Source organism: Meriones unguiculatus, chromosome X (assembly GCF_030254825.1).
Source record: "Meriones unguiculatus strain TT.TT164.6M chromosome X, Bangor_MerUng_6.1, whole genome shotgun sequence".
Lineage (NCBI taxonomy): Eukaryota > Metazoa > Chordata > Mammalia > Rodentia > Muridae > Meriones > Meriones unguiculatus.
This window is the reverse complement of record NC_083369.1, coordinates 76,218,220-76,340,115: the sequence shown is the minus strand read 5'-3', so window position 1 is coordinate 76,340,115 and position 121,896 is coordinate 76,218,220. Positions and strand designations below refer to the sequence as shown.

General features: G+C 40.9%; 1 protein-coding gene, 2 non-coding genes and 3 pseudogenes across 3 annotated transcripts; all 6 read right to left on the bottom strand.

Moving 5' to 3' along the window:
- Window positions 1-1,195: 1,195 nt before the first annotated feature.
- Window positions 1,196-67,233, bottom strand: Slc25a43 (solute carrier family 25 member 43). Its single transcript, XM_060374658.1, is given in 8 exon segments — window positions 1,196-1,332; window positions 1,335-1,395; window positions 2,440-2,535; window positions 2,537-2,575; window positions 23,784-23,956; window positions 29,600-29,877; window positions 36,265-36,512; window positions 67,150-67,233. Coding segments are annotated over 8 exon segments (1,116 nt in total).
- LOC132650212 (small nucleolar RNA SNORA36 family) lies at window positions 1,899-2,029 on the bottom strand. Its single transcript, XR_009588595.1, has one exon. It is a non-coding gene; the product is annotated as a small nucleolar RNA SNORA36 family (small nucleolar RNA).
- Window positions 46,554-46,660, bottom strand: LOC132650286 (U6 spliceosomal RNA). The gene has a single exon (XR_009588653.1). It is a non-coding gene; the product is annotated as a U6 spliceosomal RNA (small nuclear RNA).
- A 34,273-nt stretch (window positions 67,234-101,506) lies between the features above and the next one.
- On the bottom strand, window positions 101,507-102,614 carry LOC110565068 (U2 small nuclear ribonucleoprotein B''-like; annotated as a pseudogene).
- A 6,088-nt stretch (window positions 102,615-108,702) lies between these two features.
- Window positions 108,703-109,886, bottom strand: LOC110565067 (actin, cytoplasmic 1-like; annotated as a pseudogene).
- Window positions 109,887-112,891: 3,005 nt separating this feature from the next.
- On the bottom strand, window positions 112,892-114,405 carry LOC110565070 (L-lactate dehydrogenase A chain-like; annotated as a pseudogene).
- Window positions 114,406-121,896: the final 7,491 nt, after the last annotated feature.

The following is a 121,896-nucleotide window of genomic DNA, read 5'->3' as shown; positions in this document are numbered from 1 at the left end:
CATTTGATTATATTAAAACAAACAAACAAAAAAACCTACAGAGGGTGATTAGCCTAAAAGATTTTTATTTCATCACATTTTGGGGGGACTATGTGTGTCATATCTTCTACTTGATACCTTCTAGGCAACTAGAACACCTTATGAGAATAATGGAAAATAACTAAATAATTGTTTTCAAGGTAGTCTTACAAACCACATTAGAAAGGCAGATAATTAAGGCCACTGGAACTGTACATGACTTTGGTCAGGAATATCAGTGCATCATTAAAAAAATCATAGGGCCCAGAGCTGGTGGTGCACTCCTTTAATTCCAGCACTTGGGAGGCAAAGGCAGGCAGATCTCTGAGTCTGAGACCAACCTTGTCTACAGAGTGAGCTCCAGGAGAGCTAGGGCTACACAGCTACACAGAGAAATCCTGGGGAAAACTACCTTCTTGAAACAGAAGCTTCTAAGATTGAGAAGCTTGGTTTTTCAGTAAAGAATGGGGGTCTAAGATTCTAGTGTGGCATAACAGACTTGTAATCCAAGCCATCTAGGAGTATAGGCAGGAACATCACAGCTCTGGGGGCAGCCAGGACTTTGTAGCAAGATCATTTGAAAAAAAAAAAAAAATTAAAAAGGTATGAGTTTAAGAGGCCAGTCTGTGTGGGGAAGCCACAGGCCAGAGAGTGAAACTTGGCCAACTCCACATGGTCTCTGCTCTGCTACTTCAGCTACAAGATGCTTTGAAGTGCTGTGGCAAAGCTCATTTCCAGGGTGTTTTTCCTCAGAGGGTATATTGCATGTTTGATTACCACTAGGCTTTCTTTTTGTTTTGTTTTATTTTCTCAAGACAGGTTTTCTCTCTATAGTCCTGGCTGTTCTGAGACTCACTCTGTAGACCATATTCACAGCAACCCACCTGCCTCTGCCTCCAGAGGATGGCTGGGATGAAAGGTATGCACCACTACCATCCAGCCCTCTAGGTTTTCTTATAGTCTGGTGGGATGCCATTGTGACAGAGCAATGTCAGGAAAACTTTTCAAGGCACAGGTATTCACAGGGAAAGTTTGGGGTGGTGAAATGATGTTTGGTCTTGTGGTCTTATTTCCAAGAGTGGCAGGTCGAATACCCTCGCACCCCTCCGATGTGCACAGTTATGAGGCCATGTTCATCTGTGATTGCTTCACATCTTCCACCAGTGGAAATTCAGCTTTACAGAGTTGTTTTTTTAGATTCTAGTTTTCTGGGTTAGAAGAACGCCTTTAATTCCCGTGACTCCTAAGGCTTCAGATTTCGGTCCACCCCTGGGGTCAGTTTATAGGTTAGTGGGGACAGGATATAGCCATTTGATAAAGAAAAATTCTCTTACAGAACTCAAACATGCTAAACATAACTCCAAAATATGGAACTACCTGTTAAAACAGAAAATGAAAATTGTGTTAAATTCTTTTTGTTTTTTTTTTAAATAAAAGACTTATTTTATTTATGCATCTATATGTCTGTGTGAGTTTGGGCACCCGTGGGGGCCAGAAAAGGGTATTAGATCCCTAGGAGATGGAGTTTTGTGTGGTTGTGAGCCTCTCAACAAGGGTACTAGGAACTGAATTCAGGTTGTCTGAAAGAGCAGCAAACACTCTTAATCACTGAGCTCTCTCTCCAGCCTAATGTTAAACAACTTTTTAAAATTAAAACATTTTAACATTTTCCTTTTTAATGATTTATTTATTTTTATTTTATGTGTTTTGCCTGTATATACGCTTGTGTGAGGGTTCCAGAAACTGGAACTGGAGTTTCACACAGTTATGAGCTGCCATGTGGATGCTGGGAATTGAACCTGGGTCCTCTGGAAGAGCAGCCAGTGCTCTTAACCATTGAGCCTCTCCCCAGCCTCTAAAATTTTATTTTTATTTTTTATTGGTGTGGACTTGGAAGTATATGAATAGTGTATTATACTCTATTCAGTTATTTCCCTTAGGTACTTTCAACGTCCCAAAGTTTAATTAACAGAACGGGAAGCTCTCCTGAACTGAACTCAGCACCTTGGAGCCATATTTTAAACTCTTAAGACAAGGTACTTCTGCAAGAGAGTTGCACCAGGGTAAACTAAGACAATAGCTGTGGGCAATTCTACATGGTAATTCCTTTTGGAATCAAAGAATATGGAAAAAGGAAAACTAGTACAGTGTGGAAGGGGACGAAGGATGTCAGTGCCACTGAAGGGTATTTCCTGGACAAGCACTGGGCCAACATTAATATTCATGTAGCTGATCTGCCATTGCCCATTACTATATGCTGGTCTTGCCTGGATAGTTAATGTGAGCTAATACAAGGCTAGTCCAGAGTTCTTGTTCTTAATTCTGGTTACAGAGGTCTATGATGCATACGTACAGAAGTTTGATAAGGATGGGAGAGAACACGAAGAGGTAGAGAAGCAGGAGACTGGCCGCCCTTCTCACCTTTAGTAAGTTAGCAGTCAGTTTACTCCAGAGCCCCAGTACCCCTTTGGTCCTCACTATCTGCCAGAAACAGTCAGCTGCTCTTGAGAAGTAGGTGGTCTACTCCTCCACAGTGGGGAAGATAAGGACATTGAGCCTGGCAGGAAATAGAAAGTACAGGAAAATGAGTTAAGTGCCAGGAAGTAAATGTCCTACATAAAATAAGTGGGGTCTCAGGTCTGGACTCAGGATGCCTATGCCAAGGTAGTGACAAAAAATAGTAACTTCAGAGTTCATCTTCTTCCATGGTCTTGGATTTTTTTTTTTTTAAGACAGGATCTTGCTTATGGCTGAGATTGGCTGAGACTTCACCATACTTCTGTTTCAGCCTCTTAAATGCTGAGATTACAGGTGTGAAGCACTAAGCCTAGTTTAGAATGAATATTAATTGTCTATAGAACCACGATGTGGTGGATTTTGCTTAAGAGAAAGTAGGCATTTGGGTAGACTCAATTTCATACTCACATTCCATCCTCGAAATATCTAATGGACCTGTTTTATACTCCTATGCCTTTAATCTTTTAATCTTTCTTTTAAGATTCATTTATTTTTATTTAATGGATATGGAAAATTTGCCTGTGTGTATGTCTGTGTACAATGTGCATGTACAGGCATCAGATCTCTTTAGAACTGAAGTTAGAGATGGTAGTTAGCTGTGAGGTGAGTCCTGGGAGTAGAACCGGGGTCCTCTGGCCCAGTCTTAGACTTTAATCTTTTTTTTTTCATGCCCTCCTGACTACTTAACTCTTCCTCTCCTGAGAAACCACCAAGTAGGGGCTAATTTTCCCACAGCACAAATGTTCCAGGGTTGAGAAGAGGTGACTGTGGCAATAGATGTTGGCTGCCTATTCTTGTCTGCTTCACTATCATGAAAGAAGTGCTCATCTGGGGCTCAAGCTACTTCATTGCTCTTGTCCTGTTGTCATCTGTGGGCCTCCTGCTCCCCTTCTACATTTACTGGACAAGGACACCTGATGGTTCAGTTTAACCCAGCCTCACCATTATCTTAGGTAACTTTAAAAAGAAAAGGGAAAAAAATAAAAGAAAAGAAAAGAAAAGAAAAGAAAAGAAAAGAAAAGAAAAGAAAAGAAAAGAAAAGAAAGAAGATATTAAGTTGGAGAGGGGAGATATGGAACCCCCACAGCCCCTACTGGGGAGATGGCTCGGTGGTTAAGAGCACTGGCTGCTCTTCCAGAGGACCCAGGTTCTATTCGCAGTACTCACCTCACAGCTAACAACCGTCTATAACTTCAGCTCTAAGGGGATCTGATATCCTTACATGTACATGGACCAAGGGAAGTGGGAGGAAAGGAGTGAGGGGTGGATACCAAGATACTTGTATACGTGTATACATTTTTCAAATAAGAGAATGCAATAAAGGACAGTCTATGCCAATCTCAGTCTGGCCCTCATCCTCAGGATTTCTCACTTTTATAGTTTTGGCTACTTTTCTTTCAGCTACTCCATAGACTTCATAACCACCCCAGAACTACCTGATGAAACTGTCATCATCAAAATGTTCAATCCCTATAAGTTTCTTGTCTCTTTAATCTCAGTACTTGAGAGGCTGATGCACCTCCATCAGCCCCCCATATATATACAATTTAAATTAAAAAAAAATATATATATATATATACACCCCATATACACACAATTTAAAATAAAACAAATCTATATAAAAAAAAGAAAGAACAAGCTAGGGCTGAAGAGATGGCTCAGTGGTTAAGAGCACTTGCTGTTCTTGAAGAGGGCTAAGTTCAGTTCCCAGCATCCACACTGGATAGCTCACAACTACCTGTAAGTTGAGCTCCAGGGAAAAATCCAGTACCCTCTTGTGATCTCTGTAGGCACCCACACTCAAGTGTACATATCCACACACAAACATACACACGTGCAAAGAATTAAATACGAATCTAAAACATAGAGATAAGCTAAAAATTACAGCACGAATAAACTCCATTGGCACCACACTGAATGAGCTATTTTCAGAAGATAAAATTATTGAGAACATATGAAGTGTTACCAGTGTCAGGGTGGTCCTGGAGGCCTTGATTGCAAAGGGATGGCACATGAAAATCTGGGGATTGACACAACAGTTCTATGTCCTGATTGTGGTAGCCTCCACAGAAATCTATACATCCATCCAAACTCCTAGAACTCTTCTGCATTAAAACATGCTAATTTAACTTTTCTGTATTTGGGAATAAAAGAGTGGGCAATGTTTTGAAAGGCAAAGTTAGGATTGGAGGAAGAAATTATTATTTTTTTAACATGGGTAGGACATGAATTTATTCATCTGTTAAGGAAGAAACTTAATTTATTCATCTGTTAAGAGGAACTTGAGCTGTGACACCCAGGAAACCACCAGAAGGAAAGATATCATGTAAAAAAGTGAAAGGTTGTGTCTGTTTATCACTCCATTTTCCCCAGAAACATCAAGCCAGGTTATCTGCCTAGGGTGGAGGCGATGGGTGTGCAGTGAGGAGTTTGGTAAAATGTGAAAAATGCTGTTAGGAAGGATGTTCAAAGGACTCTCTGAACACTAGCTCTGCAAACTGAGAAGCAGCACAGACTGGATGCCATGAACTTTCTGAGCACCCTCAGCTGCCCTTCCATGCATTCATTTCCAGCAGTATGACTCAGAGGGAGTTTGTGAGGTTGAGATAAGCTGGGGGCCAAGTGGCATGGATTTCAGAACGGGAGCAAAGAGCCACAAGAATGAAGAAGGGCCCTAGAATTGTGGCTCAGTTGTTAGAATGCTTGGTTTGCACTCTAACAAAGCCCCATGTTCCATCTCCAGCACCACATGATCTGGGCATGCTGATCCCAGCACTGTAATTCTAGTGCTGGTTTGGTGAAGGCAGCAGTATCAAAACTTCAAGGTCATCCTCAGCTTTTATCAAGTTCAAGGCCAGCCTGGGGTATGTAAAGACCCCGTCTCAGAGAAAAGAATGAAAAGGGTCTGGAGGTGGCATGCACTCAGTAAGATGCTTGCTGTAAGAGAAGGTCCGGTTTCAATCCCCAGCACCCAGGTAAAAAGATGGACATGAGGGTGCATGCTTATTCTAGTGCTGGTGAGGCAGAGACAGGGTGATCCCTGGAACTCAGTGGCCAGACAACCATAGCCTTCCTTCCCAGTGCAAGGTCTCAGTGAGAGATCTCAAAACACAAGGTGGGTGACTTCTGAAGAATAACACCTACCGTTGACCTCTGGCCTCTATACACATGTGTAGACATGTGACGTGTACCAGCACACACAAACTTACAGCACAGAGAGAGGGAGGGAGTAAGTAGGAAGTAAGGAACAGGGTGAGAAGGAGGAAGACAGAACAGAACCTGGAAACAAAGTACATGAAGTCAAGAGGATGCTGGTGTGTAGACAGGCAATTGACCAGAGGTATTCATTATCTGAGGGACTTTTGGGGTGCAACGGTGCACACTTGTAATCCCAGCATTTGGAGAGGCAGAGCCAGGAGGATTACTGTGAGTTTGAGGCCAACCTGGTCCACAGAGTTAGTTCCAGGATAGCCAAAAATTTCACACAGAAAGAAAGGGGAAAAAAACACCCCCAAAAGATGTCTTTGTCCATGATGTGGTCACATGTTGATTCTTTGGTACTTTTCTTGTGGTGCTGGGGATTGCATCCAGGACCTTGTAATATATTAAGCAAGTCCTCTTCTGGGTTCATTCAGCCCTCTTTATGTTTCAGCAAATGGCCTCAATTCTAGGTTGCATTCAGTTTTACTGCCCCATGCATTCTTTCATCTATAGCCTGACTATACCTCCCCATAGAACTTGTGACTTTCATGCCATGCATCAGACTCTGGAGCTGGACAGCTTGTAATGACCCCTGTGACCTTCAGCAAAGGCCTTGATCTGTTTGAGGGCCTTTTTTTGTCTGTAAAATGGAGTGATAATAACATGTACCTTATAGGATTGTTGTTCATATTAAATAATTTAGTACATGCAAAGCACTTAGAACTGTACTTGATACAGAGCAAGCACTAAGTAAGTAACCACCATCATTAAGGTCATTATTACAATTATCTAAACTTGGAGAAGAGACAAATATGCTGAAGACCAAACCAACCTGCTAGACTGGAATGCTAGATTGCTCTCAATCTGTATCTGATTAGCAACGAGAAACAGAACAAAGTAGATGGCTAGTCACAAGGGCCTGAATTTAAGGATTCTTCTACACAAACCCAGGCAACTCTCTAGGCTAACAGCATGTAGCCACTGGCTTCAGATCTGCACACTGGACCCTGTAGTATAACATCACCTGAAAGAAATCGGGAGAACTAAGCCTGGCTCTGCCACTATCAATGTAACCTTGACTATGTCCTTGACTTCTTCAGACCTTAGTTTCCTCGCATATCTACTGAAGAGACTGAAATGAAATGACCTTGAAGACCCTTTCCAGTTTATGTAATCCTTGCAGCTGGCCCAACTCCATGTGCCTTCCTATCTCTAGGACTTGAAATCTGCCATTTCCTCTGTTTTGCCAAATGTCTTGTAATGATCAGAAAAAATATCATTTTCTCAGAGAAATAGACTCAGATACTCAGACTAAATTTATCAAACACTGTTTGGTCACTATGTCCTTCATGGCACTTGATAAGAATTTGTAATGAAGCTGGGTATGGTGGCACACGCCTATAAATCCCAATACTTTGGAGGCAGAGGAAGGAGGATCTCTGTGAGCTCAAGGCCTGCCTGGTCTACAGACTGAATCCAGGACAGCCAAGGATGCACAGAGAAACCTTTCTGAATTGAAAAACCAAAAAGAAAAAAAAAGAGAGAATTTGTAATGATCTGTTGTCTATAATTATTTCTTCCTGCTGTTATCTTCACAGCCCCTTATCCTACTGTGACTGCAACTACCACAGGTCCAGTCTGTCTTGACATGGATTTTTCCCAAAAGCCTACAAACATTTCTTTCACACTGTAGGTGTTACTATATATTGAGAAAAAGGAGGAGTAAACGTACATAAAAGTGATGGACAAACACTTCAAAGTTAGCATTTGAAAGTTTCTATGCTAAATTTCCTGCCTCCTGCCTCAGCCTCTCCAGGCTTGCACCACTGGGCCGGCTTTAATAAATGCTTATTAAACTAATCCTACAAAAGAATATTGAAGACGTGCATCTGCAATCAATGCTCATCATTAAGCTATCAAATGGAGGGGCTACTAAGGCTTTGTTATCCTGGCTCATTTGTATATTGACAGTAAGTTCAGGAAACAGAAACACTCCTGGAATAGCTTTATAGAGTGCTAATCAGGCCTAATGGATGTTCAGGCATTCACTTGGCCTCACAAAGACTCCTTTGCTTCTGACTGCTAAGCCAATGCCATTCGTGTGGGCAGAGGTGAGTCCTCAGAAGGGCCAGACATCTGAGAGATTGCAGCAAAGGTAAGACTCAGTCTCCCTCACTACCCTGGGAACTCAGCACTCAACAGTGTACTTCAGGATGGTAAGTGGTCTGTTAGGAAAACATCCTTCCTCTCACTAAGAATAGATGCTGTATCGTCCAGGAGAGGTTCAAGTAGGTAGAACCATTACACTTGGTTAGCATCTTTTACTAGTGGCTGGGACAGCAATTTCCTTACCTTTCCTGGGGTCTTGCTGCTGCTCCCTCCAGGGCTCTAGGGACTTTCTTCCCAGTTGTCTGATCAGGCATCATCAGTCTGTGGCTGACCAAATGATCTGTACCCGTGCCCCATTCCTTCTTACAGTTAGGCAGCTTGTTAAAGCTTCCAATGGGACTTCTAGTGCCAGGCTGTTGATGCCAAGGTCTAGAATACCATAGTTTTCCTAAGAATTTTTCTCATTTTAACTTGGGGTAGCCAGCTTCTGGTCAAAACCAGGCTTATTACAGTCCAAACATTTGTTTTTCCTTCCAGTTTCTGTGATGAAATCCTGACCTCATGGAATGTTCCAAGAGGTGAAGCCTTTGGAAGGCAATAAGAACAAGAGGCCAGAGCTCTTATGAATGGGATTAGTGTCCAAATGCCCTGCTTCTTTCAGTATGGAAAGACACAACAAGGATGTGCCATGTAGGAATGAGAAAGTTAGCACTCACCGGATGCCAAATTTCCCTTGACTTAGAACTTGCCAACCTCCAGAATTATACAAGATCCATTTTGATTGTTCAGAAGCCACCTAGCTTCCTGTTCTAAAGCAGCTTGAACAGATTAAGGCTTCTGCCTTTCAGTTTCTGAGCTCTTTCACGTTATCCTTTTTTTCTCAACCTTTCATGCACTGAAATAATCGAGCCGGCAGTTCTCAGGGTCCAGCTTCCCCCATCTCAATAGAGGCAAGGGTATGAAAGTCTGAATTAGCTAATTACCTAGCATCTAGGAAGGATCCCTGTACTTCCTGACTTCCTGGTGGATAAAGCAATTCCCTGACAAAGGAAAGGGCTGGCTTTACCATATAATACTAGCTGTGTGACTCCTGGGTAAGCAGCTTCTTCTTTCTGTGTCTCACTTTCCCACCCATGAAATAAGAATCATAATGGGGGGGGGAGCTGGAGACTTGGCTCAGCTGTTAAGAGCACTGGCTGTTCTTACAGGGGACCTGGGTTCAATTCCCAGCACCTACACAGCAGCTCACAACTATCTGTAACTCTTGCTCCAGGGAATTCAACACCCTCACATAGACATATATCTGCAGCATATATCACACAGACATATATCAAGCAAAACATCAGTCCGCATGAAATAGAAATAAATTAATTTTTAAAAATAATCATAATAGTAGTTATTCTGGAGGTTGATAAAGAGGACTAAATGAGTTAAGAATGTGACTTGTATATATTACCTGATCAGCACATGGTAGTGTGTAGTGTGGTTATAATCCCTTAATCCAGGGCAGGCTTTCCCTGCCATTTCTTCTTACAAATCCTCCCCTGTGTAGGCCTGACAAAAGCTTCAGCAAAGAATAGCACAGACTCACATGCATTCCTACACTCACATACATTCCTACACTCCTGCTGCTTTCCCAAAAAGCACTCAGCTAAATACTATCAAATGGATGGTGCTGTGATTTGTCAAGTGCCTCCAGACCCATGCAGAGTGATGGGAGGTTGGAATTCGGAGAGAGCGCAAATGAAAACAGTGTGAAGGGTTTTTTGTTTTTGTTTTCTCCTATCATCTTTTCTTGTTTGGCTGAAACAAGGCCTCACTAAATTGCCCAGACTAGCTTTGAACTTGCTCTGTAGCCCACACAGCCCTGACAAGTTCGATCCTTCTGCCTCAGCCTCCCAGATTTTGGGATTACAAACTTTTGACATTGTGTCTGGCTCTTTCTTGTCCTTTTTGCACATTCCTGCCAGTTAACAGCTATTGACCCTCAGTGGCACAGGACTGGATTACTATGCTAGAAGACAGTGCAATCTTAGAACAGGACACTAAAGTAGTATTTAAGGGACAAGACAAAATTTCTTCAGGGCAGCAGAATGAGAAGTGGGCAGGCTTGGATGTTCCTACCTTCAGTTTGTGTAGGGAGAAGCACAGACTTGGGGTTCACTCAGTGGTATGGTTTATCTCTGTACTCACAGGGAGGGCTCCTAAGCTAGCCTTGAACAGCATTAATTTTAAAACAAGTATCACGTGCTTGTTATATGAGCTGCATTTATAGGGATACACAAAAGTATAACATATACTTTCCATAGGCAAAGACCTGGCATTTTAGAGAAAGGAAACACGTTTAGAATGTAAGAGATCTTGTGATATGGTCCATAAGAGAACTACATAGGTTGAGGAAACTTTATATAAAATGATTGGGATAAGAAGTGTCTCTAAGCAATTAGAATATTTCTTAATTTTTGAATACTTGTACATAGAGAAATCTTTGAATGCGAGCAAAATTTAAGCATGAAATTCACTTATGTTTCATACATACCATATTTTATAAAGCTTGAAGATAATTTATTCAGTATTATACTTTTTATTTATTAAATGTTTATTGTATATGTATTTTATTATATGTCTCTGTGTGTGGATGAGCTGTGTACATGTGGCTTATGTGTGGAGGTTAGAGGACAATCTCAGATGTGATCCTTGCTTCCATCATCTTCTTTGACACAGCATCTCTTTTTACTGCTCTGTATGCCAGGCTATCTGGGCCATGAGTTTCTGCAGATATTTTTAATTCTGCCTCCCATCTCAGTACAGGAGTTCTGGAATTATGGATGTATACTACCAAACCTAGCCTCATTGGTTTTGGGAGTTGAAACGGAGGCCCTTGTGCATGTGTAGTAACCATCTCCCCAGCCCCACATACAGTCTTTTAAGTGTGCCTGTATTTTGTTTGCAGTCCTTAACTCAAGGTCAATTGTGGCATTTTCCATCATGTGTATGCTCAAATTTTCTGACTTTAAAACATTTTGGACTTCAGAGTTCCAGAGTAGGGATGCTCAAAGCGAAGCAAACTAAAGACACTGAGATTGAGGAGAATAAGAAAGGCTATCAGGATGTAGCTTTGACAGGGAAGGGACAGCAGAGCAATGATGTTGAGATAAAAAATGGTGAGACAGGATTAAATGCTATGGAAAGGAACTTGTCAGAGTCAGAGGACACATGGATAGGCTAACAGCATCCTTCAAAACGAGTCATTCATCCACAAACTTTCTGGAATACAGCTGCTATGCCTGTAGACACAGGGGTAGAAGTGGGAGTCAGAGAAAAACAGCATCTACCTTTTCAGAGAAGGTACCCTACAGTTAATTCAGTTTATTTTTCCCCTAAAGCCCTCTCCCTAGTGGGCTGGAGTACATGCACTGTGGTTCTCAAAGGACATTTATGGTTATCTGAAAATAAGTGCCTTTGGAGTGGGAAAAGCCAGTGAACAAAAGCGACAGATACTACTACCAAATCCAGTTCAATTGAACCTTTATAGAGACAGAAGTGATGCTGAAGCAGAGAGAGGTAGCTGCAGGAACAAAGGCCTGTTGACTGGAATATAAAATACATTCCGTCTTCAGGGCTTGGGGGAGGGGAACTTCTTCGCTGTTGCAACTGGAGCTTGAATTGAGCAGAGGCCAAAAGAAGGCATGTTTTGCTTTGCTCAGTCAGTACTTTTTATTTGTAACCTTGAAAAATAGAAAGATTTTACAACAACTTCTGGATTTAGGGGCTACCTTGAAAACTGGGTTTGCATTTCTAAATGATAGCCATCCTTTGGAGAAGAGAAGCTTGCAGCTTAGCTGCTGTCTCCACTGGCTCATTTCCCTCTTTTCTGCTATGCATATTTAAATGCTAATCACATTCTGTGAGCACAGAGTTCAGCTCTCCAGAATGCTTTCAAAAGGCATGACGGCTAAGAATGCGTTTGAAGGCTTATTGTTTGGGGCTGAGTGCCTGTTATCTGGGTTTCCCTAGCTATCCTGTCCATACTGCTTTCTGAATTCCTACAGACGTTTGATTGTGCAACTCTCTATACAAAGGGCCTCTTTACAACAAGAACAGTGAAGCCGGTGAGGGAAACATGCCAGGCTAATGGGCTGTCCTTTATTCTCTGAAGGTGATAGAGAGGGAGCAACACTGACGGGCCTAAAGAACATTTGTTCTGCAGGAAACCCACGGAATAGGCTGCTGGGACTGAAATGAGTACTAGGCCTGGAGGCAAACTGCATGGCCTTCATCCCAGTTCAGCTGCTGAAGATGGGCTTGTAATCTACAGAACCTTTGAATGTCTCAGGTCTCCCATCTCAATAGGCAAGATGGCTCAACAGGTCAAAGTACTTGCTGTCAAGACTTGATGACTTGAGTTTAGGCTCCAGTATCTTTGTGGTGTGGTGGACAGAGGACTCCCTTAAGTTGTTTGGCTTCGGTATGTGCACTGTGGCACCTGTGCCTACACACACACACACACACACACACACACACACACACACAGGCATGCACACACACACTCAATAAAACAGGCATAGTAATAACAGTGCTCAAAGTGCGCTTTGTAAATTGTTGTAAGGATTGGATGACATAATGCACACACACTTGGCCCAGTGCCCACTGTATCTTCCCGCTCAGTGCTTATGGTCACTTTTCCAGTCAATCCTTGAGAAGAGTGTGTGCTGCAGTATGAGCTATTAAGGTCCTTAATTGGAGTCAGGGCAAAAAGAAAAAGGATCCACGTGGGAGAGTTAGCAATGCATAAGCGGCTGGGCTCTGGGTCGGTTGGATGAAGGGACAGCAGAGCCAAATCTAACTTCAGGATGTTTAGCTTGGGTATCTGGGACAATGATGGGAAAACTAAGAAGACAGCTTGAGGGGAAGAATGGTAACTTTGATATACAGTGAGTTGGAAGTGAGCATGAAGATGTACCACTCAATGGCACTAATCAGCAGGCTGTGAGAAACAGGTGCCCAGGACTGAGGAGGGAAGTTGGGGCTAAGGTGGTAAAATGTAGCCTGCAAAGTTCTGAGTGGATAAATGAAGGGGCTGTGTCCTACTCAGCAAAGGCTGTTCAAGGTGGTGACCATCTCCGTCAGATTGGAGTCTGATTGGGCAGGCTGAGGCCTCTGATTAGTCACTGACCATGTGTGTTCTGCTCAGTGAGCTGTGCCACTTGGATACCACCTTTGTCCTTCATTTTATGCACTTTCAGTTCAACTGCTGACCTGGCCTAATCCTGCTTACCTTGTGAGCTGTGGTAGGGCAAAGTCCACTGGGGTATAAATCAACAGGCTGCCACATGGCTTTGTATTTGACGAAATGGAGATACCTCACATGAGCAACAGTAGGTGGGTATCAGGCAGAGTGGAGAGGGGAGGGTACACACGAACCTCCTTCCTGGTTCTTTCGGAAGGCCTACTAGACTCCAGGTCCCATGTTCGCAGCTGCTCCCCACATTCCCAGGAAAGTGTTCCCTAGCTTACCTCACCCTCTCTTTCACGTATACCTGTCTATGGAGCCATTATATTTTTTTTTCAGGATCCTTTGGTCCTTAATAGGGGCTTAAAGATTAATCATAATTGATTTTTGTCAACATTTCTTCTATCTTACTTATATTTTCTTTTCTTGAAAACTTTTCTTTTTTCCTTCTTTTTTTTTTTTAAATTTTGAGACAGACTCTCACTGTGTAGCTCTGGCTGGCTTTAAATTTACTATGTAGACCGGGTTATCCTGAAACTCACAGAAATCCACCTGCCTCTGCCTCCCAAATATTGAGAATCAAGGGTTATGCCACTATGCCCTGCCTATTGTTTCTTCAGTACTCAGTAGCCGCTGTCAGCATCTTGTGGCCCAAGGTCTGAGACAGGCATGGAGATCCAGATAGAAGGGCTGGGCTGTGTCTGGAAAAGCTGGAGTTAAAAATGTACACAAGCATCAGGCAGGGTGGCATTAGGGTATGTGAAAGCACACCAGGTAGAGGCTTGAATTCCACTTGGGCGTATAGCTGACCCTTCCCCCCACCAGAAACATTCTCTTAAAACACGCACAGGAATAAATTATTTACCTCTCCATCCTCTAGCATGCCAAGCAAGGAAAAGGAAAACAGAATAAAATGAGGGTAAGCCTGGTGAAGGAAGAGCTCAGGTGGCTAAACAAGACTTCTGATTATTAATGTTCAGAAGAACTCCAACCCAATATGGTATTAGACAGACAGATCGTATGTACGAGTGTCTGGATGAAAGCCTATTAAGACAACTAGGTGCTCAGGCAAAGGTGCCAGGCACTGTGGGTGCTGGGAAAAATTCCCTGTTCAGTTGGCTATCTACCAGATAGCTGCTGTTGATTTGCCTCATGTTGGGCAGTGCCATGGAGAAAACCAGTGGAATGCAAATGTTACCATTAACTGTGCTCAGGTCACAGCAGCTTGGTTGCCTTGTGACAAATTACGTTGGTGAACCTGCCTGATCCAGTGGGGGCAGATGGTTCTCATGGCTCCCTTCATGATGCATTTTGTATGGTGTGCTTTACAGGAAAAAAAAATACTTTAGGTCTTTCCTGTTGCTTCACCCCCCTTATCTTTATAACTGACAATGATTCTGAGCTTGGACTGTGAGGTTGCAGTCACCAAGCTCCTGGCTCATACCTTTCCATGGCTCAGATACTCTGCATTTACTGCACTGCCACCTAGTGGTCAGAGAGGTAATGCCATGTCTGCATTTAAAAGCTGTGCTTCTGTCCTGGTTGTTAACTTTTTAAAAATATAGTATGGACAAGTTACTAAATTTATTAACCCACGAAAAATAACATTTTGTATAAGAGTAATTAATTCACTTACTCTATCTTCAGATTACATTTACGATAATGTTCATAGTTAGATGGCAATCCTTTTTTACACCTTTTGGGGTTTTTTTGCATTTAAAATTTATTATTATTATTATTATTATTATTATTTTAATTTTATTTTTTATATTACTTACAGGTTATTTACTTTGTGTCCCAGCTGTAGCCACCTCCCTCATTCCCTCCCAATCCCACCCTCCCTCCCTCATCTCCTTGCCCCTCTCTAAGTCCACTTATAGAGGAGGTCCTCCTCCCCTTCCATCTGACACTATCTTATCAGGTCTCACCAGGACTGGCTGCAATGTCCTCCTTTGTGGCCTAGATAGGCTTCTCCTCCCACAGGGGGGCTATGGAAGTCAAGGAACTAGCCATAGAATTCATGCCAGAGACAGTCCTTGTTCCCCTTACTAAGGAAGAAACTTGGATACTGCCATGGGCTACATCCAAACAGGTGTTCTAGGTTATAACCATGCATGGTCTCTGGTTGGAGAATCAGTCTCAGACAAGCCCCTGTGCCCAGCTATATTTGGTCCTTGTGGAGCTCCTGTTCTCTCCAGGTCTTACTAACTCTCTCTTCTTTCATATGATTCCCTGCACTCTGCCTAAAGTTTGGTTATGAGTCTCAGCATCTACTTTAATACACTGCTATGTAGAGTCTTTCAGAGGCCCTCTATGGTAAACTCCTATCCTGCTTCTCATTTTCTCCTACTTACAATGTCCATCCTATTTGTTTTTCCAAGTAAGGATTTATCTTCTTACCCTGGGTCCTCCTTCTTTTTTTACTTCTTTAGGTGTACAGATTTTAGTATACAAATACCATGCAGTTTTTATTACTGTTGCTCTGCAGTACAGCTTGAGATCATGGATGGAGATACCTCCAGATGATCTGTAGTTGTACAGGATTGTTTTGGAAATTCTGGGTTTTTTGTTTCTCCATATGAAGTTGGGAATTGTTCTTTCAAGTTCTATAAAGAATTGTGTTGGGATTTTGATGGGAATTGTGTTGGATCTGTAGATTGATTGCTTTTGGCAGGGTGACCGTTTTCACTAGGTTAATCCTACCAACCCATGAGCATGGGAAATCTTTCCATTTTCTGATAGCTTCTTCAATTTCTTTCTTCAAAGACTTGAAGTTTTTCTCAGACAGGTCTTTCACTTGCTTGGTTAGAGTCACCCCAAGGTACTTTATGTTATTAGTGGCTATTTTGAAGGGTGTTGATTCCCTAATTTCTTTCTTGGCCCTTTTGTCTTTGGTATACAGGAAGACTTCTGATTTTTTTGAGTTGATTTTGTATCCAGCCACTTTGCTGAAGGTATTTATCAGATGAGGGAGTTCTCTGGTTGAATTTTTGGGGTCACTCATGTATATTATCATATCATCTGCAAAAAAATGATACTTTGATTTCTTCCTTTCCGATTTGTATCCCCTTGATCTCCCTTAGTTGTCTTATTGCTCTGGGTAGGACTTCAAGTATAATGCTGAAGAGATATGGAGACAATGGGCAGACTTGCCTTGTCCCTGATTTCAGTGGGATTGATTTATGTTTCTTTCCATTGAGTTTGATGTTGGCTATAGGCTTGCTGTATATTGCCTTTACTATGTTTAGGTATGTGCCTTGTATCCCTGATCTCTCCAAGACTTTAAACATGAATGGGTGTTGGATTTTGTCAAATACTTTTTTGGCATCTAAGGAGATGATCATGTGGTTTGTCTCCTTCAGTTTGTTTAAATGGTGGATTACATTGATGGATTTCAGTATATTGAACCACCCTCGTATGTTTGGGATGAAGCCTACTTGGTCTTGGTGGATGATGTCCTTTATGTGTTCTTGGATTCGGTTTGCAAGTATTTTATTGAGTATTTTTGCATCAATGTTCATAAGAGAGATAGGTCTGAAGTTCTCCTTTTTTTTCTTGGTTCTTTATGTGTTTTAGGTATCAAGGTGACTGTGGCTTCATCAAATGAGTTTGGTAATGTTCCTTCTGTTTCTATTTTGTGGAATAGTTTGAAGAGCATTGGAGTTGGCTCTTCTCTGAAGGTCTGGTAGAATTCTGCGCTGAAACCATCTGGCCCTGGGCTTTTTTCGGAAGGGAGATTTTGATGACTGCTTCTATTTCCTTGGGGGATATGGGACTATTCAGTCTTTCTATCTGATCTTGACTTAATTTAGGTAGATGGAATATATCAAGAAAATTGTCCATTTCATTTAGATTTTCAAATTTTGTGGCATATAGGCTTTTAAAGTAACTCCTAATGATTGTTTGGATTTCCTCAGTGTCTGTAGTTATGTTCCCCTTTTCATTTCTGATTTTGATGATATAGATACTTTCTTTCTGGCTTTTTGTTAGTTTGGCTAAAGGTTTGTCTATCTTGCTGATTTTTTTCAAAGAACCAGCTCTTGGTTTCATTGATTCTTTGAATTGTTTTATTTTGTTTCTAATTGATTGATTTCAGCCCTGAGCTTGATTATTTCCAGGCTTGTCTCCTCTTGGGTGTATCTGCTTCTTTTTTTTCTAGGGCTTTCAGTTGGGCCATTAAGTTGCTTGTATGAGCTGTTTCAAACTTCTTCTTGAAGGCACTTAGTGCTATGAGCTTTCCTCTTAGCACTGCCTTCATTGTGTCCCATAAGTTTGTTTTTTATTGTTTCGAGACAAAATTTCTCTGTGTAGCCTTGGCTGTCCTTCACTCGCTTATGTAGACCAAGCTGGCCTTGAACTCACAGAGATCTGCCTGTGTCTCCCTGAGTGCTGGGATCATAGGCGTGTGACACTGTGCCTGGCTGCTTTTTTGTTTTTTGTTTTTGATTTTGTTTTGTTTTGTTTTAAACAACCACTACAATTTTGCATCTATCTGAAAGCTGTTTTCTCCTCTTTTGTTGTATTTTTCGAGGCTAATCTCAAACTGGCTATTTAGATGAGGGTGTCCTTGAAGCTTTAATCTTCTTTCCCCTGTCATCCAGAACTGAGATTACAGGCATTATACTCAGCCATGAATGTAGTATCATGACACACTATATAGGCATCGTCTAGAAAGTTCCCATACACGGGGGGGGGGGGGGGGGGATTGGTTAGGACTGCACTCAGATTCTCACTCTCAGTGTATCTTATGTGGTTGGTGGCATATTGTTATGGTAAGGTTATATTCTAATGCAGAATGTAGTATTGGCTAGTCTCCTAGAGGGAGTCATTGTTTTTAGCTCCCAGAAAGAGAAAGTAAAGGTGAAGATTTACGAAGAAGACTACCATCTCTCAGCTTTACATACAAACATTATTGAACTTCACAAAAGTCCTTTCTGATAACTAACCCTACCCCCAGGTCTCAAGGTCCTGGAAATGCCTCTGGCAGTAAGAGAAAAACAGTCAAAACCAGTCTCTCTCTCTCTCTCTCTCTCTCTCTCTCTCTCTCTCTCTCTCTCTCTCTTGATTTTTTTTTCCACAGAATTTCTCTGTGTAGCCAAGGCTGTCCTGGAACTATCTCTGTAGACCAAGATAGCCTCAGAGCCTCTGCTTTATGAATGCTGGGATTAAAGGTGTGCACCACTATCACCACCCATGAGAGAGATTCCTCTCCCCCCACCCCCAGTAATAGCATTCTTATAATAATATAACAGGCAAAACAAAACAGCTAAATGCACAGATTTTGAAATTCTGCCTATAATCCCTTTCAATTTAGTAGAATTAAAGCTAGATCACAGTTTAAACACCAATAAATGCACGTTGGAACCTATTGCACAAAAGCATAAAAATGCTCTTTATCCTTATAAAAACATACAAACTAAAGGCTACAAAAAAATAAAAGAAACCTATAAAACATCTCACAATTTTATCTTATATGCTTATAAATAAAGCTGGACTACGGAAACCAAACAATTGGATGGGAAAATATGATAGAAGACTTAAAATAGAACAAATAATTTTGTAAAGTTAAGTTTTCTTTTTTTTTAACTCCCCAAATTTTAAATTCAATATTATATATTCTATCTGAGTTGAGCTTGTGTCAGATGGAAACTTCCATCTGACACCTTGTTTCACTCCTGCCAAGCTCCATTTGACACCCAAGGCCAAATTTTATTTTTCCAGCATGAACACTAGGATCAGTTAGTGATTGGTCCTGTCAAGGTTTCTCAGCAGGTGAGCGCCTGCAAAGTTGTCACAGCTGCTGATGCTAGAAATCAGGCGCATCGGGCCAACAGCTCTGGGAACGACCTCCCAGAACAAGGTCTCGCTCAGCACCATTTTCACAAAAATAAGGAGAGATTCTTAAAATCTCTGTGTGAGGGTGTGGTTGCCTGTGTGTATTGCTAGAGACTGAACTAGAGCTCTGTGCAGAAGTTTTATCACTAAACTTCATCCTTAGATGAAGATAGAGGATTTTTAGAAATGAGTAACAACTTAGGATATTGCCATGCTTTCTATGCTCCCTTCCTACCCTCTTTCTCTCAAGCTCTTTAAAAAACATTTTCTAAAGTTTTAAAACATTTTTTAAAGGCGTATTTTATAGTTTTGTGTGATTGGGTGGTTTGCTGTCATATATGCATGTGCAACACGTAGGTGCTTGGTACCTGAGGAGATAAAAAGAGGGAACTGCCAACTCTCCAGCCCCTCTTCTCAGGTTTTTTAAAAAAGTATCTTTTGTGATGTGGAGCATCCACCTGGCACACACCAAGCTTGAGATTCTATCTTCTCTAGAAAGAATATAAAGATTTTATGAAGAAAATAACTTTTCTGAAGAGAAACCTCTTTTCTTCTTTTTTTTAATTCTTTTTAAATTACCATTTATTACATTATATTCAATTTGTATCCCAGCTGTGGCCCCATCTTTCCCTCTTCTCTCCCTATACCCTTCCCCTTGTCCACTGATAGGGGAGGTCCTCCTCCCCTTCCCTCTGACCCTAGCCTATCAGGTCTCATCAGGACTTGCTGCATTGTCTTCCTCTGTGGACTGGTAAGGTTGCACGCCCCCCAAGGGGAGGCAATCAAAGAGCCAGTCACTGAGTTCATGTCAGAGACAGACCCTGCTCCCCTGACTATGAACCCAATTTGGAGACTGAGTCTATGGGCTACATCTGAGCTGGGGTTTTAGGTCCTCTCCATTTATTTTCCTTGGGGTATCATTCTCTTCAGGGTCCCCAAGACTCAGTTTTTTTTTTTTTTTTTTTTTGGTTCTGTTGGTCTCCTTTTAGAGCTCCAGTCCCCTCCAGGTCTTTCTATCTAACCTTTTTTCATAAAATTTCATGCATTTTGCCCAAAGTTTGGCTATGTGTCTCAGCCTCTGCTTGGATACCTTGCTCAGTAGAGTCTTTCAGAGGTCTTCTGTGGTAGGCTCCTGTCCTGTTCCCTGTCTTCTCCTACTTTCAATGTCTATCATGTTTCCCCTTCTGACTGATGATTGAGCATCTTCCCTAGCGTCTTCCTTGTTGTTTAGCTTCTTCTTCTTTTTTTTTTTTTTGTCTTTTCATTAGTACTAGGTCTATTTTTTTTTCCAATGCAGTTTATTCAGGAACCTTGAACAATCCTCGGACCCTGGGGAAAGCCAGCCCACAGCTTAAATAGCCTCTGGGTAGCCAACCCAGGCGTGCCACGTGGGCAATGCAGATGGGTCCACATACATGGAAGCAAGCCAGATCCTCGGCCTTAGCCAAATGTGGAGTTGTTCCTGACAGAGAGCACTCACCATCGGGAAGGTGGAAGGCGGAAACCAGCTCCATCTTTAAGGCATAGCATTCCGCAGCTCTCTACAGTTCCCCCTTTTTGTTTTAGACGCATCAGTCAAGAGTAGAGGTCTGATCTCTGATATTAGAAATAAATTGGGACTTTGTACCGATGTTCATTTAGGTGTCATCCACCCAAAGAGCATCAGACCCGTCCGATACCTTTTTCTCAGAGGCGGGACCTGGGGCATCAACCCGCATGCAATCAGACATGCTCTTCTCTGGGTCCAAAGCGGCTGACCCTGAGTGCAGTGCTTAGCCTCGCATCCTGAGCGTATCATTTTAGCTTTTTATGGTATCCAACCATGCTTGGGGAGAATGTCCTGCTTCAATGGCTGTAAAGGCCTGAATGATCATGGCTGCATCACACTGTTGTGAGACTCTAATCTTGCATATATACCACAGGCAAACCAAGGAGACCAACACCAGAAGGCCTGCTAACGCTCCCATGCCCACCCATTCCTTCAGATGATTCATGGCTGCAGCAATCCATGTTGATAATCCTGTGGCTAGTCCTGCGTCCACTCTGGTAGAATTTACTGTGACAATGGCCACTCTCAGCTGCTCCATCGTAGTATCGAATTCTCCAGTCCAATTACCTAAAATATAGCTCGACAATTGTTTAGACAGATTTGCAGCACAGGAAAAACTCTCATGTTGTATGCTAGTGACACAAAGTCCAGCATACTTTCATTGACAGCCAGGTTGAGCGATTTGCCATAGGGTATCAATTTGCTCCTGCAAGAGGTCAATCCTCTGATTGAACACCATCAAACTTCCTTTTAGTTGAGCATTAATTCCTTTAGTTGTTTAGCTTCTTTAGGAGTGTAGATTTTAGTGTGTTTACCCTATATTATATGACTAATAACCACTTACGAGTGAGTATATACTGTGTGTGTCTTTCTGCTTCTGGGTTACCTCACTCAGGATGATCTTTTCTAGTTCCCACCATTTTCCTGCAAATTTCCTGATTTCCTTGTTTTTAATTGCTGAGTAGTATTCCATTGTATAAATGTACCACAGTTTCTGTATCCATTCCTCTGTTGAGGGATATCTAGGTTGTATTGTTATACCCGGTTCACGAGCCCCCAAAAGATCTACAGGAATCGACTCCGTTGCAAAACACATGAGGGTCTTCTTATTGTAAATTACAAGCTGCAGCTTGGGCCCACAACACCCACCGCCAAAGCGGTGGGAGCTGAGCACGCCACACCCAGGTTAGTTGGGTGATATATAGATTCTGGTCCATCCCAGCATGCCCAAGGCAGGGGCGATTCCTGCCTGGCAAGCATCTATTGGTCAAAATGCTACATTTTGAATCAATTGGCTATAGGAAGGTTCCCAGACCATTAATGACCAGGTGTCCCTCCCTAGGGGGATGGTCCAGTTTCCTAGCAACTGTATCTCTAGTGGGTGGGGAAAGAATGCAGTGAGGTGGGGAAAGAATGCAGTGAGGTGGCTCTTCCCCTCAGGGCATTACTAAACTTCTTTACAGTACCTACTTTAGGTCTTAATAATAGCTGCTAATTTATCTTTTGGTCTCTCATTATCCAGATTCTGGCTATTATGGATAGAGCTGCTACAAACATGGTTTAGCAAATGTCCTTGTTGTGTACTTGAGCATATTTTGGATATATGCCTAGGAGTGGTATAGCTAGATCTTGAGATAGCACTCTCCCTAATTTTCCAAGAAGGCACCAGATTGATTTCCAAAGTGGTTGTTCAAGTTTACATTCCCACCAGCAATGGAGGAAGGTTCCCCTTTCTCCACATCCTCTTCAGTATGCATCATCCCTTGAGTTTTTGATTATAGCCATTCTGATAGGTGTGAGGTGAAATCTCAGGGTCATTTTGATTTTCATTTACTGAATGACTAAGGATATTGAGCATTTCTTTAAGTGTTTCTCAGCCATAACGGTTGAAAGCAGAGAGCCTTGTGCTCAGGTTAGGTGGTTGATTTAAAGATTCCTGTCTCTCCCAGCGCTCCCAAAGCAGGGGAATTCCTGCCTGGCAAACGTCTATTGGTTGAAACACAAAAGGGGAGGATACATTTTGAATTGTTTGGCTATAGGAAAGCCCCCAAACCATTAATAGTCTGGCTTCCCTTGTTTGGTTGTTCTAGGGGAAAGGGGTTGGTTTCCTAGCAACTGTATCTCTAGTGAGCAGGAAAAAAATGCAGTAAGGCTGGTTCTTCCCTACAGGTGGCTGGACATGTCTCCACCTGGCTGGCCTTTGTTCAGGCTTGAGTTTTAAATTTTAAACCAATACCCAAAAAACACTAATTTTTAATTCTTTGGTCTCTCAAGGAAAGAAACAACCCAGACAGATGAGATGTCTGTGGATCGAATTGGCAGAGTGGAGTGTCATCATATCTGAAGATAGCATTGATAAGTCAAGTTCCTGGCCAGTAGCAGGGAAAGAGGAAGTGGGGAGTAGCATTGAGAAACTAGAGAAACAAGTCAGAGTCACGTAGAGAAACCAATCAGTGGGATTACTCATTTCAAGTTGCATGCAAATGACCCCCAATTCATTTTTGCACAGAGCTTCAGGAACATATATGTCATATAAGAGAGGCCAAGGAGACAGACAAGCCAATGAATTGAGCAGGATTAGGGGAAGATGCAAAACTGTCAATTTTGCTTGGATTCTGATTATTCACATGGAGCTGCAACATCCTCATATTATATCAACTGATCAGGTTTTGTTGATAAGAATTCAGGCTAAGCTAGTTCAAATAGCAGCCTCTATCTTTTGCTTTTGCCTTTGTGTTCTAGAGTGAACGTTTCCCCGGGTAATTGTTAGACAATGCATAGCTAGTTGCACCAAGATATCACCCTTTTGAAATGCAGTTTCTTTTTGAGGCCCCTTGTTCTATGGATTTTGGTTTATTTCCATCCTGGCCAGTCAGTTTTACTGAGGTAAGTAAGGCATGGTGACAAGAATGAGTGCTATGTCCTCCCCGTGGTGGCATCAAGAGGGCAAGTTAGCTGGCTGCATTCTGTAGTGTCCTTGTTTTCTGGTGTTGTAGGGAGGAGAACCGTAAGTGATGTACCCAGAGACCAGGAAAGAAAAGGGAGACTCATCTGGAAGCATTCTAGAAGCTGGATACATAAAAGGAGGTGCAGGCATTGGCTTAAGCTAGTAACCCTGGGTTTAGCAGAGGTGTTAGAGATCTGGTCTACATGGTATTTTCATAATTAGTCCTGAGCTCTGTAGAAACATGGTATTAGTGCCTGGGCTATAGTGTAGGATGGGGGTGGGTGGAATCTAGTGTTCTTTGTGGTTACCCAACTGCAAACCCTTCAAGACAACCCCCTTTCCCTCCCCTGACCCCCAAGCCCCAATGCTCGCACCTGCATCTTTCTCTTCACAGTGTCAAAAAGAAAGGAAAGAGTGTGGCTCACAGCAGCAGCCACACAGGCAATGGCCAAGTTCTCCAGGTGAAAGAAGCGCTCCCAGGGTCCATTCCAGATTTTCTCCAGGTTCATGTAAACTGGAAGGGAGCCTGCAGAGAAGGGAAAGGCACCTTGGGATCAAGCACAGGGAAAGGTGGGGCTGGAAAGATGTTTCAGCTGTTAGGAGCACTGTCTGCTATTCCAGAGGTCCTGAGTTCAATTTCCAGCAACCACATGGTGGCTCACAACCATGTATACTGGGATCTGATGCCTTTTTCTGGCATGCAGGTGTACATAGAGCACTCATATACATAAAATAAATAAACCTTAAAAAAAAGAACAGAGAGACATTGTTATCTGGGGGAACCACTGTCTGGAGCAAAGGAGTGTCTATGTGGGATGCGCAAGGGGACTATTAGGGCTCTGGGGCAGTTTAAAGCCCTCTCAGTTAACTATCAAAAGGGCATACTCTGGGCGTGGAGTGACAATACCATATGGTCAAGATGTATGAACTGGTTCACTCAAGGTTGGTGCAGTTTACAGTAAATAGATTGTACGTAAAAGAACCATAAACTAACCTTGAGAGCTAGGTTCAGTGGCACACACTTATAATTTCAGTACTTGGGAGGTAGAAGCAGGAGGATTAGTAGTAGTTCAAGTTCATCCTTACCTACATAGCAAGGTTTATAGCCAGACTGGGTCACTTGAGTACATGAGACATGAGAAAACAACCCCTAACTACATGCTGAAATTGAGTTTGTGATACAGATGTTGAAGGGTTTAGGGGTGAAGCATACTTGTGTTTGCAGCTTACATTGGAATCACCAAAGAAAAGGATTGACTTATAAATGGCTTTGAGGGATGCCTAGACATGTGATGAAGTAAAAATATGAACTGAGGTATTGTTCATTGATTGTGTGGTTATTTATAATTCTAAGAATTATTCTGTGTGTTTGAGAGACATTGAGGGGAAAAGTCATTTCCATGGTACTGAAGAGATGGCTCATAAGTTAAGATCACCTACTATTTTTGCAGAGGATCACCTACATCATTGGGCTCACAACCACTTGTAACTCAAGCTCTAGGGAATCTGACACCATCTTCTAGCTTCTAAGGGCACTGGCACTCATGTACACACACCTACACCTACACCCCCCCCCACACACACTTACAAAGAAAATTAAAATCTTAAAAAAAAAATCACTTCCATAAAAGAAGTTAGTAAGCAGTGTTTTGCCCAGTTCACGAACCCCAAAAGACCAGGAATAACTAGACTCTGCTGTAAATATACGAGGTTCTTTTTATTGTAAATTACAAGCTGCAGCTTGGGCCCACACACCCCCACTGCCGAAGTGGTGGGAGCCAAGTGCCTCCTGCCCAGGGTGATTTAAAGATTCTGGTCCCTCCCAGCATGCCCAAGGCAGGGGCGATTCCTGCCTGGCAAGCATCTATTGGTCAAAATGCTACATTTTGAATCGATTGGCTATAGGAAGGTTCCCAGACCATAATGACCTGGTGTCCCTCCCTAGGGGGGATGGTCCAGTTTCCTAGCAACTGTATCTCTAGTGGGTGGGGAAAGAATGCAGTGAGGTGGCTCTTCCCCTCAGGGCATTACTAGACTTCTTTGCGTACCTACTTCAGGTCTTAACAGTAGCTGCTAATTTATCTTTTGGTCTCTCAGCAGCACCTGACCTAGTATTGGAGATTAGGAAGGGACTGTTCTCTAGCGAAGAAGGATGCATTCTGTGATAACTGTGGCCATGGAGGTTAGCTGACCTAACTTAGATGTCTTAAGGCCCAGTTAGCATCATACACTGTGTGTGTCCTCACCTTCCTAATAACTAAGAGGGTGAGCAAATAATGCACTATTTGGTACTCTAACACATTTCCAGAAACTTTCAGAGCCATCCTCACTTTTCAGATGGAATAATTTGTCCCTTAAAAAGAGAGATCTGGACTAGAGAGATGGCTCTGTGGTTCAAAGCACTAGCTATTCTCCCAGAACATTCAGGTTCAGTTTGCAACACCTACATACTGTGGTTCAGGACTATTTGTAATTCCAGCTTCAGAGGATCTGACACCTTTTTCTGGCTTCCATGGGTATTCCACACATGGGAAACACAGATGTACATGTAGTCAAAAATACACGTATACATAAAATAAAAAAAATATCAAAATAAAAAAACAGATCTAATAGATGAGATAGGACTGGGTATGTAGCTCATTGCTGAGTACTTGCAAAGCTCTAGGTTCCATTCCCAGCAGTGTGACATAAAAAAAAAAAGGAGGCAGAATACTAGTGGGGTATTAAAAAGACTCACCAACTTCCTGTTTTCACTCAAAAACACTTAGGGAAACTAGGCATTGTGGCACATCTCTGCCTGCAGTCCCAGCACTAGAGAGGCTGAGGCAGCACGGGCAGAAGTATAGGGCCAGCCTAGCCTATACAGTGAGCTCAAGCCCAGCCTGCACTGCATTAGACTCTGGCTCTAAATAGGAATTGAGGGATCTTTCGATACATGTTGGGCCCTATGCCAAGTGCTGAGACTATAGCTCGGAGCAGGCTAATTTCTGGAGATCTTTACCATCAGAATCAAGTGATAGCTAGGGAATACTACATACAATATCCCTAATATATGCATATAGTGAGCTATACAAGATGCTTTATGTGTCTGTGATTAGTTTTGCCTAGAAGAATCAGGAAAGAATTGAAAAAAAAGAGAATTATGTCAGTATCTCTGTGTTATGTTAGTGATTGAACATACAGTCAGTCCCAACACCACTACCCCACCCCCACCACCATTTTAATTTTTTGGCATTGGTTTTAGTAAATTGCCTAGGTTGGTTTGAACTCTGTAGCCCACATGGCCCTTGAACTTTCACTTCTTCCCCCACCTCCTGAAGCCAAGGTGGGCATTATAGTCCTGCTATGTCTATAGTTGTTTGAGACAAGAAAACTTTATCGCCAAGATTAGGCAGGAACTCCTGCCTTAACCTCTAGAATACTGGGATTATATTATATGCATGTAGCACCACACTTGGCTTAAGACAAAGAACTTTTTAATCTATTTTTAAATTTATTTATTTATTCAATTTGCGTTCCCTATTGTAGTCCTTCCCTCCTTGCCTCCCCATCTCACCCTCCCTCCCTCTTTCCCCATCCTTCCACTCCTAGTCCTCAGAAAAGGGGATCCCACTACCAACCCACCCCAGCACATCAAGTTGCACCAGGGCTGAAAGCATCCTTTTCCCCTTTTGGCCTGGTGAGGCAGCCCTGTCAAGGGGAAATGATCAAAAATCAGGCAACAGACTCCATGTCAGAGACAGCCTCCGCTCCCCTTACTAGGGTACCCACATGAAGCCTGAGCTATCAATTGGCTACATCTGTGTAGGGAGTCTAGGTTCCATCCATGCATGGGGTGAGAGAACTCTTGAAGTGTGTCTTGAGTAAAGGGAAGGAGTCCATTAGACACTAAGAGAGTGGAAAGTAAGCCTAGGCAAATGCTGTGCATGCTATCATGTACACTGAACATGTATCTCTAGGAAGCACACAGGTAGAGGCATTGGTACAGGATAGGATGAGGTAGAGAAGACTGACAGAGGCCAGTTCTAAATGATCTGGAATGCCACAGGAATTCTGGCTTTCTCCCTTAGCTTTTAAGGATTGTAGTGGAATGAGGGCAGACCATTTAGGAAAATCATCCAAGTCTGACAGCAGTGTATAGGGCACACCAGGTATAGGGTCACAGATAGGAACACAAGCCTGAAGGAGAATCTGAGTCTCTACAGTCAGTAGGGAAGATGATGGTTAGGGCAGAAGAGGTGGACTGAAGAGGGTACAGACTTGGGCATTAAAAGAGGCCAGCCTGGTCAACAGAGTTCCAGGACAGCCAGCACAGTATAGTGAGATTCTGTTCAGAAAAATCAAAATCAAAACCAACTAACCAGTCATCCAACCATCCAACCAACCCAAACAAAACAAAAGAAGAAGAGTAAGTTAGGTAGCTCTGGTAAGGTGGTACACCTCTAATTCTAGCACTCAGAAGTTGAGGCAAGAGGATCAAGAGTTAAAGAGCAGTGAGCAGTCTAGGTTACTTAATGAAACCTTGTCTCAAAAAAATGAAACAAGCAATAAAATGTTAGATATCAAGAATAAATTGTGGTGTTCAGATGATCAACATGGTCATTATAGTTAATAGTAATGTATTGTACATTTTAGAGTAGCTAGAAAAAAGATTCTTGATAGGAGGATAGGGGAACTCAACACAAAGAAATGATAAATGTTTGTGGTGACGGATATGCTAAGTGCTCTTACTTGATCATTATGGAATATATGCATGTATCAAAAGATAGCCCATAAACACATACAAGTATATATCAATTAAAAATAAAAGGATGGAGAGATGGCTTAGCTGTTAAAGGCTAGGCTCACAACCAAAAATAAGAGGGCTGGTGAGATGGCTCAGCAGTTAAGAGTGTGCTATGTTCTTGCAGAGGACACAAGTTTGATTCTTAGCACCTATATGAGAACACCAATCCAATGCCCTCTTCTGGATTTGGTGGGTACCCACATTCCTGAGCACATAACCTTTGCATACAGATATAGATATATGCATGTGATTAAAAATAATAAAAATAAATTTTTGTAGGGGAGGAGAGTTATATTCCCTCCAGAGTGTGGCTCTGGTAGGTTAACCGTGATCCCAAGGATAGCCTGTACCCCTAAGTATATATATCGGCAGCTCAGATTAGACTGGGTAGGTTATTAACAAAGAAGATGTGAAGTTGAAAGGGGTAAGATGGTGAGGGGAGTTAGGTGAAGGAGTTAGGGGCAGAGTGGGGATGAATATGATCCAAACACGTTATATGAAAGTCTCAAGAATTAATAAAAATATTATATTAAAACCTCAAAATAAAGATTAAAAAATTGAATGAGAAATTTTACTCATAGTTTCTGGAAAAGTACTTAGTACCCAGTGAGCACTCCTAAAATGTTAGCATTGTTATTAAAGATATTAAGAGTTAAAGTATACTCATGCTTGTTGAGACTACTATCTTAAGATGAGGTCACCTAGAGAGGGGATGCAGAGCAAGAATATCAATGTAGAAGGTGGGTATGGTGATATGCACCTGTAATCTTAGTACACTAGAGGCAGAGGTAGGAGGATCATTGTAGGTTTGATTCCAGACTGGTCTATGTAGCAAATTCCAGTTCAGCCAAGGGTTAGAGTGAGACACTTTCTCTAACGAACAAGCAAGCATAAACACCAACAAAAAAGAAAGCCAATGTAGAGGGTAAAATAAAGCTGAAGGAGGAACCTGAGGAACAAACAAGTTAGCAGTGTTAAATGACCTAAAAGCGGCAGGTATATTGGATGAGAAAGATCTGCTGGAGAGATGTGAAGACACCCAGGGGACAGTGGTACTGTAGAAGCCAAGTCTCCAGAGGATAGAGTGACTAATTTCATTTAGTACTACATAGATAAACTAAATCCTTCTTGATTTGGCAAACAGAGGCCTGTGTATGAGTAGTGCTGTCAAAGGCTGCAAATATCAGTGAGATCCTGTTGTGCCTGCTGGACACACACACTGAAGCTTCCTGTGAGCTGGGCAATCTTGAGGGTGGCTTGGGAGCCAGGCTTTTCTGAGTCACTTGCAATGTTCAGCCTACAATTGTGAGGCCTCAAAAATTTATTTAACTGCTCATGAAGGTATAAATTACCTTCACATGTGTCAAAGAACAGCCTTTTTGTAGGTGTCAAGTTTGACCTTACCTAAAACAGTGAGGGACACCCCTCAATAAAGGGCCAGGAGCCCTTCTTGTTGATAAAGAGTAGAAAAAGCCTGGGTAAGCCCCCTGTATGATGGTTCCAGAATATTCTGCACAATTAACTGGGTTTTGATGAGGTCTGCAGGGTATGGGACAGTTGTGGAAACCATGCCTGCAAGACTCTGAGCAACAATGGAGCTCCATTGAGAATTACAGCTCAGGTCATCCATGAACAGCATAGCAACCCTTGGGAGAGAAGCAGAGAAAGCTCATGATACAAGCCTTTGACTGTGCTAGCATATTCTATACAACTTCAACAATTTTACAGCATTTAGAAGTACTTTACAATGTGTTGCAGTTATGATTTCTATTGCTGTGAAGAGATACCATGACCATAACAACTCTTTTTTAAGTGAGTTATTTATTTTTATTTAATATGTCTGCTAGTGTTCTGCCTGCTTGTATGTGTGTGCAAGGGTGTCAGATCCCCTGGAAATGGAGTTGCAGACAGTTATGAGTTGTCATGTGGTTGCTGGGAATAGAACTCTGGACCCCTGGAAGAACAACCAGTGCTCTTAACCACTGAGCCATCTCTCCAGCCCAACACAGCAACTCTTACAAAGGAAAATATTTAATTAATGCTGCCTTAGAGTTTCAGAGGTTTAGTTCATTATTGTCATGTCAGGAGACATGGCAGTATACAGGCAGACATGGTGCTGGAGAAGAAGCTGAGAGTTCTACATCATGATCTCCCAGCAGAAGAAGTAACTGTGATGCCAAGTGGTCATAGCTTGAGCATGGGAGACCTCAAAACCTACCTCCACAATGACACACTTCCTCCAATAGGACCAAACCTCCTCCAACAAGGCCACACTCCCTGATAGTGCCACTCCCTATGGGCCAATCATTCAAACACGTGAGTCTCTTAGAGCCATTCCTATTTAAACTAGCACACAACATGAAAAATAGAGAATTATACTGGGATTACTGAGTAGTAAATTTAAATTCCACCATTATATAATGTTAGTTAGCTATAAGAGCTGTCTAGCCTCTGATCTACATCCTTCTCGAATTCTTTCCACTTTACTGTCAGCATTTTTCCACCTTTTATCTGACTAACGTGTGGGCTGTAAATGCACAGAGGCACCCAGCAATCGCTACAATGGAATGCAATCTGATCATCCTCTTGAAATTTAAAAGGAATGGAATTTTCAGAAATGAATAAAAATGGAAATTTCACTCTCCTCCAGCACCGGGAAAGGAAGCCACAGTGTTGTACACGTTAAGCATTCACTTCTGTTACTGAGCCACGTCCCAAGTCCAGCATTCCAGAAATTGAATTTGGAGCCCAATAGACCAAGCCAATATCAACTTTAATGGCAGCCACTGGTTTTTGCTAGCTGAAGAAGGCCCTACATCCAGTTTAGCTGATTAGGCTATAATAACTAAATAGCTAACCTATAACTAGTTGGCTGGTTGGGTGATCAGACTGCCACCAATCAAGTTGTTTTCTATACTTATGTTTTCCTAGAAAATGCTATCTGATTGTCATGTGGTGGGTTGAACTTCTTGGAAACTCCTTGGTTCTGGGAGATATCTGATTGGAGAATTGTGTTTGGTTTGGTTTGGTTTTGCTCAATAAACTCTGCTAAATTTAGTCTAAAGAATTAGTTTCCAGGTCAGGCAGTGGTGGTACACACCTCTAATTCCAACATTTGGGAGGGAGAGGCAGGCAGATCTCTGTGACCTTGAGGCCAGCCAGTTCTACGAATTAAGTCCAGAACAGCCAAGGCTACACAGAGAAACACTGCTTTCAAAACAAACAAAAAACAAAGAATTAGCTTCCTTTGCAATGATAATTATAAGTGAAGTTGCTATCAGGTCTCATCAAGACTGGTTGCATTGTCTTACTCTGTGGCCTGGTAAGGCTGAAACCTGATAGACTAGGATCAGATGAAAGGGGAGGAGGACCTCCCCTATGAGTGGACTGGGGGGAAGGGCATAGGAGGAGATGAGGGAGAGAGGGTAGGATTGGGAAGAGTTGAGGGAGGGGGCTACAGCTGGGATACAAATTGAATAAACTGTAATTAATAAAAAATAATAAATTAAAAAAATAAGTGAAGTTGCTGTTTCACTACTTATCATGGAAAAAAAAAGACAAATAAAAACAGTGAAAAATATCCAGTTCTCACCTAGTAGACTGGCATCATATCAAATGATGCAGAGAATGTATAGACACTGAGACCCTCATCATTTATTTTGCAGTATCTAGTGAATTTGGAGAAACACAGGTCTTTACTCTGTAATTCCGTTTCTGGGTTCATAGCCAAGAGGAACTGTTATAACTCCACATGTGAAGACACACTACACACTACACACATTTCTTATAAGAATGAAAAGCTCCAACAACTAAATGTCAGAATGTAGGGGAATAGATAAACATTGGCATTGTCATTCAGTGGATCCCATATGGTTAAGATGAATGAGCTTAGACAAATCGTAGAAAAACAAGAAATAAGCCATGAAAGCATATTGATAAATGAATAAAACAAGCTGCAGAGTGATCTGTAGTATATGACAACCATAAACAATAAATTCCACAAGTATTCTTTAAAGTAAACTGGTACTACTTATAAGGAGTATAAAAGTAGACCTCAAGAAAACAGGAGGGACTAAGACCAAGAGGACTCTACCTTCATCCAGGCTTTATGATATTTAAGAAAGATATGTGGGTGCTAGGTCTTAAGTCATGGTGTCTAGGGAGGCTATGGCAAAAGAATCACATGAGCCCAGTAATTTGAGGCCTGTTTGTCCAAGACTCAAACTCAAAAATGAAACAAGGGGTTGAGGATTGAGTTCAGTGGTACATTGCTTATTTAGCATGCTCAAAGCCTTGGGTTTGATGCTCAGCATTGGCAAAAACAAAAACCAGCCACACACACACACACACACACACACACACACACACACACACGCACATATGAGTGGACCCTCCAACGTTAAGAAAGATATTTTTGGGATTGGTGCTGTGGACCTGTAATCCCAGCATTTGGGACATTAAGACAGGAAAATCTTGAGTTTTAGATCATTCTTGGCTATAGAACAAGTTCAAGGCCAGCCTAGTATATAAAGAGACACTGTCTAAAAGTAGTATGTGAAGCATGGATGGCAGTTTTATGAGTGTTTGACAAACTATTCTTTGTATTTCTCAGTAGGTTTATGATTTAGTTAAAATTACAAATGCAAACCATAAATTAAAAAATTTATAACCAGTTGTTATAAGCCTAACCCCAGAAGAAATATTTAGAAGGGTACTTCTACACAGCATAGCCTTCCAGGCTACAAAAAGTTAATTCCTTAGTGATGAGGCTAGGGAAACTGGAAAAAAAGATGATACTTTCTGCCATAGAATTGTACAACTGAGGGTTTGGAATAAAAGTAAGTGAACAGAGTTGGGCTAAAATGATAGGTTTATTTTTCTTGGGGGAGGGGAGATTGAAACAGGGTTTTTCTGTGGAGCCCCGGTTGTCCTGGAACTCACTCTGTAGATCAGGCTGTCGATGAACTCAGAAATTCACCTGCCTCTGCCTCCCAAGTGCTGGGATTAAAGGTGTGCATCACCACCGCCACCACCACCACCACCAGGCATTTTTATCTTTTTCAAAATGAAAGCATTCCCGGTTCTTTTGCTCTCAAACTTCTGGTGGAAGGGTAGGTTTCCTCTCGTTCAGGGGACAGCTGCCCTGATGAATAATGAGTGGGCATTCAGGTAAAACCATGAGGGATTCTAGGCTAGTGCTTCTATCCCAAGTAAAAAAAAAAAAAAAAAAGTTCATTCATCACCTCTCCTTCAAGAGGTTCTTGGTGAGTCACAGTTGAAGATTGCTCCCAGCACTGAAGGTAAATGATACACAGACAACTAAATCTCACATTCACCAGTAGGCCCCTGGCCTCTGTGTTAATGCTGGCATACTGCTCCTTTTTCTTGGCCAGGCAAGTTGGAGGGACAGGTGACACAGGAAGTAGAAATGATCATCTGATTGTCTGCAGCAAGTTGAAAAACAAAAAACAAAAAACTATGTGGAGTTTGGAATGCAAAAAGCAGCACCATTCTTTTTCATTGTCCCTATACCACTTCGCCGTTCTAGAACATAGGCTAATTTGTCAATTTGTTGATCTACTATAATGCACCAGACACTGTGTTAGTTCTCAGCATAGATCACATAGGAGAGCTCAGCAGTCCTGACAAGGAAATGACTGATATAGGCATCTAGAGGGAAATGGGCCCTTGGCTGTCTAAAGTACCTGAACTATCTTACTATATTGTTTTGTTGTATGAAGTAGTCTTAACTATCAAATGTAGAAAATAAAAAAGAAGGGGTTGGAAAGATAGCTCACTGATTGAGTGCCGCCTGCTCTTTCAAAAGAGCAGGGTTGAATTCCCAGCACCCACATAGCAGCTCACAACTATCTATACTGCCAATTACAAGGGATCTGACAGCTTCACACTAATGCACATGCGCTGTGTGACAGGCTCCTAGCTGCAGCTACCACCCACAGTCTTTCTCCTCTCCCATCCTACCCTGCCACAATGAGACAATCACCCCTCTTGAATTTTTTTTTTTAATCACAGCACTTCTCCCTCCGTGCATAAATATTTCCCATAACCACCCTCCCATCCCGAGTCTGATTTTCAAGATCTCATTCCAGCATGCTTTTCCAGCTGGTTGAGCTCCATGCTTTTACTCTTCTTTGCCTGTGCTGATATTACCTGCAATGCCTCATCTTTGCCCATCAGATTCCTGCTCATTCTCCCAATGCCAACTTCAATTTTGTTCTTCTCTGTGAAGCCTTCCTATCTTCTCATCCTCACCTGTATGTTTCTATAGCATTTTATTCACAACAGTCACATGTCACCTCAAATTTTATGCTTGTGGACTGAGACATACCAGTCTTTTTCTTTTTCTGCTTTGTTTTGTTTTATTTTTACTACTTTATAAACTAAGGCAGGGGACCATACCTCTTTCTTTCTTGCATTGTCCCAGCTTCATGTGCATGGTGGTTACTTCTGTGTCCTAACTAATGCCAAATAAATGCAGAAAGAAAAGGGCATGATATATTAACTGTATGAGCTTTGGAATCAGAAGGCCAGGTGGTAGTACTGTCACTGACTTGAGGTGTCCCAATGTGAGCTCAGTTCTGCATCAGTGAAAATGGACTGTTCTAGGCAGGAGGCAGAAGTTGTAAAAGCCAAATGATGTAAATATGTAAGATGGTTAAAAGAAAAGCCATATCTTTAGAATCAGGTTTTGCAAATCAGTTCCCTCTCCCTACTCCTTTGTACACATTCTATTTTATCTAAGGAAAGATGTCCCTGTCACTTGTGGAGAAGAAAGGTAAATAGGGGAAACTTAATCGTTAAAACTCAAGACTGCAGGCCACAAGTTTGTGGGGAAAACACAAGAAGCCAGAAGAAGCCACAAGAGAGTGCTGACCTGGAACACTTTAACCATAAGGATAATTCTATTCAGAGTGTCAACTGCCAGGCAAGCTTCCAAGCTCTGGCCTTTCAAGTAACAGTGTCAAAGTAAAACCTCTTGACTCTCTCCCCAGGCTGAACTATGTGATTACAACTGAACAATTCTTAGGGCTGGGAATATAGTGGTAGAACACCTCGCTAGCCTCCGCCAAGACCTGGGGTTTCACTTCCAGCACTAGAAACAAAACAAAACAAGACAAAATGTAGCCTGAGCAGCTCCTGCCTGTTGACTGCTTGTCTAATGCAGAGCCAAGGCCACTTTTTAGAGCTGGCACTGTGCCTCCTGAATGAGAAACACAGGGACCATCGCCCCAGTAGAGAAAGAGCCCCCCCTCTCCTTCCAGAGTTGCCATCACTGGCTTTCTTTTTTAACCTTTCTTTCCAGCTCCCATGCAAAAATCCTTGAGCTCTTTTTAAGGTCACTCACATGCACCTGTCATTTGCATCTTTAGATCTCAGCAGTGGCTGATGTGGGAGAAGATGAGAAAAGTCCGCAGGATGAGTTCAGTTAGCAGCTGGGAGTGGGGGAAATATCAGGCTGAGCCTGAACAAGAGACAGGGCCCTGCTGAGGAAAGGATGCTGCAGGACTCATTGAATCCTAAAGGCAAGTTAGGCTGAGTTTGGAGCTGGGGATGGTAGGCAGGAATCTTTCTGAGGCAGCAGACTGGTCGCTTTTCCTGTATTGAGCACTTACTCCTTTTTTCACATTTTACATCCGATCAAGAGGTCAAGAACGTTCTCTTCTAAGCCAACAAAAGCACATTTCCAAATTACTGGACATTGGGAATGGTCAGATCTCATCTCCTTGGGAACGTTTTCACTTCTTTACCCTCTGATATCATTTGCTAATTCTGCCTCCTCCCCTTGTTCCTCTCAGAAAGACTCAAGATTTCAGGAAGCTGCAGCTCAGCTCGCGGGACAGGATGTGAAAGAGCATGTGAAAAACTGCTACTGTGCTTTAAGGGCCCACACAAATGGCCCCAGGGGGAACTTCCCATCACCACCACCTCACCCCACCTCGTTTTCTGGAAGAAAGGGCGGCTGGGACCTCTGAAAATGCCCAGTGTTGGCTCTGTCACAGAAGTCCGACCTCCCCACCCCTCCTGCCGGGCTCTTACTTTGAGTAAACTGCACCATGCTAAAGGGGAAGAGGCACAGGCACGCCTTAACACTGAGCCCTAGTCCCCTCGGCAAGCCACAGGAGACATCCGGTGCCCCCCCACCCCCATCCCGGGAATGGCCTCTCGCCAGGTCGAACTGAGACAGCACGGTAGCGAGCTCCAGGGACGTGGTGAGGCTGAGGCTGACTGCCCCCGCCAGCCCCTCACACAGGAGCCGCTGGCTGCGGGTTAGCCGGCCACACCGCCTCCACGTAGCCTTTCAGACCCAGCCCTGCGCAGGCCACCTCGTGGCTGGTGCTAGGGGCACGCGGGCCACGGGGAGAATGCTCTGGCCAGGCCCTGCCCGGGTGTGGTGGACTCTCGAGAAGAACTCGGGAAGCCAGGCTCACACCTCAGGGTTAGGGTGGGATCAAAGGCGACTTTCTCAGGTATCTGAGACATGTCCGGTCAGTGTGTATTTGCAATGCAATAGGCAAGACTGGAGCTTCCATTTGTTGTTCTTTCAAGGTCTAGCGAGCAACACTTGTTTCCTAGGTATTCCCAAGTCCCTCTACCTTGCTGCTTCTCCGTCCCTTTTCCCATTCTATCTCCTCCCTACTCCGCTGAGTGTCTTCTCTTCCATCAACCTCTTTTAAATCCTGACTAATGGTTGCATAAAATGCTGAAAGGACAGATATTGAATAACCACCACAGCTGCTACCTAGCGGATACTCGCCAAACATTCAGTGGTACACACAAACCAGCTTTTAGCAGATACGGCCTCCCTCGTTTGCAGAGGCTCTAGGTGTGGTAAGAATGTGGGCTTTGGAAGCTACCTGTCTTAGAATCCTTAGCCCTGCAGATGACCCATCACAGGGGAGTAGGCAAGTCACTGGATCTCTTTGTGTCCCAGTTGCTTCACCTGTACTAGGAAGACAGTGCTTTCTATGAGTTACTGTGAGGAGTAAATGAACACTGACTGAAACAGGTCAGATGTATGGCTTACGAGGTTATGATTAGATACTACTGTATAGAAGAGGAGACTAAGACACAGTGACACTTGCTCAAGGCTGAGTGTCCACTACAAGGCAGAATCAGGGTTCATATATAGGTCAGTTTTAGGCCTTCATCTACTAAGGGCCACACACAGGATTGCACACACATACAAGTATGACAGCAAGGTGGACATTCAGTGATTCTGTTAGGCAAGGAATAGGACAATAAAGGTAAAAAGGTGCTAACTTGGCCAGAGTCTAAGAAGGATCTTAATAAAATAACAACTTTCAAATTTTATTTGTGTTTTTAAAGTGACACAATAGCAATTAGAAAGAAAGAGTTGGTTGGCAAACACCAGGTTGGTAGTTGCCTTTAGGTTTGCATCTTATTCTCCATGTTGATTATCATGATGTTTGTTAGTATTTAGGCAGTCTGCTTCTGGGTTGATGTCATGTGTTGCCAACCTGTGAGTTTGAGACCAGCTTGGTCTACAGAGTGAGTTCCAGGATATCCAAGGCTACACAGAGAAACTCTGTCTGGAAAAACCAAAATAGTAGTAATAGTAATGATGATGATGATGATGAGGGCAAGGGCAATGATCAAGGAAGACACTTGATGTTGACCTCTGGCCTCCACGCATAAGTTTGACACCCCTCCCCTCTTTGCACACATATGCATCAAAATAAATGAAGGTTTTATTTTCTTTTGGTAGAACTGAGTGTACAAAAATTCTGAATGCCTTTCTGCTTTGCCCATGTTAGTGTTACAATTTATAAAAGGTAAAGCAACAGGCTGAAAAGAATGCATATACAAATTTAGTGGTGAGTCCAAGTTATTAGAAGCCAGAGATAAGTCTTTTGTACCAGTTTATCCTGTGGTATCAAGGCTTCCATGAGTGGCTCATCCTTGCACCAGCATGGATTTTCCCAAGGGAAATTATAATCCCTAGGGCCCCTGTTACATAGATACAATGCACAGCCCTCAAATCCAAGTAATTAGCATACCTACCACTTTAAACATTTACAATAATTTATTGTAGATTTCAAAATAACATAAAAGATAATTTTTGTATGTTCCCAACATAATGAGACAAAGAAACTGTTTCTAAAAGAGGAACCATTCTAAGTCTTGCAAACTATAGGCTAAGAAAGATGAGATCTATTTTAACCTCTCAAGTATATATTTTTTCTATGCAGATACATGGAACATTAAAATGACTAGCAGCAAAGCATATAATTCATGCCTTCTGCTTTTTCTTGATAAGGTGCTGACAAGACAGTTCTTATTTTCTTCCCACTCATCTGTTAAGTGCTGGGCACGGCAGGGTTTCCATGGGGAGTGCTCATTTGTATTATGGAAGCCTGGCTCTGCTCTCAGCAGCTGGGGAATTCTTATTTGTCTTGCCTTGTGAGTCTAGCCGTGGAAAGGGGAGGATGTAGCTTTATAGCTCTGAAAATCCGAAGATGTAGGGTTGGAAAAGGACATGAGCTGGCATTTTGGATTGCGATAAAGGAACCTTCAGGTGTGGGGTCTGCCCTAAGCACTCTGTCGCTAGCAGGGTTAGGCCCTAGGGCTCTGTGGAAGCATCACTATTAGTCTTTAGATAAAAATGCCATGCACACGACCAATCTTAAATCCAATGAAGTTTATTGGATGGGATTGGAGAGAAATATGGAAGGAGAGAGAGAGAGAAAGAGAGGGAGGGAGAAAGAGAGATGTTGGGGTGGGGGCTCCCAACAGAGAGGGGGGAGAGAAAGCGAGAGAAAGGAATAGCAAAAGAGAAAAAAAAAAAAAAGCAAGAGGAGGGGGGAGTGGCTGATAGGTCACTATGTACCTGGCACAGATGATGTCATAGCACACAGGTACTGGCATAGGACATTGTCAGGACCCTGAAGGTCCCTAAGGGAAAGCCAGTTGAATTGCCTGCACAACATAACAATCACCCTGGGACTGAAGCTGCTGATACCTACCCTGTTGTACAGAGAGTTGGCAAAAAAAAAACAAAAAAAAACAAAAAACAAAAAAAACCAAAAACAAACTATTTTTTTTTTTGATACTGTGATGTTGAGCCTGTGGCCTTCTACACACTAGGCAAGTACTCCACTACCATTGAGATACACTCCCACTCAGTTCTGTTTCAAGGCAACTTGTATGGGAATTTCATTGGAAGGTACATCTGCTTTTTTTTTTTTTTTTTTTGCTTCCTGGTTCTTTTTGTCTTTAGCACAAATAAGATGTTCAAATGAGGCAGAGACTGAACCACATTAAGTCTAGCAAATGCAAGACCAAGAAAGATAATGAGGTCTATTTTAACCTCAAACACATATTTTGGTATGTTTTCTTTTTCTTTTTCTTTTTTTTTTTTCTGTGCAGTTAACATTGAGCAGTAAAATGACTACCAGCAAAGTAAGTATTTGATACCTTTTGGGTTTTCATGATAATATGTTCACAGGATGTGTCCATATTTTCCTGAGCCCGAGTCTTGCTCATCTGCTAAGCTCTGGGTATGTGATACATGTCAGTCCTTTTTTTTAATGTCCCAGGGTCTCACACATGCTAAACAAACACTCTTTCATCGAGTATTTCAATTTGAGACATATATCAATTCCCAATAACATCAAGCATTTGAATTATGATGTGTAGACTCTAACTTTACTTGCCCCCAGTTTTATTATTTACATTAATTAATTCATTTATTCACTTCACATCCCAGTCGTAGCCCCCTCCCTTCTCTTCTCTGTCCTACCCTCCCTCCCTCTTCTCTTATCTTCCCTTCCCTGTTCCTCAGAGAAGGAACCCCCCACCCACCCTCCCCAGCTTATCAAGTCGAATCAGGACTGAGTACATCAGCTTCCTCTGTGGTCTGGGGAGGCAGCCCCATCATGGGGAAGTGATCAAAGAGCCAGCCACTGAGTCCATGTCAGAGACAGTGGCCTCTCCCCTTACTAGGGAACTCCCATGGAGACTGAGCTGTCAATCGACTACATCTGTGTAGCATTGTCCCCACTTTTTTGTACCTGTTTTTTTTTGTTGTTGTTTGTTTTGTTTTTGTTTTTTTAAAGAAAACTTTATAACAATCTTTGAGACCTCTATAGCCTTGGGAAGTGTATAACATGTGAAATTGACTTATTATGCTAAAAGCAAATGCATAACTAAAAAGAGAGGCAGTCAGTAAAAAGTTGTAGAAGTAGCAAGAAGTAGTGGAAGGAAGTAGCAAGATGGCCAGCTGATACCAGGCAGTAGGCAGCCTGCTGCTACCTTAGTCACTCCAACTGTCATCTTTCAGTTTCTTTTCTCACTAAAGGAATTCTTCCTGAGCACATTTCCTTAGTTATACTCAATAGTATTCTCAGACAATTGCTTATATGGCTGTTTGGAGTACCATTAATTGATTCATGTTCTCCTACTTTTCCTTTCACTCTTTACTTATGTGGAATTTTATTTTATAAATTGCAGAAGTACTTTAGAGACTTTGTACTAAGACAAATGGAACTGAGGTATACCAAGGAAACTGAAGTTCTCTGTTATGTGCTCCGAGGTAACCACAGTTAAGAGGTGTGCCTGTGTGAGTGCGTGCATATGTGTGCGCATGGGTGCCTGCATCTTTCCCTCCCCCACCTCTCTCTTTTTCGGTGTGTCTCCTCCTCTTTCTGTGTTTTTATCTTTCCTTGCTTTTTGTGTCCAAACATTCATTCATGTGGGACTACTTTCTTTGCTATGCTCTCTCCCTCCCTCCCTCTTTCCCTCCCTCCCTCTATCCTGCCTGTTTATCTCCCTCCCTTCTTTCCCTTTAACTAGACATAAAATCAGTACTTTGAAATGATTTTTAAAAAGCTATCTTTAAAATCAGGTTGTCTGTGAGAAGGAAACCTGTACCCTAGAGAATAATAGAATTTGGACTCTGTCCTTTTATACTATTTGCTTTTTCTACTTTCCTTGTGCCATAGGCATGAATTACAAAAACAAAACAAAACAAACAACAACAACAAAAAAAAAAAAAACCAAATTTCTCTCTACCAATTTTCCTTGAAGACAATTCTCAACCAAGTTCTGAATAAAATAAGGTACATTTTTTTTTTTAGAAACAATTGTGCTAGATCATTTTATCAACTTGACACAATCTAGGATCACCTAAGAAGAAACTTCCAAGTGGAGCTGTCTAGACTAGGTTGGTCTGTGGGCATGCCTGTGAGGGATTTTTAGACGACAGACCTTGGGTGATGGTGACACCATTTTGTGGGAGAATGGACTGAAAGAACAGGAGAGTGTGAGCTGAGCATGGCAGGCATTTTTTTCTCTGTGTTTCTGATTCTGGATTTGATGTGACTAGTCAGTTCCTTCCAGCTTCGATTTCTGTGAATTTCTACCTGTGATGGACAATAACCTGGAACCATGAGCCCAAAGAAATGTTTTCTCCTCTAAATTGCTTCTTTATCGTTTAAGGACTTTTAGGTGGGTAAGATGAGTTGGTGGATAAAAGTACTTGCCAGTAAAGACTGATGGCCTGAATTTGATTTCTGGCTCTTCCCCAGTCATCTACTTCTAGCTGGCTCCACCTCCTAAAGCCTTCACTGTCTTCAAAGTAGCACCACATTCTGGGGATCAGCTGTTCAAAACTGTGAGGGATGGTTTATATTCAAACACAAGAATAGTAAAGAAGCCAGGCATGGTGACATACACCTGAAATCCCAGAACTCTGGAAGGCAGAGGCAGAGGGATCTCTGTGAGTTTGAGGCCAGCCTGGTCTACAAAGAGTCCAGGACAGCCAAGGCTACAAAGAGAAACCCTGTCTCATACAAACAAACAAACAAACAGACAAACAAAACAAAACAAATTAAAAAAGCCTCAGTTGATGCAGGGGTAAAATATGTTCATATGTTCATGTTTAGGTAAATCTTGCTAATATAATGGTATCAAAATCTTTGTATGCATCTAGACATTGATGCAGTTCCAGTTGATATTCTCAATAGAATCAGGGATAGTCAAGACAATATACAAACAACAATGCACCTTTTTAGATCCATTACTTTTGTAAGTTTTAGCAACTAAAATAATATAGAGAAAAATAGGTCTATTAAATATATAGAGTTCAGAAACAAATCTACACATAAATCAAAACTTGATGCATGAGCAGGGTAGAAATGAAGAATTATGGGCTGGAGAGATGGCTCAGCGGGTAAGAGCACTGTCTGCTCTTCCAGAGGTCCTGATTTTAATTCCCAGCAACCACATGGTGCCTCATAACCATCTATAATGAGATCTGGTGCCCTCTTCTAGCTTGCAGTCAGAATACTGTATACATAATAAATAAATAAATCTTTAAAAAAAGAAAAGAAGAATTATTTAATAAATGTTCCTGAACCTTTGGTTATAAACAGGGAAAACAAAGATTACATCTTAACGACAAACCATTTACATAAACAAGCTCAATGTGATACGTATATATGTATCCATATATATATATATATATATTTTTTCAAGACAGGGTTTCTCCTGGTTCACTTTGTTGACCTTGACCAGGTTGGCCTCGAGCTTAAAGAGATCCGCCTGCCTCTGCCTGCCAGAGTGCTAGGATTACAGGCATGTGCCACCACACCTGGCTTATACAAAATTTTTAATCATGTTTTTATATATTGTTGTTTGCTTTTCAGTGTGTGTGTGTGTGTGTGTGTGTGTGGTGTGTGTGTGGTCAAACATGCTATGGCAGACATGTAAAGGTCAGAGGAAAACTTGTAGGAGCTCATTTTCTTCTTCTACCACTTGAGTTCCAGTGATCAAACTTATCAATCTTGGCAGCAGGCACCTTTATCCACTGAACCATCTGACAGGCCCCTCAAAGTGGTTTTGTTAGTGAAATATGACAGGTATTTGCAAACCTTGGAAGACATAATGAGAAAAAAAAATAACAAAACCAAAACAACGTAAGTAGACCTCTTTATGACCTTGTGTAAAAATTTTATAAAATACAAATTGATAAAATCTTGATGTATTATATTACATTAGAAAGTTTAAACATTTGTGTATAAGAAAATAAATCATACAGTGATATAAACAAGCTATAGATTAGGAAAAGACATTTGCAACACCCTGGATGCTACTTAAAACTTTCTTTCTGTGGTGCTGTGGGTGGGAAAAAGGGCTTTGTGCACGTCAGGCAAGCACTCTCCCATTGAGTTACAACCCAAGTTCAAGACCTTTGACACTTCATCTTCCTCTGAAGAGAATATTCTTCATATAAATATGCATTTGACTTCCTCCTTCAACTCATTGATGTCTATCCAAATGTCACCTCAGAGAATCCTTCCTTGAACAGCCTGCTGATAACACCACCACCTTCTTCCCCTGTTTTGTCTCCATAGCACTTACTATGCTCAGTCTTTAATCTATTTGCTCTTTTATTTACTGTCTTTTCCTTAGAGATCATCCCCTTGAGAGTGGAAGCTTTGTTTCCCTGGCTGCTTTATCCTTTGGTTCTCAAATAATGTCTGGTACATAGCATATACTAATGAAATACATACTTGCCATGAGAATGAATGCATGAATATAAATGATAATGATTCATATTCATAATATGTAAAGAGTCTGCATCCATTAAAAATTAACAAGTGCTTTAAGAGGAAAATTGTCAAGGGCTGTGGACAAGCTGTTCACAGAAGAGGAAATCTGAAGGGACAAAAATATATGGAAACATCAGAAAAATGCAAAATTAAATAATAATGACTACTTCAGACGCATGAGATTGGTAAAAATTAAAACTGGGTAAACCTTGTCAACTCCAAGGACTTTTTGGAAAAGGAAACTGTTCCCTGTTAGTTGGAACACCCAACCATCTTGAAAGAGAATTTAGTAGTACATAATAAAGTTGAACTTAAAAATATTTTCTAAGACCCAAAAGTGCTACTTCTAAGGTAGCGTATGATGACACATTCCTTTAATCCAAGCAACGTGAAAGCAGAGCTAAAAGGATCATAAATTTGAGGCTAGCCTGGGCTACATATTAAGTTATTGGTTAGCCTAGACTAGACTCAGTTTCAGAATAAAAGAAAATGGAAATTACACTTCTTAGACATTATGATAGAGATATTTTGATAGAGATATTTTTTCATATCTGAGAGACAAGAGTACACTGGATTGTTTATAGTAAAATCATCTGTACTGGGAAATGACTGCGTAGAACCCTAATGAACAATATCAGTAGGAAAGAAAAGGAAACCATGCTAAATTCATATGGTAGGATACTCTATGGCAGTAGACATGAACCTGATTTATCAAACTATACATAAAGAGGAGGAAAATCATAAACACATTGGACATAAACATCAAATTGCATAAAAACAAGTCTAGTTTTTGTTATCTATATATTTTATTATTGTTATTATTATTATTATTATTATTATTATTATTATTTGGTGGTGGGGAGGTTACAAGGTGGGGACAGCCATGGAAAGACTGGGAAATGAATGTTATCAGGGTGCATGATGCGAAATTCTCAAAGAATCAATAAAAGTATGTTGAAAAAAAATCACAGCGCAGAATAAATACTATATTCTATTTAGTAAAGCTCTAAAACAAAGAAAACAGATGTCACTAGGTAGAGGAACATATGGAAGATAGTGGTTACATGCACGGTGGGGCAGAGTGTCATGAGATCAGAGGAGACTATACAACAGGGGACTTCAAGTATGTGTTTTTTTCATACTTCAAAGAGAAGCCAATATTTGAGCTTGTCATGACACATGCCTCTATACCCAGAACTTTGGAAGCAAAAGTAGGATGACAACTAGTTTTAGGCCACCCTGGGTTACATAGGGAGACCCTGTCTCAAAACAGGCCTGGGGATGTATCTCAGTGGTAGGGTGTCTGTCTGGTATTGTAGGGCCCAAAAATGACTTACATGACTCAGACTCTGAGAGTATGCGAAAACAAGAGCAAATTTTATTAAGCGATGCGTTCTAGCATACTGGCATCAACGTTCTAAAAATGGTGACCCTGAGATAAAGGCCTACAGGCCTTTTAAAGGGAACTGGGGATTTCCAGGAGTGCTGAGATAATCTCTGTTTTGCTTGGGGAGCTAAAGAGCAGTTACATCAGGCAAACATGGATTGGTAGCAGCCAGGTGGCCTGTCATCTCAAACAACATTTGCTAGGCCTTTCAACCACATATGGTTGCACTTGTAGCTGATAGGCTCAGGTTTACTCAGGACCTTTCAAGGGCTTTTCCTGGAGCTAGGGGATATCTGCAGGCCAAGATGGAGTCTAGAGACAAAACGAATCTCTTTTGTCCTCTCAGTATGGGCAAACTCGTGGGCTTAATCTCTAGCACTTCAAACAAACAAACAAACAAATAATAACAAATAGAAACAACCCTAAGAAGGAAATATATCACAACTCAATGAAGATGGCTATAGATAAATTTATAAATGACTTCTATTATTATTTCCTTAATATTTACTGACGATGATTCATTTCAAAAATTTTCATTAGTTCAGTATCATATTTTTGGAGTGTGTGTGCGTATGTGTATTGTAAAGAGTCTAAATAGAGCTAGGTGTGGTAGCATATACCTCCCAGCACTTGGGAGGCTGAGTCAGGAGGATGATTTTGAGGTTAGCCAAGTCTCTATAGGGAGACCCTGTCTCAAAAATTAAATTAGTATATAAAAAAATAAAGAAAAATAAAGAGCACGAACAGTTTGATGATATTTTCTGCGATATTATCCCCACTGTTATTTCCTCAACAGGGATCACACCGTTCTTTAGCTTGAATCTCAGCTTAATTAGGGACAGGGGTCAGAAAACATGTTGTAGGATCAGTGAGATGGCTAAGTGGGTAAAGTTGCTTGCTGCCAAACCTGATGAACTGAGTTCCATCCCTGCTACCCACATGCTGAATGAAGAAATACAACTCTCTTTTAAAGATTTATTTATTGTACATATATGAAAGTCTATCAGCATGTACACCTGCGTGGCAGAAGAGGGCATCAGATCACAGTATAGATAGTTGTGAGCCACCATGTGGTACCTGGGAATTGAACTCAGGACTTACAGGGCAGGCAGGGCTCTTAACCACTGAGCCACCTCTCCAGCCCAGAAATACAACTCTTGAAAGTTGTTCTCTTACCTCCATATGTTCATCATGACCCATGCATGAACACACACACACACACACACACACACACACACACGGAAAAAAAACAAAAAGGTGGTTGTGGGGGAACATAGTACAAAGGGCCAGATAACAAATGGGCCATATGATCTCTGGTGGTTTGAATGATAATATCCTTCCAGGCTCTGGCTTTTTTTTTTCCCATAATTTTATTTTTAAAAATATGGAACGCTTCACGAATTTGCGTGTCATCCTTGCGCAGGGGCCATGCTAATCTTCTCTGTATCGTTTCAATTTTAGTATATGTGCTGCCGAAGCAAGCACCAGGCTCTGGCTTTTTAATACTGATCCTAGTTAGTAGCACTGTTTGGGAGGCTTAGGAGGCATGGGCTTGCTGGAGGAAGTACGTTGCTAGGGAGAGGTTTCAAGAGCTTAAAGACTCTTATCATTTCAAATTCACTCTCTGTTTCCTGTCTGTGGCTCAAGATGTAAGCTCTCAGCTTCTAGTTCCATCTGCCATGCCTGCTTGTTGCTTCCTTACTGTGTGGGTGATGGACTCTAACCCTCTGCAACTCTAAGCCCCAAATTAAACCCTTCCTTCTGTAAATTGTCTTTGTCATGGTGTTTTGTCACATCAATAATAAAGCAACTGACATGCGTAACTCCATTACACGTACTTATTGCTGTCACTGAATGGTAGAGCAAAGTGCCCAGATTCCTGGTCCCTGCTGTCTGCATTCTTTATTTCAGTTGTTCAATTGAGCACTAATCTAGGCACTGTTGCAAAGACATTTTTGGAAGTGTGACTAGGTTCCAAATCAGTTGACCTTAAAATGGGGGTCATTGTCCTTGGTAGGCTTGAAATATTTGAATCTTTAAAGTAAATCGGACTTTCTCTTTCTCCAGGAAGAGAAATTCAAATTGCTAAAGAATTTTAAAGAAGATAAAATGGATCCATACTAAGGAAGATAGGCAGCCTCCAAAAGTTAAGAGCATCCCAGGGCTGAAGTCCAGTATGAGACTGAGCATCTATGTTGCACCAGTGCAAGGTACTACTTTCTGGAAACAACCATGTCAGCTTCCTAGAGAATTCTGAGGGTGTGCTAACACATGCCTGTAATACTAGCAGTTGGAAGACTGAAGCAAGAGGATTATCAATCTAAGGAAAGCTTGGGGGTACATTGAACCCTGTGCCAAAATGAATAAACAAAGAAACAAATAAATAAATAAAATGAAAACATGAAAGCAAGAGAAAAAGAAGAAAAGATAGAAAGGAGAAGAAAGAAAGGAGGTACTGAGCATCAGATGAAAAGGTTGTTTCAGCTCCAGCCAAAAACTTTTGAGTTTAGCCTAGCGGTGCCCTGCTAAATCCTGCTGAGACCTAGAAAAGCAATGAGATAAGAAACTTGTGCTGTATTGAGTCACGTAGTTGTGATAATTTGTTACACTATAGGAAATGGATATGACCAGCCACCAACAATAAATGAATGAGTAAGGGAAGCTGTATTCCTCCTTTTTATTGAAAATAGATTTTTTTCTCATATAATATGTCCTGATTACTATTTCCTCTCCCAAGGTTCCGCCCAGGTCCTCCCTACCTCCTTTCCCATCCAGATCCACTCTCTTTCTGTCTCTCATTAGAAAACAAACAGGCTTCTATGGGATAATAATAAAGTATAATAAGATAAAACAAAAAACTAATACATTGGAATTGGACAAAACCAGCAAACAGAAAGAAAAAAGCTGAAGAGAAGGTACAAGAAACAGGGAACCATGTGTCTGCACACTCAAGAATCCCATAAGAACACAGAACTGGAAGCCATAATACACATGCAAAGGATCTGCAGGGTAAAAAGAAAAATAGATAAAATAAAACAAAAATAATCAGATAAACTATTTATTAAAAAAGGTGATTCCTGAAATGACATTATGAGACAAGGAACTGCCAAAGCTGCCATTGGGTTCATTTTCTGTTGGCCATCTACTCCTGGGCATGAACCTACCTTTAAGAGTTTGTTTTCCCAGTGAGACTCCCTTGGAGGAAACTAAATTTTCATTTGCAAGTGATTATCAACAGAGGCTTGCTTTGGGTTAAGGATGGGAACATGTGTCCATTTCTCATTTTAGTTCTAGGATCCCAATTGGTGCAGACATATGCTGCCCCTGTGCATGCTGAAGGACGCTGTGTTCTAATAAAACTTTATTTATATATGGACATTACATTTTAAATTTCATATGATGTTTGCGAATCTATTTTTTACTTTTCCCCTGAATCATTAAATATACTGTAGTGGCTATTTTTGGTTGTCAATTTGACTACATACAAAATTAACTAAAACCCAAATGGTTGGGTACACCTGTGAAAAATTTTTTCTTAATTAAATCTTTTGAAGTGGGAAGACCCACTTCTAATCCAGATCTTTGATGTGGGAAGATCCACCTTTAATCTGGGCCAAATCTTCTGCTCACATTCTACAAATAAAGGACGTGGAACAAAGAAGCCTGCTCTCTGGCTGCTTGCTGTCACCCTAGCTAACAAGTCAGTTCCTTCACTGGCATTAGAGCCTACTTCTTTGGGATTCTGATATATACTGAAGACCAGCTGAGACATACAGCCTCATGGACTAAACAACTACTGGATTCTCAAACCTTCAATTCATAGGCAGCCATTGTTGAATTAGCTGAACCACCACCCATAAGTTATTCTAATAAATCTTTTCTCTATTTAGAGAACGATCGATTCTACAAGTTCTGTTACTCTAGAAAATTGTGACTAGTATATATACAAATGCCACTTTTAATTCATGAGCTCAAGAAAAAAAACCAACAAAACAGTGGTAAAACAGATTCAGACTATGAGCTGTGCTAATAGTTTTACCACACCTGATTTAAGAGTTGTGCATTTTTCTTTGGTCAAAGCCTCTAAAAATTTTTAAAGAAATTTTCATGTCTCACAGGAATCTGGAGACTAGTATTTTCAAACATTCTTTTCAGGATTTGAAAGGAGTTTGGAGTCATTTTTTTTCATATAGTACTTCAAGCATCACAGCATATTTCCAAACACGTGTTTTAAAATTACTGGTGCTGAAGACTATGAACTGAACCTAGGCCTGACACATCCTTAGCATGAGCTGTGACACTAGTATTGCATCCCCACTTACAATGTATATTAGAAAACACTTCTAATGAGCTAAACTCTTAAAGGCCAAAAAAAATTAAATTTATATATAAATTTCCATCATTTATATATAAATTTCTATCATTTATATATACATTTCTATCATTCAAAGAGGTTTAAAGGAACATTGCCAATGCTAATGAAAATATTGTAATTTTTTATTTATTTTATGAGCTCCAAGTAAGTACACTTTATTGCTTTGATTGTATAATCCTAATTAGTTGATAAATGTGCATGGTCTTTCCTAAGAGACATTAATTATTGTGGATGTTATTAATCTTCTGGTAATTCGTAGTTTCCAAATATCTGCTGTGTCATGCATTAATTTTTATCATTTAAGGAAATTGCTAAATAGGAAATTAGAGTGCTGTATCTAAAATTTCCTTACTTGAAATGGACAGATAAAAGCAGGTATGTAAAACTCTTAGAGACAACAGTTCATCAGTATGAGAAAGACATGGGTCTATGAGGTACTAAGACATCCATGATGAGACAACCTGGAGCTGGTTTACTACAGAGCAGCATTGCATTTCCCTGCTCTATTCTACAATTCTCTTATGTCTCATCTCTCTACTATCATACTACTATGATTTTCAAAAACTCACCATTAACAAAACATAGATGCTTGGCATATCACAGTTAATACAATTAACTCTAATTCTATGCATTTTTTTCTGAAAATGACATGATTTTGCTCTTTTTTAGGATTACATAAAATTCTCTCTGTGTGTTTGTGTGTGTGTATCTGTACACCTAACCTGATTCCATAGCTTGGCTATTGTGAATAGTGTAGCATAAAAACAGATGTGCAAATATCTATGGTATGTTGACATAGATTCCTTTTGGTGTTTATCTGGGTGTTGTATAGCTGGCAGTTATATTTTTTGTTTTAGTTTTCTTTTTTTCTTTATTTTGTGAGACAGGGTTTCTCTGTGTAGCCTTGGCTGTCTTGGACTCACTTTGTGGACCAGGCTGGCCTCGAGCTCACAGAGATCCACATGCCACTGCCTCCCTGAGTGCTGGGATTAAAGGCATAAGGTACCATGTCTGTCCTATTTTTAGCTTGTTGTTGTTATTGTTTTAAAGATTCATCATTTATTTATTATTTGTGTGTGTGTGTGTGTGTGTGTGTGTGTGTTGTATATATGGGTGTCCTCAGTGTCCAGAAGACTGTGGATCCCATTGAGCTGTAGTTACAGATGATTGTGAGCCACCATGTAGTACTGGAAAGCTGAACCTGGGTCCTCTGGAAGAGCAACAAGTGTCCTTAAACCCTTAGAGGTCTCTCCAGGACCTAATTTTAGGTTTTTGAGGAAGCTCTATTGTGGTGCCCACAGTTGTGCTTATTCCTTTTTGTTTATTTGTTTTGTTTTTTGTCTTTATTCTTAATTGCTGTGCTATTACACACCTTCCTAAATTTTTTTCCCCATTTTTAGCCATGTATATGTAAACATACACCTTTTATGTTTTGCCTAGCATCCTTTTGGGGGCCTTTATAAGCCTGCTTTCCATGATAGGCTCCTTTATTTCTGAATCTCATCTTGGCCTTTGTTGCAATGATGAAATGTTAAAGAAAGAAATTCACTGGCTGCTTGAACAAGGTTTTTGAGGCCTAGAGTCTCTCTGTAAAAGGGTCCAGGGGCTGCTTATCTCATTTGAGGATTTAGAAATTTTGTTTTGTTGGCTTCCTCAGGAGCCATCAGGTCTAGAACTTGGATGATATCAAGTAAATTAATGAGCAGTTCATTGTTTGTCTGAAATATTATTTGCAAGATTTCCACTGAGAAAAACACCTGCCACAACACTGGCCAGAGAGCAATATTTGTAAGTGGTAGCAAATCAGAGCCCTGCTAGGGCATCTGTTACTGAGAGCCAAATACCTCTGATTTGGATGGTGACTTTCCCAGAATGACCAGAGCAAATCACTTGGATTTTCCTTATGCAGTGCAAGGTAGCAGGCTAGATGCTATATGAAGGGCCAAGGCTGTAGCAGCAAGACCCCAATATCAGAAATTGAGTCCATAGTGGAAGATTATTTGTCTGCTGTATTAGCTACTTATTGCTGTGGCAGAATACCTAATGAGCAGCAACTTAAGGGAGTGTGATAGTTTGTTAGACTCAGGCATTTGAACACTTGGTCTCCAGGTGGTGGCACTCTTTGAGGAGGCATTATAGCCTGCTGGAAGAAGTATCTCCTTGGGGGTGATCTTGGAGAATGCATAACCATTGCCTACTTCAAGTTCTCTCTCTCTCCACTTTTGTGCTTAAACATGTAATCTTTCAGCTTCCTGCTCTTCCTTTTATGCCTGATGTTTGCTGCCATGCCTCCCTGCCGTGATGGATTCTAACCGTCTGGAACTGTAAGCGAAAATAAACTCTTCTATAATTTGATTTTAGTCATTGTTTTATCATAGCAACACAACAGTGACTAATATGATGATAAAGGGTTGGTTTGGGCTCGCTGATTGAGGGTATACAGTTCATCATATGTAATCGAGAAGGCATGACAGCAGGAATGTGAGGCAACTCATCACATTTTGCTTCCACAGCCAGGAAGCAGAAAGAGATGAATGTTGATGCTCAGCTTGATTCTTTTTTGTAGTCATTCCAGGAATCTAGTCCATGGGATGGTGCCAGCCACATTTAGAGTGTTTCTTTCCTTCTCAGTTCAAGTTCTCTGGACATACCTCATAGGCACACCCAGAGCAGAAGAGATATAGTTGCTAGCTATATAACTTATCCTCCATGATTTACCAAATTTTGTCCTTTACCAATTTGGTAATCTTTCTGTCCTTGTTTAACTGAGTTGTAATAGTCCCTTGCATATTATCTTATTTATCACTGTGACAAAATAGCTGAGATAATCAACTTATAAGAAGGAAAGATTAAAGAGCAGGCCAATCAGATTATGTCAGAGGCAGTCCCTCTTCCCATTACTATGTAACCCACTTGGACACTAAACTGAGGGGGGAGCAGCCTTACCAGGCCACAGAGGATGACAATGCAGCCACTCCTGATGTGATCTGATAGACTAAGATCAGAAGGAAGGAGAGGAGGACCTCCCCTATCGGTGGACTTGGGGAGGGGCATGCGTGAAGAAGGGGGAGGGAGGGTGGTATTAGGAAGGGAGGAGGGAGGGGCTTATGGAGGGGATACAAAGTGAATAAACTGTAATTAATAAAATTAAATTAAATTTAAAAAAGGAGGAAAGATTACCTAATTCTTGCAGAAGTTTTAGCTCTATTGTTTTGGTTTTATGGTGAGGTATAAACTTTAGTGGGGAATGTATGCTGGAGTAAACCTGTTTACTTTATATTAGCCTAGAAGGAGATAGACATGGAAAGAGGGGGAAGAAGAGAGAGAGAAAAGGAGGGAGAGAAATAGAGAGGGGTATGAGAGGGAGGGGAGGGGGGGAGGGAGGAGAGGAGGGGAGGGGAGGAGAGGAGAGGAGAGCTAGAATCTCAATATCAGGTTCAAGAACATGTCATGAATGAACTAACTTCCTCCCATTAGGCTCACCTCATAGTAGTTCCACCAGCTTCCAGTAGTGCCACAAGATTGTAACTGAGTCTTTAGCTTATGGGTTTCTAGGAGATGACCAGGACCAAACAATAGGACTTTCTAATGTCAATTGTTTTCTTTTCATATTTGTTATAAATATTTCCACAATTAAAATTCTTTTAGCCTTGTTTATAATGCATTTTAACTGTTGTCAAGTTTTAACTTCTCCCAGGGATACATACATATATGCATATATATATGCATGTATGTGTATATGGCCATGCATATACACATAATATACATATATACATATATATGTATATATATATCATTTTAAAGTTAAAAAATACAATTATACCATTTCTCCCTACATTTTACCCCTCCCATGTTCCTCCCAACTCAGTCTCAAATTCATTTATAGCTGTTGTTACATATATTTATAAACACATATATGAATGAAGCCTGCTGAGTCTGTTCAGTGTTGCTCTTAATGTATATGTTTTCAGGGCTAGCCACTTGGTATAAGATAACTAATCAGGGGCTCATCCTAATCTCTCAGCAGCTGTTAATTGCTTATAGCCCTTTATCTATGGTTGGGACAGGACCAAATATTTAAAATCTTCCTTTTGGAATTCTAGATTCCAGGGTTTTAAGATTGTAGAATGAGTCTTTGCTATTTTATTTTATTCACTATTTTGATTTACTTTTAAACTGGAATCTTGTCTCTAGTTGGAACATGTTTTTTGCATAGGTAGTGAGAGAGGTATTCAGCTGTATGTCCTTTTTTGTTGCTATTTTGTTTTGAGACATTTTTTTTCTATGTATCTCTGGCGGGCCTGAAACTATGTAGACCAGCTGGTCTTGAACTCACAGAGATCCACCTGCCTCTGCCTCCTGACTGCTGGGATTAAAGGCAACTGCCACTACATACAGCCAAATTTATGTGTCTTTAAGGTGAGCAAGTCAAGGATAGTTAGCTATTAATGCAGGAAATAACTCAAACCAACTTCCTGGGAACGGGGGGGGGTAGCTGTTATGAGACGGTGGAGTATTTCCCTGGGTCTCTAGGTCTAGGACAAAGCTTAATTTACAGAGGCTAGCATCTGAGGAGAAAGTGGTATCAGGAGTGCAGAGTAGTGTTTCCATGTCTTGCCTCTGAGAACTGGCTTCATTCCTCTTTGTGGGTTTGATTTCTCTGCCACTTGGTCCTATTGATAGAGGCTGGCCCTATCACAATTCATCCACTAAAGTTCTAAGTTTCTTCCCTCCATGATGCCAATACTTCAGAAGGGAAAAGACTCTCGGTCCTCTAGCTTGAGCCAGTATTTCCCCTCTGCTCTAATTGGCATAGGATAAGGGACATGAACCATTCAGTGTACAGGGGTTGGAAGAGTTGTATAGTCTCCCCAGACACCCTATAGACAGGCATAGAGGACAATGGAAACTTTCTAGAAGACGTCATCGGGACACATGTATATATACTATTTTTCTAATAACATCTCTCTCTCTCTGTGTTTGTGTATGTGTTTTAATGTTTGTGCAGGTGTCAGTATGGGGTGTGTGTGTGTGCATGTGTGTGTGTGTGTGTGTGTTCTGGGTATCCAAACCAGGTCCTCATGCTTGCATGGCAAGTGCTTTACCAACTGAGCCCTCATGTATTCCATTAATGGTGTATTCCATTCTTCCATTCTTACAGGTGACTTTTTCACAATGCATCAATAATGGAATGTTCAAGGTTCAGTTATTAATGGAGACCACAGAATCCAAGATCATACTTACACATGTGCAGTTTATTACAGGATGATGGAGTGGGAAGGTGTGTGCCCAAATGACCTCCTTTTTAAGGTCAATTACAGAAGACACCTTCTTGCTTGTACTAAAGATTAGAGAAATGTCCACAGAACACCTCAGAACTGGAGAGCCTAAAGTGGAGCCTCAGTTATTAGAAAATATTTTGACAGCCACATAGGCCCTTGGTGGGGAATGTGTCATACTGACACCAGGTGGAAATATCTTACTGTGGTTAGTATACAATGTTTACACGCTTGTATGAACCAACGTGAGACCTATATTGACAAAGCAACACCACTAACCCATACATTTCTTGCCTTGATGAAGGGTCATGCAGGAAATGGCCTGGAATAGTCTTAAATAGAAAGATTCAATGTGATAATGAGGTTAGTTTCCACAAATTGATATATAAATCCAACACAAGCCCAACCAATTTTCAGAAATTATCTGAAGGGTGAGATGAGGAACTTGACATAATTATCATAAAATGATACATTATATATCAAATACACTAACTTTACTTTCATTGTTTGGGATTAAAGGCATGCACCACCATTCCTGGACCTAAACTTTTCTTTACCTAAAACTTGCTCTATACCAGGCTGGCCTTAAACTCATATCTGCTTACCTCTGTCTCCTGGATTAAAGGTATGTTTGTATTCTAGCCAGATCACACAGACAGAAAATCTTTGGATGTGATCTCTTGCCAGAGCAAGAATTAAAATTCCTCTACATTCCCAAGTACATTTCTTATTTTGATCTAGATGCTTGTTGTTTTTTATGAATGGGATAATTTGTTTTGTTATAAATTCTGGCTGGCTATCAGTTTTATGTATAATAATTTCATAACTTTCCATTTCTGATATTAAGGATAAAGGAAACAATTCTAGTGGTTCAGATTGTTTTGCTTCTCTACCAAGAATGTTTGAAGTGCTTCTGAATTAAAAAAATATATATATATTTATATTTCTCTCTCTCCCTCTCTCTCTGTGGTGTGTACACACACATGCTCATGTGCCATAGTGTACATATGAAGGTCCAGAAGACAATTTGTGGGAGTTAGTTTCCTCCTTCTACCATGTGGGTCCTTGGAGACTGAACTCAAGTCATAGTAAGCACACTTACACATTGAGACATCTCACTGCTACTGTTTTAGCATTGTGGTATTTTAAAAACATTTCTTTAAATCATAAGATTTTGTGTAGTATGTTGTAGGTTATTAATATTTATTATTGATTTATCTTTTAGTTAAGCAGCGGTTATTCCTAAACTAGCTATATACCCAAATCACTACACAGAGACTAGGATGTATTTAGTTAACCTAGAGCACAATGCTGGGCAATGATTGTTCCATCCTAAATCTTCAAGTCTGCAGTTTCCTACCATTCAGATTTTACCCATTATACTTGCTTTTAATCGTATGTTAGGTCTGGTTCATTTCTCCTCATGATTTCAAGAGCTCTCCTCCTGATCTCCTTCCTCCCTCCCACTCACTTCCTTCTCTTCCTTCTGGACCAGGATGTCCCACCCTATTCTCTCCACTGCACAGTGTTGGCTGGTTGTTTTATTGACAATACAGAGAACAAATGGTGTCATGTTTACACAAACCTGAGACAGGTGATGCTTGGAATAAACATCACAATGCAGTGTCCAGATTGAAACCAGATAGTGGGGTAGAGAAATCAGCATTTGAATGAACACAAGGGTAAATTATATACATTCCACAAGAATATTATACCAACAGTAGTAATTGAGAGCTGGACAATCTATTTGATTTTCCTGTTTTGTTTTTTTTTTTTTTTTTGGACACTTACTGGTTTCATAATTTATGTATTAAACACCTGAACTCCTTTGCGAAAACAAAGACTGAGACTACATTGCAATAATTGACAACATTTTTTGAATTGAAATCTTAATGATTAAAAAAATTATATTCAGTTCATAGAAAAATTCTCTTGTGCATACTATTATTTTTATTTATTAAAATTTTATTATAAAGAACTTGGAAATAAAAATATTACACAGTGACTTAAGTTTTAAACATCTCAATGACTTTTCTATACAGTGAGAATAGCCATTCTGCAGCTCTGAGACTTCATAATAGACTTGCACTATCAAACACATTTTTTGTGCACTTATCCATCACAAACACCCCAAAGTCCACAATAGAGTTAAAACTAAACAAACAAACAAACAAACAAAACAAAAATAAAAACAAAACAAAACTAAACTAAAAAAACTTTATATCTTCTTTCATGACTCAAGTATCAAGGGGAAAATCCACATGTTCTCCCTCATATGGAGATCTGGTACACTCACACATACATACGCACACATGTAGACAAATATACATGTGGGTGTAGTATAACAAGTAGAAAGGAGAACAAGAAAGGTTAAATATTAGTTGATGAGGAATGATGGAATGCAGGTAATGGAAAGTTTGTGAACTTTAAGATGAAAAGAAAATTCAACTTTCAGTACACAAATACTGTGGAATTCACTTCCTTTCATGGATTCCCAGTGACTCAAGCAAGGAAGAAACATCTTACCTAAAGAGCTTCCAAAGAACTCATGACTCAAAAGTGCTTTGGAATGGCATTGCTTTATTTCTGCACTGCTTTTTTAGTGGACCCAACCAAAATACATTGAAAGCAATTGTGCTGCCATACATTCATGTACTTCATATGCTAAAAATGTTATATTTTGTAAATGACATACAAAATCTCACATTAGGCTGCCTTACTCATGTTTGTAGTCATTTTCCTTAGAGAGGACACATTAGTCCCTGGGCATTTTCAGGCCAAATACACAGAAGTATTCATTGAATACACAGAAGTTGCAATTAGGTAATGGCTTTTGCCAATAATAATATAAAGTTGGGGGTGGAGAAAAGCAATTTTGTCCCCACTGCAGATGCCTGATTAGCTGTGAAAAGAAAACGTGTTCTCTCTAAGCCTTGAGTTAATAATCTTAAAATTCATTTCTGTAGCGCTTGTTAAAAAACAATCAATTGGGACATTAAAGGCAGAAGTCATTAAAAGGGAGTAATGAAAACATAGATCACATCCTTAAAAATGTCTATTAAAAATTCCATAATTAATGTTGAAAGCCAAACAATACATACAGAGAAAAGATTTACAACTTACATAGCATGATTCTAACGAATTGATTAAAATAAAAGGAAGGCACATCTTAAAATGGAAAACTTGGCAAACAACCCAGTTGTCATACAAAAGAATAAATACAAATGGAAACAAACATGAAAAGCTGTTCTGATCACTTTCAGTGATAAAAGTGATACAAATTAAGTAACTGGTTTAAAATCTATCAATTGGTAAGGATTTAAAAATGTTGCTATTCAGTGCTTCGAAGATTGGGGGTGGAGGACAGGAGAGAGGCATTTTTATATATTATCAACGAGATAATAAATAGAAAGCTATATGGCAAGTTCCATCAAAATTGAAAACCCCCATAGCCTTTATTTAGCACTTCAATAATTCAGAAACCTAATGTGTGTTTTGCACAAAAAGTGTGTTTGTAGATCTCCATCACAACAGCTCAAGTGTGCATCAAAAAGGCCCTCAATGTGGGGCTTGAGACTATAGCTAATTGGTACTGGATTTGCCCAACATGTAGAAAGCTGTCAGTCTAGTCCCAGTACTAAAAATTGGTGACTGGGTAGTTATATTATGGAGCCACTTACATTCAACAAGCTAAAATAAATTTATGTAGGGAAGAAGTTCAAGGGAGAAAAGTAGGTTCCCAACCACGAAATATGATCGTGTTCTACAGTTTCATTCTTTATTTTCCTTGATCAGCACATTAGTTGATGTGCTCAACTGGTGCTCAACTCTCTGTCCTCATGTTACTCAATAGCTGATCATGCCTTCCTCTCGGACACCTTTTTACATGGCTGGAAGGACACCTGTACCCTCCTGGCTCCTTTGACTTCATCACTTCTTGAGCTTCTTTACCTCGATTTCCAATTCCTCTAATGGGATTTCTCAAGAGCTCTGTCCTGACCCACTTGTTTTCTCTTCCTTGTGCCCTTATATGTATATTTAAGTTGTCCTGAGCATATAGATGTGCATGTGTGTGTGTGTCCATACACAAGTAATGATGTGGAGGCCAGAGGTTGAGACTGGCGTCTTTTAAAATTGTTATCCATTTTTTTTTCCAGAGGCAGGGTCTAACACGGAACCCGGAGCTTGCTGACTGGCCAGCAAGCCCCATGGCTCTTCCTGTCTCTGCCTCCCTAGCACTAGGATTATAGGCTGTAGACAGATTATACAGTCTTGCTTTTTGTAGCAGGCACTGGGGATGGATTGAACTCAGAACCTTGTGTGCAGATGCTCTGTCAATTTAGTTATCTCCTTGGCCTCACCCTTTCTGAGAGTCTCACTATATAGCTCAGGCTCTGCCTCTCCTGCTTTAGCTACGGCAATGTTAGATTTACAGGTGTGTGCCACAACACTCAACTCTATCATATCTAACGTCATGGTTTCAAAAGCAGTTTACCATCTGTAGTCTTCCTAATTTTTTCCTTTAATCAGCTTCCTTCTTGGACTCCAGACTCCTAGTCAGCTATCAACTAATATTTCTTGTTAGGTGTCTAACAATACCTTAAGTTTTTTTTTAAGATTTATTTTTATTCCTGTTTATTGGTGTTTTGCCCATGTGCATGTCTCTGTACCCAGTGTGTACAGTGCCCCTGGAGGCCAGAGTAAAGTTGGATCCCTGGAAATGGAGTTACACACAGTTTTATGTAAGTGCTGGGTATTGAACCTTGGCCTTTTGGAAGAACAGTGATTGAAAAGAACAGTCAGTGCCCTTACCTGCAGAACAATCTCTCCAGTCCCTATCTATTATAACCTGCTTAAATTCTATAGCCCCTCTGTTGATGTCTATTTTAGTTCTTAGCCTAACTACTGTTCTTCTGTTAACACCTGCTGTAGCCTTTAGCATATCACAAGTCATTTTGCCTCCAAGTCTCCATTTTGATTATGTCTCTGGTTTCATTTCTCAAACTTTGTATGCTTTGTTACCTGGACACTCCATGAAGTCCTCCAACTGCACACCCAATCAAATTAAAGGTCAGTTAGAAACCCTTTCTCTAGCTATACAAATGATATAATGTTGCTTCGTACACCTGGATACCTGGTTGTGTTTTTGTTACCTGGCTGTTACCTGGTTATAAATTGTTTCCTGCACCTGGTTACAGTTTTGTTACCTGGCTACAGTTTTTTTTTTTTTTTAATAAAAAAACCCGCCCTAGGAGCAGACCAACATCATAGTCTGGCTCTCCAGTCCAGGTTATAGCCCTGGCTGGTAAATTCTTGTTTAGCGTTCAATAAACATCCATTGAGTTCAGTCTGTTGTCTCAGTGGTCTGAGTAGCTATTCCTAAACCAGTAGCAATCTTAAGTTGTTTGTTTGTTTTGTTTTTATAGACAGTGTTTCTCTGTGCAGCCCTGGCTGTCCTGTAACTCACTTTGTAGACCAGGCTGGCCTCAAACTCCCAGATCTGCCTGCCTCTTCCTCCTGAGTGCTAGGATCAAAGGCATGTGCCACCACCACCCAGCTCCTACCTTCAGTTTTTGACTTCCTAAACTGATATCTGATTTTGATTGTGAAGACTTTTTTTTCTTAAGAATTAAATTTTTACTAAAAATGAGCCGCCAAAATGGTTGTTTTAGGATAAAGCGTTTGAATAAACCAATACTGAATTTACCTTTAAAAAAACAAGAATTACTTTTTCCCTCCTACTCTTCTACAAGACCCCCCAAGCTCCATGTAATGTTTGGCTGTGGATCTCAGCATCTGTTTCGATTTTCTAGCCTTTCAGAGCTAGGGTGTAGCCTTTTAGAGGACAGTTATGCTAGGGACAAGAACTCCACAAGAAGACCAACAGAGTCTACTAACTTAGGTCCACGGGGGCTTACAGAGACTGAAGCACCAAAGAACAGGCATGGACTGAACCTACAAATATGTAACTAATGGGCAACTTTGTCTTCATGTGGGTTCCCTAGTAAGTGGAGCAGGGACTGTCTCTGATATGGACTCTGTAACCTGCTTGTGGATCACTTTACCATAGCTGTGAGGTGGGTTGGTATGAGGAGGGGACTCCCCTTTTGTGAGGAGAAGGTGAGGGAGAAAAGGGGGAAGAGGGCAGAAGGGTGGGACTGGGAGGAGAGGAGGGGTCTTTCAAAATTGGTCTCTGTCTTCTGCAAAGATGAAGGGTAAGAGATACTTATTTGTGGGCATGAGGATGAGTATTTAGAATGTAGTTAAGAGTTATCCTGATGTAGTAAAGTGGTAGTGGTAGGTTCTCCTCTAAGATATATGACCTCACTAGCCCTAGGTAGTTGGCTATATTTCTATGACCAGCTATGATTTCCTTCCTGTTGGTCACATGTTAAATCTAGTCTGACAGCTATTGGTTACTGCTAAAACATGAGTGCCACTATTGCACCTTTAGGATTATTATGTAGAGCTGGTTATTGGTGTGGTTCATAAGCATCATATCTGGCTAGGATTATTGTTGAAGATACCACCACCTTGTTCTCTTCTCTCATACTCCACATCTAGTACCAGATGTACTGTGAAGCTAATGCATTTAAATGCCACAGCTCTTTACTTGCAGCAGCTCCTTACAAGGCCCTGATAGTGCACTAATACGGCTGTGTGCTTTTGTAAAATTTGCAAAAATAATTCATTTGACATGAGTCCAACAGATGTAGTGGTGCATGCATGTAACCTCAGGACTCGGGAACACTAGGACTCCAAAGTCACCCTCAGCTACAAAGCAAGTTTGAGACTATTTGAGACCTCTTCTCAAAAAACAAAAAAAGATTAAAAAATTAATCAAAGCAAAATAAAATTAGTCAATTATTTAATCTTCATTCCAGCTTTTCCATTGCTCATTCTCAGGGTGAGTTTGGCATGGAAGTGGCTGTCGTTGTGTTCAGTACACACCAACGTGGTGTGTTCAGTACACCCAGCAGTGGCTATGGACATTTTTGTGGCCATACAGAAGAGAAATTGAATTGGATTTTCATTTATGAGGGATTTAATGAAATACATTCACATTACTGGCAGTTACTTTCGTGTCATGGTCAGCCACTTTAGCATGGAAATGGCTTCCAGGGGTAATCCTACTTCTCAGTGTACTGACTAATGTTGCAAGGTGAAAGATCATATCTTCATCTAACAAGCGTATAGCAGCCAGTATTTTCCAATGTGTAATTGAAGAGATATAAGGCCTAGAATCAACAGAGCTAGAAACCAGTCTGTGGAAAATTATTCACTGGGGCATGTAAAAGTCTAAATGAAGAATTCAGTGCTGCCTAAAAGAATGAAAGTTTTCTGACTATGAGATGTACCCTCTTAACCAATATTAAGCAAATAGTATAGTATTGTATTCAGATACAGGGTTATATAGCAAATATCTATAACTCAGAGATACCGCATAGCTGTAACTTTATCACCATTGAACAGTGTCTCCCCAAGTTCTCTGCCCTGTAGTCCCTGGCATCCACCCTTTTTAGGTCCCAGCATCCATTATTCTAGTCCTTGCTCTATGCATTTTTACTAGTTTAGACTCCATGTATAAGTGGAATCCTGTACTATTTCTCCTTACATGGCCGGTTTGTTTCAGTTATCATTATGCCCAGGTTTATCCATGTTGTCACCTGTGTGGGGATATCATCTTCAATACTGGATAACATTCCACCACATAGTGCAACACCCTTTCTTAATCTGTTTAACTATAATTGTTTCCATATTTTAGCTGTTATGGATGATACTGAAATGAATATGTGAGATCAAATATTGTTTTCAGAAATTAATGTCAGTTGTTTTGGATAAATACATAGAAGTTAGATTACTGGCTCATATGATAGTTCTTTTATTTTAAAAACCTCCATACAGCTGGGCAGTAGTGGTGCACATTTGTAATCCCAGCATTCAGGGAGACAGAGGCAGGCAGATCTCTGTGAGTTTGAGGCTAGCCTGGTCTACAAAGTGAGTCCAGAACAGCCAAGTCTACACAGAGAAACATTGTCTTGAAAAACAAAACAAAACAAAACAAAAACAAAAACAAAAAACCCTAAAACTTCGGTGAAGTTTTTCATGACTGCACTGTTTTTCTAGGAAATTTAAAAATTACAATTTATTAGAGACCTTTCTTTACAGATCCAAGCCAGAAAGAGTTCTACAAATGGTAATTTTTGCCTGGCTGTGAATTTGCATGTTTTATGCATTTGAGCATACTAGGTTATAGTTTAGTGTATCTGACTCATCTTATTCTGATGAAATCTGGCAGCTTCTAGTTAAATGGTAGATGAAATTATCACGGACACAGAGAAATAGTCTAAAAAAACAAATACTAAAGGTACAAAAAGACAAAAATTGTGTTATTAACTCATTGTAAGAATTACTAATAGGAATTTTATTATATTATTGCATAACTTTATGTAATACAGTATCATAAATACATCCAGCTTATTTGTATATGTCTTATTTTCAGATCAATTTTGTATTTTGTTTTTCAGAATTATTGATGAACCAAAATATAAATATTAGAGTAAAAAAGCCAAATATGCAAACAATATGAAAAGCCTGTCAAAACTTGTTATATTATTAAAACATTAATTAAAAACTTCATCATAATGAAAAAGAAAGTATTATTTGTGCAAACTTTGGTAAATTATAACAGAAGAAAAGTAGAATGAAATTTGTATTCTTTTTATTTAGACACATTAGAAAGTCATCATATGGCCAGAGAAACAACTAGCATGCATCCAAAAACATAGAAATGTTATGTTTTGGGTGTCCCAGGACAGGACTGTTAGGTCATTTTTCAAGATTTTCTGATATTTGTAGTAGTTATAGGCTTTTTTGTTTGTTTTGTTCTTCTCTCTATGTGTAGCTTTGGCTGACCTGGAACTCACTCTGTAGACCAGGCTGGCCTCAAATTCACAGAGATCTGACTGTGCTGCTTCCTGAGTGCAGGGATTAAAGTTGTGCACCACCACCACCCAGATTAGCTAACCCTTGTAGGGTGCCTACAGAGGCTAAAAGAGAGTTTTGGATCTTTCAGTGTTAGAGTTAACAAATGGTTGTAAGCCACCTAACATGGGTGCTAGAAACTGAACTCAGGTCCTTCCTTCCTTCTTTCCCCCTTCCTTCCTTCCTTCCTTCCTTCCTTCCTTCCTTCCTTCCTTCCTTCCTTCCTTCCTTCCTTCCTTCCTTCCTTCCTTCCTTCCTTCCTTTTTGGTTTTTCAAGACAGGATTTCTCTTTGTAGCCTTGGCTGTCCTGGACTCGCTTTGTAGATCAGGCTGGCCTCAGACTCACAGAGATCCTCCTGCTTCTGATTCCCTGAGTGCTGGCATTACAGGAGTGTAGCATTGTGCCCAGCTAAATCTAAGAACAGAGTTTTCTCTTAACCACTGAGCCATGTCTCTAGCCATATTTGAAGCTTTTATAACTATACTGTGTTTTTCTTTTTTCTATCAGTATCCCCCAACTTTTTTCTATCAGTATCCCCCAACTTTTTTCTATCAGTATCCCCCAACTTTTTTCTATCAGTATCCCCCAACTTTTTTTTTCTAGTGCTGAGAATCAAACTGAGGGTCTTATATGTGTTACCCAAGTATTGTGCCGCTCAGCTATTCAGTCCAAATACTCACCTTTGCACTCAATTTTGTAGTCTATTTAATAGAGAACTCATAAGTTGTATAAGAAGGATACACCCAAACCTTGTCAACACAAAGTCAATCTTTGTCTAAACACAACACGTGAGAAAATTCTGTTGGCTCCACCTTCAATATATGTACAACATCTTGACGGCCACTCCCCAGGTTTCAGTAATCACCATTTTCTACCTGTGTTATTGTCATAGCTTCTTACTTTTGCCCTGTTTCTTTCCTTGACCACCTTTAGTCTAATCCCAATACAGTAGCCAGAGGGATCCTTTTAAACCCAAGTCATATTGCTTTCTTTTCCTGCTTAAAACTATTCTTCCACATGTTTTCATGGTCTGCTCTCTCTTTTTGTTCAGACCAGTGTCCAAATGCTTATTTATCAGTGAATTCTTCCTCATTCTGTCATCCCTTAGTATGCACTGGGCTGGTTGGACAACTCTCTAAGAACACCCAAATCCTCGGATGTCTCGAGACACAGTGTCTGCATATAAGTATAAACACCCTCTTGTGTACTTTAAAATCGCCTCTGAATGACTTAGTGTAATAACTGCTAGTTGAAGAGTAATTATCACATATTGATTAGAAAGTAACAATAGAAGAACTACTGTTTTTTGTTTTTTGTTTTTTTGTTTGTTTTTTTTTTTTTTTTTGTAGCAATGGAGTGTGCTCCCCATTTTGTTTCTCATTTTATTTTTGTGACAGGGTTTCTCTATGTAGTTCAGAATGGCCTATAAAGCTGTAATCCTCTTGACTTAGTTAACAAGGGCTGGAATGACATGCATGTAAATCATCATGCCAAGCTAGATGCAATATTTTGGAACTATTTTTGATCTATGGTTGTTTGAAGCCGCAGATCTGAAGCCCACAAATATGGAGGACTTTTGGGCTGAGGACATAAAACTTAGTGTTATATTACTTCTCTAGAGTAGTTGAGGTACTTCACTTAATCCCCAGCATCCACCCTCACAAAATACATCCTTCCCATCCTATTACATCTCTTTTCTGTCTTATTTTTCTATGTCACTGATTAGTATTTGAAATATTTCATATTTGTCTATTAATTTATGTATGCTCTGTTTCTCCCATTAAACTTAGTTCCAGAGGCTGGAGAGATGGCTCATCTGTTAAGAGCATCTTTTACAGAAGATCCACGTTCAATTCATAACACCGACATTGCTGCTCAAAACCACCTGTTACCACTTATAAGAGGATACTAGACATATAATATAGGGTAAACCTACAAAAATATGCACAGCTAAAGAAGCTGAGCTAGAAAGAGGACCCTGGGTAAGATGATCAATTCTCACTCAGAAAGGCAGATGGGACGGACATTGGAAGAAAGAGAAAGCAGGAAACAGGACAGGAGCCTATCACAGAGAGCTTCTGAAAGACTCTACCTAGCAGTGTATCAAAGCAGATACTGAGACTCAAACAAACTTTGGGCAGAGTGCAGGGAATCTTAGGAAAGAAGGGGGGGTTAGTAAGATGTGGAGGGGACAAGAGCTCCACAAGGAGAGCAACAGAACCAAAATATCTGGACCCAGGGGTCTTTTTTGAGACTGATACTCCAACCAAGGACCATTCATGGATATAACCTAGAATCCCTGATCAGATGTAGCCCATGGCAGCTCAGTAACCATGTAGGTTCCCTAGTAAGGGGAACAGGGGCTGTCTATGACATGAACTCAGTGGCTAGCTCTTTGACTGCTTCCCCCTAATGGGGGAGCAGCCTTGCCAGGCCACAGAGGAGGACAATGCAGTCAATCCTGATGAGACCTGATAAGCTAAGGTCAGATGGAAGGGGAGGAAGACCTCCCCTATCCATGGACTTGGAGAGGGGCACAGGGGGAGATGAGGGAGGGAGGATAGGATTGGGAGGGGATGAGGGAGGGGGCTACAGCTGGGATACAAAGTGAATAAACTGTAATTAATATAAAAATAAAAATTTAATAAAAAAATAAACACCTGTTACTCCAGCTCCGGGGGACCTGACACTTTTCTCTTTTCTCCATGGGCACCCACACACAAGTGACAGGGAGTTCCACATGCATATATTCACACACATAAATAAAAAGAAATGAAATCTTTAAAAACAGAAACTAGCACCAAAAGAGCTTTTGTTGTTGTTGTTGTTTTCTTAGCACTAAGGCATGATTTGCATTATTGCTGGCATTTGATAAATACCTGTTGAATAAATAAATGAATGAATGAATGAATGGATGGACAGACAGATTCTACATGCTAACATATGCAGTAGGATCAGAGGTGATATTTCTCTCTTTGTCTCGTGTCTCTTTCTCTGTCCCCCCAGTGTGTCTGTTTGTCTGTTTTCCTCCCTCCTTTCCTCCTTCCCCCCTCCAAGGTCTTGGTATATAGCCTATAGTGACCTCAAACTTATGACCCCGGTGCTTTAGTTTCTAAACTGTTGGTCCTTTTTAAATAAATGTTTAAAAAATTATGATAAAATATGCACTATAAAACTTTATCATTTTATTCATTGTAAGTGCCTAGCTCAGTGACATTAAATTTCCATAGTCGTTTATTTCCATAGTCATGTAACCATCACATCATCCATCTCACAGAGCATTGCTTTTATTGTGTTCTCAGTGCTAGTGGCCTTGAACATATTAAACAAGTACCTTGCCACTGAGCTGCAACTCATCTCCCTGATAGGACATTTTTAATCTTGCAAAATGGAAACTCCGCATCTCATTTCTCCGCATCTCATAACTCCTTAGACTGGGTTAGTGCCTAAATTTCTTCCAACAAACATATATTATTGTAACGTCAAAGGGCCATTTCCACTTTGGGAACAGACTAATGAGGCATTTATATTCATTTTAGAAAACTATAATTGAGAAAAGACTGTGTTCCTGTACCTTGAACAGATTAAGCATGAAACAGTCCGGCTTTAGAAATGATTCATTGTGTTCCTCTGGGAGCTTGAATATTCAGCACCATCTGTTTTCCCCATTAATATTTGAATTTAATATTTTACTTTAAGAAATTTAATACCAAATGAATAGTAAATATTTAGGTAATCATGGTACTCTTTTAATTCTTTGTTTCTTTTACCTAGAGTTTATTTGCAGTCCTATTACAATTAGGCAATATGATAAAATACACAAAGGAAGGGGCAAAGTGGCATGGCTTGAGAGGAGGCAATGTGTCCTGTGCTTTACAGTCATGTAAAGTGGCCTGCATTTCATTAGCCTCCATTCCCTTTGGCATTGTACTCCAGGCTGACTTTCACTAGCCTTGTTTCCTAGAATGACTGCTAATTTAGTTTCCTGTCGTTCAGTCCCAGCAGTTTAAGTCTTTATTCACTTGACGTGTACTTGGAGTTGGCACCGATATTCACTTCTTATCAAAAATCTCTTCTTTTTCCAGAGCACTTCTCTCTCTCTCTCTTACTTTCTGTCTCTCTGTCTCTCTCTCTGTTGCTCTTTTGATAATGTCCATTCTACAGGTGCGAGGTGGTTTTGATTTCATTTCTTCAGTGAGTAGTGATGTTGAACATTTTTGATATTAGAGAAATATCTGTGGAGGTCTGCTGCCCATTTTTTACATCAAGTTATCTGTAGGTTTTTTCTTTCTTTCTTTCTTTTCTTTTTCCTTTTTTTTTTTTGCTTTGTTTTTAGCATTTAGAATTCTTTCTATATTCTGGATATCAATTCCTTATCAAATAATTGTAGATTGTGTCTTCATTCTGTTGATTTTTATTTTTTGTATGGAAGGATTTTCAGTTTGATAAAGAAAACATGGTACACATATATAATGGAATACATTCAACCACATAAGCATAGCACGCTGTCATTTGTGACAACATGGATAAACCTAGAGGGCACTATGTGAAGTGAGACAGGAGACCTGGGATGGGGGAAGCTTCCAAGAGTCTATGAGTGTGCCCCGAGCTGAGAATTGTAGCAGCAAGGTATATGGAACCTGAAGTGGCCAGGCAGGACATCCAGTGCAGGGAGGGGGACGCCAACCCACCCACAAAATCTTTGACCCAAAATTTGTCCTGCGTACAAGAAGTGTAGGGATAAAGATGGAGCAGAGATGGAGGGAATGGAAACCAATGATAAAGATGGAGCAGAGACTGAGGGAACAGAAACCAATGACTGGCCCAACTTGAGGCCCACCCTGTGGATGAGAGCTAACCCTTTGCACTATTAATGATAGTCTGCTATGCTTGTAGACAGGAGCCTAGCATAACTGTCTTCTGAGAGGCTTTGTCCAGGAGCTGATAGAAACACATGCAGAGACCCACAGCCAAATAATATGTGGAGCTCAGGGAATTTTGTAGAATAGTCGGAGGAAGGACAGAGGGAGCCAAGGGTCAAGGACAGCACAAGAAGACTTAAAAGAGTAAACTACCATGGGCCCATTGGGCTTGACAGAAACTGAACCACAAACCAAAGAGCATTCATGGACTGGACCTAGGCCCCGTACACATATGTAGCTGATGTGAAGCTTGGTCTTCAAAAGGGTCCCCTTACAATTGGAGCAGGAGCTGCCTCTGACTCTGTTGCCTGCAGTTGGATCCCTTTACCCTAACTGGGCTACCTTGTCTGCCTCAGTGGAGTAGGATGCTCTTAGTCCTGCTGCAACTTGATGTGCCAGGGCAGGTTGGTAATCATGGAGTGGGGGGTGTGTGTCTTCTTCTCTGAGGAGAAGGGGAGGGTGATAGGAGGAGGGAATGTGAAGGTGTGACTTGGAGGAGAGGAGGGGGCTTTTGATGTAAAGTGAATAAATAAATTAATGAAAAACAAACAAAAACACAAAACAGAAAAAGTATTATAAAACCAGCCAGAAAAAAATTAAAAACATAAGTCTTTGGTGCATTCTATTTAACAGGATTCTCATCAGGAAAAAAAATTATGCTACATTTATAGTTGTATATATTGCATTGCCCAGTGTACTCTTCACAGGAGAGAAATTCAATTTATTTACATATTGACTAAGCCTAATAAAATTTTAACTCTTCCTTATAAAAATGAAATTAACTTAATATAAATGGAATAAAAAATAATGTTCCAGCTGGGTAGTGGTGACAAATGCCTTTAATCCCAGCATTTGGAAGGAAGAGGTGGGCAGATCTCTAAGTTTGAGGCCAGCCTAGTGAGTTTCAGGACAACCAGGGCTACACAGAGAAACCATGTCTCCAAAACCCAACCAAACCAAAACCAACCAACCAACCAACGAACAATATCCCCCCAAACAAAATCAAAACAAAACAAAAGTGTTCCATGAAAAGGTACTTAATTTTGGGTAAAAGTTTTTGAGGGTAGGTTGATGTTCCCCTCTTTCCACTAGGAGTCCTGTCTCATTAGAGGGTATCCTCTTCAAACTTTGTGACTCTTGCTACTAGGCTTCTCAACTAGAGTCATTCTCATATGCTCCCAGAAGCCTGCCCTGTCGTAGGTCTCAAGTTTGTCACAGAGATGTCTCCTCCCATGGTTTCTCTTCTCTCTGCAGGCCCTTTATCTTCCTGGCCCTACTCTCCCCAGGTTTAAATTTACCCTGCTTACAAGATGTGCTGAAATATAAATAGAGACTGAGGGAATGCAAACAAAGCGTGGCCCAACCTGAGACCCACCCTGTGGAAGAAAGCCCTGACCCTATTAATGACACTCTGCTATGTTTGCTGATGGATTCCTGGCATAGCTGTTCTCTGAGAGGCTCCTCTCAGCATTGGATCAAAACAGATGCTGAGACTCAAAGCCAAACTTTGGGTGAAAAGTAAGGAGTCTTGCAGAAAAGTGGGGAAGGATAGAAGGACCTGGAGGAAACAGGAACTCCACAAGAAGACCAACAGAGCTAACTAATCTAGGGCCAGAGGGACTTGTGGAGAAAGACGCATGAATGGACTAAACCTAGGCCCCTCCCCCCGCACAGATGTGGCAGATGGGTAGCTCTGGCATCATGTGGGATGCTTAGAAAGGGGAACGAGGAGGGTGTCTCTGATATGGATTCTGTTGCCTGCTTTTGAATCACTTCCCATGGAGGTGCCTGCCTCACCAGGTCACAGGGGGAGAGGAAGGGCTCAGTTCTGATGAAATGTGATAAGTAGGGGTGGGTTGGTGGAGGGGCTCCCCTTTTCTAAGGAGGAGGGAAGGGGGTACAGGAGTAAGAGAGACTGGGAGGGAAGGTGGGAGGGGGCCATGATCAGGATGTGAAATGAATAAATAAATAGATAAATAAATAAATTTAAAAGATACATAATATACACAGTTATTATATATAAATTAAAAACAAATAATAGGGGATTGGAAAGATGGCTCTGACGTTAACAGTATTGGCTGCTCTTTCAGAAGACCCAGGGTTGATTCCCAGCACCCACTGTGAACTGTGAATGGCAGTTCACAACTGTTTGTAAAATCCAGGAATCTGAGGCCCTCTTCTGGCCTCTGAGAGCACCAGTTATGCAACTGGTACACAGAATATATGTAGGCAAAACACCCATACACATAAAATAAAAATTAAATTAAATTATTTTTTGAAGTGCCAGTTTCACCTTACAAGTAATAAATAGTACTCCTTTTCAGTGAGACAGTCATTGTATGTTGATATCTGACACATACATCATGCATGTTTCCTGTTTTGTCACATGAAAAATAATTTTTAAACCTGCTCAATGATTAAAGTTTGGTAAAAACTGATTTTCCTGCTTGAGCAAGATCTCCACTGCCTCTGACAGTATGGAGTGATGAATGCAGTGAATACCAATGTATTTAGTACCACTGTCTGAATTTATGCAAATTTTTCTTTATTACATTTATTTATTTTGCATGCAAGTGCATGGTGTTTGTATGTATGTGTGAGCATGTTTGGAAGCATCATGCACTTGAAGGTCAGAGGAGAACTTGTAGGAGCGGTTTTTTTCTTCCACAGTGTGGGTCTCAAAGATAGAACTCAGGTTGTCAGGCTTGGTGTCAAGTACCTTTACCTGTTCTCTCTCTCTCTCTCAACCACCCTCTCTCTCTTCCTCCCTCCCTCCCTCTTTTCTCTACTTATCATTTCTTCTTCTTTTTAAATACAGTGTTCTGCCTGCCAGAAGAGGGCACCAGACTCACTGTAGGTGGTTGTGAGCCACCATGTGGTTGCTGGGAATTGAACTCAGGAATTTTGGAAGAACAGCCAGTGCTCTTTAACCTCTGAGCCATTTCTCCAGCCCTATTTCTTGTTTTTCTGAGACAGAGTTTTTTTTCTCTATGTGGCCCTGGCTGTCCTGGGACTCACTGTGTAGACCAGGTTGGCTTTGAACTCACAGAGATCAACCTGTCTCTGCCTTCTAAGTGCAGGGATTTAATCCTTTAAGGCATGTGTCACCATGCCCAGCCTCTAAATTTTATTTTAAACACTACCTTTTCTTTAAAATTTAAAAAAAATAAATAAATAAATTAGTAAGGGACTCTCTAGGCTGGAGTGATGGCTCAGAGGTTAAGAACACTGGCTGTTCTTCCAAAGATCCTGGGTTCAATTCCCAGCAACTACATGGTGGCTCACAACTATCTATAATGAGATCTGATCCCTTCTTCTGGTGTGCAGGCACACATGCAGGCAGAATACTGTATACACAATAAATAAGTAAATCTTTAAAAAAAGGGTCTCTCTCTCTATAAGCTAGGTTAGCCTTGAACTAGCTATATAGCACAGGCTGTCCTTGAATGCTTAAATGCCTCAGCCTCCCAAGTGCTGGAATTACGGATCTCTGCCATCATACCCAGTTCTAGTCTTACTTTGTGCTATTGCTAAAAGTGTCCATATAGTGTAAAAGGCAAATAATTATTAGTATTGTTATGACATTTACATGATAAAAGCCCCATTACAATAAACGTTTAAAAATTATAATTATAATATTCCAGACACTGAGGCAAGAAGATCTTAAGTTTGAAGGCAACTGAGGGATATATAGGAATACACCATCTTTTCCCCTCCAGAAAAACAAACAAATAAACAAACAAAACCCAGACGACAAAAAAAAAAAAAAAAGAAAAAAGAAAAAAACTAAAATAAAACAAATTCAGAAAGCAGATATGTGTAGGTTGCATGACAGATAAGAGCTTAGAATTATGGCTATGCAGAGAACTCATCAATTGATGGAGAAAGCCCAAATGAAAAATGGAGAGATTCATGAAAAAACATGACATATTGTTTATAAATAGCCATTAAGCTTTCCACATCATATTTAGTGTGAAACATCCAACTTTAAAACTGTGACAAGCATCAAAGATATCATCCACCATGACCAAGTAGGCTTCATCCCAGGCATGCAAGGGTGGTTCAACATACGGAAATCCATCAATGTAATCCACTACATAAACAAACTGAAGGAGAAAAACCACATGATCATCTCCTTAGACGCCGAAAAAGCATTTGACAAAATCCAACACCCATTCATGTTTAAAGTCTTGGAGAGATCAGGGATACAAGGCACATACCTAAACCTAGTAAAGGCAATATATAGCAAGCCTATAGCTAACATCAAACTCAATGGAGAGAAACTTAAATCAATCCCACTGAAATCAGGGACAAGACAAGGCTGTCCATTGTCCCCATATCTCTTCAACATAGTACTTGAAGTCCTAGCCAGAGCAATAAGACAACTAAAGGAGATCAAGGGGATACAAATCAGAAAGGAAGAGGTCAAAGTGTCACTATTTGCAGATGATATGATAGTATACATGAGCGACCCCAAAAATTCAACCAGAGAACTCCTTCAGCTGATAAACACCTTCAGCAAAGTGGCAGGATACAAAATCAACTCAAAAAAATCAGAAGCCCTCCTATATACCAAAGACAAAAAGGCTGAGAAAGAAATTAGGGAAACAACACCCTTCACAATAGCCACTAATAACATAAAGTACCTTGGTGTGACTCTAACCAAGCAAGTGAAAGACCTGTTTGAGAAAAACTTCAAGTCTCTGAAGAAAGAAATCGAAGAAGATATCAGAAGATGGAAAGATCTCCCGTGCTCATGGATTGGTAGGATTAACATTGTGAAAATGGCCATACTGCCAAAAGCAATCTACAGATTCAATGCAATTCCCATCAAAATACCAACTCAATTCTTTACAGACCTTGAAAAAAAGATTCTCAGCTTCATATGCAGAAACAAAAAACCCAGAATCTCCAAAATGATCCTGTACGACAACAGATCATCTGGAGGTATCTCCATTCCTGATCTCAAGCTGTACTACAGGGCAACAGTAATAAAAACTGCATGGTATTGGCATAGAAACAGAAAGTAGGATCAATGGAACCGCATAGAAGACCCAGAAATAAATCCACACACCTATGAATACTTGATATTCGACAAAGAAGCCAAATCCATTCAATGGAAAAAAGACAGCATCTTCAACAAATGGTGCTGGACCAACTGGATGTCTACATGCAGAAAAATGAAAATAGATCCATATTTATTACCTTGCACAAAACTAAAGTCAAAGTGCATCAAGGACCTCAACATAAAACCAGATACCCTAAATCAATTGGAAAAAAAAGTGGGGAACAGCCTTGAACTCATTGGCACAGGAGACAACTTCCTGAACAGAACACCAACAGCACAGGCTCTAAGAGCAACAATCAATAAATGGGACCTCATGAAACTGAAAAGTTTCTGTAAAGCAAAGGATACCGTCATCAAAACAAAACGACTGCCTACAGATTGGGAAAGAATCTTCACTAACCCTTTATCTGACAGAGGACTAATATCTAGTATATACAAAGAACTAAAGAAGCTGAAAAGCATCAATCCAATTAATCCAATTAAAAAATGGGGAACAGAGCTAAACAGAGAATTCTCGACAGAGGAATATCGAATGGCAGAAAAACACTTAAAGAAATGCTCATCCTCATTAGCCATCAGGGAAATGCAAATCAAAACGACCCTGAGATATCACCTTACACCCATCAGAATGGCCAAGATGAAAAACTCAAGCGATAACACATGCTGGAGAGGTTGTGGAGAAAGGGGAACCCTCCTCCACTGCTGGTGGGAATGTAAACTGGTACAACCACTCTGGAAAGCTATCTGGCGCTTTCTAAGACAAATAGGAATAGTGCTTCCTCCAGACCCAGCTATACCACTGCTAGGTATATACCCAAAGTTTGTTCAAGTACACAAAAAGGACACTTGCTCAACCATGTTTATAGCAGCTCTATTTGTAATAGCCAGAACCTGGAAACAACCCAGATGTCCATCAACGGTGGAATGGGTACAGAAATTGTGGTATTTTTATACAATGGAATACTACTTAGCAATCAAAAAGGAGGAAATCATGAAATATGCAGGCAAATGGTGGGATCTAGAAAAGATCATTCTGAGTGAAATATCCCAGAAGGAGAAAGACAAACATGGGATATACTCACTTATATAGACCTATAAGATATGATAAACATAATGAAATCTATACACCTAAAAAAGATAATCAATTGAGCGGACATGGGGTAAGATGATCAATCCTCGTTTAGAAAGACAGATGGGATGTGCATTGAACGTATGACAGGAGTCTACTGAGCGCATCTGAAAGACTCTAACTAGCAGTGTTTTCAAAGCAAAGACTCATGACCAAACTTTGGCAGAGTACAGGAATCATAAGAAAGAAGGGGAGTTAGTCTGATGGGGAAAGGATAGGAGCCCCACAAGGACCAAATATATCTGGGCACAGGGTCTTTTCGGAGACTGACATTCAACCAAGGACCATGTATGGATATAACCTAGAACCTCCACTCAGATGTAGCCTGTGGTAGCTCAGTAACCAATTAGTTTCCCAAAATGAGGGGAACAAGGACTATTTCTAACAGGAACTCAATGACTGGCTCTTTGGTCTCCCCACCCCCGAAGGGAGGAGCAGTCCTGTTAGGCCACAGAGGAGGGCTTTGCAGCCAGTCCTGAAGATACCTGATAAAACAGGATCAGATGAATGGGGAGGAGGTCTCCCCCCTATCAGTGGACTTGGAAAGGGGCACGGTGGAGATGAGGGAGGGAGGGAGGGACTGGGAGGGAATGAGGGATCGGGACACGGCTGGGATACAGAGTTAATAAAATGTAACTGATAAAAAATAAAAAATAAAAATAAATAAATAAATAAAACTGTGACAAGACATTCTTTTAGAAAATGCATGATTATTTAAATAAGTAGTTGATTCCATATACCAGGAGAAGGAAAAACTTTTAAAAATGATTTAGATTTACTTTATTTTTATTTATTTTTATCTGTGTGGGTATATGCAGTGCCTACGGAGGCCACAAGAGGGGGAAAGATCCCTTCGAGCTGGAGTTCCTGGCCATTCTGAGCCATGCAAATTGAGTTCTGGTAAGCAAATGGTCCTCTGCTAGAAACTGTGGACTTTTAACTGCTGAGTCATCTCAGCAGCCAAAAAAGAAGGGAAAACTCTTCTTTTCTTTGGAGTGCTAATTAATAAACACAGAAGGAGGGACAGAAATAGGAAGGGTGAAATATGGTGGTAAGTATAGGATATTTACAGTTTCAGCAGACTATCTTTCAACAATACATTAACTCTAAACGAAAAACTAGTACATTTTGAGCATGTAACCCAGAAGATACCCCTAAAGTAAGTGATGCAAGCTACCACAAGTAGCAAGGACACACAGTTATGCTACGTGCTTCTCAATGACAGCAGGAAGTGACTGGCTTAATTTCTGTGGTTTCTGTTCTAACTTGAATGTAGCTGTGAGAAAGCGTCAGTCAAAGCCAAGCTGAGCATCTTTCTGCAAAACATCAATAGCTATTACTTTGTAAAAATTCCAAGGTCAGAAAAAAAAAAAAGACAGCCCCAGGAGCTGCCTTCCTGGAGGACATGACAACTAAGTACAGTGTGGGTACCCTGGTTGAAGTCCAAGCCATGAAAAGAGCAGAAGGGAAACACTTAACAGCATAAAGTCTATTCAACTGGGCCATGGTACCCTACCAGTATTAATTTCTGAGTCTTGACAGGAGGCCTTCTAAAGCATTAATATTTGGGCGTGATACAAGAGGGTATATATGGGAAGCTTTGCATAGTTTTTATAACTCTTTTGTCAGTTTGAGATCGCTGCAAAATAAAAAAAGGGAAAATGTTGTGGGCATTTTGGTTTATTATATGTAAGCGTGTTTTTATTATCATCCCAAGAGGGGGATTTTAGTTTGTCCACACTTGTTGATTGTCTTGTGAAAGGGCCCAGTCTTTGCCAGCTGGAATTAATTGAATTCTGAGGACTTTGGGGGGTATAAATATGATAGCCCAGGTGCAGTGGTAGTGTGGAGGAGATGGAGGAGGACTGCTTGCTGCTCTTGCTGCCTTACTGGTTACCTGGACTTCTGGTTTTCCTGACAATGGATATTGGTATTGCCCCCCCCCCAAAGAATCCTATGACCCTACACCGCAGGGAAAAGTAAAAATGGCTATGTTCCCTTTCTCTTCCAACCTTCTTTTTCCCCTACCTGGAGTTGGAGGGTTTGGGGGTTGGAAGGGAGGTATAAGTTTTGAAGAACCCCCAAATAAAGTAATGTTTGAAAAACTAGTGCCTACAGTAAAATGTGACAAAAGAATAAATGCAGACCCAAATCAGAAAAAAAACTGGCTTCATTATGAAAATGAGTCAAACTAGAAATAGAATTCCAAAGTTAAAGAGTAAGTTCCCTTTACCGTATTCCTCAACCCTATTCTCCAGAGATAACTGCACTTACCATTCATTTTGTTTATTGTTCCTTAAGTTTTGGCTTCATTTACAAGTATGTAAATGAAGTATGTGGCATATGTGTGTATATCCCTCATGCATACAAACACACACATGTGAGACCACATTATTCATAATAGTCTGCTTTTAACTTTTCCAATGTACAGTATAATTTGGCTCCATGTCTCAAACTTGACTTGTCTCATCTCTTCTCTTCTCCCCTTCCTTCCTTCCTTCCTCCCTTCCTTCCAATCCTTCTGCATATCCCTCTCAAGTACTAGGGTTACAGGTGTCTACTGTCATACTCAGTTTAAGCACAGGGACTTTAAAAAAATGTTACCACCCACACATGCATGTCTATAGGCAGAGAGAAAATCACCAGTTAGGCCTTCACATCCTTGTTTCCTTTAACTTATCTCTACCCTTCTTTCTTCATCAAATGGCACTCCACGCATGCTTATTCACAGGGATTGGCCTTGCTCTAGGAGCTACCGCTCTAGCAGCACATTTGCCTCTATCCTAGTTATTCAACCTGGTGCATTGCTCTGGGCCTCGCACCAGGGCATGTGAAGGTACGCTATGGCATTTTAAATGCATTCGACATCAGTAGGGTCACAAACAGACATGCCTTTTGTTTTTCCTGCTGCTTTAAAGGTAGCTGGTGGCTGAAACAGATATACAACCATTACTACTTCAGGGCTAGGTATGGATTTTGACAGACGGTGCAGTGTAAATCTCTGTGGAGGATAAGGCTGAAGAGAGGGAACACGGTAGGAGAGGGAGTGCAGAGAGCAAAGAGGGCAGACCTGGGGAGAGCAAGGGTGAGAGGACAGAAGTCCTATAGAGAAAAGATAAACTGAGGGTAGGGGCATCTCTGTGACAAGCTGGAGGCCTAAGTCAGGGTAGGCTCCTGGGTGGATATGAACGTTATTCAAGCAGAGACTCCTAGTAGCAGAGGTCATAGAGACTGGAGAGGACACCCATTAACTAGACAAGACTCATAGCACAGGGAGGGGAACACTAACCCAGCCACAAAAACTTTGACCCAAAATTTACCCTGCCTGTAAAAGCTGCAGGAACAAAGACAGAACAGATAGAGCAGAGTGTCAACTCTGACACTGTGAATGATGTTCTGCTAAGCCTACAGACAAGAGCCTGACAGAGCTCTCCTCTGAGAGGCTCTACCCAGCAGCGCCTTAAAACAGATGCCAAGACTCAGCCAAACATTGGGTGATGTGTAGGGCATCTTGTGGAAAAGTTGGAGGAAAGATAAAAGGACCTGGAATTGACAGGAGCTCCACAAAAAGACCAGCAGAGCCAAGTAACCAGGGCCCAGACCAGCTTGCTGAGACTGAAACATCAACCAAAGACAATGTGGGAACTGGACCTAGGCCCCCTACAAAGATGTACCAGATGGGCAGCTTAGGCCTCATGTGGGTCCTCTAGTAAAGGAATTGGGGACTGCATCTGACAGGGACTCTCTTGGCAGCTTATTGATCACTTTCCCCTGGCAGGACTGCTTTGCCAGGCTATAGGAGAAGAAACATGCTCAGTCCTGATGAGCTGGGATGGATGGAAAAGGGGGAAAGGGGAAGAGAGGGAGGGTGCGACTGTGAGGGGAGGAGGGATGAAGCTACCACTAGGATATAAATTGAATAAAAAAATTTTAAAAATACAGAAAAGAAACCTGTTCCTGTCTTCCCCATCTCAGAGGGACAATACACAATATGATTGCTCAGAGCGATGACCCCTTTCCTTTATTTTTACATCTATTTTATAGGCATGAGAAATAGCCAATGGAATAACAATAGTGACTGAGATTTAGTGAACACTTGCTATACAGAAGGCCATAGATGAATTTCAATTGAGCAGTAAAATTGTTCTAGAGCCTGTGGATTCTCCAGGATAATCGCAAGCTTTTTTTGTAGTTCAAATTATAAGTTGTATAATCTTCTGTCTTCTAGGCAGGTCACTGCTGCCTTGACATCATAGCAGCCATGATTACCCACACGACATTCTCACAAGATTTGGCCTTCTAGGGCTGGAGAGATGGCTCAGAGGTTAAGAGCACTTGCTGCTTTTCCAGAGGTCCTGAGTTCAATTCCGAGCAACTACATGGTGGCTCACCACCATCTATATTGAGATCTGGTGCCCTTTTCTGGTGGTCAGGCAGAACACTGTATATTAATTAATTAATCTAAAAAAAAAAGACTTGGCCTTCTAATGTTTCTTTGTGGAGAGTATAGGGCTCATGAGGCAGCACATTAGTGATTCAAGAGGCAGCATACAAGTCGTGCATGAGGTAATGCATAAGGGATTCAGGAGCAGTTCATTCTGGCTCCATGGCCTCATATACACACACAAAGCCCCTCCCTTCCATGAAAATATATAAGGAATTAACAATTGCTAGGGGGAAGGTGGATTTTTTTTCAGCTATGTAGCTTCCTGTAAGTTCCCTAAGCTCCTGAAGCTTTACCATGATCTTGTAAGTAAACCTTAGTTAAAGTCATTAATTCAGCAGACTGGTTTTGGATGGAATAATTTCTTAGGTGTGTCATTGGTGCCCACTAATTTGTGAATACACATTTGCTCAGTTAATGCAACATGGAGTTAGATTTGAAAATGAATCATTTGACTTAGAGGCCCAAGCTCTCAGTTCTTTAGGGTCCCCTTAGAGGCAGATATATATTTATTTACACAAAGAGCTGGCTGTGGAGTGACCATGGTTTCTGTTTAAATTGTGGAATGGGGCCCTTCCTGCTCACAGTTCTGTCAGCAGAAAAGAGACACTGTAAATGTTTGTGCTTTTCTAGCGTAAACAAAGCCCCAGGGATCCGTCCTGATGCACACTCTTCTAAAGTGGTCTGTATGTAAACCAATGAAAGACTTCGGGGCTTTATTGTTTGCTTTCATTTTAGAATTTGTCGTCTCCCTGGCTTTGAGCAGAGGACCTGTGTGTGGGAGCAAACCCACCTTATCTCTGTGAAAGGCCTAAGCCATCTGTGGATTAGTTACCAACCCACCTCTAGTTTTTGAAGAAACCTTGAAGGTTAGGGAAAATGGAAATACAAATTTTTAGATCCACCCCCCCCCCGCCCCGTGTGTGTGTGTGTGTGTGTGTGTGTGTGTGTGTGTGTGTGTGAGAGAGAGAGAGAGAGAGAGAGAAGAAGAAGAAGAAGAAGAAGAAGAAGAAGAAGAAGAAGAAGAAGAAGAAGACAAAGAGAAAGAAGGAGAGAGAGAGAAGAGAGAGAGAGAGAGAGACTCACTGGTCTGGAAGTAGGGTAGGATGGCTGTCTTGAGAATCCCAGGGAATCTGCTTGTCTCTGCCTCTCCTGGGTGGGAATCACAAACCAGAGCCTGACTTTTTCATGGGTTCTGAGGAGTGAGTTCAGGTAGTCACACTTATAAGGCAAATGAGTCATTTCTCCAGATTGAATTTTCACATGTTCTTTTTTTAAAAATATAAATTTATTTTATGTATATGAGTGCTCTATCTGCATGAACACCTGCATGCCAGAAGAGGGCACCAGATCTCATTATAGATGGTTGTGATCAACCATGTGGTTGCTGGGGATTGAACTCAGGACCTCTGGAAGAGCAGACAGTGCTCTTAACCGTTGAGCCAACTCTCCAGCCTCCATGTTCTTTATTTCATTAGTGTATATTCATTTGTATAAAATGATGGGTTTCCTTGTGACATTCTTATGTGGATATATCATGTATTTTGATCTTATTCACTCCATCTTTACCCTCTCTTGCCCCCACTCTTTCCATTGGTCCCCTTCCTCTTCTTGAATAGTCCTCTCTCTGCTTTCAGATACCCTCTCCTCCAGGCCTAGATTCTGTATATGAGAGAAAAATGTAGTATTTGACTTTCTAGGCTTCAGCTGACTGATTTTGTTTAGCATGGTTATCAGTTTCATCCATTTTGCTGAAAATAACCCAATTTTGTCCTTCTTAGTGGCTGAGTAGTACTCTTCTATGTATGTATGTGTGTGTGTGTGTGTGTGTGTGTATATATATATATATATATATATATATATATATTCATCAGCTAATGGATCCCTTGGTTGATTACATAACTTGGCTATTGTTAATAGTACCACAAGAAGCAAGAATGTGCACTATTTCTATTATAAGCTGATTTGGAGTGGTTGGCCTGTATTCATAAGGTAGCTCTATTTTCAGTTTTTGAGGAACCTCCACACAAATTCCCTCAGAGGCCACACTAATTTTCTTCTATTTAACTGTGGCAAAGATGGTTCTCACCGGTGTAACGTACATTGTATTGGTAAATTGCCATGTGCTGTTTGAGCTCACCGAGAAGCTGGCTCTGAAAGTAGGCTTTCCCACTTCCTGAAGCACCGACTCAAGCATGTTTACACTGAATCTTCCAAATCTCTTGTCCTGAGTCACGCTTCCCGTTGGTTCTGGAGGGGAAAGGGGAAAACCCAGCTAGCTGCTAAAGGGAGTATGCACATGTGCCCTGGAGAACAGCTAGAAGGGAAACTATTTCTCGTAGAGGTTAGTATTGTTGATTGAAAAGCTTATACTATGTCCAGGCAGTGGTGATGCACACCTTTAACTGTAGCACTTGGAAGGCAGAGGCAGGCAGATTTCTGAGTTCAAGGCCAGCCTGTTCTATATAGGGTGAGTTACAGGACAGCCATAGATATTCAGAGAAACTCTGTCTCAGAAACAACAACAACAACAAACCAACCAAACAAACACAAACCAAACCAAACCAAACAGACATCTGATACTGGGGAAGAGGAGCTGGATGCTTGTCTCTGAAGAGCATGGTCTGCTCTGCCTGGACCTCTCCACCAGGAATGGCTGTTTCAGCAGGGCTTCCCTGGTTGACATCTGCCAGCTGATTTGAAGTGCACAATTTGATGATGTTACCTTTCTGCTCTTGTTTGTTCTTTGACTTGGAGGCATCACCCTGGATACATTCTGCTCCGCTCAGGACCTTCTCTATCAGTAACACCAGCTGGCTTTTCTCCAGTTGATTTCTGCAGGATGTTTGTAGGGCCCGGATTTGATGATGTTACCTTTCTGCTGTTGTTTGTTCTTTGACTTGGAAGCGTCACCCTGGACACCCTGGACATTTGGAAGCGTTACCCTGCTCCACCAAGGGCTGTCTCAGTCAGAAACACCAGCTGGCTTTTCTCCAGTTGATTTCTGCAGGATGTTTATAGAGCCTGGATTTGAGGTTGTTACCTCTCTCAGTTGAGTTACTCCAGGTGTCTCTGCTGGATGTTTTTGAGTGCTGGATTTGATGTTTTGCTATCTGTCTGATACATCTCAGCTGTCTGCTAATTGCCATTGCTTGTTGCTTTGTTTTTTGATTTGCTTTTTTGTTATATATTTAATAAACTCAGTCAGTCATTCACAAGTGAAAGCATGGCTATTATATTTCATCCTCTGACCATATATAGAAGAACTGAATTTTGCCTCAGTTGGTTGGATCGCTAGGTGAAGTAAAGAGAACATCTTTGGCAGGGGGTTTGGAGATTGCTCTCATCAGGTGTTGGCAATTTATGTGGAGGTTATCAGCCTGATGAAGCAGGGTTGGCCTGCCTTTTCTGCCTTTCACTCCCTGTCTGCTAAGTGGTGTGATATGGGACCAGAACTGGGGTTAGCAGCTTGCTCCAAAATCTTCCCTATTTTCAGTTTTCCAATTTCTTGTTTGGCAACATTTGAGGCTAAGGGTGGAGGTATGAAGTGGAGTTGAGACCAGCTACATCTAGTAAGGAGTGGTGAAAGATGAGGTAGACAGAATAAAAAACAGGGAGTTGGAAGGAAAGGTAACTGGGTTCACAGTCTCTGAGAGTGTGATTGGTTCAGAAAAGGAGTCTCTAAGTATACATTAGGGGCATGTAGGTGCAGAGAGCTAGAAAAGACTCTGGCAAATACATTTGTCTTATTGGCCTTCCTTGGGAGAACCTAGAATGTTTTTTAGGCAGTAATGAAACTATTTGTTATTGCAACCCTATAAGTCTGGCTGGTACAATTATTCATTGCATGTGGGAATCAGGATGGATGGTGCAGTAAGGAATGTGCTGAACAAAATACCTGATAAACTTGTTTGAGACAGTGTCTTGTGTAGCCCAGGCTGGTCTTGTACTCATGATCCTTTTGCCTCTGCTTCCCAAGTACTGGGATTTCTGGTTTATATTACTGCGCACATCTGATGAAAAGTCAACTTATACAGAAAGCTGAGCGGAGTGGCATATATTGTAATCCCATCACTAGGAAGGTAGAGGGGGGGGGTAAGCAGGAATTCAAGGTCATCCTCAGCTAGAGTGAAGTCAAGGCCGGCTGAGGCTACATATGTTCCTGCTTAAATAAAGTAAGAAAAAGATAGGAAAATGCTTATTTGGCTCAGTTTCAGAGGTTTCAGTGCACAAGCAGCTCAGCCTGTTGCTTTGTACTGCTGGCAGCATGCTATATCATGGTGTTAGTATGTGGCAGAATAGGATGCTGTCCTTCTGACATCTAAGAAGTGAAGAGAAGAGGGGCTTAGGTCCCAATATCTTTTTCATGGGCACCCCCAGTAGTCTAACTTTCCTCCACTAGGCCTCATCTTTTAAAGGTTCCGTGACACCCCCAGCCAAGGTTTTGGAATAGAGATTTTTTTTGGAGGAACAGTTAAAAATCCAAACTATAATAGAACTGAAATCCAGCCTTCAATATATCTCCTGAGATATGAACACTGGTGCAGAGGTTTCAGTCTGGAGCAGGAGTGCTATTATTCATCTATTTGATTTTTTTTCCCAAAACCGGGTTTCTCTGTGTAGTCTTGGCTGTCCTAGACTCACTTTGTAGACCAGGCTGGCATAGAACTCACAGAGATCCATCTGCCTCTGCCTCCCTGAGGGCTGGAATTGTAGGCATGTGCCATTGTGCCTGGATCATCGATTTGCTCTTAGTTGAAACTTTCCCCTTGGAAGGAGGAGGGTCATAAGAATCATGAAGTGGGCTAGGGAGATGGACCAGTCAGTAAGAGGACCTGAGTTCAATCCCTACAACCCACATAAAAATGTTAGGTGTGTACTTAAAATGTCAGCACTGGAGAGGCAGTGACATACAGATCCCAGGGGCTCACTGGCAAGTCAGCTTGGCCTACTTGGTGATTTCCAGATCAATGAGAAAAACCTATCTCACCAAAAAAGACAAGGTCAGCAATATAGTACAGGATAAGCATACTAGCAGGCATAGACTCAGAGAAGATAAGTAACAGAGGATCCAAGGGAGGATGCATAAATCTCATTTGGAAGGGTAAACAGAATAGACAGAGGTAGTGGCTGAAGAGAGGGAACAGGGAGGAGAGGGAGTATAGAGAGGTAAGAGGGTGGAGATCAGACCTGGGGAGAGCAAGGGCAAGAGGACAGAGGATTACAGAGAAAAGATAAACTGAGCGTAGGAGAAGCTCTGTGACAAGCTGGAGACCTACGACAGGGTGGGCTTCTGGGAGGATATGAGAGGGACTCAAGCAGAGACTCCTAGTAGGAGAGGCCATTGAGACTGAAGAAGACATCTTCTAAATAGACAAGACTCCCAGCAGAGGGAGGGGAACACCAACCCACCCACAAAAACCTCCACCAAAAACTTACCCTGCCTATGAGATATGCAGGGATAAAGATAGAGCAAATAGAACAGAGATTCAGTTAATATCCAACCAATGCCTGGCCCAACCAAAGACCTGCCCTATTAGAGAGTGCTAACCCCTAACACTATGAATTATGTTCTGCTAAGTCTGCAGACAGGTGCCAACCCCTGACACTCTGAATGATGTTCTGCTAATCCTACAGACAGCGGCCTGACACAGTTGTCCTCTGAGAGGCTCTACCAAGCAGTGCCTTAAAAACAGATGCTAAGACTCACAGCCAAACACTGGGTGATGAATAGGGCATCTTGTGGAGAAGTTGGAGGAAAGAGAAAAGAACCTGGAGGTGACAGGAGCTCCACAAGAAGACCAACAGAGCCAACTAACCAGGGCCCAGACCAGTTTGTTGAGACTGAAGCACCAACCAAGGACCATGAACTGGACCTAGGCCCCTCTCTCACTAACATTCTCGCTCTTACCTAGGGTTAACGGGTTGGTGGAAGGGAGGCAGAGGCTTAAACACCTCAAATAAAATAGACTTTTAAACTGAGCACAAGTACTACTTTAAGTAGCCTCAATAAACTCACTCTAACCATTCTCAATGGTTATATAACCTTGAGAAGGGACCTTATTAATTATGTGACTTTCTGGAAAAAGAACCCTCAAAACATAAAATAAAAAAGGGAAGAAAAAATCAAAGGAAAAAGTTCAAGGAGCCCTGATCTAGGATGTAGCCAAATATAATCTTGAGCTGCTAGTTACTGTGCTTTCACCTGAGTGCTAGTGTTGTGACTAAATTGTGATACCGCAAAAGACCACCACCAGGAGTTGAGTCCTTTGCAAAACACTTAAGGATCTTTTTATTACAAATTATTACAAGCTGCAGCTTGGGCTCATACCCCCACCGCTAAAGAGGTGTGAGCCGAGAGCCTCATGCTCAGGTTAATTGGGTGATTTAAAGAGTCTGGCAGTACCCAAAGCAGGAGCATTCCTGCCTGGCAAAGCATCTATTGGTCGAAATGCAAAAGGGATGTTGCATTTTGAATTGATTGGCTATAGGAAGTTCCCCAGACCATTAATCATCTGGTGTCCCTCCCTAGGGGGATGGGCCAGTTTCCTAGCAACTTTATCTCTAGTGGGAAGGAAAAGAATGCAGTAAGGCCAGTTCTTCCCCTCAGGGCATTACTGGACAAGTCTCCACCTTGCTAGCCTTCCTTCAGGCTTTTAACTTTAAAATAATAGCCACTGATTTTTAATCTTTTGGTCTCTCACTAGGATCACAGTGTGCGTATCATGCCCAGTTTATGTGGTACTTGATATCAAACCCCAGGCTTTATGCATGCTAGGCAAGTACTCTACCAAGTGACTTATAGCCCCAGTCCTAACAGTTCCATTTTATATCTATCAATGCTGAAAATACCCCTCTGCATGAGTATTTAGTACAAGATGGTAAAAATATACTTAGGACCACTTTTAGGATTTCTTAGAAATTCTGCTGTAATGCTAACCACAAATCCATTGAATGGTAGTTTAGCAACTCAAACAGCAATTTTAAAATCAAGCATTGTAAAACAATACAACTCAAAGATGTGCTCATTTGATACTTACATGTTGAGGGGGTATTGTAGGAAAATAAAAAAAGTCATTGTTTTTCATAGTTGAGCATATTTTCACAAGAGCAGAAAACTTTGCACATACAGTAAAAACACTGTAATTCATGATATTCAGTAGTCTCATATCTAAGCCAAGGTGTTTGAGGCAGCATTTGTTGTCACTTCATGGTATGATGGCATACACAGTTCAAACAGCACATCCTATGTGTTCATACTCAAGTCTGCAGTAATTCAGGGCAACACAGGTGAGAGGGGCCAGAAACACCTTGGATTCATTAATTTTTTGGTTGTTGAGTGTGCAGAAAACACTTACTGTTGCCAAACTTTTCAGAAACCCCACATTCAGTTAAGTGACCCTAGAAAAAATGTGCAACCCACATTTGAAGAATCTGCAGAGTGCCATAAGCGTTCAGGAAGTGTATAGCTCCTGTGGGCTTAAGATGGTCAACCTGATGCGATTTAGAATCACCACGTATACAGGTCCAGTCCATGGCCTGAAGTCCAGGACTGAACACACACACAAAAAAAGAGGGAGAGGGAGAGATGGAGAGAGAGTATCCACATGGCAGCTCACAACTGTCTGTAACTCCAGTTCCAGAGGATCCAGCACCCTCACATAGACATACATGTAAGCAAAATACCAGTGCACCTAAAATAAAAAATAAATAGGTAATTTAAAAAAAAAAGAGAGAGAAAAGGGATTTGAGAAAAGCATTCGCTACTCTCTGCTTGTGGACACAGTGTGACTGGCTGCCTCAAACTGCAACCAGCATGACTTCCCCTTCCCTCAAACTTCAAGGCATATTCAAGAATTCTGTTGATGCAGCCAGCCAGATAAAGGCTTGATCATAGTATTAGACTGTGGGTGATAAGCAGAAATCCGGTTTGCATGTTCTGCCTGGCTGCTTTTCTGTTAGCCTGTGGTGGGCCGGGGACACATGGATTTGGATATGGTAGACTGGAAGTATATTCATTAGAAGTTTTACAAAAAGTGGGGTCTCTAGTCAGACACGAGAAAATCAGTCCTCTGTGGAGATGTTAGCAATGTTTCCGGAGAGTGACATGGAGAGAACTGAGGCTGAAAGTGGTAGAGCTGAAGAGGGACATTCACAAGAAAGTGTTGACTTCGGTAATTAGCATGGCCACTTTGCATGATTAACTGAGTATCTTAACCACTGTTTGTTTGCTTTAGTGAGAAGGTTCTCACTATGTAACTCAGACTGGTCTTGAACTCTGTTTTCCTGGTTCAGCTATCGAAATAACAGTATTAGATGCATGTCCATGCTGCCCTCGATGCCTTAACGTAGAGCAAGCATGCTTCTGGGCTCTACAGGACGGTGAATAGATCATCGATTTTTCATAACCGAGACAAATGCTTGAGGAAATCAATTTAATGGAAGGCTCTTTACTTTGTCTCGTATTTTCAGAAGTTTCAACGAGTGGACACTTGGGTCGCAAGGCTTCTGGGCTCTGGTGAGGCAGCACAGCATGGTGGGGGGCACATGGTGGAGCATGGCAGAATCACACCATAAGGCAGATGGGAAACAGAGAGCTCTAAAGTTGCCAGAGACAACATGCCATCCAAAGCCTCCCCACCGCCTGTGACCTGCTTCCTTCAACCAGGCCGAGCAAGCCTTCAATACACAAGCTTGGAGAGGACACTCCGTTTTTAATCATAATAAGGATCTGTGAATCAGGTGGGTCCTGAACTTGGAATATCTGTTACAGTTAGAGTGGATTTTCACACGGAAAACACAAATTCCAAGCTTGCATTTACTTACAATTTATTTATTTTTTCTATCAAGGATAAGAAAGCATGAGGGAGAGTAGAAGACAGCTTTACTCCTAAAATAAACTCTCACTGTGTGCCATAATGTAAAAGACCTTTTTGTATTTAGGAAATATATGTGAGAATGTGAGTTCTCTGTAAGGCAAACATCTTCTATAGACTTTGTAAGTCAACATTGGCCTTGGAAAGAGAGGTATTTTAAAGCCTAAAGTAGTGGGTTGTTTTCTTTTCACAGCTATAAAGAAGTCCAAGAGATTACTATTTTATTTCAACTCACTATGCATGTATAGTATCATACATAGTAGACCCTTGACAAATACCATCTCTCTACATGTGCCATAGATAGCATAAGTGTAGAGGTCAGAGGATAAAAACCGAGGGAGTCAGTTCTTTGCTTTCACCGTGTTTGTCCTGAGACTTGAACTCAAGTTGTCAGTCTTGGTGGCAAGTCCCTTAACCTTCTGAGCCATCTCAGCAGCCCTACTGGTTGATGTATTTTAACCACTGCTTTAATTGTGTTAATAATCGTAAGTCTGCTTTGTTTTCCATTTCTTCTTGAGGAAATTTTGGCAAACTGTAGCTTGACTCTACAGCAAATGGCTGCCTCTCTAACAAGATCTCTCCAGCATGTACATCTCTATCAGTTTCCCAGCTTTTGTCTCTCAGGCCTTTTTGAGTCTCCTTGCCTCTTTAACCCTTTATAGCCATTCTATAAAACACACAGAGCGTGTATTGTGTGTTATGAGAGTTAACAATAGTAAGTTGATAGCAGCATTAAAAGACCTGTGTTTGATTAGGAATAGCTCTTCCTCAAGATCCAGCTATACCACTCCTAGGCATATATCCAAAAGATAATCAAGTACACAATAAGGACATTTGCTCAATCATGTTTGTAGCAGCTTTATTCCTAATAGCCAGAACCTAGAAACAACTCAGATGTCCCTCAACAGAGGAATGGATACAGAAATTGTGGCACATTTACACAATGAAATGCTATTCAGCAATTTAAAACAAGGAAATCATGAAATCTTCAGGCAAATGGTGGGATCTAGAAAAGATCATTCTGAGTGAGGTATCCCAGAAGGAGAAAGACACACATGGTATATACTCACTTATATAGACCTATAAGATATGATAAACATAATGAAATCTATACACCTAAACAAGAAAGAAGACCCAGGATAAGATGATCAATCCTCACTTAGAAAGACAAATGGGATGGACATTGGACATAAGAGAAAACAAGTAACAGGACAGGAGCCTACCACAGAGGGCTTCTGAAAGACTCTACCTAGCAGTGTATCAAAGCAGATACTAAGACTCATAACCATAACCAAACTTTCGGCAGAGTGCAGGGAATCATATGAAAGAAGGGGGAGTTAGTATGACCTGGAGAGGACAGGCGGGGTCTTCTATGATACTGTTTATCCAACCAAGGACCATGTATGGATATAACCTAGAACCCGTGCTGGGATGTAGTCTGTGGTACCTCGGTGGCCAATTGGTTTCCCATAGTAAGGGGAACAGAGACTATTTCTGACGGGAACTCAATGGCAGGCTCTTTGACCTCCCCACCCCCCCCAAGGGAGGAGCAGCTCTGCTAGGCCACAGAGGAGGGCTTTGCAGCCAGGCCTGAAGATACCTGATAAAACAGGGTCAGACGAAAGGGGAGGAGGTCCTCCCAAATCAGTGAACTTGGAAAGGGGCAGGGAGGAGATGAGGGAGGGAGGGTGGGATTGGGAGGGAATGAGGGAGCGGGATACAGCTGGGACACAGAGTTAATAAGATGTAACTAATAATAAAAATAAAAATAAAAAAAAAAACCGACCTGTGTTTGCTTTGGCCAGGGCTACTAAGTATACTGAGAGTATCTGGCACGTTGCTGACAGCCAACTGGCATATTTTGTGAATTTATTCAGTAAGATGTGACACTGTAAAAGACACAAACTTGTCTGTGTTTCTTACATACTCTACTCATGAAATAATCTGTTTTATTTCTTGCCGATGGCATTTGGTTGCTTATTTCCATAATTCTCAGCAATATGCTTTTATTTCAAAATATTGATTCATTTCCCATCAGCAGTATTGACTCCTCTTAAGGCATTTATAGTTCTCTTTCTTTTTTAAAACTCAAGTGTTTGCCTTCACTGTATTTTATAATGCACTTAAATTTTTCATTTATGTTTTTAAAATTTGTTGGCTGAGAACTTTGTATAATGAGTTTTGACCATATTCACCCCCTAACTCCTCCCAGAGCCACTCTTCTTCCCTACTGAACTTTGCGTTCTCTCTTTTCCCCCATTAAGTCCTGTTTCTGTTACTCACGTATTCATGCATGTGTGACCTTCCACTGGAGCATGGTGGACATACTAGTAATATACACTTGATTTTTTATGTTTTAAACTTATTTCTATTTATTTCTTTGTTTATTTGGTTTTTGAGACAGGGTATCTCTGTGTAGCCTTGGCTGTCTTGGACTTACTCTGTAGGCCAGGCTGGCCTCGAACTCACAGAGATCTGCTGTGCCTCTGCCACTCCCACAAGCAAGTGCCACCGCCCCTCGTTTGGGTAATTAATTAATTAATCCACTTTACATCTGGATCATAGTCCTCTCCCTTCGTCTTCACCCCCCACCCCTTCCCCATTTCTCAGAGAAGGGGAGCCTCCCCTACCCACTCATCAACTTGCATCAGGACTCTCTCCCTGTGGCATGGCAAGGCAGCCCTGCCTGGGGGAATATGTACTTACTTCTTAAGGCTCTACAAGTTATTTGATTTGTTTATATATGCTAAAGCTTATATCACTTTTATATTTACAGTCTATTCTGTAACTGTATTCAAATTTCATATTTTTTCTATAGGTTGACTTTGAAAGCCAGAAAACATTACAATCACAATTGTGTACATTTTATTCTCTTCATAATCAGTGTGTCATTTGATCACTGCAGATGTAATCCTGTATCTTCACATAACTGGGCCACTTGAAGGGGAATAATACTACTTTCAAGTTCAATTGGTTTCTTTTTTCTTACCGATTGTTTACTCACATTTAATTTTGTTTTGGTAATATGGATGGAATCTACAGCTGCACAAATGCTACATATACACTGTTGATAAGCTATAGTGCCAGCTTCTCATGTCCCATTTTATATATGTACCTTGACATTTTGAGGGCAGTCTCTTTTCTTAGCATTTTAAAATATCTCTTTTTTTTTGTAGATAACAACATGCCTTTATCATTGTATCATTTATGTCTTCCAGTCATTCACACAGAGTAATTTTCAATGCTTTGACATGTACCATTCTTTTTAAGTCTCCCTCCTGTGTAGCTGTCATTGTAAGAATTTTTATTCCATTCCAATTTTGGGTGTTTTAGATAGGGTTTCAATTGCTGTGATAAAATATCATGGCCATAAACAACTTATTTCAGCTTACAGCTCTCAAGTCACATTACATCACTGAGAGAAGTCAAGGCAGGAACTCAAACAGGGCAGAAACCTGCAGACAGAAGCTGATGCAGAGCCCATGGATGGGTGCTGCTTACTGACTTGCTTCTCATGGCTTGCTCAGCCTGCTTTCTAATACAACCCAGGAACACCAGCCCAGGGATGGAATCACCCACAATGGGCTGGACTCTCCCACATCAATCACTAATTAAGAAACTGCATTGTAGGTTTGCCTATAGGCCAATCTAGTGAGGACATTTTTTTTTTTCAGCTGAGGTTCTTGCCTCCCAAATGACACTAGTTTGTGTCAAGGTGACATAAAATTAGCCATCATACTGGGTTACTTACTGTTTGTATATTAGATCCCAGGTCTGCTTTCTTGACTTTTTAATGATTGCTTGTTGGAGTCCATCCTTAAATCATGTTTGTTTTTGTTTGTTTGTTTCAGAGTAGATAGCTTAGAGGTAAAGCTTCCGTGTTCTTTCATGCCTGAAAATGTCTTTTTATTTTTGTTTTTGTATTTGACTAATATAGAATAGGTTCAAACTTATTTTCTTTTCAACTTTGCAGGTGTTATTCTAGGGTTTTTATTTTTCTGTTGACCTCTTGTGTTGCTAATGAAGAGTTTCAGTTCTCTAAAGATAAATCTTTCTCTGCCCCTCTCTTTCAAAGTTTTAAGGGTATTTCCTTTTTCTGAGACTCATACTCCAACCAAGGACCATGCATGGAGATAACCTAAAACACCTGCACTGATGTAGTCCATGGCAGCTCAGCATCCAAGTGGGTTTCCTAGTAAGGGAAACAGGTGCTGTCTCTGACAGACTCAGTGGCATGCTCTTTGATCACCTCCCCCTGAGGGAGGAGCAGCCTTACGAGGCCACAGAGGAAGATAATGCAGCCAGTCCTGATGAGACCTGATAGACTAGGGTCAGATGGAGGGTGAGGAGAACCTCCCCTATCAGTGGACATGGATAGGTTATGAGAAGAGATGAGGGAGAGATGGTGGGATTGGGTGGGAATGAGGGAAAGGGCTTCAGCTGAGACACAAAGTAAATAATCTGTAATTAATATAAAAAATTAAAATTAAAAAAGATTTTATATTCTAGGATGGGGTGAGCAAAAGCATAGAAGTTTGAAAGCCCATATGGAAGAAAGTTGGGGAGGATATACTTTTTTGTGTGTGTATGTGTGTGTGGGGGGGGTTGTTGAGACAGGGTTTCTCTGTGTAGCCTTGGCTCACTTTGTAAACCAAGCTGGCCTTGAACTCACAAAGATCTGCCTGCCTCTGCCTCAGCCTCCCCGAGTGCTGGGATTAAAGGTCTGCACCACTGCACCAGACTGAGGATAATACTTATAATCTAGAACTGTGTGGGCATCCCAAGGACTGTAAGCTTTGGGAGGAGATATGGAATCCACTATTAGTATGGACTCTGCATCTCATAATAGACATTGGACAGTTTTGCAAGGAGACTTACAAGCAGAAAAAAAATGGAATGGTGGTAGCTAGACTAATACAGAAAAAACAGTGTGAGGTTTCCAGAAATAAATGACATGGGGTGAGTCACTTTAAAGTGGTGTGTGGTTTCACTACTCCACAGATGTTTACCTACTAACCACATATAACTTGCTAATGGAAGAGCATAAGGGCCGACTTTTCTAAAACAAGGAGCAATGTTCTCCAGGGATGTCCAAGGACTTCCTGAAAACTTAATTGTTTGGCAGCCTGTGTGTGGGAGAAAAAAGTAGGAGGATGAGGGGAGGGAAGGACAGCATATTCCTGCCTAGACTCCAATACATTTCCCTATATGGAGAATAACCTTGTTGCATAATCTAATAGAATAAGTTACATTAGCCTCATAGCAGATAAAGTTTGGAAAGGATCCTCAAAGACAAGTGACAAATTTAGAAGTCTGGTATAAACCTATGTAAACAGGGCCTAATGGTTGGAGGAGAGAAGGGAAAAGAATGTGATTACTTTTTTGTTGTTGTTTTGTTTTTTTGAGACAGGGTTTCTCTGTGTAGCCTAGGCTGTCCTGGACTCATTCTGTAGACCAGGCTGACCTTGAACTCAGAGATCCACTTGCCTCTGTCTCTTGAGTGCTGGGATTAAAGGTGTTTGCCACCAGTGCGCAAATGTGATTATATTTTAATTTCAATAAATTAAAAGGTGTTTTGACTATAAGATAATTATTGATGATAAATGCAGAACCCCCGGCTCTACTTTCTTACTATAGTTTTTGTCAAGAACAAAATTTCATTCTGAAAACTCTGGCTCAGTGTTTATATAAATTTAACATGTATGTGCCATACATGGGGATTTGGTTGGTCTGAAGAATTTGATAATTCTTCAGAATTTAATAAACTCCGTGGTAACACTTGCTGCTGCTACTGCTGGTAGCAGTTCATAACCACACCTTGACATGTGAGAGTCTAGGTCAGATACTGATAAAGGAGGAAAAGTCCTAGGTGGGAAAAATGCTTGTCAAAAAATTGTTTGAAGCAGGTTTAAGTCTATTATTGGGACAAAAATCACATCTCTCAAAACAAATGAGACAGTTAAATTACTATTGGACATAATTTTATTTCATTAGTTGGGAGACTGGGAGAAGTGCTAAGATCCCAGGGGCATACAAGTTCAGTCATAGATTTTAAAATGGAAGAGAGAAGTACAAGTGTCAATGGATAGAGCAATATGCTCAACAACTCCAGGAGACAGTTTAAGAAAATGGCTCATGAACACTGGGACTCCCTAGGAACAAAAGTTGTCAGACTAGTTTCAGTATCTGTCTACAGGTTTACTAGAATGCTGGTTTATGGAGACTGTTGAAAGAGTGAGTGAAATTAGCTGAACACTACCTGAGAAGGTTCATGCTTTCATTTGTGCAAAACAGTACAATAGGGAATGGTTGTGGGATAATTAGGGGGTGGAGTTAGTAGCGGGTTACTCAAGTCTGCCCACACAGCTCTGGTTAATGACCACACGCTCCCAAGGGGCAACCCCGAGTCCTGTTACAAATCTTCACCCTTGACAATTTTATTAATGTCTTAGCTCAGGGATTCTCAAAGATTAGAGTGTATTAGAATATCTTGGGAAGGGGATGGCTGATAGAAATGTAGGTTTCAAGTCTCTAATCCTGGGCTCTGTTTTTGCAGGTTCTCGATAGGGCAAGAACCTTTTTTTCTTTTTTTGCAAAGCTGGGGATGGAGTCTAGTTCCTCATACATACTAGGCAAGTGTTTTACTACCGAGTTTTGGTTTTCTTAAAGATAAGATTTTTTTTTTTTAAATTTGGTCCACGTTTATTTTATGTTGTTGTAACAGAGCACCTGATTTGTAAAGAGTAGAGGTCTACTGTATCTTATGGTTCTAAAGGGTAGGAAGCCTAAGAGCATGGTGTGAAGAGTCCTCTGGGATTCAGGTGAGGCTCCAACACTGTTTCAGCTCATGGAGACAAGAAGAAAGGGAATGAAATGCATGCAGAAGAGATACATGCAAGGGTAGGCTTTTCTTAAAAGAACCCATTCTTATAGTAACTAATCACATGACTGAGAACTCACTCATGCAGGAAGAGTACACTTCATCCGTGAGGTCTTTGGCCTCATGACCCAAATACTTCTCACAGGGTCCCACTCGGCAACATTGCCATACAAGATCATTAGGTTCCAACACATGAGTACTCTCATGTTATGTTAATCTGTATTGTTTTAATTAATTATTTAAAAAAGAAGTCCAGGGAGTAGGAGAGATGACTCAGTGGTTAGGAGCATTTGCTGTTCTTCCAGAGAACCTGAGTTTGGTATTCAGTGCCCACATCAGGTGGCTTACAACTGCCTATAGCTTTAGTTTCAACTTATGTTCTGGTCTTCCTGGGCCGTGTGTGTGTGTGTGTGTGTGTGTGTGTGTGTGTGTGTGTGCACGCGCACATGCAAGTGTGTGCTACTGGTCTTTCGATTTTGAGAAGGTGAGCTACACACACCTTTTACTGTTCATCCCACAAACGATAAAACTCTTGACACAAATAAGACAAGAATGAGACTACTGTGATAAACGGAGAGAAAGTACTAGGCTACTTAGCAATCTTGGAGCCTAAGAAATGGCGTAATGCTAGATTCCTTGGGCTTTCTCTTCATACTAGCTATTTTAGAGTTTGAGTTAATAAGTCATCTATTTGGAATTGCTAATGATTGCAGACAAAAAGAAAAGGATCTAGGGAAAGTCTGTTCTGTTTAGCCAAAAGATCAGAAAAAGGTACCCTTGCAAGGCATATTTTTAGACACTAGTCTACTTTAGCCAAACACCACATAAATACTCTAGAGGGAGCCTAGACTTCTACCCACACAAGGTTATAAAAACACATTCCAGTCTTCCCTCCAGTTGGTATCAGAAGAGACCTGGAACAAAATCAGGCCTTTCAATACTGCCAGGAAGGGAAAGTGGTGACTTCCCTTGTGGTGCCAGTAGAATCTACAGAAAGGAGAGTTGGAAGCTGTTTTATAAGCCAGAAAGGTATTGATGGAGCCTGTGTGAGGACCCACAACCTTCATTCCTACTCAAAAGCCCTTCCTCAGATGTGGAAGGGAGTCAAGATGGTAACCTGGACTTTAACCACAAAGTAGCAGGAAAGTGCATTTATTTTCTCCTTTTTTGTGACACAACCACCATCAGAAAGCAGCTGCTTCCTCAGGCTTAAATACGATTCAGACGTACACAAATGTCAAGGCTTCATTCGAAAGCATTTGTTGAACCAAGAACCAGGAGAATCTCCAAATAGTGAAAATATATTAGTGTGTTAGACTTTATACCACTAAAACAAAATGCAGGAGATAATTATAAAGAGAAAAGGTGGGCTAGAGAGATGGCTCAGTGGTCACAGGTAATTTATGTTCTAGAGGACCCAAGTTCAGGTTCTTGAATCCACACTAGGAATCCTGTAACTCCAGCTCCAGGGAATATGATATCCTTTTCACCGCCCCTGAGAGCTTCTGCACACACATGACATACACACATAAGCGTACACACTCTCTCTCTTTAATACAAACTTCTTTTAAAAATGTTTTTTAAACTTCATATGCATTGGTATTTTGTCCACGTGTATGTCTGTGTGAGGGTGAGTTACATACAGTTGTGAGCTGCCATGTGGGTGTTGGGAATTGAATCTGGGTCCTCTGGAAGAGTAGCCACTGCTCTTAACTGCTGAGCCATCTCTCCGGCCCCAACACATAAACTTTAGAAAATCTAGGTGAACAAAAATGTTTATAAAGTTATGGTAATTCAAACTTGCAGTTACAGCATTTGGAGTGCTGAAGCAGGAGGGCTGCCGTAAGTTTGATGCCTGCTTGGGCAACATATAGACAGACAAAGGAGAGGGAGAGAGATTGACTTGGAGATTCCTTTTGAAGTTCTAGTCCATTACTGGTCAAGGCCCATTACTTTTAGGCTTCTCATGGCAGTAGCTGGATGGCAAGAACAAGGAGTATGTGGCAGAAAAATACTGCTCATCTCTTGGCTGGTAACAGTTATAATAGAATGGGATCCCATAGTTACAAAAATAACCAAGAGATAAATTTAATCAAGGAGTCAAAGCACCTGCATACTGAAATAATTTTAATTTAATATTTAAATGAAAGTAAGAACATTTATAAGAGATATAGAAGGAGCAAGTGTTCAATTCTCAGCATCCACATCGGGCAGCCCACAACTGCCTGTAACCCCAGATCCAGGGGATCCAGTGCCCTCTTCTGGCCTCTGTGGGTAGCTGTACACACGGTGACACGTCAGCACAGACACACATTAATGAAAATTAAAAAAAAAAAGATTTAAAGAACAAACATGTGAAGTTGTAGAAGTAGAGAGTGTAATGATAATTAAGAGATGCTATAAAGATAGGGTGGAGAAATGTTCGCCAAAAGCTGCAACATTCCACTGAGGAGATCTACTATACAACATGGTGGTTTAGTGAATGATAATAGAGTCATAAGACTTACTAAGGGAGTAGACATTAGGTGTTTATACCGTAAATTTGGTAAATACATGATGTAATACATATTTATTTTATTAAAAATTAAATTTGTTTTATTATACGTGTATGGATGTTTTGCCTGCTTATATGTATATGCACTATGCTTATGTCTGTTGCCCCTAGTGGTCAGAAAATAGGTTCCTTCCCCTAGAACTGGAGTCACAGATGGTTGTGAACCACTATGCAGGTGCTGGGAACCGAACTACTCTGCAAGAGCAGCAAGTGCACTTAAACACTGTGCCATCTCTCCAGCCTCCCACAGTAATATATGTTAATTAGCTTATTTGAGCCATTTCACAGCATAAATGTATTTTAAACATCATGTTGTACATGATATATATGCAATTTTTAATTTGTCTATTAAAGAAATCAATTACAAAATTAAAAAGCATGACAAAACTGTCACTGTCTACCGAAATCTCCATATGTTAAAAGTGTAAGGATATACACACACACATATATATCCCCTAAGACATATATATAATATATATATTTATAGACATATTTATATTATATTATATTATATTATATTATATTATATTATATTATATTATATTATATTATGTATGTCTTGGGGATATATATATATCTATGTCTAGGTTTTTGTTGCTGTGAAGAGATACCATGATCATAACAACTATTTTAAAGCAATACATTTAGTTGGGGCTGGTTTACAGTTTCAGAGGTTTAATCCAATATCATCATGATGGGAAACATGGTATCATGCACATAGACATGGTACTGGGGATAGAGCTGAGAGTACTACATCTGGATTGGCAGGCAACAAGAAAGAGAGACACATATCCTGGCTTGAGCATCTGAGACCTCAAAGCCTACCTCCACAAGGCCACACCTAATTCAACAAGTCCACCTCCTAAAAGTGCCACTCCCAATTCCTGTGCACTTTTGGGAGCCATTTTCATTCAAACCACACATTATCTATCTATATATATACACAAACGTACATATACATCTATGCATACATGCACAATGCAAACATTAAAGGAAAAGCAGGTGGTGCTACACTAATGTCAGACTGAATGAATGAAGAAAGTGCTATCAGAATGAAGAAAGCTGCTGGCACATTATCTGATGATGAAAGGCTGTTACCAAAAAGACATCAAAATCTTAGTGTGTATGCCCCAAGCTGCAGAGCTATAGTACATGTGAACAATACATGATAAAAATGGAAAGGAGAAATATATTAATCCACAATGATAGCTAAAGTCATTGAGATCCCCCCTTTTTTTAAACAGTTATTAGAAGAACTAGACAGAAAACAAGTAAAGACGTATGAGAAATTTGGTAACAGTAATTATAAAATTAAATAGATCCATATAGACACTCTACCCAGAGAATACATTTTTAACATGCTCATGGAACATATATAAAAACAGTCCCTATCTCATATCATTAAATAAATCTGAACAAATGTGAAATGATTGTACTGTCTTACCACAATGTAACCGAAGTAAAAACCCAGGCTGTCCTTGAATTCACAGTAATTCCCCTGTGTGCTAGGATGACAGGCATGAGCCAACAAGTGTGACTTACAATAACAGTATTATAAGAGGAAAGCCTTCAAACACATAGAAACTAGACAATATACTCCTAAATAACCAACAAGTTGTCCCACTTTGCTCTCTGTCTGTGTTGTATCTTTGCTCTGTTGCTAAATCACTGACAAAACTAGTTTGAGGAAAGAGAGAGCTTAATTGGCTTATGTCCCCAAGGGAAGCTAAGGCAGCAACTCAAAGCAGGAACCTGGGGCAGGAACTGAAGCAGAGACCATAGAGGCATATTGCTTACTGGCTCAATCCACATGGCTTGATCAGTACTTTTCTTATACAGCCCATGATCACCTTCCCAGGGATGGCACCACACAACATGATCTCGGCTCTCCCACATCAATTATTAATGTAAAACATGCTCTACAGATGAGCCTATAGGCCAATCTGATGAAAGAAATGCCTCAGTTAGGTTCCGTAAGTTGACAAAAAACTAACTAGCACATGACTGAATTGTAGGGGGAAACTGAAGTGCGTGGAATGATTCTACCTGGTGTTAAGGATTGCTATGAAACTATGGAAATCAAGAAGGCATGGTGCTTTGGAAGAACAGTCACAGACTAGTAGGAGAGAAACCAGAAGCAAAATTCCACAAGAATATCAAATGATTTTTGACAAAAGTGCAAAGGAAATTTTATGGAGGAAATACTTTTTCAGTCTATGGTGAGGAAATCAAACACACATACACACTGAGAGAGTCAGAGAGAGACAGAGAGACAGAGAAGTGGCTCCCCTTGTTTATATATTATATATTGCATCTTATAAAAAATCAACTCAAAATGGATCATGAGCTCAAGTGTAAACATGAAACTAAAGCTTTTAGAATAAAAACACAAGATAAAGTCTTCAGGATATAGGTATCTGCAAAGAGTAGCTAGAGTTGACATCAGAAACATGATTCATAAAAAGAAAGGCTGAGCTGAGGCATTGGTGGTGTAATGATTAGAATAGCCCTCTTCCAAGCAGTTCACCCAGATTTGATGCCTAACAAATGCATTTTTTTCCCTCAACATTTAAAAGGAAAAGTTGATGCATTGGATGTCTTCAGATCTAAAAGAAAAAAAAAAGAAGAAAGAAAACAAAACCCTTTGCTCTGTAAAAGACCCTACTAAGAACATTCAGAAAAGCAAGAAACTGGGAGAATAGTTTCAAACCACAAAAGCCTGCTGCATGTTTATAAAGCAATCTTAACAACTTATATACACGAAGAGGCAGCCCGAGTAAGGAGACACAGGTGGCAGGTGAGCACAGGAAATAGTGTTCCACGTTTCCAAGGAAGAAAAGAATGAGACCATAGTGAGACATTACTACAAATTTGTCAGAATGGTAAAAGAAAAAATGATAGCATCAATGCTGGTAATAGTGTAAAGAAATAGGATAACATATATTTTTATATATGGTACAATCACTCCTGGGAGGTACATGATCCTCTTTTAAATTATATTTATTTATGTATTCCTCCCTCCCCTCTCCCTCCCTCACTTTCTCCTCCTCCTCCCTTCTTCCTTTTTTTTTTTTTTTTTTTGACAGGGTTTCTCTGTGTAACATTGGCTGTTCTGAACTCACTTTGTAGACCAGGCTGGCCTCGAACTCATAATGATATGCCTGCCTTTGCCTCATGGAGTGCTAGGATTAAAGGCATGCAGCACCATGACAGGCTCATTTATTCTTATCTTTTTATATTTTTTATTCTTTTTTTTAAGTACACAAAACACAAAGTAAACACTATTGTACAAAATTAAGACTTTGCATTTCATAGTTCACCGGAACTAAAATAATAATAATAATAATAATAATAATAACAATAACAATAATAATGATAATAATAATAATAATACGTGCCTTTTTCCTCCAAATTTCATCATCACTTCCAAACATTTAAAATGACTTGACCAAATGTGATCAAAACAGAGACGATAAACAACACCAAGTCCTTTATAAATAGCATTCCAAACTTTTTTCTTGGCATAGGTTATCTTCATAAAGATGGGATGGCGTGATCGTAAACTCTTCTAGAGCATCTGTGGAAGCTCCAGCCTGGCCATTATTTTCAAATTCTACAAATTCATCTCATTCATCTCTTCTGGAAAGTTTTTAAAAAAGATTTATTTATTATTTATACAATATTCAGCCTGCATATATACCTGCTTGCCAGAAAAGGGCACCATATCTCATTATAGATGGTTGTGAGCCACCATGTAGTTTCTGGGAATTGAACTTGGGACCTTTGGGAGAACAGCCAGTGCTCTCTTAATCTCTGAGTCATCTTGCCAGCCATCCTGTTAAGTTATTAAGGAATAGGATATAGCTTGGAGGGTAATTGGGGACTTGAGGATTTGCTTGGACTGCATTTCCTTTGGTATTAGCTGAATTTGGTGTTCCTTGACCAGGCCTTTTTATCTATCTATCTATCTATTTATTTGTAATTTTTTGATTTTTAATTTTGCAGCTGCTGCCTATTCCATGGTTTTAGGCTCTAGCTTTCATCTCTTCCTTGTCAGCAAAAGTGCCACAAATTTGAGATATTATATTAGAATCTGTTTTTGCATACTGAATTCTCTCAAAGCATTTGTGGATGAGCCCAATTCCTTAAATATCACAAATCCTCCCCCCCCATTTTCATGGTTATCAAAGCTACAATACCTACCACATGTCCAAACTGAGAAAACAGGGCATTCAGAGATCACTTCAAATCTTCTTCTCTCTCTCTCTCTTTCTCTCTCTCTCTCTCTCTCTCTTTTAATTTTGTTATTCATATTGTTGATATAAATTGTGTGATTTGGCCTGATATCCACATTTGGGTAAAACCCTTCAAATAGCCTGAAACCTGCACCATCCACTTGAAGCCAAAAGAATATATTCATTTTCTGTGCGTGTGTGCCCCTATATGGGGGCATGTATGTGCCCTAGTGCATGTGTAAAGGTCATAGGTCAACTTGGGGGAGTTAGAGTCTCTACGTCCACTAAGTGGATCTTGTTTATCAAGATGGAGTGGTCAAGGATGGTGGCAAGTGCCTTTACCCTCTGAACCATCTCACCAGCCCTAGGCTTTCTTCTCAATTTCAAGACCTGCTGTTGTAAATAAAAGGTGTCAGGCTAAATATGTTTATTATTAGCCCTATAATTATTACAGTGGTGTTACCTAACCTGCTATCATAATTAATAAGACACAGATACCTGCTAGGTTTTATAGTTGCCTTATTTAACTTGGGTTGGGCAGATATTCCACGTACACTGTCTCATATCTTCCAGCCCCCATTCCATGCCATCTACCTTAACCATTCCTATCTAGCTACTTACCATCCATAATCCCAAATACGTTATCTGGTTCGCTTCCTTCTCCATACCATTCTTGGAGTCCCTTACTCATGGCCCATGTAGTTCGCTCTTTACTTAACCCAGGGCAGCTTCCTCCTTCTTTCTCTCTTCCCATTTGTCTCCTTCCCATGATTCTCTCTGTCCTCCATTCCCAAGAACCTTGGCCAAGCCTACCCCATTCTGCCCTGCCCAGGTTTAGGCCTTCTAATTAGCCAATCAGGAATGATTCCTTAGGCAAGGTTAAATAGCAACACTTGGGTTACATGACAGTTTGCTCATAAACAGTAAGAATTTGGGGGGGGGGGGTGGCAAGCAATTAACAAATACAAAGCACCAGACCATACTCCAACTCTTTGCTGTCTCATTGTTTGATATTAAATCTATATGGCTTTTGAATAGTTATGAAGTTTCTGTTCAAAGCGTCTCCATACGCTTAAAAATATTTGGGTTGTCTCTGAATATATTGTTGTCTCTTTCAAATATTTGATTTTAGGATATTTTTACTCTGTAGGCATTGTCTAATTTCGAGGTGAATGTTTTGGTATTTCATTTTATTTTATTCTGCAGTGCTAGGGATCAAACTCAAAGCTTTGAGAATGTTCAACAATAACTCTGCCACTGAGCTACAACCCTAGTCCTACTATTTTAAATTGCCTTTATTTTTTAGCTGATGACATAAGAACATAAAGACAAGGCAATAAATTTGAGAGAGAGAGTTGGGATGGGGTGGGAGGAGTTGGAGGGGATGGGTTGGAAATAATGTAAATACAGTACTTGTGCATGGAAATCTTTAAAAAAACTAACTACTAAATGAAAAGAACATAAGGATTGTACATACAAATGAAGTAAGATGTGATGCTTTGACAGATGCATACATTGTATGAATTTAGAATCATGGCAACCATACCTGTCTCCTCAAACATGAATAATTTTGTGTGGTAAAATGTACAGATCCTACCTTCTTTGTGAAATGTGTCATTTATTATTGTTCAGTATGGGAGTTTCTTTTAAAAACCCTGGTGACCCAGCAATTTCACAGAGCAGTCACTCTTCCTGCAATTGTCATAGACAGTATAAAACAATGGAGCACCAGTAGCACAATAGGTTAGCCTGCAGTACTTATACGGAGTATAAAATATCAAGGCACATGAGGACTGCACTTGAGCAACTGGAGTTGCAGAATTACCAGCTGGCTTGAGAATTGTGCATCCCCATCACCTTGCCTTTTATCCTAGGTAAGCACTTTTTCTCCCATTAGCTAGCCTTTGAGTTCGAGGAGGTAATCTCTTTAGGTTCTGTCTAAATTACCTGGCATTGTGTTGAAGAAGTTGGCTTTGGCTGTCTTCAAACGCTGAGTATTTATGCCGCTTTTCCCCTCCACATTGGGCAGATGCCTAACACAAGAACCACGGAAGCTTGAAGCAAGTAGGTTTTTCCATTTTCCACTGCTGCTGGTCCCTCTGCCTGGGATCAGAATGGAGGTGAGGGTACTAGGTGAGACCTTCAGCTGAGAACCGACCTGGGCCACATAATAATTTGTGACTTAACTTCTTCACTACATGGGTTTCTTGGCATGCTTTCAAGGTAAGAGTCAAAGTGAGTCTACACCATTTTTTCTTGGCTAGGGATGCCAGCTCACTTCCTTCTGTAGAGAGTCTTTCTGTCTCTTTCAGCTTGTCACATTTACAGTCTTTTCTGGAGTCCTTCTTTCTCCAACCCATGATACGTCTTATGATTCCTACTGTCTTGTTTTCAGTTTATGTTGATGTTTGTGTCAGATATGAAAACCTCACAGGAACTCTAACACATTGTGCAGTTGCAGAGCATCATTATTCTTGGCTGTTGAATGTGCATGGCCTGTGCTTTGTGGAGTATAATTGACAATAATACAGAAAATACATTCTATCAGCCATAGGAACAGTATAGAAAGCAGCTTATAAATTCAGATCTCTTTCACTCCTGTCTTCTAGGAATCCAGAGACGAGACAGAAGCTAAAAGCTTACCTAGAGAGCCTTTTCCAGCCTTATGCTCAAAGCTGCCATTATTTTCCCAGTAACGTTTCATTGCTACTATAATAAATTATCACCAATGCAGTGACTTAAAACAACAAAAAGCTATTATCTATAGTTTATTCAGAAGCTCCTCTGGATGAAAGTAGGCATCTCTGTCTTCAGTGCTAGCAACTTCTCTATCTCTAAATATAAAGTAGCATACCCCAAAAGAAGGTATTTCTTTCAGCCCTGAAATACCTGGGCCTAAATGACAGCAGAATTTCAGGAGTAAAGCCAGCTAAATGTATTAGCTTAGACATGTTTGCTGTTAGAGGTCCTCCAGCAGAATCAATGCCTTAATCAGTTTGTCTCAAAGGTCAGTTGCAAATGATATAAAAGTTTTACAGTATCCCATGTAATTTAGTTAAAAAGTTTTTCTTTTTAATTCATTTACATTTTCCATTTGGATTATATCTGAAAATCTTGGCTTGGTGTAGATTTTCTTTCTTTTTTTTTTTTTTTTGGTGTTGATTTTCTAATTGTAGATAATAATGCAAGCGCAAAAGTACTACAATCCTCCCTACAGTTCTATAAACAGCCTAGTAGCATACTTTGAGAAACATCTGCATGTGAACTCATACTGACACTCTAGGCAGTATGGAAGAATATAGGGGACACTTCCACTTGTCTGTGACATGAAGAGTATAAAGAGACAATTTTCAAAGGCTTTCAAATCACATTTACTCACCTGCCTCCATCTTTGCACAGTCTGCCCTCTATCACATTTTTATCCTACCTGTACAACCCTTCCACTTGTATTCTGTATTCTATTCCTATTCATTCCTCCTACTCCACCACCCCACCAACCCTGTCACCAACATATAATTATCTTTTGGCCCAACTTCGACCTTTAACCAGTGCACTCATTTCCTGGCTCCTCTCTATAATCAAGTTCCTTGAAAAACCTGTGTATATTTGACAGCTCCAATTTTTCCTCTTTTCTTTTACTCTCTTAAATACAATCTAGGTTAGCTATTACTGGAACTGCTGTACCTAAAAGCTTTTGTCAGGACTACCTTCAATAACCCTCTCCCATGACTTAGCAGAAGTCTCCCCATCACACTCTTCCGTGATTTTTGAAGTAAAAAAAAAAAAAAAAATTAGATAGGATCTTACTACATAGCCCCGGGTGGCCTGAAACTTGCTGTGTGGATTAAGGTCACCTTAAACTCACCAAAGATTTGGGTCCTGGGATTGGAGATGTACATTGCCATACCTGACTATGGCTTCTCTTTATCACAGTCTCTATGGTTTTCACTTCATCTATTCAAACTTTATATGTTGGAGTTCTCTAAGGCTCAGGACTCAGAACTCATATATCATTATTTCTCTTTGGAAGTCTCATCCAATCCCATAGCTTTAAGTACCATGTTGATGATATCATAACATGCAGGCCCCCATCCAGACATTTGTTCTGAATTCCAGATTTATATATCCACCTGCTTAGTGGCGATCTTAGAGATTGTCGTAGACAGAATTCTAATATAGGCTCTTTGATGTTTACCCCTTTGCATTTGTGCCCTGCACATTTCTTTTCCCTTTAGTGAAAATGGACACATATCCTACCACTTGGGGATTAGATTATTAATATTGCAAAAGTTAAGACATGTTTAAAAGCTAAAAATATTATTGGCATATGGAGTGAATAATTGTTACTATTTTGGTAGAATTCCTAGCATTTGGCCCTCTATGCATGAGAACAAGGATTATAGTTGTGTCAGTGTGATCTCAATCTCATGACATATACTGTTCATTACATTCTTCATTTCCTTATTAACAAAGTGTTAGAGGTGTTTTATCATGTTGTTAAATGCATATGAGTGTTGTAGGATATTAATATTTATTATTGATTTATCTTTTAGTTAATCAGTGGTTATTCCTAAACCAGCTGTATACCCAAATCACCACACAGAGACTAGGATTTATTTAATTAACCTAGAGCACAATGCTGGGCAATAGTTACTCCGTCCTAAACCTCCAAGCCTACATAATCTCTTCCCATTCAGCTTGCCCACATTATACTTGCTTTTAGTCATATCTTAGGTCTGGTTCATTTCTCCTCCTGGTTCAAGTCCTATCCTACCAATCTCTCCTCTCCTACTCATTTCACTCACTTCTTTCTCCTCCCCTCCGGACCATGATGTCTCACACTATTCTCCCCATTGCACAACATTGGCTGCTTGTTTTATTGTTTACACAAACATGAGACAGGTGTGATGCTCATCACAGTGCAATGTCTGGATTGAAACCAGATAGTGGGGTAGAGAAATCAACATTTAAATGAACAAGGGTAAATTGTATACATTCCACAAGAACATTTTACCAACATAAAAGATATTCTTCTTCAGAAAGACTTTCTGATTGTCAGAGTAGGAGCCTTTTCTGTTCTCCCTAGTCCCTGGTACTTTCTTGTTTCACCACAATCCTTGTTGTCCACTTGTTGTCTTGACCCCCAAGACAAGACGCTTGTTTGCTGGCTTTGTGATTTCTCACAGGCAGCTGGCTCAGTGAGGACACAGCCAAGTCATTACACTTTCCAAGATTTACTTAATTTATTTATTTATTTTTGTAGGCATGTGTGTATGTGCACATGCCTATGGAGGCCAGCAAAAGGCCTCAGATTTTCAGGAGCTCAAGTTACAGGTAAGCCGCCCGAGGTGGGTGCTGCGAACTACAGCTGGTTCCTCTGGAAAATCAGCAAGTGTATTTAATTGTTGGGCCATCTCTCCAGCCCCTTCACACTATGTCTAGATTTCCAGACAAGAGTCAAAGTAAGTGTTTGCTGAATGGGTGACAGGAGGAATGATTTACATCTATGATTTTCAAGGTGTGGCCTTCAGGTCAGTAGTGTATCCATTACCAGCGAGGGTAAGGCGGGTTTCTTCTTGGGAGTCGCCTCTACATGTTGAATAAGAAACTCTGGAGATTGGGCCTAGAAAAAAAATTAAATTCTCTGGTGATTCTTAAGCATATGAAAATGTGTAAACCAGCCAGTTCAGTCACAGACTTCACAGCCTGAAGACAAACAGTGTTGGACCTGAGGTCTGGGTTAAAGATCAACTGGGATCATTCTCAGCAGGTAAGCAAGGGCAGGATTCTGTCTTCTCACTACAATTGAGATGTGCAGTAAGACTCTTGTTGAAGAAAATCCATCTATGTTCCAGTAGTTGTTCCTGCACTCATGCATGTTTTGGCACTTCCTGGTCTCTTTTTTAAAGAGAGCACTTGAATTTGGGAGGAAATAGTGGGGATGGGAATAAGGGTGTGTCTCAAGGTTTCTATTGCTGTGCCAAAACACTATGACCAAAAACAACTTTTCAGGGAAACAGTTTATTTCATTTGTAGTCCATCATCCAAGGAAGTAAATGCAGGAACCTGGAGGCAGGAAGTAAAGCAGAGACCACAAAGGAACACCACTTACTGGCTTGCTTCTCATGGCTTGTTCAGCCTGAGTTCTATTTTTTTGTAAAGTGTGCACTTATTAAAAGGTCTCAAGTCAGTGTACAGATGACCCCTGGCTGCCTTAACACCTCAACCCACTCCCTAGGAGACCAAAACCTTCATACATCAAGTTGGGCGGACAAAAAAAAAAAAAAAAAAAAGGGCCACGATAGCTGACCATTCAAAAATTAAAACATAAAAGTAAAGAAGTATTAAGGCAGAAGATTTAAAAAAATTGCAGTACATAACTTACACAGAAGCAATGCTGTCACCTCCTCAGTGTGGACTCAGGGCATGGACTTGGCCATCCTCTTCTCAGGAGTGGAGGTGGCTTTTGGGAGGATAAGGGACTTTCTGTAGTAATATCTCATGGATACTTGGAATGACTATAAAAAAATGAACAATCAAAGTCCTCAGACACATTGTAGAACTTTGGGGGATGCTTGTTCCAACCGACTGCTGTCACCTTCACCGTTCCAGTTTTTAAATCCTGAGTCAAAAGCGCCAAAACAAAAAAACCTTAAAAAAAATAAATCAAAGAAGTAAAACAAAAACAAATAAAGCCATGTCAATGTTATTTATTTTTTCTGCGCAAGTTAGGTTTTCTCAAAGAAAGGATGTAAAACGCAGCCCTGTTAACAGTCCGCCTAGAAGCACTTGTGGTGAACGATGGAGGGGCCAGAATCATGGTACTCCTGCTTGCTGATCCACATCTGCAGGAAGGTGGACAGTGAGGCCAAGATGGAGCCACTGATCTACACGGAGTACTTGTGCTCAGGAGGAACAATGATCTTGATCTTCATGGTGCTAGGAGAGAGAGTAGTGATCTGCTTCTGCATCTGGTCCACAATGCCTGGGTACATGGTGGTACCACCAGACAGCACTGTGTTGGCATATAGGTCTTTGCGGATGTCGATGTCACACTTCATGATGGAACTGAATGTAGTTTCATGTCTGCCACAGGATTCCATACCCGGGAAAGAAGGCTGGGAGAGAGCCTCAGGGCACGGAACTGCTCATTGCCAATAGTGATGACCTGGCCATCAGGCAGCTCGTAGCTCTTCTCCAGGGAGGAAGAGGATGCAGCAGTGGCCATCTCTTGCTCAAAGTCCAGGGCAACATAGCACAGCTTCTCTTTGATATCACGCACGATTTCCCTCTCAGCTGTGGTGGTGAAGCTGTAGCAACGCTCAGGCAGAATCTTCATGAGGAAGTCTGTCAGGTCCCGGCCAGCCAGGTCCAGACGTAGGATGGCATGAGGGAGTGGGTAGCACTCATAAATGGGCACAGTGTGGGTGACCCTGTCTCCAGAGTCCATCACAATGCCAGGGGTACGACCAGAGGCATACAAGGACAGCCAGCATGGATGGCTACGTACATGGCTGGGGTGTTGAAAGTCTCAAACATGATCTGGGTCATCTTTTCACGGTTGGCCTTGGGGTTCAGGGGAGCCTCGGTGAGCAGCAGAGGGTGCTCCTCAGGGCCACACGCAGCTTATTGTAGAAGGTGTGGTGCCAGATCTTCTCCACATCATCCCAGTTGGTGACGCTGCTGTGTTCAATGGGGTACTTCAAGGTCAGGATGCCTCTCTTGCTCTGGGCCTCATCACCCACGTAGGAGTCCTTCTGACCCATACCCACCATCACACCCTGGTGCCTTGGGCAGCCCACGATGGAGGGGAAAATGGCCTGGGGAGCATCGTTGCCCGCGAAGCCGGCTTTGCACATGCCGGAGCCTTTGTAGGCAATGAGCACAGTGATATCATCATCCATGGCGTTCTGGTGGCGGCTGTGGAGTGGCGGCAGAGGAGCTGGGACAAGATCACTCGCAGATGGACATGGACTCGACCGTCTCAGCCTGATTTCTTATAGCACCCAGGACCACAGTGGTCACCACAGTGACCTTAGTTCTCTCACATCAATCAAGAATGGAGAAAATACCCCACACTTTGCCCATAGCCCAATCTGGTGGGGACTTTTTATCAACAGGGGTTTCATCTTCCTAAACAACTCTAGCATGTATCAAATTCACCTAAAACTGGAAATCAGGGAGGAATTCAAGAGGAGGGAATGGGGATGGACTTGATTAGAAAACATTATATGTATGTATGAAATTCTAAATCAGCTTAAGAAATAGCTCAGCACCTTCAGAGTCTTGTCCTCTGACTTGAAGTCAATAAATGTACATATGGAGAACTCCAGGTTGATGTGTTGAAGGTGATAAGCAACTGACTGAAATCTGCTCCTTCACTCTATTTAGGAGATTCTTCATTGTTAGTCACACAAGGCCCTCACTGATTCTGACATCAAGGGAAAGCATCTTCCAATCACTGCTTTCAAGTTGTTACTATGGGTACCATTTTTAATTATCTGGGACAAATTACATGACCCAGCCCTCCGCCACCCCTGATTGTCCCATCAGGAAATAGACACGGTCAAATGAGAGCTCAAGAAATACTTTTAGATTTAATTAAGGTGCTCAATATAAAGCTAACTTAGAGTTAATCCACTGGGAAATTATCTGGAGTGAGCCTGACCCAGTGAAGTGAATGAATCGTACCTCTTTTTAAAAGGGAGACAGATACTTGAAATTATCTTTATGAGACCCAATAATATGTGTACACAGGGTATATATAACAATAAAACAACTGTTCTCTTTTCTTAGCCTTAAGAAAACAAGCTTCCAGGAGTTCCACAGCCATTAACAACCATGTAAGTGTGAAAGGAGACTGCTTCGTAGTACTATTCACCATCTGCTATAATATATCTAGATATAATTTGTGTATTGTCTGCTTCATTCTGCTCCCTAATCCCTATGGGTAGGGATTTTCATCTGTTTTGTTCGTTGACACATCCCTTAGTGCTTTCAACAGTGGCTGTTACATAATAAGCAGTAATAAATATTTGTCACATCAAGAAGTACATGAGTTTGATTGTTTGAATTTTGTATGTTCCCTATAACCAATTCCCCTCACTATTGATATCCCTTTACCTATGTCCATAAATCCATTGCAATGTGAGTTTACACTCCTGTTTAAAAAAGTCAACCTTTATTACATACTTATTTCCAAAAAGGACAGAAAGATGGGTCAAATATGCTAATTCTTTGTATTAGTACAGAAAATGCTCACAACTACTTCATATAAACTGTACTGGGATTTTTTTTAGCCAAGTGTGTTAGTGTATATGTGCATTTTCAGCATTCACAAGACTGAGAAGGGTCTCAAGCTTGAGGCCAGCCTGGGCAACAGTTAAGATTCTGTTTCAAAAAAAAAAAAAAAAAAAAAAAAAACACACACACACACAAATCAGTTTTTTCATAAGTTATAAGAATATCTGGAATAAATGAATCCTTTCTAAATAACCTACAAGCCCAAAGGTTAACAGAAGCCAGTTGCAACCTAAGATGAAATTGTTGGTCTGGAATATTTTTCTGAGTCTTCCTACGAAGCTCAGGCTGGCTAGAAACTCATGATCTTGTCTTTGCCTCCCACTTGCTAGAATTACAAGCATACGCCACCTCCTCTGGTCAGTCAGTGGGGGCTGTTTCATTACCTCCAAAGAACCTCTCACAGGTCTGTCACCTACTTGTCATATACAGGCCACAGCCTTTTTGTAATTCTACTTCATTCATGCTTATATCTACCTTATAAGAAGCCAGTCCCTTTACCCTTCAATTCATTTAGATGCAATAGACACAGGAGCTCTTTTTTTTTATTTTAATTTTTCTTTTTAGTTACATTTTGTTAACTCTGTGTCCCAGCTGTATCCTGCTCCCTCATTCCCTCCCCCTCTCCAACTCCCTCCCTGGTCTCCTCCCTGCCCCTTTTCAAGTCCACTGATAGGGAAGACACAGGAGCTCTTAACTGAGCTGACAAGTTAGTTTTCAAAGCAACTATTTATCTTTGATAAATATTTCAGCAACAAAACTTCCTAGATTGGAGTATATGAAATTATCAGTTGTAAACAACCACCATACTACTTGAAAGGTTTTGTGCTAGACATTATGGGCTGTTTAGTCGATCTGCTGTAACCACCTGATACAGCACAGCCAGACCAGTCGGTACGCATGATAAGCCTGTGTTCTGTCTGAGAAAGTTCCTGTCACACCTCATAGGCCTGTGCTAGTGTAGTAATGCTAAAGTAGAAAGCTTTCAAAAAGGCCATGTAGCCCATACATTGCCTTCTTCAGCCTAGGCCAGAAATAAGTACCCAAATGTGACATTTGAGATATCCTCTTCCTGGAGACAACCTAAAGCCACAGCACACCCTGGACAGTGAAGACAAGGAAGGGAAGGCTGCAGTTAGGCCACCAACAGGGGAGAGGGTGCAGGTTTTTTTTCACAGTTCAAGGCTTATTTGGTATTTTCATTGGCATGGCACTTGGATAGTTGGTTGCATCATCCATATGTAGATCTTATTTTACATAATATTGTCATGTTCACTAAGACACATATAATACACTAAATAATATCCTTTAAAACATTTATGCACAAGAGATGCATAATAGACTTACACACTGGAGCCAGGTTATGGCTAATTGAGAACTCGCTGGCCTAGGCATGTCTGGTGAGGGTGCGCAGCACAGTGACACAGCAGGTTCTGAGAATCATGCACAATTGGCAGTGTATCTCGGAGACAGTGGACTGTCACACTAACCAGGTTACCAAAACACAAGTCCCGCTTAGCATCAGGGTTGAGCTGTGGGGATTGAGGTTTTTCCCCAGAACACCTGCACACAATAGCGCTAATCACAGCTCAGATAAGGAGGAGTGTGTGGTCTCTATGGAAACCCTGCTGCAGCCTGGACAGTAACGTGCTAGGACATGGGGAGACTTTAGAACTGCAGCTCTTTCTGTATCTGTCAGAGTGTGTCTGCACTCTTCTTCAGGCGAGCCTCCTCTTCAGGAGAAAGAGTCACCTTTACAACATCTGAGATTCTATTTTGTCCAAGACATGGGACACTGAGGAAGACAGCATCCTTGATCCCATAGAGACCCTTAATCATGGTGGGAATGAGGTTCACTGCCTTTACACACTGGAGCCAGGTTATGGCTAATTGAGAACTCACTGGCCTAGGCATGTCTGGTGAGGGTGCGCAGCACAGTGACACAGCAGGTTCTGAGAATCATGCACAATTGGCAGTGTATCTCGGAGACAGTGGACTGTCACACTAACCAGGTTACCAAAACACAAGTCCCGCTTAGCATCAGGGTTGAGCTGTGGGGATTGAGGTTTTTCCCCAGAACACCTGCACACAATAGCGCTAATCACAGCTCAGATAAGGAGGAGTGTGTGGTCTCTATGGAAACCCTGCTGCAGCCTGGACAGTAACGTGCTAGGACATGGGGAGACTTTAGAACTGCAGCTCTTTCTGTATCTGTCAGAGTGTGTCTGCACTCTTCTTCAGGCGAGCCTCCTCTTCAGGAGAAAGAGTCACCTTTACAACATCTGAGATTCTATTTTGTCCAAGACATGGGACACTGAGGAAGACAGCATCCTTGATCCTGTAGAGTCCCTTAATCATGGTGGGAATGAGGTTCACTGCCTAAGTCTTCATTATGCTCTCAGCCAAGTCTGCCACAGAGAGGTCATTGGCCCAAGATGTATAACCTTTCAGTCTGATCACTTCATAGACACTGTCAACCACCTGCTTGTGAACTGCCTTCCACTTCTCTTTGTTTGCATCCACGCCCAGTTCTGGGTTCATATTCTTCAGGGAGACACTGGCAACATTCACACCATTCCACACGGGCACACTCCAGTCTCCATGCTCCCCTAGGACTCACCCACGACAGCTTAGTGGGTGAACTCCCAGCCTTTCTTCCATCAGGTAATGGAACTAAGAGGAATTCAGATTGCAGCCACTTCCAATGACTCAGTTTTGGGGAAAGCCACTTATTTTCCAAGCCATGTAGGTCAAGATATCCACTGTGTTGACAACAATGAGCAGCTTGCAGTTTGGACTTGTACTTCACAGTATTAGGAATGATGAACATGAAGATGTATACGTTTTGGTGAACCAGACTGAGTCAGCTCTCTGCCTCTTGCTGACAGGCTCTGTCTGTGATAATGACCATCTTGGAGTTTGCAGTCATACTGTAGTCTTTGCTGGAGACAATTTTTAGTGTTCTAAGGAAAAGGCTGCCATGCTGGAGATCATCTCTCCCTTCAGTTTGTCTTCCATGATGTCAACAGGGGCAAGCTCATCTGCCAAGTCTCTCATTCAGATACTGATGGCACAAGCCACACCAACAGCACCAACCCCAACCACTGTAATCTTGTTCTGGAGGAGGGAGGCTGCACTTCCTTAAGAAGATTCACAATCAGCTGGTCTTTGATGGTTGTCATCTTGGAGTTTGAACCTTTATGACCACTATTGCATGATGTGGGACCTCAGGCATACAGCAACATGGTCAGGGCTCTGTGACAGTGGCTCCAGAACACCTGGAGGGTACAGTTTTACAGGTAGGTTAATCTTGTCTTGGGGCATGAACCCTGTGTCCCTAAGGGTCCTGAATGCAATATGACCATTGGTTTGGATTACCAGATGGGTTATACTGCCATTGCTGAGAGACAGGCAGAGGCAACCTTTCAGGGGAAACTGCAGGGCTCTGCAAATGATATAGCGGATGACATTAGCATGGCATATGAAGATCTCATAGCTGTACTCCTCCTACTTGGCATCAGTTTGTTGCATGTAGTTCCTGAAGGCAGCTTCAATCCCGGTTCCATCTTCATATAGAGCCTGTGGCTTCCAGTGAGAGACAGGTGGATCCGGTTCAGTGGGGGCACACCTTCCAGTAGTAAGTCTGTGCTGAACTCTCGAGACAACTGGCAGGTGCTTATTGATGATGTCTGTGGTCTCTACGACACGGATCATAGAGGAATGAATAATTTTATTACACTTTAATCCCACGCTTGCAAGTCAGAGCCTTGACCATCTCAACCCACACCAGGGCGTGGGGTGGCTCACTTGAGGTAGTAGGCCACCCTACATCCTGATGCCCCACAACCATGGTGACCCACTGCTGCCCCTCCCCCTTTGCAGTAGCTGGAAATTCTAAAAGTCCACGAACCTTCCAAGAGCTATGTTTAGAAGCCAATTAAGTCATAGCAGCAAGTGGTTCCCTGGCAGTTCCCCTTCCCAACTCAGTGCAGCCAGCCCCTCCTTCCTGCCCTGGGGCTGTAGAGGCAGGAGACAAAATGGCCAGGACTCCTCAGCAACCCCTCAGTGGAAGCTGCCCACGGTGCTACTTCCTGTCTTAGCCTATGGGAACCAGACACCATTCCTGCCTCAAAATGCCTACTGCTGCCGCCGTGGGAGCTGTCCATGATAATGACAGACTTTCCTGCTTTCCTAATTCAGTCTACTGCCTTCACAGTGAACTCTTTGAACATTTTGGACTCTTTGTATACTGTATAACCACCTCAAGGCAGAAAAAGGAGCTAGACCTCTGCCTGAGGAAGCTCCAGCAGCCCAGGCCACCACCCTGACCCCAGACCTCTGTAACTCTCATCTCCAGTCCCTCAGTAGGACATATCCCACATTATGCAAATTTGAGGTGAAAAGCCTGGGGGGGGGGGGGGACCAAAGAAACATAGATTCTTGAGCAGGAAAACTGACCAATCCCTAGAAAGCTCTGCCCTAAGAATTCCTATATAAAGGCTGTGTCTGCACCAGTTTCCCACTGCTTTCTCCCTGGAGCAGAGTCAGCCAGTCCTGGATTTACCCCTCCTCTCTGGATTTGTCCCTTAAATAAATCTTTTAAGTGATTTACTGGCTGCTGTGACTCACTCATTGGAGGAAGAAGAAGAGAAGAAAGAAAAAACAGAGAATGAGCAGAGCTTAGGCTCCTAGGCTCCTCAGCTCATCAGGGTTCGGGTAACCCTCCCCTGGGAACTGTAACGTCTTTGTTGAGGAGACCTCCAAAATTCAAAAGCTCTTCTGAGACTCAAGAGAATCTCTGAACTGTGACCCCTGTAAAATTAAAATAAAAAGAGCTTATGCTTCCAACATGCAATGGCACACAACATACATTACCATTCCAAAAGGGAGAAAAGGGAATATAATGAGGAAACATTGGACCAAAGGAAGACTGAAAACCAGCTGGGAAAACTCCAAACTGTGCATTTCTGTGTCTGATGTCAAAGTACTCTTCAGATCTCCAACTCCTTTCAGCTTTGTTGACTGCAACACAGTTGTATCTCTTAGGCTGGTCCCACACCCTGTTAGTAGCTCTCCTCGACAGGTATCCCATGACTTGTATTTCCAACATCTTGTGGTGTCCAAGTCAATCAGGATTTACTTTCACAGTGTCATACAATGGTCTCCCTGGGCCTCCATGCAGGGACACTCCTGATACATACCTGACCTCAGTGGATTTTCTTAGTCTTGAAGAGAGATTCCATAACCTTTTTCTTCTATTCTTGACTCTAAAGTCAGAATTATGTGGCCAAAGCTGTCAAGTTCTGCTACTTGTTGAGCCTGGAACATGGTCCCCTTCTTCAATTACATCTGCATCAACTTTCTGTTTTTTAAAGAATTTCCATCACTGTTTAAGCTTTTCTTTTTTTTCAATAAATTAATTAATCTTTATTTTATAGTAAACATTATTATAATTCCAAATTTGTACACATCACAAATTACTAAGGTACTATAGCTCACTGAATGGTTTACATTCGTTTTTTCATAACCTTTTCTTTAATTTCTTTTTACAAATTGGAAGCTTAGATGAGTATGCTCTTGCCCTGAGGAAACCATTCCCTTTATTCTATTTACCATTAAGATTTTCTTTAAACTTATCTCCACGAGCACTGGACTTAGCTCCATTATACTTCCTGGTACTCCATTTCTCTTCAAACTGTACATTTTGTATTTTTCCTTGCTCAGTTTGCTTCTTTTCATTATAGATATACATAAGAGTGACCACTAATAATCTATGTGACACAGTCAATACTAGACTGTCTTGAAATCTCCTCTGTCAATACTATTAATCCAAAGCTCTTTAATTTAGCATCAGGAATTTTTTTTTGGATAAGGGCAGAAAACAGCTACATTCTTTACCAAAATGAGAACAGTCTGTAGGTCATTCACTAATATTCTTCACCTCTGAAAACTCTTGAGCTGGGTCATCATAGTGTACATTGCTCTCAGTACCACCATCTTCCATACTCTTACTAATATGATCCACTAAGCCCTGCTTGAAGCATTTAACTGATTTCCTAATCTAAAGTACACATTCCACCAACAACTGGTATAGTCAAGCCTGTTTCAGCCATGCCTTACTCCCTGATAACAACTTCTCTCTTAGTCGATGACTTTTGCTGTGATGAGACACCATGACCAAGGCAAAGCTTATAAAAGAAAACATTTATTTGGGGCTTGCTTAATTTTCAGGGGTTTAGTCCATTATCATGGTTAGTATAGCAGCACACAGGCAGACATGGTTCTGAGAAGTAACTTAAAGTTTTATATCTTGGTCTGCAGGCACTAGGAAGAGAGAGTCGTGGGGCCTGGATTGGGGTTTTGAAACCTCAAAGCCTCCCTCTAGTGACACACTTCCCCCAACAAGGCCACATCTACTAATCCTTTCAAATAATGCCACTAGCTAAGCATTTAAATCTATGAACCTATGGGGGCTAGTCTTATTCAAACCACCACAGTGATACTTGAAGGGATTGCAGCACATTCTGTGGTATGTCAGACATTTCAGGATGTCACCATATTCTTTGACAGAACACATCAAGGAAGACCATCCCCCTAAATAAGAAAAATGAAGTATAAGAAAATAGTTTTGCTGAGATTTCCTTCTCAGACTTCCCACTCTGGCTTTTTCTCTGGGCAGACATTGATGTCAGCTATATGACTTTTCACTCACAGTAAGAAGAATACTACTAATATAGCAAAGAGTCACATTATTCCAATATGACCGGGTGAAGGGCAGACACACAGGGAATTGCCTCTGTGGCTTAGTTCTAGTTGCACATCTTAGTGCCTAAAGCAGCAACAGTCCAACTTCTTTTTCCAAACTCTGCTTTGGTTCTGCTGTGTGCCTATTTGGGAACTGAATGTTGCATAACTTTTCCTCAGGATTAGTGAGGAACTCTCAAAAATGATATACCAAAAGATTGCTGCCCCCTCCCCCAAAAAAGCAAAACCAAGGGTGGGGTTGTAGGTATTAGAACCTGAAAGTTATCATTCATGTTGGTTTGGGGACTAAATGGACTTGAATAGAAAGTTGGCAGCTGTGTGTACAACTCTGAGGCCAAGTTTCCTCTCTGGAGATTGAGACTATTACCTGTAATCATAAGTTTGGTAGGACCAAAATCAGGAATGCATTTTTTATGCCAAGAAACAGTTACTTGTATAAAGATGATATCAAATTATATGTATTGTTCTGTAACCTACTATCTGGGCAAAAATCAGTTTTGTATATTTTATCTCAGATAACTGATCCTTTATATTCTATAGGATAAATTCCCAAAGTTAATTGACTCTAGTGTTACTTGCTTTCAATTAAAATGGGAATGGAGAGATGGCTCACTGGTCAAGAGCACTTACTGTCTTATAAAGGACCTGGATTCAGTTCCTAGGACCCACATGGCAGCTCACAACCACCTGAAACTTCAGTTTCAGGGAATCAGATGACATCTTCTGGCACAAGACATACGTGTAGGCAAAACATTGATATACATAAAATGAAAACTAATAAATTAAAAAATATGTCATATTATTTTCTAAAATGGTTGGCACAATTCATACCCCTAACTTGTGTGTGTGTGTGTTAGCCAGTAATAGATTAATTTTTTGTTAGTTCCCTGAGGGAAATGGTACTGCCTTTTCATGAACAAAGTTGAACGTCTTTCCCCATGTACACTAATTTGTATGTCTTCTTTGTGGATTGCCATTTTCTAATCTTTTTGAATCTTTTTTACTGTTATCATTTTGTTGCTTTTGATCATAAAGAGTGACTATTAATGGGTGCAAGTTCCCTTCTGGGGGTGATAAAGGGTTTTTAGATTGTATTATAATATGTTTGAGTGTTCCCCCTAAGTGTTTATGTGTGAGATGTATGGTTAGTTGGTGATATGCAAAGTGGTAGAACATTTAAGAGGCAGGGCTTGGTGGGAGGTTCTTTCCTTATATTTAATTTTTATTATATTTAATTATGTATATGTATGTGTGCCTGTGTGGGCACGTGTGTGCAGTTTCCCATGGAGGTCAGAGGCATTAGATTACCCTGGTACTAGAGTGAGATGTAGTTATGACCTGTCTAATGGGTTCCAGCAAGTAAACTCAGGTCTTTGGGGAAAGCAGAAAGTCTTCTTAACCACTGAGCCATCTCTCCACCTCCCTGGTAGGAAGTTTTTGGATCAAGGTAGTTCTTTTGAGATCATAAGTTAGTTCTTACTGTAGGATTGTTATATCAGCAGTGAGCCTGGTCCCCATCCAGATCTTTGGTTTCCTGTTTAAAGATGTGATCCTACATATATGCTTCTAACATTGTGATATGATATGATCTTTTTTAAGTCCATATAAAATTCAACGATGTTGCCTGATTTTTGGACATTTACCCTCCAAATCCTCTTGAACTACAAAATCCTCTTTTTGTCAAAAGAAGCTTGCCTCTGGCAGTTCGTTATAACAACGTAAAATAGGATCACACATTGGGATAGGTCCTCAATGCTGTAAATATATGAAAATCTTTTGGATTTTTACACCTTAAAGAGAAACTTTATGAGATGTAAGTAAGGTATGTCCCAGAAAGCCTAAAAATGTAAAACAGCAGCAGCAGCAAACACAAACAAACAATACCATTTAAAAGTGATTTTTGATGTCTGCATAAAATTCTCTTTTGTGAACTGTCATATTTTATGTAATCCTCTAAATTGTTTCTAATTATTACCAAATTTTCTCTCTTTAAAAAATATGACAAATATGGCTGGATATATAGCTTAGTGGTTAAGAGCTCTTGCTGCTCTTCTAAAGGAGCCAAGTTTGATTCCCAACCCCACATGGCAGCTCACAACTGTCTGTAACTCTAGTTACAGGGACTTGATGCCCTTGGCACCAGGTACACATGTGCATAGACATACATGCAAGCAAAATACAGATAAACATAGAAAAATAACTTTCCTGAGTGGTGGTGCACAAATTTAACTTTAGCACTCAGGAGTAAAGGCAAGTGTATCTTTTTGAGTTTGAGGCCAATCTAGTCTACAGAGTGAGTTTCAGAACAGCTAGGGTTACGTAGAGAGACCGTGTGCCAAAAACAAAACAAAACAAAACAAAACAAAATTGACAGGTAGGTTTGGCCATAGGTTTCTGCATTGTTATAAGAAACATTCTTGCACTAAAAATTACTGATGGAAATGATACCTTTTAGAGGGAGCGTTATGATAGCTAATTAAAAATATGAAAATAGTTGACAGCGGTTCCACATTACTTTGAATATTTGGGGATTTTCGTGTTTAGTTCAGAATAGCACATTCAGCACTGCAAAACTGTTCCTGATCTACCCCTTCCAACTCTGGTGACGCCAAGTGCCACCATAGGTGATGGCTGAGACAATTTTCTTGTCCCATCACACTGACACTTAAAGTGCACTCTCTTTGTCACCAGTTGTTTAATGGTTATGCACTGATTGCTAGAAAAACAAGATGAGAACTTAAATTGCTTTCCCTGGCTCAAATCCTTGGGGAATAGGGACTAATTTTAGTGCATCTTTTTTTTTTTTTTCTAAAAGCAAAAAGCAGTGCCTATATGGTTTCATCTGCAATAATTCATGCCACCTTCCCTTCTTGCTAACATATGCTAGAATAGTACAATACTAAAGGTAATAATGATGATGTGCACTATTGGCTGGTAAACTGAATATTGGATGGTAAACTGAAGACTTTCTTTGGACAGAAATGAACGTATCTTCTTGGTTTATTGTGCTAAAACTGAGAAAAGATTGTAAAGGAAAGAATTCCTGTGTCCTAGCTGATATCTAGATTCACCCTCAAACCAAAGCCATATTACATTATAAGATGTTTAACTGTAGCTGGGCAAATTGATTGATGAATGTTGAATGACTCTTTTCCAGGACACTGACAACATTTCAGAGGAGAGGTTCTGTATTGGTGTGTGTGTGTGTGTGTGTGTGTGTGTGTGTTAGACTGGTTTTTAGACCGGTATGATGGTTCATATCTGTACTCTCAGCATTCTGGGAAGTCAAGACAGGAGGATTGCTGTGAATTCTAGATCAACCAACCTGGGATATAGAGTGAGACCTCTTTTCAAAACAACAACAAGAAAAAAAGGAGAAGAACCCTTTTATGTAAGCCTTAGAGAGGCCTTTAGAAACCAGGTAGAGGTGAAAAACTGAGCTAGGCAATACGCTCTATATGATCTGTACAAGCCATGTAATAGGTGAATGGAGTGGCAGAGCTGAAACCCAGGATTCTTTTTATTTTTTTTGAGAAAGGGTTTCACTATGTAGCTGGCCTTGAACTCCTGATTCTCCTGCTTGAACATCTTATATGCTGGATTACAGATATGTGCTACCATACCTTGCTCGTGCTATTATGGTTCTAAAGACAATAATGATAGAAATCTTCCATTAATTAGTATAGTATGGATTACTTTGAATTTGAGATCAGAGGAGAAAAAGTGAGTGGTATTAGAAATACATTTGGCTACATGAAATTATGTGCATTGGTAATCTGCTGATATTTATGCGTGCATTAAGATGAGTGAGAACAAATACACATGTTAATCATCTTGAGAGTTTTCTTAGCTCGGAGAAGCTACTGGGCTCCGGGGAGACTGATGGAGCTAAAATGTCATTGTCACAA